General features: G+C 41.9%; 1 protein-coding gene across 2 annotated transcripts; it reads right to left on the bottom strand.

The window, feature by feature from the left end:
* Positions 1-55,510: 55,510 nt before the first annotated feature.
* Positions 55,511-112,496, bottom strand: olfm2a (olfactomedin 2a). Of its 2 annotated transcripts, none has more exons than XM_049562325.1 (6): positions 85,544-86,047; positions 74,853-75,002; positions 62,406-62,561; positions 59,980-60,199; positions 58,186-58,292; positions 55,511-56,434 (listed from the first exon to the last, which is right to left on the bottom strand). In XM_049562325.1, the coding sequence occupies exons 1-6, from the start codon at positions 85,685-85,687 to the stop codon at positions 55,760-55,762; spliced, it is 1,452 nt and encodes a 483-aa protein (XP_049418282.1). In that variant the 5' UTR covers positions 85,688-86,047; the 3' UTR covers positions 55,511-55,759. The 2 variants fall into 2 exon arrangements, with proteins under 2 accessions (XP_049418282.1, XP_049418283.1); XM_049562326.1 differs by lacking the exon at positions 85,544-86,047 and adding an exon at positions 112,004-112,496 and having other exon boundaries at positions 55,512-56,434.
* Positions 112,497-126,827: the final 14,331 nt, after the last annotated feature.

Raw genomic sequence — 126,827 nt, 5'->3', positions numbered from 1 at the left:
TCCAGCACAAAAGATTAAACCTGGATGTCGGACCTAAGAGGTTGTTGATGTCACTGCTGGAATGTGAAGTACATTTACTTAAGTACAGATTTGAGGTACTTTTATTTGAGTATTTCTATTCTGTCTATTTATCTGACAGTAGTTACTTTTTACTGTTTACTATTAAGATACAGAACATTAATCAGCTTATGAATTATGATGTATTAAGACGCCTCACAGTTCGGGGCATCGATTGCTTAATGGATAGAGCAGGCGCCCCATGTACAAGGCTGTTGCCACAGTGGCCCAGGTTTGACTTCAGCCCATGGCCCTTTGCTGCATGTCACTCCCTCTCTCTCTCTCTCTCTCTCTCTCTCTCTCTCTCACCTAGCTGTCCTATCAATTAAAGCCAAAAAATGCCCCAAGAAATATCTTAAAAAAAGACACCTCGCAGTATTTAAAGTAGTTGAAATGACCCCCACCTTTACCAGCTGTAACATTAGTGTTGCTGACGCATGAAAGCATCAGTAATACAATTCTATAATATATATGATTCTGAAATAGGCTGTTCTGCATAATGAATACTTAGACTTTTGATACTTTAAGTATATGATAATGCTAAACATTTACTTAAAGGAGCAGGGTGTAAGATTTAGTGGCATCTAGTGGTGAGGATTTCAGATTACAACCAGCTGAAACTTCTCCCATGTACCAAGTGTGAATCTCCATTAAGGATTCCTTCAGTGTTCACCGTTCAGGCAGTTTTATCAGGAAGGGAGGTCTCTTTCTATCCACAACAAACAGACCAGGGGTCTCATTTATAAAACAGTGTGTAGGATCCATACTAAAAATGTACGAAGGGACAAAAGCCAGAAATGGTGTTTCTATAATCAGGTTTCCACCTCACCATCTGCATCATCAATTTCCCATCTTTAAAACATTTGTGAGCATGGTTCAGAGTTTCTCCCGTCAAGTTTGTTTGTATAGATCACAACTTTTGCATGGAAGGTGGTGTGCGCTTCTTTCAGGCCTCGTTTTGTACGCACACAATGTTTATAAGAGACCCCAGGTGATTAAGAAGGGTTAGAAATCAGCCTTTCTCCAGCGCTGTTCTGCTCATCACAGACTGGCCACTAGCTTAGCACCTGCTAATGTGCGCTCACCTTTTCCTCTGATGACTTAAAATCAGGCAGTTTTAAAAAGGGAGCTGAATTTTCTGCAGAGGTCTCGTCCTCTTCAAAACGAGCAAACCTGGTGATTTAAACCAGTTGAAACACTGATTAAAACGGTTTCAAGTTAAAAATCTGTTTTTCCGACATCGTTTGGCTCATTGTAGAGGGGCTGCTAGCTATGTTAGCCAACAGGAAAACGCAAATGGCCCTATTCTGGAGCCAGTGTTTGGTTTGTCCATTTGGGGCCACTGTAGAAACATAGCAGTGTAACTGTCATAAATCGGTTCAGGGGGGCTCAAATGCAGAGTAACAGGCAGCTTGGAGTTTTAACAAAAAGCAAGCTTTAATGCAGCTGATAAAAACCATCCAGATCAAGCAGGTAACTGAAAGTCCAAATGAAAGCAGAACCAAAACTAAACTGAAAACCAACTGGGATAATACAATGAACTCAGGTATAAAAATCCAAACAGAACACCAGGCAGGAAACAGAGCAGGGAACAACACCAAGAACACAGGGATGAGCACAGGACAAACTGACAGGGAACAAAGGGAAACACACAGGTATATATCATACACAAAAAACTAATCAGGAGAATGAGACACAGCTGGAGTGGAAGGACACGGGCAGAAGGAGGGAAATGGGGATTGGCTACACAACAAAGGTGTGGAGGGGAACACTAGGGTGGAGCAAACAAGACTGATATAGAACAGGTGTGAAGGGAAGACTCCGGGAACAGGGAAGGACTAACGAGACAGGCGGGAAAACACACAAAGACAGGAAGTAAAACCAGACATGCCACATGAGGAGAGAATCTACAAAATAAACAAAAACCCAGGATTATGACAGTAACATGGACCCACTCCTTATGTATATAAAAACTGCTCAATCTAAGGAAATAAAAACATGATGATGCTTTACTTTCAGGTGATTATAGACTAAAGAAAACATAATTACATTATATTCCATTTCTGCCAATATTTCCCACCTAAATCCTACACACTGGACCTTTAAAAAAATATCTGATTACGCCTATCATCACTGGTTGATGTGTATTTGTTGGTTAGGTATGTGTTTTATTTCAATAGAACCAAAGACTGATGAAAGCTAATGCTGCTCACCACTTCACTGACCTAATTTCAAGGTTCTCCAAGTTGTTATGGCTGATCTACTAATGAGCAACAACCTGATGATCATTAACAATCCTTTTAGGTCAGTCGAATATTATGGTAATATTGGCATACAAGCAGCACTGTAAACAATCATCTTCTGGGAAGACTTCAGTATCTGTATTCTGTGTCAGTCTCCATAAGAGTGTAATCTTTTATTATGGTGGGTGCTGCTGTTACAAAATAAGCGATTATTTCTCTGCCTACTGCACCACAGGTGATTAAAGATTTAAGAGCTCGATCTTCCAACACTTGCTGCAGGAAAAAAGACAGAGATGGAGGGAAACCTTTAAGCTTTCCAGTTACTCTGTGTGGTCTAATAGTATATAATCTCACCATACCATTTAGCAATTCGAAAAGACAATTTAAAAGATTAGTAGGAATGAATACTTAAGGTGTGTGTAGCACCTTTTCATCTGCTTTGTGATAGGCTATGTAGAGTGAAAATCATGAATAAACAACAACTTTTGCAACGGCTTTGTGAAGTCTTTGAATGTAACTTTATTGTAGATTTATAAATAAGTCCCCGAGATTAATCACTGCCTCATGTTCATTCCTGAGGCACAGCTTGAGGGCCAACTTTGAGTCTGTTTACTACTTCTGCCTTCTCGCAGCCATTCTGCTGAAGCTTTCTCCCTCCACACTGGTGGCACTCTGCATATGTGAATCCAAGGACCCCATGATAAGCTGACGTATTTTAATACCACTATCAAGTCTGTATCTAGCTCCAATGGAGCCAGGAGTAACGCAACACTGCCTCGGACTCAGCTGTCAGCTTCATCACTCACAGAAAATCCTGTATAAATGATCAATATAATATTGAGTCATCCAATTCTCCCAGTGAGACTACACAAACCCCCAAATCAAATCAAAATTTCACATTATAGTAAAATTTAACAAATCCCAACAGAGGCGATTAGCTGTCTCTTTAAGCATTAAATTTACATCAGTGGGCTGCAGGCCTTTACATCAACAATCCCCTGCTTCGTCGATATTTGGCTTCACACACAAGACAGGCGGATGTGAAATTGGAAATATGCCTTCACTTTTCTCCTTTGTGAGACAGAACATTGTGAGAAAGCAAATGGAAATGCACCTGTTTATGTTTTCAAATCAGTGTCTTCAGATTTTATTTTTGGAGCCTGGATGTTGTCAAAAGGCCCAAAAATCTGTTTAGGATTAGGAGAGTGTACCATGAAATGAAGAAGACAGCAGAAGCGCTGGTATTGGGCATGCATTCAAAGGTACTTATTTTAATTTATCAAGTTAAAATTGTGAGCCTATGTTTAAGTCAAGGTAAGAGATGATCAGGGTTTTTGTTGGGATCTTAATTTTGTTAAGGTTATGGCAGGTATCTGTCAGACTTATCACTCTGCGTGCAACAAGGGAATCAAAACAAGTCTGTGGAAAAAAAGACAGAAAAACAAAAGTGACTGAAGATTACTTTTCCCTGTCATTTACAAGAACAAAGACATCTGTGGATTTTTAAGTGATTATCACATTATTAAGAAAAATCACAACTGCTTTAACTGCTGTTGTAGTCAATATTGTTAACAATAAAATGAATATTGTGCTGCTATCCTCATGAATTTGTCTCAAGGCTCTGGATAGTTTTATTTACAACGTTAATAACTTGTTCTGTGGTAAATAATTCTGGTTAAACTAACATCTTTAGCCTGTAGTAGATTTAAATACATCTCTCTTAAATGTTGATAGAGGTGTAGCTTACCAAAGTGGGGTTCAGTGGTTTAGAGGAGAGTATATGCACTTATACGGGCTATACCTGCCTTTCTCTGGCCGTTTATCAGCCAAAAGCCAGTTGAATGTATAGTAGAGTATGCCCACTTCCTCCTTGGTAACCTAGCCACCTACCTAGCAGGACACTCACCTCATTAACTACACCAATGGTGGGGTCCCATGATTACCAGTGGTGTAGTGGAGGGAATACACTGGTGTAGGGTGAGATGGGGGAAGATACCCCCACCCACTTAATTCACCTCCTAACCAAAATATGGCACTAAATCTACTTTCAACAAGTGTATTGAATGGCTATGCAATAGTGAACTTAGACATTTCATCTGAACAACTGTATTCTTGAGATTTATTCCACCAGAAATGTTTCAGGGTAAACTGATTTATCACAGGATAATAGTGATATATGCATTTGTATTAAGTTGTACATAAAAAGCTTTAATACATGATGATTGCGGATTTGTGGGAAGAGTTATTCAGTTTACTTTGTTACAACACAGACCCTTGGGGCAAGAAGCCCCTTCAGAAAGTGGCAAAAACCCCACATTACATATTGCCTTTTAAATATTATTTAGTTATATTTTCTATAGTCATGCGTGAATTTATATAGTAGGTAAGTATAGCCTACTATTGTCAAGGCTTGTAGCTATTTCATTAATGTGTCAGAGTTGGGATTTTAGTTGGTTTTATTTAGTTAGATAGCTAGTTTTGAGCCAGGGGCCTTCTTGCCCCAGGAGTGAGGCTAGAACAACAAAACTGGCCAAAATTGACCAATTTATTTCTCCCTCCTGCACACGCTAAAATCATATCCAAATATTTTTTTAATTTAACAGGAAATTGACTTTGTTCTTAAGGGGGCATCTTTCCCAATCTTAACCTACAGGGTATACCCACCTTTTTTCTGGCCACTTACAGCATACCCACCTCTCAGCCAAAAAGCCATAAAGCAATATATATACATATATACATAAAGACACAATCCTGCTGGGGACTGAGGGAGCCCCTCTTATGGAACTGAATGTACAAAATAAACAGACTGATAAAAAATAAAACTTGTGCATCAGGAGGATTGTTACAGTTACCTCCACCTTGGCGTTATGCCACTGTAAATGCCAACAGCTCCAGTAATTGTTTTATTCTGTTCTGCTTTTTAGTCCAAAGGCTGCTTGAAAGCAGCAGGGATAACGAGTTGGTCTCTGCCTTGTTTACCTTGTCCTGGGGATTGGCACATCTCGGTGATGCCGCTCAATGTGCATTAGCATGTTTGATGTGTGTCCAATCACATATGCTACAACAATGGAGCAACATCAATTGCCCATGTCCGCTCTTTCCTACGCCAATGTAGCTAACCAGGAACCCCCAGACGGGTCTTCCAGCTCCAACGTTTAATTTGCGCTTGCTGTAGTGTGACTGACTCGCACACTTAGCTGCTTGTTGTGCAGGACCAAGCGACAACCTCCAGGGCTGAAAAGTGAAGCAACATGGAAGTACCGAAAACTGCAGTTCTTTTTTTTTTTAAAGATATTTTTTTTGGGCATTTTTTGCCATTAATGGACAGGACAGTTAAGTGTGAAAGCGGGAGAGACTGCAGTTCTTTGAACGCACACTGGAGTCAGTACCATAGACCCCCATGTTAAAACTTAACAGCAGAAATCAACATGTTACAGCCTGGTACAAAAAAATGGTTTCTGTGTTTTGTGACAACTGTGCGGAGGGTGAATTTTGTATAACTCACCCATTTACATTTTATTAAAGCTTAAAGTTACACATACTTAAGGGCAGGATGCTTCACAGGCCGTCTGCCGATTGTGTCCTTGGCTTCTCAGTCAGACCCACCCCTCTCTCCTTCACAGCTCCAGCCTCTTGCACAAATATGGTTACTTTTGAGTCCAGAAAACCAAGATGGTGACAGCCGTAATGCCTAACTTGAGGCTTCAAAACAGGAGTCAAAGGACCAACGGGTGACGTCACAGTAGCTACATCCATTATTGTCACAGTCTTTGTCCAGGACAGAGGTGTCTTTAGCTAGGTCAGTCCTCAATGAGAAAGAAAGATCAATGCCTCCTCCTCAGTGTTCAACACTGACCCAGCGGCGAAAAGCTAAAAGTTTCTGGGTGGAACTTGCATTCCTGAATTTTGATTCTGCATTTTGTGCATCAATCTACATACCAGACCGCTGCTTGCATTTTTATGGCATCCGCCAAGGTGGCTAGAGTGACTGACTTAATACACCACAGATGAATTCTATCCTTATTTGGCAGGTGGGCGGGTGCTAATGTCAAGCTCTGATGGTGACATCGAACGGAAGAGGCAGGTGTCCGCAAGACATCTCAAAGTGTCCTGAAGGTCTTTAGTATAATGACATTCTCTTTATACCACAAAACAGTAGTAGTGTTAGACTGACTGACTGACTACCAAGATATCTTAAAAATATAATTAAAGGCCTCTCCATCTCAAAGTGGCAGGCTGAATATAAGTCCCAGTCTTCCCTTTGGTTCCGCTTGAGTTCAGATACTCTGTTACTTGCGAGAAATTAGCCCCTCTTTGTGTTGAAAAGATGTTTGTTGACTTTTCACATAGGAGCACTGAAGAATGCAAAATTTAATTAATAGTTGATAAGACCAGATGCCTTGTTTACCAAATGAGCAGAAAGCAGACGTTGTTGTTGGTAGCTTTATAACTTCTCCTGGGGCACTACATGGTGCTCGACATGAGAAAGTGAAGGACTTTTAGTCATTGCTGTTATAATTTCTTAAAACGATGTTGAGCATCTTTTCAGATTCAAGAAGCTTTCGAGTTTTTCACACCGAGTTGTATGATTTACTGTTATTCTTAATTGAGTTGCAGGACATACAAAAGTCCCATTTCGCATATTTGTGTAATGGAGGCGATTCAGTTTAATAGCTCCTCAGTCAAATTGCCAGGTACTTAATGGATAAGTGTGTGCAGAGTTCAGATTTTTCATGCAAATAGGAGTGATTAACTGAGGGAGGAAATCTGGCTGCCAAGACATTGGAAGGAAGACTGAAACATTTGTACTTATCTCTACACTGAATGGACCACGACACCCAGTGGGAGGCAAAGGGGACAGACAAGTTTAAAAGCATAATTTAGGTCATTTTCAGTTTTCTCATTTTAGTCATCATGAAAACAGATCGTGTTTTGGCATCGTTTCCCTCTGAGTACTGGTCTGTGAAATAGTCACAACCAAAATTCTGTGAAAACAGCAACAGCCTCAGTAAATCCTGGGATGAACCTATAAAACTTTACTGTTTCTCTTTCTAAGTTTGCATCCTCTAGTTTTTCTAAAGCAAACTAAATCAAAATCTGGAACAGCAGGAATTTTCTGACCCTTGGGATATTGTACAAACTTTGTACACGCACCCATTGGAATATATTTTGTTGATAACCAGCTTTGTGGTCTAAGATAAAGGAAGGAAACATTTTCATTTAGAGACAATGTTTCAGTCCTGAATTGATTCCCTCGGGTAGTTTGCCTGCAGGCACTGTGGTGCCCTCCAGAAGTTCAGCTAATTAAGTGGCTGTATTTGATTTAGGTTTTAGATGGTCAGGGTTATGGCTATGGTTAGTGTTTGGGTGTCCCAGTCCTGGTGGAGGAGGTGGATTTGTATTCTGCATGAGAGGAAGTTCTGTCTGAGAAGCTCAATTGAGGGCAAGAGAAGCTAATGAGCTCTTTTCACAGGGAGAAAACGCAGGCTGCCAAAATGTGTTCTCTCCCCTCTGTAATCCACAAAGTTTGGACTATGATGAAATGCTTTTGTGGGCCCGGGGAAATTCTGACAGAGAGACACGATTTTGCATGACACCAGTCAGCTCTGTACGTGATGGGGTCATGACTTCTTATGTGATCTCTCATGATAATGGATATTTTAACTTTCCCTCCTAACATACAGTGAGCTGAAGATGCCAACTCAGAGGACAAAATACATTGTTTGTCCTCTCAAGCGACACATGGCAGCGTTGTCTGATCTGACTGCCCTCCCAAGGCCATTACAAATCACTGTTGAAAAATAAATCTGTGTTATCATCTGACAACACTATGATTAATGGTGCTGCATGACACACTCAGAGCATTAATATAGCAGCAAACCACTATTTTTTTTGTAAAGACATAATGGAGTAATGGCATCCCGAGCAGAGAATGAAGTCACACTGCCCCTGTGTGTGTGTGTGTGTGTTTTGTAATCTGACCTACTCTGTGGTTTGTTGTGGTAAGCCAGTCCTGTCATGTCTGCATGTTAGTGCGTGGGTGCATCCCACTGGCAAGCTCATTACCTTCATTTTGCACTTTGCTCATATGGGGGTCACCTCTCATATTAGGACAGCTACGTTGCGGAAGTGTCGTGCACACCCTCCGGCTCCCCCCTGGTTAACACCGTTAGCTCTGTTGCCACTATTACTGTTGTTTGGCATTGTTTAGGGAGTTAGCACCGTTAGCTGCTAGCCACCTCCATGTTGGGAACCATGTAAAGAAAACTCATATGCTCTGAGTTTTGCATAAAGCCTATTATAAAGAGATGTATTAATAGCCTTCATTTTTGTTTAGTCATAAAAAAGGCTATACGGAGGATTTTATACATTGTTATCTGCAGGGACAGATGAGTAGGCACTGGTCATCAGCTTACATGACATATATATGAATATGACAGCAGTGATAGTTGAACGTTTCCATGGCAACGGGAAAAACAGTCTCAAGGATTTTCTGTCAGCCACTTGCAGTCTCTGCCCTTGCAGACTTTACGTGATGATGGTAAATATGTCACACTGTGTACAACTGAAGTCAGCGAGGACTCAGTCTGCAAGTCCAGAGGGTGGACATTTGGATTCAGCCTCTGTCTCCTTGGGCTGAGAAGGAGGGGCCAAGTTTGAATGTTGTGTCTACAAGCATTCATTCATTTTCCATAACCGCTTATTCTGCTGGGAGTCATGGGGGGCTGGAGCCTATCCCAGCTGACACTGGGTGAGAGGCAGGGTACACTCTGGACAGATTGCCTGTGCTGACGCATTGAGACAGACAACCATTCATGTTCACGTTCACACTTACAGCCAATTTAGAGTCACCAATTAACCTGACGTGCATGTCTTTGGTTTGTGAGAGGAAGCCAGAGAAGGCCCATGCTGCCACACAGAAAGGATCCCCCAGCCCGGGGTTCGATTGCCCCATTCTGGGTTCGAAGCAGGAACCATCTTGCTGTGAGGCCACAATGCTAACCACTGTACCTATAATCCCTAAATTGTTGAGATATGACGTTGGTTTGACAGAATGGAAACTTTTTCGTGTGTTTTGATATTAAATTAGTAATTTTTTAGCAACAATATTCACATAATCACAAAATACATCTTTGCTTACCAGTATATTTCAGGAAAATACATACATAATTTACATTACTTGCAATGTTTGAGGTTAATGTGAAGGGTGAGCTATTCTAAGAAAATGCAGAGTTTATGCCATGAATCATAAGTCTATAAATATTGCATTAAAAAGGAAATACAAGAAAAAAGGTATATGAAACAAAGGAAATATATACTCTTTCTTACTCTGATGAAGTTATTCTGTATGTTATAATTGTGACAGCTGCTTGCCATTACTGTGGAAAGAAAGCAGCAATGCTAAAGGGCAGCCGAGAGAAAAGGTAAATCAGGGCAAAGATGTGCAGTTTTTCTTTTCTCTCGTCGGTGTGCTTCCCGCCGTCGGGGATGAATGGGCTTCTTTAAATAGCTCTGATTAATTAGAGGTTTTAATTGGAAGGGTGGTGGTGGCAGCCGCTCTCTCGCTCTCCTCCAACCAGTCATTTAGGGGAGTGGTGCCCATGTCAAAAGGACACCTGGCACTGGCTGACTCAACACCATCAGCCACTGTGTTCAGCCTCTCCTGTATCGACATGACAAATGCTCTAACTCTACTGTATCCTCTTTGTGTAGGCATAAGTGACACCGTTTGCTGTAGGAAGCTGCACCCCATCTCGCAAACGCTAGCTTTTCTTCCCTTTTCACCCCATTTTTTGCTCTTTCAACCCTGTTGCATCACCACGTCTCTCCTCTGTAGTGTGAGTTATTAACGCCCCCTATATTCTCACCTCTCTTGGGTCTCTTTCATTGTTCCTTGCATTGTTTTGCATCACCACTTACAGTTCCTCCATTCACACAATTCATCAATGACTGCCTGTGTCTCCCTTAAAAATATCATTAAGTGTGTGATGTGCGATCATAAACTACTTGTACGTTTGACTTTCTGGTGAACTGTGAGAGATTTGCTGCGGTGAAAGTGCTCGTCTTGTTTCAGCCAAGGCTCGCAGACAAACTCACAGCTGCGTATCACTACCTGAGCCAACATGCACTTTCTATTACAGTCCTCTTGTCTGTTAGTCATGATTGCTGTCTTGCTGTTCCTGCTCGTTACTGATACAAATGAACATGATTAATTGTAAACAATGCATCATTAACAACAGTTTTCTTTACTTCAACACACATTATATAATCGACAGGAAGGCAATCCAGGCACGCTGAAAAACTATAGAAAAATGAGGAAGGAATTATTAAAGAGCAGGAAAAAAACAGGAGCTATATCCTAGTCAACTCTTTCCTGAACCCCCTATTTTTTCTTTTAGACATGCCCCCATGCTTAAGGACAGACTCATGCATTCACATCTTCCAGCAGACAAAAAAAGCACTTGGTTATCCAAACCTTTTGGCACTTTTAAATGTCTGCATTGCCCTCACTGTGACAACAGCATGCTAACTAAACATTTTGTAGATGTCAACACTAACAGAGCTTAAAAGCTAAAAGATTTTATTAATTGCAGCACAACTTTTGTTATGTACCATCTAACTTGTCAATGTGTGGAAGCCTTTTTCTACAAAGGCCGTACAAAAAGACACCAGAGGGATCACCTTGCTGAGCATAAATATGCCATTAGGACAAAAAATCACGATCACCCCATGGCTAGACATTTCAGTGAATTTCATAATGCTAATGATTCCTTATTACACATAGAGGGCATTGAATATATTAAACCTTTGGTCAGGGGGGTGACAGAAACACACACTTAATCAAAGGGAAGCTTTTTGGATCCATCAACTGGATGTTTTAAAGTATCCTTGTCTCAATGAGGATATCGGCTTCTCTTCGCCATGTTTCTCACAGTCTACGGGTTAAGATGGGTGTGTATATAACAGGGTCAATTGTGCAGCAGTAATATGTTTAACAAAGTCAAATGCACATTTGAAATATTAAGTATTATAATTCCACAAAATTTGGTTCAGTTGTTGTTACCTGACACACTTAGGCCTCTGTACTCAATTTGGGGTCCGTGTCACTGGTCTGACAGCCCATTGGTCCGACATCCCATTAGTCCGACGGTCTACGGTGCTGAACGGCTCCCAGCGGGCGTATTTCTGCCTTGATGGTGCACCACGACTAGCTCTGGGTCAGCTGGGAAAGGCTTGAGGCGAAGCAGGCTCACAGCTTATGTGTTTGTCACTTTCTTTTTCATTTCAACCGACACCATGATCTTTTCCTGACCCTAACCAAGTGGTTTTTGTGCCTAAACCTAACCAGACCTTAACCACAGGGCATCATGATGATTTCGGAACGGACTTCGGAACAATGGATTTAATATGGTCGGAACAATGGGATGTTGGACCAATGGGCAGTTCCCCTCAATTTGTGGAACGTTTGATACTCAGTTTCTGTACCCCTACGTTCACCTTTGGGGGTACCCCACCTATAAAGGGATGTCTCCCGCCTTGCCTCTCACCTTTTGCTGTTGTGCTCTATGGGAGAGGTAAGTGACATTGTTCTCATAGTAATTTCCGTGTTTTAGCGCTGTTAAGCTACATTTTTAAGTTCATTTTATGCTAACATAATCTTTTGTCGCTTAATTTGTGTAGGGGCTGTTTGTATGGTTGTGTATAATGGAGGATTTTGTTTTTGCCACCTGCTGTCAGGGATAAATGGAGATCGCCTCCGAAGATATCCACAGTCTGGGCAACACAAACATCAGTCCACCAGTTGCATATGTATTTAAATTCATTTTTTCTTGTTATCTTACGCCATGTCACTCTCTGTTTTTTTTATTAACTTGTTATTTTTTTCATTTTTGTCGATTTGTTTCACCTGTCATGCCATTATATTGGTCATGTGACGGCCTCTGATTGGTTCCTGTCACTATATAGGTGGGGCCATACCTGTGTTGTATGTTTTGAAAGCCCTGTAGTGTGCCTGGATTGGCTTCCTGTTGATCCTGTTGTTTCCCATTTGTCACAAGATTTTGATCTGCGTTTGTATATACAGAGCAACCAGTTGTCTGTCTCTTTTTCACATTATATAATCTCAATTTTTCACTCATTCAAGTCTTTTGGCTGATTGCTACAGTTTGTATTTGCGGTGTTGGGAAGGTTTCAAATGTAAAAGGTTGCAGGTTCTAGTTGTAGGCATGGCAGACTCAGGTTAGAGCAATGCACACAAAGGAAAGGGAACCATTCAACAACATTGCTCAAACTCTGAGTGCATACTGCCAAATGAATGGAGCCTGTCGAGTGATAGAGACAGCTGCTTGTAAGCCATCCCACCCTTGATGGTGTTGGTATCCACAGGGGTCTCTTCCTCTCCAAAACAAACGGACCTGGGGATTTAAACCAGGAAAAACACAGAGTAAAGCAGTTTCATGTTGCAAATCAGTGTTTCTCCATGTTGCTCAGTCTGTCTGCAATGAGCACCTGCTAATGTGCGCTCGCCTTTTTTTCTGATCAAGACGTTCAGGAGGTTTTTACTGGGTGGAAGCTGAATTATCCACAGAGGTCTCCTTCTCTGCAAAACAAACTGTGGAAACACTGAATTAAGCATTTTCACATAAAAAAATCTGTGTTATTACGATGCTGTTTGTCACAGATCTAGAGCCAGTGTTTGGATTGTTCATTCTGGGCTGCTGTAGAAACTGCACTGCAGCATGACTTGCTCCCTATGTAAAATGGCTCATTATAATGTAATGAAAACAAATTATTCTTATTTTCAGGTGATTATACACTATATTTCTGTCAATATATCCCCCTAAATCCTACACACTGGACCTTTAATTGCATTTACTCTGTTACATATAACTAGTTACTCCCCAACACTGTGTTTGTATATACGATAGGAGCTAGATGCTGTTGTCTGTAGAAATTCTCACCAAGAAAAACCTCAAGAAAGATGTGATCCATGTTTGTTTGTTTTTTTTACTCAAGATTCTTATATTTATCTATCTATTTCATTTTACCAACTTGTTTAAAATACACTGTAAGTGCCTATTCGGCCTGGTGAGTGACATTGTTTGGCCTTTCCCATCTTCTGCAGCCTGCTTGGGTATGCACAGTAGCCCCCGGTGATTGATGAGTGGGCAAGGGGAGAGGAAATCTATCCCCAGGTTACAGCACGGCCCTGGTGATGGATGGCCCCTTAGAGGTCTTAGCAGAACTGATGGGTCACGGGCCTCAGAGAGCCCAGAGCTGGGAGTAAGAAGACAGATCGGGGGGGCAAGGATGAGAGCGCAGAGACAGAGGTGGGAGTATGGGAAAAGGCAAAATGTATGACACAATCTGTGTGTTTTTGTCCGTGAATACAGTGAAACAGCGAGTGTTATTTTCCTCTCCTCAAAATGAGCTGTGTGAGAATGTAAATTTATCAGGTTTATGGTTTGCTCCACATACAGGAGCAACACATTCCAGAAATAGCTGTTTCTTCTGCTCAGGTAACTTAATTTCTCAGAGTTGAGTTTTCCAGACAAAAAACTTTCTCTCAAGCTACAAATATTCCACCTTTACAAAGATCTGCCGAACATAACCCCTGACGGTGGCCCTGACCTTATCATTTATGACTTTCTTTGGTGGAGAAATATCCATCCATCCATTTTCGTAAGCCTATCCGGGGCTGAGTCACGAGGGCAGCAGGCTGAGCAAAGTATTTCAGACATCCCTCTCCCCAGCAATGCTTTCCAGCTCCTCCTGGACAATCCCAAGGCGTTCCCAGGACAGATGAGACAGATATATAATCCCTCTCCCTCTCCAATGAGTTTGATGTGCCTGGAAAACCTCCCAGACACCCAGGAGACATACTTATCAGATGCCCAAACCACCTCAACAGGATGCCTTTGACACAAAGAAGCAGCGGCTGTACTCCGAGCTCCCTCCAGATGTCTGAGCTCCTTACCCTGTCTCTAAAGCTGAGCTGAGCCACCCTACAACAGAAACTCACTTCGGCCGCTTGTATCTATGATCCCATTCTGTCAGTACCAAAGCTCAAAACTGCAGGTGAGGATCGTAGTGTAGATCCTTGAAGTATGCAGCATAAAATTTTTACACTACAACTTGAATGATGCTCTCAATCACATGAACTGAATAAGAGAATCAAGTGATATGTCAGCATGCCATGGTGGTAAACTGAAGGCGAATAGATGAATTGGCTTTCACTCTCATAACTTCTCACTGTTTTGCATTCTCTCCAGGTGTCCTCACATCATTGAAAATAAAGTCAATGTGCTTTTTCAGAGGGCGACAGCTTGAATGTCAACATCACCCTAAACAAGGTTTTGTATGGGAGACAGACTGCATCTCTTGTAATCTGTTGATGTACCACCTTTCTGGGACACATATTTGATCATCCTCCTGCAGTGAATTAACTGAAAATCAATCACGATGATGCACAGGGAGCGTGGAGAAACTGACAGAAAATAATATAATCTGTGTTTTTATTATCACAGGAGATGCAGGAGACGCTCCCGAGGGCTGGCGATGATTTGGGGAAAATATCATATCTGACAGGTTTAGCCCTCCGAACATAGACACCTCCTATTAGGCTTGGCTTCTTGACGCGAACTTCTTTCATAAACAAGTAATGAATACTGCTACAGTGGCCTTATGCACTTAAAGCAAAAGTGATCATCAACTATTCTCTCAATGCAGCAAATATGGTAATGAATCTCTCAAGAAACTTTGTAATGCTCTTTTCCTCCCTAGGCTATTGGAGAGATTCATGACTATATCTCTGCACAACAGTAAAGTTGGCCAGCTTCCATGCAGCCATAAAAGGTGCAAACAATGGCTTCCTTTATGGCCATCCTCTATTTTTTATTCAAATACAAACAAGCCCATCTTGTACCCCCATGCAAGACATTACATGCACCCCCCCTAGTGCACGCACACAAAAGGAAATAAAAGGAAAAACACCTGTCATTTGCTCTATGTCTGTGCCAGCGGTCCACTCTGAGGCAATATGCCACCCAGTAGTATCCACTGGGGTGGGCTGCAGTGGTGATAAATTGGCATGGATTAAATGTCAACCCTGGAGCAGATTCACCCTCACTGGAGCTACGGTGAATCTCTTCATATGAGAATAGGTCAGACAAATTAGTGCAGTGTCCATCCTCAGCACATAATCTTTATGAATGGGAGGTGAGTTGAACAGACTGATTGAAAGACGCAAAAGTCAGATAGGCAGCAACACAGATGGACACAAAGTGGGACTGACTTGAGGCATTAAGTCTATCAGTTGAGTTTTACACCATTTTATCTCAGTATGTGCCAAGTTTTGGAAAGTATGGCTGCCTGGATGCTTAAAATAGATGCTTCACTATCTCTAAAATGGTACTAAACTTGCCGTTTACTAACACAATCCCAGTTGGGAATTTGCTTGTTGCAGCACAAAGAGACACAAAGCTCTAGAGAGTACAACAACAGTCTGCATTCAAGCACAACACTGTGGTAAATACAATTCAGGCCACGGCTGTCAGCCCCCTGTTCTCACTTAATCTAGGCCTTCTCCTCCAATTCAACCTGCAGATTCAGTGCCTTACATCTTTGCCTTTCGGCTGAATGTATTTCTCTCGTCACATCCAACACACTGTATATGTCTGCCATCATTCTTCAGGCTCGTAATATTTGAATAATGTCCGCACACAAGCAGGAACTGCAGCATGGTAGTGGCATTCAGAAAATAAAGGACAATTAAATTAAACACTGTTTGGATTACAGGAATTCATTTCCTCTCGGGCTATGTTTCAACTGAATCAGAAAGCCGAATGAGAGCTGGATAGCTCACCAGTATGAGAGCGTGTGTGCACCTTTGTATGTGTGTGTGTGTGTGTGTGTGTGTGTGTGTGTGTGTGTGTGTGTGTGTCTGCAGAATTTCGAGAGCACGGTTTCTGCTCATTCGCCCAAGGGCTGAGTGATTTCCCATGCGAACGGCAATTAAACAAAAGTCTCCAGTGAAGGAATCAGATCAAACTCCACAAAGTGAGAACTTAAATCGTGCCATGTTTTTATAACCGTAGGCTACCATTGCAGGTGTCCCTTGAGGAAGACTTGGTCTTTCCTTTCCTTTTAGAAAACTTTTTTAATGTTTCTTTGCACCTTGTCTGCTGTCTGATTGCTTAAAGTAGCTGTGATGTGATTTACAAGCGCTCTGGCCCCCTTTTGGCAAGTTCGCATTTGTATTTTAATTTAACAGAGACCTCTGCACCGTGCCGGTTCAACAAGCAGCTGCTGAAATTGCTAATTGGCTTCTCTTTTAGTATGTACTCTTGCAGCTCTGGCCAGACCCCAAGACATGCTGCTATTCCATACTCATGCACATGCATGAATACAAGGGGACACATGATACATACAGAAAGCACACAATGTGGGTTTGCCCAAAGGCCTGAAGAACCATTAAGGCTCCATTTGAAAAAACATTGAAACCAAGCGCGCTGAGCCATCAATCATTTACCTCCCTACACAGTTCCAACTACCTCATTCATTTCTGATCTTTTATATCTTCAACTTTTCTTTTTTTGCTCAGCTTCATCAAAGGTTGTGGCACTGACAAAATTGCCTGATGCAGATTTAGCTTGCAGTTGTGATGAAATGGAAAACAGGGTGCACTCACCAGAGTTTTTAAATAGTTAAAAAGGACAGACCAGCACGTGTCTTGGGATTGCTGGTTTGCCTGGCAGGAAACCAGACAGGAGATAAGGGCTTGGGATGTAGCGTGCTGGACAATATGGCTGTACTTGTGCTCTCTATCTCTCTCTCGTTCTCTCTCACTCTGTGTTTGGACTCTGATGGACGACTGCCCAGAGCTAAGTTGTTTCAGGGAATGGAGGAAGGGGGTTTGGGGTAAGAGCACAAACAGCCCAAGAGCCAGAAGAAAATGTTGGCATTCTATGTTTATGCAAACCGTTTAATTTGATCACTGTTTGAGAACAGCAAACAACAAAAACAGCCGTGTTTTAAAGAAACGTGACATTTGATTTGATTTGATTTGATTTGATTTGACATTTATAGCATGACTGTGATGACAAAACTGGTATTTTTAAAACGACATTAACATGTTTCCAGTGGTAACTGTGGTGACATCAACTGGATATTTTGTAGGCAACTATGGCGTATTTCCAGCTGTGACTGTGGCACTGGGCGTAAATATAGACAGTGCAAGCAGGGCGGTTGTACTAGGGCCCATTAGGTAAGGGGGCCCACAGAGAGAGCAGGCCCTGTTACAATATGTAGGGTAGAAAACGAGGCCTTGTGGGTAAAGAAAAAAAAAAATCATATAAATAAAAAATGCTGCCATTTGCCAGGCTATATGCCTTTGAAAAGGCAAACCCTTCCCACTATGTTATGAAATATGCTAATTCTACATAAAATATGAAAAAGCTATAAAAAAAACAATCAAATGAATAATTCCTTATTTTCTTCAATAGCTTTATAATATACGTATATGCAATTATCATTTCTGGATAATATTTATGGTGTTGTTATACAAAGTCAAATCTTTATTTGATCATGTGACAAGACAATACAATTACATTGTAAATAGTTTAGGCACACAGATAGTAACTAGTGTGCACTAGGACCCGTCATAATAGCGTGCACTAGGGCCTGTTGTACTACCTTACACCACTAGCTGTGGCAACAATAACCTGGTTTAACCACATGTCCAGCAGTGGCTGTGCTGAGAGTCGGGTCTTACTCCGAAGTCATTGAAATCCGAAGCTTGGGCAATGAGTTGACAATGAAAAAAGGCATCCTTCAACACTGGTTAGATTCACGGCCGGTTGCTGTTATAGTTTAACAGTACCTGGCAGCGTCAGGGGGAAATGTGGCAAGACAAGGATGAAAGTTAAGGCGGTGAAAGTCCGACTGGGGCAGGTCACAGGTGTGGCGGGTGGGTCCAACAAACACAGACTTTCACCCGAGAGAGCAATGTTTGCGTTCTGTAAGATTCTAAAGCCAACCTATGTCCTTTTTTCCTAAACCTAACCACATGCTTGAAATTGTATTTTGAAAGAGGACAATGCATGTAACAGGCAGAACTTGACAAGAAGTCCCAGAATGTTAACAAGCAAGGCACCCAGGGTACCTTGCACATTGTACCGTATGTGGACGTGGAAAGTCCATGACCAAACATCAATATGTGATGAGGTCTGCGTGAGAATGTGTTGGTAGTGACAACAAAACAGGCTATTTCAAAGGCAACATTGACACATTCCCAGCAATAGTTGTACGACAATAACCTTGTATTTTTTAAGCGCTATCGGGACATTTCCAGTGGTGATTATAGTATTTTAAGCCAAAACATGATCTTTTCCTAACCATAACCAGGTATTTTTGTGCCTAAACCTGACCACTCATTAATCACAATGTTGTCACAACATAAAACTGAAAATTAAAACGTAAAGAAATGTAAAGTTTCAACATTTCCACTACCTGTGAAATGTACAAATGCAAAGTATCCGAGGTTTGCAGAAACGTTCAATGCCAAAGTTTATTCTGGCAACTGGGTTGGCACAACGTTAGTTCGAAGCAAATGGGCGGCGATGATCCTTTTTTTTGCTCTCTAATGAACACAGAGAGCAATCACACAAACTGCCTGGCAAGCTGAGTGCTGAAAATGCTTCAAAACCTAATCATTGCTGTTAGAAGGCAGAATGTGAAATCAGTGAGCTGCGTCACACTCTGGTTCGCAGACCTTTGTCAGCTTTCTCCCTCTCACTACTTGAGATGCCACCGGCACCTGTCAACAGCTACTTAGTTCCTTTGGATGGGCAGCAGATTTATAATACACCTGCTTTCTAAGTATTGCCTGCTTGACTTCTATGATGTGAAGTACACGCAGCACTCATTTGGCAGTAAACCAGAAAAAGGTACTGCAGTGGCAGAGATGTTCCATTGAGGTGGCTGGTAATTGATGTATGGCTTCAGCCATGTTAGGGCTGTGTAGTGGAGAGGAGGGAAGCAATTTGTGGCTCGGCTAGGGGCCCTCTCAGCAGCTTCAGTAAGCACTCCAATTTCCCTTTCATTCTGCCCAGCGCTTTTGTCTGAGGATAAACGGCAAGCTGAGAATTTCCAGTCATCACATGGACTCTCTGTTACTCACACACACTCATGGGCGGATTGGGCTTTTTGGCCTCTTCAAAAGGATGTTTTCAAGGCAGAGTGAATTTGAGCAGATTCCTTACTTCTCATGCGTGAGCAGGACGTGCAACGTACACACAGCGGTGGGGAATGTTTGGGTTTTTAGCGGAGAATTGATTGAGGGGCTGTTTGGGCTGACAGAAGAAGGGAGGAGAATGAGTTGGTTGCATTTTTGGCTTTCAGCTGCATAGTGAAGTGCTCCCATGTGTGCCTCTGTATAAATATTCATCTTCCTCAGTGTTCTGCATCAACAGCTGAAACACTTTCATCTATCTACACTTGCAGTTTCAGAAAATAGATCACTCCTGGGTTGTGAGCAGCAATAACAGTGTTAGCAGAAGGATTAACTTTGTTAAGATCAGCTCTGAAGCAGTAATTATTTCTGGAGTAGTTAAACACATCCAGCTATTAACTGAAAGAAAATCCAGGCATGTATGCAGAATGGATGACATTTTTTAACTGTGTGACTTTTATCATTTTATAGGAATGTCTTTGCTTTATGACATTACAAGCTCTAATCATGCCTAAATACCATTCCCCAGAATATGCTTCACAGAGGTTTGCTGACATTTTTCAAATGTGAATGGAGTTTAATTTCCCATGAGTGCATTTAATGTAAGAATGCATTGAACATTGACATGGAAAAAAAATAATTTAATGGCTAAATTTTCATTTCTATAATTGAAAATGCAGCTAAATACAAAAAATAAAGGTCCAGTGTGAAAAATATAAGGGTTTAGTAGTTTCTAGCAGTGAGGATTGCAGATTGCAAGCAGGTGAAACTTCTCCCGGTTAGAATTCCTTTAGTGTCCCCATCTCCAAAACAAATGGATTTGATGATTTAAACAAGAAAAAACACTGAATAAAGCAGTTTCATGTTACAAATCAGTGTTTCCCCTACACTGTTCAGCTCCTCAGAGCCCATGACCTTTTATGAGCGCTCAACTTTTTTCTCTGATAACTTAAGATCCAGACGTCTGGGAGGTTTTTGTTGGGAGCCAAATTATTCATAGAGGTCTCTTCCTCTTCAAAGCAAGAGTGATTTAACTGGTAAAAAGCACTGAATAAAGCAGTTTCACATTAAAAAAAAGTCTCAGAGGGGCTCCTAACTATGGTGGCTAACGCAAACTTGCAAATGCCCCCATCTGGAGCCAGTGTTTGGTTTGTCCGTTCTGGGCTACTGTACAAAATGATAGTGCAACATAGCAATCTCCATGGATAAGGACCCGCTCCCTTTGTAGATATAAATAGCTCATTCTAAGATAAGGAAAACACAATGACTTTTGTTTTCAGGTGATTATACACTAAAGGAAACATACTTCCATCTCTGCCTATATATCCCCCTAAATCCTACACAGTGGACCTTTAAACCATGTGAGATTCTTGCATTCATATTTGCATTAATTTGGTGTCATCTAGTCTGTAAATTTCATCATATACAGTAGTTGCAAGTGTTTTCTCTCCTGCAGTAAAGGCTGATGTTTTTGCTGTATCTGACGGTTCATCATGAGCACTTACAGCTGATGAAAAGCCTTGTCAGTGTTTATCCCTGATGTTCAATTTTCAGTTATTGCAAGGAAATTAAACACGCCTGTCAGTTTGTATTTCCAATGAGGTTCATCATGTTGTGACAAACAGGGTAGGACATTTTCTTCTCCCATGCTCTGTATTTACCTCATATACACAAACACAAACACACAGTCATGCACACATTCATAAACACATTCCAGTTTCTGCCTTGCTGCAGTTATTATTTGTCTTCCTCACTTCATACATCATTTTTTCCCCCCAGACTATTACTTGTGCCTTATGGATGTCAAGATGGAATAATAATAATACTAATAACAGTAGTGATGATAAAGAAAAAATACTCCAAAACATCTGGAGAACTTAGGTTTGTTTAAAGCTTTACTTTCTGCAATTTCCTGTACATTTAGCAGACTGTTGTTTTGCATAATTATGTAGCTTTCTGCTCCCATGGTATACTTGGCTGACTGTGGTTTCCGTGGTGATGCGGCTCTTGTCTATGCTCACTTAGAAATATAATGTTGAGTTTAGCAAGGAGGGGGGCCTTAAACCCCGGGGGCTGGGACTGCTGTCTAAATGGTCCAACTGAAATTACGTGAATTATTGTAGCTCATCTGAAAAACCTCTTGACATTAATTAAACAACCCTCTGCAGAAAGTAACTCCTGATTATCCCATAAATTAATCCATAAACCCTTATGCAAATTCCTCTCTTCATGCCTTCAGTTTCTTAACTGCTTTTGCAGATGGTTTAGAGAGCCAGTCGCACTCCTCTACATCATTCATAATGCATGAGCCAGATCGTATCGGTTGGTGATCAAAATTCCTATTTTTCTGCTCTCTTCCTTCAAGGTCTGCATTTTCTTCTATTATTCTCATTTATTCTCCAAATGGACACACACACACACACACACACACGCATACACACACACGTGCCTTTTCTTTGGACAGATTAAATTTAGCATTTTTTTCTTACTTCAGGAAGTTATTAGCAATTTTGTGAATGTGCTTGCCCTTTTCATACTGTTATTGTGCCAATCGCCTATTAAACAGGACATGCACTGACAGGATATGCATTCAAGAAAGACTGCAAAAAGCAGGATTTCATTGCTCGAATATAGAAACCACGGAGGCCTTTTTTAAAGGGTGGAATGTAATTACAATAATTTCCTGAACCTGAAATTATATGATAATGCTCAGAAACTTCTGTCATATCCAAGTTAAATAGTTGAAATAGGGACTTGGTGATTGCTGAGTCATTCAGATGGAAATATAATGGGTGCCACTGTCTGCACATTGTAACGTAGGTTGTTCTATTAAATGATAGGTTACATATACCTAAGATGTATTGGAAGCTTTTACACAGTATACTTTTTTAACTGTTTTCTTGTCCTGTTTAATGTAATGTAACATAAACAGCTGATGATTTAGGATAAAGCTCACATTGCATGATATACGTAATGCAATACTTGTGTAACTTTGACACAATAAATGAAGACAAGTGTGTGGCTGGAATCGATCACTTATCTCAAGCAAGTTTAGACTCTCAGCAGTTCATTTTGCCATCACAGTTAAATGAATGGAAACCAATGGCTGCCTGGAAGACAGATAAGGCATACACAAGAATCAGGAAATCTATGATATGTCTTGCGGAGTGAAATCAGTAATGAAGGCTACAGTGTATTTGTAGCAGATGAGCTAAAGCATGTGAAAATGCTTATGTAATGGGATTCACTTAGTAGACACTCTGAACAGCACTTTTTGGTCAGCATCTCTTTGATCACAGGCTTTCAACTGTAAGACCTAATTTATATCTTGTTTCTTTGTTGGTTTTCCCCACAGCTCTCACTATGTCTGGAGTTCAGGAGTCATGAGTCTCATGGAGATGTCGATGTCAGATTTGCCCACCCACTGTCTGACTAGTCTTGCCCCTCCTTAATCATAGGTCTTGAGAATATGCAGAGGCTGTTAAGCAGACTTGTACCTCTTGTAACCACACAGCCCAAGAGCTGCTCAGGGAGTCATAAAGGACCAAGCGGGAGGAGACACTGAATAGCAATAGATGAGAAAGCGCAGCAAAGGGACGTCTGAGCTGGTGCATGTGTGTATCTGTGTGTGTGTGTGTAGACTACTGTGATGTGAATAATAACTCTTTTTGTTCACCCATGGCCCTGAGTGTCTGAGAAGTCACCGCAAATCCTCATTTTTGCAGACATAGCACAATGCCAAGAGGGGAAGAAATGAGTTTTATTTTAAAGATTTGTCTCATTCAACAGATTACATTCCTCTCCATCTTAGGTGACTGCACGCAGCCTGGTTATCTAGCCGCACTGACAATATGTGGAGACTGTCTCCCAATTTTACAGCCTGACTTATAATGCAGTGTTGTTGTGGTGGCAATTTACTCCAACTCAGAGTTTGCGCTTGGAGTTATTGTGTATATATCGCCTGGACCAAAATGGCTCCATATTATATCCATATTTCTATCCAGTCAACCCTAAACTTTGAAATAGCATTGCTATGCCTCAATACTATCTATTATTCTGATAACACTTAATCCCACTATTTTTTACTTCGCACTCTCTTCCAAAAGCCATTTATGTTTTGCTTGGAGCTGTTGCTAATTGAGATTTTTAAGTCCTATTTCAAACATGTCGCTAATTTATATATTTATTTACATGCATACACAGGCTTGTTCCTCCTGCAGTCACAGAACCATTATGGAAGAAAACCTGAAATGTCCTCCAGGTCCGAATAATCATTTCTTACACCCAATCGCCAAAAAAATGTTGGCATTGTACGTTGCTGCCAACTACAGATACATTACATTTGCACAACATTATGTCATGGATACAGTAAAACTTTAAGCTCCAACAACACTGTGGTTAACGTGTGGTAAGATTAAGGCACAGAAAATGCTTGGTCATGGTTAGGAAAAGATCATGTTCATTCATTTTCCATAATCGCTTATCTTGTTAGGGGTTGCAGAAGGGCTGAAGCCTGTCCCAGCTGATATGGGCAAGAGGCAGGGTACACCCTGGACAGGTCGCCAGACCATCACAGGGCTGACACATAGAGACAGACAACCATTCACACTCAAATTCACACCTACGGACAATTTAGAGTCACCAATTAACCTGACGTGCTTGGATTGTGGGAGGATTGTGGCAATGTCCTCCCTGCTGACAACAGAGCGACGGGTCACAACCAAACACCCACATTTGGTGCCTTAACAACTGCTGGAAACACAGCAATGACTCGCTAAATCAAAACTGGATTTGCAGTCGTCTGCAGCTTGGCAGGCATCTCGCCAAGGTGACAAACCATCCACCATCCCCTTTGACTCCTAATGACAAAGTCAACTCACATACAGACACCGTCTCCACATTTAAGCCTAGACTTAAGACTTTCCACTTTGATAAAGCTTGTAGTTAGGGCTGGCTCAGGCTTGCCCTGTACCAGCCCCTAGTTAGGCTGACTTAGGCCTAGTCTGCCGGAGGACCCCCCTATAATACACCGGGCACCTTCTCTCCTTCTCTCTCTCTCTCTCTCTCTCTCTCTCTCTCTCTCTCTCTCTCTCTCTCTCGTATCCTATTACTGCATCTTGCTAACTCGGCCATTCTGGATGTCACTAACTCGGCTTTTTCTCCGGAGCCTTTGTGCTCCACTGTCTCTCAGATTAACTCATATCGCAGCGGTGCCTGGACAGCGTGACGTGTGTGGTTGTGCTGCTGCCGTGGTCCTGCCAGATGCCTCCTGCTGCTGCTGCCATCATTAGTCATTAGTCATACTTCTACTGTTATTATACACATGACTATTGTCACACATGTATACTGCCTGATATTAATACATACTTTCAACATATTGTACCACAGTAGCCAGAACTATAACTATAATATTATTACTTTCAATAATGTTGCTGTAAGCTACTGTCATTACCTGCATCTCTCTCTGTCTCTCTCTTTCTCTCTCTCTCTCTCTCTCTCTCTCTCTCTCTCTGTCTCTCTTTCTGTCTCATTGTGTCATACGGATTACTGTTAATTTATTATGCTGATCTGTTCTGTACGACATCTATTGCACGTCTGTCCATCCTGGAAGAGGGATCCCTCCTCAGTTGCTCTTCCTGAGGTTTCTACTGGTTTTTTTCCCCGTTAAAGGGTTTTTTTGGGGGGGGAGTTTTTCCTTATCCGCTGCGAGGGTCCTAAGGACAGAGGGATGTCGTATGCTGTAAAGCCCTGTGAGGCAAATTGAGATTTGTGATATTGGGCTTTATAAATAAAATTGAATTGAAATTGAATATACTATGCCACTTTAGATATGATATGATATGTATGAAATGTGCAAATGTAACACATGAATGGTTTGCAGAAATGTACAAAGCCCACATTTCCCTCCTGTGACTGGGCAATTTTCTCTGTGGAGAATATCTCAACCATTCTTTAATTGTAAAACAAAAAAGAAGGGAAAAAGAATTCTGTCACATGTCAGGACTGATCTCTAAATTGATAGTTTTTTTATCAGAGGCAAGAAGGTCTTTGTGGTATATTTTCTACAGATTGGATCTGGTGGAAGCATTTTAGAAATAAGGCGAAGGCGCACTCAAATCCGAGAAAACATTCAGAAGTCAGTTTGAACAACCACTTTGTTTGAAATTGGCAAAAATGAGACTTTACAGGGCAACATTTTGATTTCCTCTGTACTACCTGCGATAGTTGCTTTGGGAATGAAAACATTAAAAATCCTCGAAATAACAAATTGCTGTGAAAAGCCCAAACAGCAGCTCAATCACAATGGGGTTGCCATGCAGTCCTGGGGTGTAATTGGGTGGCGTGCATGAGTCAGCAATTTAGCTGGCTCTCACCGTTAGCAATTCTTTTCTACTGGCTCTCACTTCCTCTCCTCTCATCCCTCTCTTCCTCCTCACTCATGCACATATATGCATGCCTTACCTGCTAACAAGACATATGCACTGACACGTGTAATTCATGCACACATGCACAAACATTCCTCGCACACACTTGCAACACCCATTAGAAACTGCATATTTTCATTGTTTTTCTCCGTTGCTGGCATCCATAATGAGTCACTTCTGTAGAGAAATAAATAAACCCTTCCCTTTTCTCCTCATCCTCTAGGACAAACCTTGCAGCAGTAGAATTTTGCCAGCTCCGGCGAGCTCAAATCCTTTTTTTGTTGCCTTTTCATCCTGTGTTTACCTGGTATTTGTTCACATTATGCTCACCACACACTGAAAGGACAGAAGCTGATTTTTCAAGCTTTGAATAACTTGGCAACTCCTGTGTAAAACCCAAAATGGCTCGGTTGGTGCCTTTTCAACGTGTAAAAGGTAAAAGTAGCACGCACATCTGAAAAAATTTAATGCTGGGTGCTGGACCAAAAGGTAAGTAACAACACAACACATGACACGTAACAATAAATAAATTGTTCAAGGAGCAGCTTCTGGTGTGCGGACTTTATCTTTTATTCCTGCCTTTTCAATGTGACCACTTGACACACACTGTCATTTTAGTGTGACATGGTCAGTGATGCAATCTTGGCTCTCTTGACACAATCTGTGTTTGGAGCTTTGGTAGTGTGTCTTTCTTGGTTACTTGCTTTTGTATTAAACCAGCTGGATTTTAATGTAAAGTCGTGGAATACATTCGCTCAGGCTTTCAGCAAGAGAATTTTGCAGCTGTGACAGAGTGCAGATGAGATGCTACACCATTAATCTTTTAAGTCTTGTATTGGTACAGTATATACATTTATTTTCCTGCAGAGGCTTTTGGGGGAACTGCTCTTTTTATGTCTTGTAAAGAGAAATGAATCGATACTTGCTCTGCTTCGAAGCAAACAGTTAAAGAATAATTGAATGAGTGCCCTTCAGACTGAGACAAATGACTCTCATCTATGAGTGATTGGACTTGTTGCTGCCTTGCCCTCTGCTACCTTACATTTCTCTCTCTCTCTCCTTTCTTCTTATTGCCTTCCCTCCACACCAAATTGAAATTCAAATGAGCTTCAGTGGCTCGACAGCAAACAATAAGCGTCTGCCAAATCATCTTGTCGACACTTTTGAAACAAACAGTATAAAAGTTAAGATGAGATAAAATAGAAGTTTAACATCACACATCCATTGTATGTAGTTGCTTTAAGATTTTTTTTTTTTTCAGGTGAATTTCTGCTTCATTATCTCCCTATTCCCTGTTGACATCACAGCTGATGCCGGCACAAATTGCTTCCTTGAGAGTGTGGCAGTCCACTGCTTTAGAACTGAGAGAGAAATGGATATGGAGCCCCAATTATAGATATAGATGTCTGGTTTTATTTTTAACAATATACTTTGAAAACTGGATAAGTGGTCTTTGCTCTGCTTCAGCGCCAAAGATATCCCGCTGAGTTCTCAGCTTGCACTTGCAGAGACAGGGCATCTTATATTTCTGTTTTATCTGTGCATGGTCTGGCTTTATGGCCAACGTGAGGAGCAATCATGTAAAAGGAGGTATAGCTTGGTCTTCATCACTCTGTGTGGAGAGGCCTTGGATTCATTTCACTTACATAAAAGCAGCATCCCAGAGTTCCCTTGCATCTGTTATTTATGTCAGCGTTTAATTAAAATTCACCTGAGTGTTTTTGTAATGACCTTGTACTTGTTGTTTTTAATTACTGGCAACTCTTCTCTTTTTCTTTTTTTTATCTGTTTTTCTTTTTTTCTTTGATTAATTCAATTGCAAACTCTTCCAGATAAGTGACACAAGGAAAACAAACTACATTAAAATTTTCCATTAAAGAAGTATTTCACTGCTGGAATGATGGTCTTTTCATGGAACTAAAAGGCAAATAGTTTTGAAACTGGTGCCATATGATCAGAGAAAAGGAGTGGTGGCATTCGCTTTTGCTTAAGAGGTTCAAACAAACACTGGACCAATGAATGCTCCCACTGGTAGGTGACGTAATGCCATTTCAAATTACAGTTTCACAGTGCATCAAAATATCTCTTTGAAGACATTTTAGGTGAGAAATATGCAACACAGAAACAAAATCTTGGTTCATATTTGATCAGAACTGCTTTTACAATTTGCCTGTGTTTTTACAATACAGGAAACCATATGCTGCCTATTCCTGTTCAGAAACTCTTTGTGCCCGTGGTGGTGTGCATACTAAAATGCTGAGGTGCAATCTGTAGTTCCAGCAACACCCATAGACTGTATAAAACAGGCACTAGCTCTAGAGTAAGTGGAGGTCAACCAGCGGTGATAAGTTGAAAGATCAGGGAGATCTGGGTGCTTGTAAGATGGAGGAAAGTTTACCACAGCTCATTTACACATACTGCCTTCTAATGGAACTGATGAGCTCGTGGTTACCACACGTTATGCTTGGTGTCCATGTGGTTAAGTCCTAAGAGCACCACTGCTAGGAGTAGCAACATGGACTCTACTGTTGGCGTCTGTAAGCCACCAAGGCTAACAGCTTAGCGAGCTATCAAGTGGGTCACGTGATGCAGAAAATGCATGGACATATTGAAAGAGGGAGGCCATTGGGTATATCATCATTTTCCTCAGACTCTATGTGACTGAAATTGCGATATATTAAATTACCACTCAGCAAAAGATTAATGCTCATGGCTTCCCCCATTTCTGTAATCAGCAGACTTGGCGTGCTTACTCAAAAAGTCTCAAAAAAGTAATAGGGTGCTGGTCCAAACAAATCACAGAAAAGTACAAAACCTGACAGCGCTCACTTATAAGTGTAACACTTTTAATTTAATAAACTGCACAGCAGCAGATAAACAGACGCGTTTCAGCTCATAGCCGTCCTCAGCGTTAAATGGTTTGTGGGTATGTCACCCTTTTAACAGAAGCCAGCTGGTTCCGATTAACAACATTACAAAGGTACAAATACAGACCATTCATAAATAATACATCGAATAGTCTAGATATAATAGAAAAATAGTCTAAGTATAATAGAAAGATAGAAAATCATCAAGCACATCATACGATATCAAAAAATCAAAATACATGAGAAACTTTGTAAAAATCGACAACAACTTTTCATCATGACTAAAAGTGTCAATAATGTCCAACAATATGCAAGAGACAACAACAATAGAACCTACATAGGTGCATATTAACACAGTTAACAGATGTGTGACTAATAGATATGGTCCATATACTGTCTGGGAAAAGTAGTGAGTCTACATGTGCAGCTGTCAATAGAGCCATGCAGATCACCCCAGTCGACCACATACATATCACCGTCTACAATTACAAAAAACATGATAACACCAATTCCTCATTTAATCCTTTCGGATGCTCAGTCTGTAAAGAATGGATCCAATAAGCCTCCCGCTGGAGGAGTTTCCTATCTCTATCCCCTCCCCTCAGAAGGGGCTCAACTACCTCTATTCCCATGAACCTCAGACTATAGACACCATGGCCAGCTGAATTAAAATGTCTGGCGATAGGTGACTTCTCGTCCTGGTTTCTAATGTTGCTTTTATGTTCTGAGATTCTGATTTTTAGTTCTCTTTTAGTCTTTCCTACATAACAGAAACCACATGGACATTTTATCAAGCAGACTTCCCCCATTTCTGAAAATGTCAGGAAACATGTCACAACCGCTGAACTTGGAGGTTTCAATAAATTTCCACTTACGATGCTATGAAAACCTCAAGGGGAGGACTTCTTCCATGAACATGGTAAACACAAGCCCATTTAAAGGCAGCAACACTCACATTGTTATGACACAATGCTAGTTAAAAATCAGCAATGTATGCCCTACACATAGATGCAATATCTCTGATAAAGATGTGCTTTTTTGGCATAGATCCATGCACAATGTTTGAACTGGCCTGATGAGGGAAACAGGACATCTGGGAGGTTAATTAAATCTGAGGAGTCCGATGAGGCACAGATGCACAGATCACAGCTCCAGTAGCACCTGCTATCTATTTCTCTGTTACTCTGCTTAATCTGGATGTGTGTGTTCCTGCATTACATAAGAAACACTATACTTTATGTACAGAAAGTGGGACAAAACCTATTTAAAGAGGCCATGTTAATCAAAAGCATGGTCTATAATTAGAGATTGTAGTTTGCAGTGGTACACTGATGTAGTGTCTGTTGGATGGCGTGGTGAGTTTCTGTTAAGTGAGAGGTGGAGTGCAGCTTTCAGCACTGTGTTGAAAATTAAATAATTCTTGAAATAATAAAATAGAAAAGGCTCCTTTCAGTTCAACCTTTTGGCTGTCCTTCTGGCACAAAACTTAGCTGTGACTCTGAAAGTCAGGGAGAAGTAATTCACAGCCACATCCACGTCACCGGGCTCGTCCATATGCTGTCCAGTTGTCTGAGTTATGGAAATAGGATTTAAATTGTAACAGCATGCAATCTGTTAGCAGCTCTCCTCCATTAATGATGAATGATGATTTCCAGAGATCAAAAGCAAGATTGTTTTTTTTCACCTCATTGCGCTTTATGGGATTATTCAAGAAGCTCTTTGTTTTCAATGATGCCTGCCCCAATAATGTCACCTCTTTTTAAATATGTGTGGGAGATAGAGTGGTGATTAAATAGATAGCTTCACTTTATGAAGTGGCAGCCTTCTGAAAGACCTCCATCTGCAACAAAGATCAGGATGCAGGATGACCTCAATCTCTCACTCATCAGGGGAGCTCGCCATTCACATTTCCCTTTCCACATCACTCAGACGCACGCTTGCATTTCCTCTCCCATATGGACGAGGCACATCCGCCCATATACATAAAGGGCACATTTAAAAGTTTATTAGTTCTCACGCCTCTCGTGATTTTCTCATCACGCACGCACACACACAAACAGAGCAGTCACAAGATGAACTAGCATGTCGGTTTAATGTGACGTCAAACAAAACGTAATGCAAATTATGTCTAAATGACAGCAGCATTTTAATTATGTATCACGTTTGCATGCTACTTTAGTCACGTCAGCAGCTGCACACCCTATTTCATCCATGGATGTGCACATGCAAGACATATGCACAGAAAAAACATGTGCTGTGTACTCGTCTGCACCGCCTCCCGCTGTGGAGCCTGTCAGCTGCTGTCAGGTACTGCGTTTTAGTGCAATGGAAGGTTGTAAAAGAGTGGGGAACCCGCTGTGGTTGTGTATGAGTATTCTTCAGCCTGCTGTCTTTCTTCTCTCTTTGTGAAAACCTCAAAATGGCAGGTCTACTGTGTCTGTACAACTTCTCTCCTTTCCCTCTGCCCCCACGTTCCCTCTGTCTCTCTATCCTCCCCTCCTGTTGGGCATCAAAGAGCCCCATTTCTTTCTCCACTTCCCATTTTGGCCTCCTTTCTCTGTCTGTCAGGCAGTGAGACACGAGTACAGCCTCGAAGCAGTGATCCACTGAAGGGTTGCTGTATTCCTGACAACATTAGGGAGCAAATAAGGCAGTCAGTCAGAGGGCCAGCCAAGCAGGGGTGAATAAGGTGTTAGGAATCACGTATATGAGGGAGAAAAAGATGACAAGGAGAGCAGGAAGGGTTGTGGTGTGGGGAAAAAACCTTAACGACATGTTTGCTTCCACATGGTTGAGTTGTTGCTGTTGAAGTCTGGTAATAAAGCTCCAGAGAGTCTCTTCAGAGTGATGCTGTTTGTTGCCTGTCTTGCATCTTCCTCCACTCTCTCTTTCTCTGTTTTTTTTTCTAGCAAAAACTAGGAACACACTGCGCCGCATAATCATAATTATTTGATGTCCACAGACTTCGGAGTGGTGTTATTAGTGAATGTGATGAAGTGTAGGCCAATGGGAAATAAAACAAACACCACACTTTGACCCTCGTGTGTGCACGTGTCATCTTCACCACATTATCTACACAGCATCTCTATAGAAACTGCTCTTTCCCTGATACCAGTGTTAGATATTGCATAAACATTTAACCAGAAAAATATATGTCTGAGACAGAGACAAGGACACAGAAAGTGAAGCCGCTAATGGAAAGAGACAGATTGTTCAGATGAAAATGTCCTTGCAGATTTCTACCACTAGAGGGGGAGTTTTTGAATCAATGTAAATAAGCAGGCATCGCCGGCTGTGTGATTGCGCTTGGTTCCATGGCCTTTGATTATGAGCCGTATCTCGCCTTTCTCTACTTAAAAACACTCTAATCATTTCATCAGCCGCTCTTCTTTTGCTTCAGCTGCTCATCACAACCTCTTCATCCCCTCTCATCTCTGGCGCTGTGTTTTCTGTGCTGATGAATTTGCTGCTGCAACAAAGGAGTTGTTGACAGTCTCTCAGCATCTGATTTCTCTTTTGCAACTTTCATTTCAGCCACCCACTTGTGTGAACTTCTTGTCTGCACTGTCTGATAAAGTCCCACAAACTATTGATTTTTCCAAACACAGAATTAGCCCTAGCTGCATGATTTATGAAATGACAAATGGCCACTGGAGCACCCGTTCAGGGTCTCTGGTTTATTTGCATTTTCACTGAAATTCTTCGGTTATGAGCAATAAAAAGTTGACAACTGTCGCTGAAATATTAAACAGTTGGATTGTTAATAAGATGTTTTTGTATTTAGTCTGCAAGAATTAGTTTTTATCCAACTGTGCCTCACTGTTTTTTTTATCTATGTTACACACAGACACAGATTTAGCCAGGTACATGAACATAGCCAAAGAAAACAAACAAAAACACACACAGTGGGCCTTCTGCATTTAGATAAAGACACATTATAAATGCTAATCTATGCACACAAACAAATTTTTCTTGTCAATTCCTTTTTTAAAATTTCTTATTATCCCTCCTCACTGTTGACAGCCGCTGCTGGAGGCATTATGTTTTCAGTTTGTCCGTCCATCCCATTCTTGTGAACACGATATCTCAAGACTGCCTTGAAGGAATTTCTTCAAATCTGGCAGAAATGTCCAGTTGGACAAACTGATGAAATTTTGGTGGTCAAAGGTCAAGGTTACTGTGACCTTGTGTGCATCTCATTCTCATGAACACCATATCTCCAAAAGGCCTTGAGGGATTTTCATCAAATTTGGCACAAGCATCCACTTGGACTTAAAAATGAACTGATTCGAATTTTGTGACCAAAGCTCAAATGTCAAGATCCATGTGACCTCCAAAAGCATGTTTTATTTGCCATAACTCAAGAATTCATATGCTAATTATGACAACATTTTAAACAAATGTGTACTAGGATAAAATGATGAAGTGATGACATTTGATGTCACTGTGACTTTGTGATATTCTGCAAAAACACGTTGCTGGCTGTTATTCAATGTCATAACTCAGGAACACAAGGGAAGACATTGGGTCAGATACTGAACTGGTGATAGTAATCTTGAAACTGTGCTGATTGTACAGATCTTCTATGCTGTTAGATTGATGATGTGTGTGAAGCATCCATGTTTTAGAATATGTTTCTTTGCAGAAACATTCATATTTGAAGGACTGTCAACTGTCATGGCAACATATGAGTCTGGACATAAACTGTAACTTGACTGGTTTAAGATACATTCTGGGGCATTTTAGCCTTGATAGGACAGTCAAGCATGAAGGGGGGAGAGAGAGAGAGAGAGAGAGAGAGAGAGAGAGGGAGAGAGAGAGGGAGTGACATGCAGCAAAGGGCCACAGGCTGGAGTCAAACCCGGGCCTCTGCAGCAACGGCCTTGTACATGCGGCGCCTGCTCTATCCACTAAGCCACCGATGCCCCCAACCTGACTGGTTTGAGGAGGCAAACAACTGTGACAACTAGGCTTTTATTGGTGCGAAAAACAAAATAGTAGTGACTTTACAGCAGAACAGTTCAAGAACCGATCACAACTGCAAGGATATTGCTAAATAGCCTGTTCACTATGTAAATGATTAAAGATGGTTAAGTTGATTTTAGCTCCTTGGTATTTGATTTTATTGGTTTGCATATAGAAAGCTAACAAAAATTCCCATACATGAAATTGACCTCTGAAATGCCTTTTGATTATTTTATCAAGACATTCCTCATGTAACACTTACACATACACATATCTAGTATAGCAATGATAGAGAAGAGTGAAGAGAAATCTTTGCTGATTTTCTGTGGGTGTTTTTTTATGGGAATGTGAATCATACGAATGCCTATGATTTCCATGTTCCACAGTTTATCATAAGTGTGTCATACAGCGTTGGACTCACTGTGGTCTGGGTCTTGGTCTTGTCTCGGTCTCGGTACACTCTGGTTTTGGTCATGACTTGGTCTCGGTTTAGGTGGTCTTGACTACAACACTGCTTTACGGATGCAACAATGATATAAACGGGGGAAAATACCCACACATACAACATACATATAACACATACAACACATACTTTTGCAAAATAACCTAAGAAATAAAACAGCTGTATGGTAATAGGGAGGAATGAAGAATAAATAAATAAATTCATAGTTGGATATTTAGTTATCCTAGGGTACTGGCAGGGACGTAGAGGTGGGCCCGCTGATGTCACATCATTTCAGTGTCATCCAGAGGAGACATTCAAAAGCTGGACCAGTTTCTTCACCCCTCTGGTGAAAAGTGATGAATCAGGCAGAGAATGGGTTCACAGTCTCTTTGTTGACAGTCAATTTACATTCTGAAAATGTGGTAAACGGTAATTTGCCGCATTTTGTTTTTCCTCAATAGGCCCATTTGGCAAGATGTGGACCTCATTGTTTGTTCAATGTAAAATCACGGTCTGTGCTACTGAGGTTTTCATCAGTTTAATCGTGTTCCTCTCACTTTGCTCTACTGCTGCTAAAGCTTTGGCTTAATTGAGTCATAATGGCAGCCCTGATAGTAATCCCATCTGAAAGATCATTAGAGGGATTGAATGAGTGCTAAAGGTTTGAACTTTGTGTGACCACTGGCCTGCATTAAGAAGTGAAAATTGTCTAAAATTAGGAGTTGCAAAACAAGCCTGCATCTTGGCTATGTTTGGACTAAGTAGGCAGAGGATGCAAACTTTGAATCTTTTATTTTGTTCCAGGTCCGTGGGTGTCCGCAGGCGTCTTGAAATCTCCAGTCAGTTTTAGATTGCTGCTTTGTATACTTCATTCTTCCCTCAGCTCCTCTGCTTCATCCTCCACTCTTCCTTTCTCTGCATCAGAGGGTGGCTCGACGTCTTTGTCGCTGGTTCCTCTGTTGCAGTCGGCACAGTGTTTGATCCACTGGGTGGCCTGTATGTATACTGCTCCTACTCTCCTCTGAAAGTCAAGCACACACTGATATGAATAATTAACGTGCTGGGGAGAGGCTGATTCTTCTCTTTTACAGAACCCGACATCCCGACAGTGTTAGCCTGTTTGTCTGAGCGCTAAAGCTTTACTGAATCTGTTTGTGAATGTGTTCTCTGATGTTCCTCCCCTCGTTTCCTCTCGAGATCAGCTGGAGCTTAATCACTGGTTACAAACACAGTACTGTCAAGAAATTAAGATTTTCTGGGCCACTGCGGTAACCTCTAAGTTCCCACCCCCACCGACAACCTGACACTCTCCCTCTCTTTTTATGTCATGCTTTTTCTCACTCATTCCTCTACCTTTCTCCCCCTCTCATCCGATGAGATTGGGGGAAAAGGGCAAGAGGAGCCTGGCTGTGATATGAAATGTTCTGATTGCGGTTTGGACTCCTGTGTCCTTAAGGAAATTGAATTGACCGGCGGTTATGTCTCAATACAGTGAGCTCGGTGACCTCCTCCACCTCACTCTTATCAGCCAAGACCCAGACTCCAGCCTGGCCGTGTCGTGGCCAGCTCGTCACTGCTCACATCTGCCAGTGTGGGCAGCTACAGTGGGGACACAGAGCCATTTGAAATTTATGCCTCAGAGGACCAAGTTGCTGTATTAGAAATCCAAGTTATCACCGTGGCAGAAAATGCACGCTCTGGAGACCCGAGAAGAGCTATTGGCTATTTTGTTCCTCCTCTTTTCCACACTAGTGTTCACTCAATTACACTTACGAGTCCACTTCTCTTCCATTGAAATGCCTCCTCTTTCCTGCTCTCCTCTCTTATCCTCTCTCAAACACGACTGCCGACCCTCTTGACTGCTGCCTCTGCCGATATTCCACCCTGCTTTCTTTGTCTCCTCATCCTGCACTCTTGTTTCGCTTTCTCGTACTTGCCTATAGCTCAATTTTTTCGATGTGTGCTCTTCTTCATCTTTCCCTCCCATCTCTCTCCTATGTAGGATTGTAAACACCAAGCACATAATTGCTCCCTGTGGCCCCGTGATTTCCTAGTAATTGCTATAACGATGCTCGCTGGTTTGCTAATGTCCCCCTACTCTAGTCTTTGCCCAAGGTCACTTCAGATACAAATAAAAAAAAGCAAGTAAAACAAACAATCGAATCGCTCCCACCTGGCACACAGGAGGAAACCATTTCACCTGCTCTCCTCTGCTGTTTGTTAATCTGACCGTTGGAAGTCAGTATTTTTCATCATTTGGATGGATGGTGTGATGGTAGAGCTTTTTGTGTGTGTGCATTTATCAGTAGAGACAAAAAGTAACATGCAGCCTGTCGTTTTTATTTTCTTTTGCAAACTGTCACTGCCCTGCCAGCGGGAGCTCTTTTCTTCTTGTGTGTGTCAGTGTCCATTCACATACCGTGTTGATAATAACCTACACTGTGTGTTTGTGTGTGCGTGTGTGTAATTCACACTGAATTGCAGTCTGCTTCTCAGTGGTTTGACAGCGCCACTCCTCAGAGACTGCAGCATTTTAGCTGCTGTGTGACATCACCTGTTGCTGTCACTGCAACAACTTGATCATGTCATCTCAGTGTGTAGTCGTGCATGGAGCGCCAGACAGATGAGATTGGGCTTGTGAGAGGGGGAGATATGGAGATCCTGGTCCCCCTGTGTCCCGGGGTTGCTCTGGTGATGGACGATGTGAATGGCTGTGACTGCGGAGCAGGGTGGCCTGCTACAGGGCTGGAGGTGCCAGCATATGCTGTCCCCTCCATCTCTCTGCTGTGATGAATGTAAAGTTGATAATGGCTCATTAATATGCGCAGATAGAGGGAAAAACCCATTGACTACCTCAGCAGCTCCTGCCACTTGTTTTGGGGAAATTAATTTAATAACTGGATCAGTAAAGCGCTGTGATCACAGCACTCGCTCCAATTTGCATATTAATGTACCATGCTGCATGCAGCCTGCAATGTTTATGGACGGGTGGGGCTGAGGCAACTGTTTTTAATTACCTTTACTTTGTATTGCTCTGGAGGTGACAGGGGTGGGGCCCCGTCGCGTCGCAGTGGAGGCGAGAAAAGGCTGCATTTCCCCGGCGGAAACTTTCTAATGCTTCTGCATATTTATTAAAAAGGTATTTCTGTGTCCCTGCTCACCCTGAAGACTAGTGGTGGGATTTCTTCGTAATGCAAGTTGAAGAAAAATAATCACACCAATACGATTCCGCCCTCACGGGTGTCTCTCTCCAGTGATTTCACTCCAAGGCTTTTGTGCTTTTACCACATAAAATGAATACCTATAAACGTTATTAGATGTCCAGCCTCAATATGTTTTAATGCATGTGCAAGGTAGGTGAAATCAATTTATTAATGCGAGGGCGTTATGAAGATTTATGCCACATTTAGAACAGAATAATATTCCATAGGCATGAATTATACAATAGCTTTATGGGAGGAATGTGATCTCACACATGTCTCAACCTGGAGCAACACTCAGCACACACTGTAGGCGGGAAAAACAGAGAAAAACACGGAGACAGAGAGAGAAAAGAAATGAGAGATGCAGCATTTAAAGCTGCTTTGAAAGATAGTAAGAAATTATGACATATATTGGAAGGGACACATAGTCTGACTAATGTGTCAGTCATTTATGTTTTGCTGCATGTGCAACTTACATAGACAGTAGTAGCCTCCATTTATTTATCCATGTAGTAGGCTATACCTGTATAGCACTAATTGCTTATGATAAATATTATAATGTAATAGGAACCGAGTTTTCAAACGTAGGCCTTTTTACTCAGCTGTTGACTCTAGTGTTGACTCCATGGCTACGGCCTTGCCTGAGCCGTAGTAAAAGAAATCTCAGTTGAAGTTGGGGGTTGTAAAAACTTCTAATTAATTTATCCTGAATTTTACTACCGCTAATACTCTGACTTCGACCCTGATGATACAATAGGAGTAAAAAAAAATGTAATCAACCTCCTGCCCACGTCTCCATTTAGCATATCACCAATAATGTTCCAAACAAGCAGATGAATACTGCATAAACAAAAGCTAACGAAGCAGTTAAATATAAGACATTATGCAGTGCTGAATAAATTTAAAAGGAATAAAAACTGATATTCTTGCCGAGGAAGATATGCACAAGACATGTACAGTGCAATATAAATATATATAATGTAGATATTATTATATATCTATTCTGGACTCCCTGAACTCCCACACATTCAATTAAATATCATACTAGAAGTCCATTATAATTTATACACTGTTACTTACTCTAAACTACAGGGAGCTATTTTTATGTATGATGGAAATCGAAAGTGGTGGCATTTTTTTTGTTTGTTTGGGATTTTTAATAGAGTATTATCAGTTCACTTGTAATGTGAAGAACACCTGTGTTACAATGATGTTCAGTTTCCTTTGAAATAAACCCACTTACTGCACTGTATTATTATCTCTGCCAGGCATATGTCTGGAGGGGATTATGTGTATTGTGGTGTGTTAGTGTGCGAGTGTGTCTATCTGTCACTCCACAGCTAATCTTGCAAACTACTGGAGTATTTAGCCTAATATTTTGTGTGCATTGACTGCTGACTCCTCGTTTCTCTTATGCAGCCAGTAGGGGCCTTGAGTCATCTCAGCTAAAAACAACAAGCCTTACTGTCACATTTTGGCTTTCGTCATGGGTTAAATAAATTGACATCCACAGAAAAGTGTAGCTGCATTTTTGACTGCAACATCAGCAGATTAACTCCATGCCTGATATGCTATGATCTACTAATGTTTGGTGCGATATGAGATGAATTAGTCCCTGTTTATGTTATCTTCGCCGCCATCTTTGCTGTAAGGGAGCCGGGAGGGAACAAAACCACCTGCTACAGCCGCGATCCACTTTTGTTTTGTCTGTTGCACGGCGTCATATCACACTAGGAGCATTTCAGAGGTGGAGCATTTTGTGACTTTTGTGCTTCTACCATATGTAATTAAGCAGGCTATGTAGGTATGGTTCATTTTTTTGTCCATTTTAGTCATGTTTATTGTTGTTTCCGACTTCTTTGTGCTGTAGCCTACCCATAAAGTTAACACCATTCAAAGTCCAGTTATGATCGACATGGATCACAGATTTCTGGCTGTGCTTTTGTAATTATAAATGCATTCATCCTCATATTGGTATTGTATCTATATTTCATATACAGTGCCTGTTAGCAGGAAAACTGGATTTTCTATGTGCAACATGCTGTCAGAAAATAGATGAGAGGCATATTTTCATTAGCTTCTGGGTTGCTTCTGAAATGTGCTGCGGTGCGTCTGCTGAAATTATAAAAACATAGGGCTGTCCTTGAAAGTTGGAGATTCTAATCATCATTCAGAGACACCTCAGTCGACTGAGATTGCTTCAAGTCGAGCAGTTGAGTTTTTTCTTTTTTTGTTTCTTTTGCTAATCAGTGTGCCATGCAGTGTACTTGTAGGGACATTTCGGTCCCCAGATTTTGCTGTGGAGTAAGCACTCTTGACTCTTTGAGACACGATGCAGCAGCACAGAGGAGCAGAAACTCTCCACCCTAAGGCCCCTAGATAACATTATTGTCCTTCTTCTACTTGGAAGCAGTGAATTTACAGCTCACAGATACTTCATACGATACAGTCTCTGGCTTTTGTTTGATATCTAGTATTGGCAAAAAATGTTGCTGCACATTTCCAATACGTTGTTTGCTTGTTAATTACATTATATGAATGCTGCTGTCACACTGACTGGCCGGCTGAGCCCTGTTCAAACTCTGAAACTTTATATAATGAAAAAAATTGTCACATATTCATATTAAATGGACAAATCTGATGCGACTGACATAATTCTGAGTCGGGTACAGCCCTACAAGAATTATATAGAATCACTGCAATCAGCCCAGGTGGCGGGGTGGTGGAGATCTGCCCTCCACTGAGTGCACTCCTTGTGTTTATATTGTATTATCAGTTTCTCACATAATTAGTTGCCTCAACCATAGTTTTTCATACTGGTGACCATGATGGCTGATCATGATTGTCATTCAACTCCTTGCGTTGTAGTAGTAGTGTCCCTTGTGTGTAATTTTTGTGTGACAGTATGTGTTTAAGGTTGAATCAGATGGTCTGATCGCAGGTGAAATCATCTGGAATCATCTGGTGGGACAGGTGTGAATGAGCCACAGCAGGTTCTGTTTGAAGTTCCTAATATAGAACGTGTTGCTGTAGTGCACTCCCAGAATGTAGATACAGTTTATCAGTGATAGTCCTTAAGTATGTCTGATAAAGAGAATGTTAAATTGTGATATATCAATAATACAGTATACGTTTTGATGCAAGAGAATAGAGTAGAGAATAGAGAAGAGAGTATTCACAGTACCAAACCTGTAACCCATCCCAGCAGTGATTCAAACAATGTAGAGGTGGCCTTGGAGATCTGATTTTGGTGCAATTAGTTCTGTGCTTTAGTAGCATAGCACCTCAGGCTTGTAAAATGATCACCCTCCTGTGGCCATTCTCATGGCCACTGACCCAGGTGTTTTTGTCTTCTGGAAATTTCTTAATTTCATTGCAGAATAGAGAGAGGACATAGGAAAAGGAAAGAATTCTCCTTTTTTGGAGAGCCCCCGTCACCTCTTTGATCTTCTGGGGGAGAGAACAGCATCTTGTCTCTCCCTGACATACAGTAGAGAAGGCCTGTGATCTGACAGTCTTCTCACCTAACCTGGATTTCACTTTGTCTGTCACTCGATCTGTCTTCCTCACCTCACTTGTCTGAACTTTCTAATCTAGAGTGCCACATTTGAAGTTGCTTATATTCCATTGCTGCTCATGATCTGCCCTATATTTCTAATGTTGGGAATGTTAAGTTTCATAAATGTACTACACCCTGACTGAAAACAGAGACTTGGTTTTCACAACATGTCCATCATGTTTAACTCAGTTTAATATAAGCCTGAAACCTATGAGAAATACTAACAAACTGGAGCCATTGAGAATTTTAGATACATTTGTTCTGGATAATATTTCAGTGTGCTTTGTCCATGATAACAAATAATGCCCAGTGCAAAAGATTTTACTCTAAATTACTGCACATATAACTGAAGATTTGGTGTGTATGGGACAAAGATCCGAGCTTTAGGTTGACGTCACACCACTCTTGAAAAGAACAAGCTGGTTTACCTATTCTCACCTGCCTCTTTTTCAACAAAATTCAAGCTGAGCTATTGGTTTGCATGCCAGTGTGTGAATTTTTCTGAAATTCTTTTCCATTATCCTGCGATACATTGTGCTTTCCCCCTGATCCATAGAGAAAAAGACTGAGCTGTATTATGATACAGTATTATGTATGAGGCTGGCTCAGGTGCAAGCCTGTATCACTGCAGATAGACAGTCGACTAGCGGGGCTAGTTAACCTAGCTCTCTCACTGGCTGCGGCCGAGGCTGATTGAGACAGAGCTATGATTATGACTATAGCCATGGGATGACAGAGCTTTGGCCTTTGCTGTTGCTGTAATTGTGTCTGCAGACAATCTTTGGCTTTTATGATTAGGCTATAGCTTTGACACATTTGTTCGTAATGGGTGTGACATGGGGTTGTGTGTGTGCAGTGAATTGACATGATTGCACTGGCTGGATTTGTTCAGGCAGCACGATTATGTCACAATTTGTTGTATTGAAACTACTGTACTCCCAAACATCAACAACACATCTGTCATGTCTGATATGAGCACCGCGGGTTCAGCTCCCATGTAGTTTTAATGAGCTACATGCAGCATTCAGGGCATATCTATGATTCAGAGCCTGAGCTGGGATTGTCTGCACACGGCTCTCACCATGGAGGCGGCTATTAGTGCTAACAACGACAACAGTGCTGAGAGAGCTAATGGTGTTAACCTAGGAGGGAAGTATTGGGTGGGTGCTCCACTTCTGTGAGGCTGCTGTTCTGTCACTGTGGGTTGGGACAGTATTATCAGTGGTAACCTCCATAAAATCCACGTGTGACTGGACTGGCCACCAAAACAAAGAACAGAGAAGCTCGGAATAAAACACTCAGAAGGCATGTGACTTCATTCTCTGCTCAGGGCACCATTACTCCAATATATCTTTACATAGCAATTAGTTGTTTGCTGCTATATTAATGCTCTAAGTGTTGCATATAGTGATGTTAATGATGCTTTTTCAGCTAATGTTATTAGCAGCAGAAAAGAGTAGTCACAGTACAGCTATGGGAGCCATAACCACACCATAGATTAAAGTCGGCACGTGACTTCATTCTGTGCTCAGGACACCATTACACCACTATATCTTTACATAGCAAATGGTTGTTCGCTGCTATATTAATGCTCTAAGTTTTGCATACAGTTACTTTAATGATGCTTTTTCAGCTAATGTTATTAGCAGCAGAAAAGAATAGTCACAGTACAGCTATGGATTAAAGCACAAATGATTATAGATTAAAGCACAAATGCAGCTTTAGTCTGAGCATTAACCACATCCACAGCCTGCTCACAGCCAGTGGCTGTACACTGTCAGAGCTTGGTGTTTGGAAAGGATTAATGAGCAATAAATGCATAATGTAAAGTGTCAAATCATCTCTCCTTTCTGAAGTATCTGCAGAGCATTTCCATAAACTGGCAGTGTATCATAACTGGACTGGACCAGCACCCTGACTGTTCCCATAGAAAAGAGGGAATGCAAAATGTACTGTGACGTAATGCAAAAATCGTTAAAAAACGAACAAAAAAAAAAAATCCACTGTGACCCAGCGGGGGCTCCGTAAGATTTACTTTGCTGCCACAAGCTAATTCACTGTTTGTCATGACTCTATTCAAATAGTTTGAACTTGGGAGATATCCCTGTCATAAACACTACAACCTCAAATGCCGAGCTGATTCTCTAGAGTCCTCTGCCTCAAGATGTATGAACTTGATTGTCCTCATCATCATAACTGGGTTGTAACATCAGTTGAAGGGGAATGAATAATGCCTGGTGTCTCACACAATCTATTTCACATATAATATTTTCCTTGAAATATGTGCTTCAAGGGGAATGACAAGATGGATATTGTCACGCATTCACATTCACAGTAAATCTCTCACAGTGCAAATTGTCCATCACAGATGATCAACCTCATTTTTGCTAAGCCAAGCAGACCGCACTCATCACTTTCCTCAGGTCAGTTAGCCTATAGCCTGCATTAGAAGTCTGGGTGGATGCCCCACATATTTTCAGCTCTTGTTTGTGCTTGTCCAGAAAAAAAGAAATTTGTTTATACATAACTGTATACTGTATGCAAATGGTGTAATTAACTGTCAAGAAAATGACCCTGGCTGAAACGCACTAAGAAGCAGAACAAAGGACAAATCACTAAGTGGTAGGTATGCAGGAATGTGATTGATGCCAATTTAAATCTGGCTTGCTCTTTTTGCAAGGGAATGCATTTACTTTGCAAAAAGGTGTGAGCCATTAAAGCAGGAAGGGTTGAAAGCAGAGTGAGCTGAAAGGATTGCAACTGCTCAGTCTTAACAAGAAAGACAGACCTTTTTTTTTTTTTAATTTTTGATTATATGTTGTAGCATTTTCACCAACACCAGCTGACAGCTTTGACTGACAAGTGTTTTATATATTCTGCCATTACTGCTTGGCCTTTAAATAAAAAAGATCCCTTACTTAATTGACTAATGTAAAAAAAATGTATACTGCAGTATCCCTCTTGGTCTGACACTGTGCACTTAGCATTTAAGCTAATGTACGACATTTATCATACTAATTTCCATTAGTCTAGTTTTTCTGCTCTAAAACCTTTTTTCAAACCTGTTAATTTTCTTTGTCCAGTCCTCATGAAATTTGGTACAGTTCAAGGCTCCAGAGGCCCAAAATGAATTTATGAATGGTTGTCAGTGTTTTGTGGGCAGGACCATTTTCTGCATCCAAATGATTTTTCTGGCCAAACTTTTCTAAAAACACATCCTCACTCCCAACTCGTCAAATACTGACGTTTAGTAAGTCAAAATATGATGTGCTGGGTACTAGTCCTGTGTCAGTTTTGGATGTTCAGGGATGGTAAATTTACGCTCATTACATGCATTGTGTCTTTTCAAAATAAATGTCTGTTTTCACAGGAAGTGTACAGTTTCTGCTTGTTAAATTCATGCAGTCACTTGTCAAAATAAACTTAAACAACACATTCTCACTCTGACCTTGTCACATTCTGACATTTGGTCATGGACCTTCCACATCCAGATACAACGTGCAAGGTACCGTGGATGCGTTGGTTGTTGACGTTCTGGGACACCGTGTCAAGTTCTGCCTGTTACATGCATTGTCTCCTTTCAAAATACACATACATTTTCACAGGAGTCAGAGTTTGGGATGGAGTCTTTTACCCCCTGGAGTGTTACTGGAGTTTTTGGAGTGCTCAAATAAACTGGCCTTTTTCCCGAACGCTCCTCTGGTCTCCTGCTCATGAGGGATTCACTACAATATCGTAACATGGTTTAGATTTATAAATAAATATTCGCCTCGTCACTAGATAGACCTACTCCTGAAAAACTCGTGCGCAAGGCTTTTTGTCCCTACGAGGCCACCGTCATTTACCCGACGGGAAGGGTGAGCGAGTGAGCCCTGCAATCTAGAATTTGGCCACTGATGTCACTGTTTTCAACCCATTTTATACACTGGCCCTTTAACATTTACATACAGTCACTTTCAAAATAAACGCACGTTGGTACAACACCGCAAATTTACTTTTTTTTCCCGTCAACAACAAATGATCGTGGTTAGGTTTAGGAAAAAAGAAGAGGGTTTGGCTCAGTCTTATGGAATGCAATCACCCCTCGCCCGGGTGAAAGTGTTTGTTGGACCCATTCATCACCCCTCCACCAGTTCCACTTGGACTATCGCTGTCTGAACTTATGTTCTTGTCCCGCCACATTTCCCTCTGACACTGCTGGTTGCCGTTAAGCTATGAAGGTAACCGACTGCGTGTCATGCCGACATTAAAGGACAACTTTTCTTTGCTGGTGTCTGTCGCAGCAAGTCACTGCCCGAGTGTCAGATTCCAATTCAGACTGATATCGGGTTGACACAGAACATAGGTAAAACTCTTCATTTGTAGGTTTCCCTTAGGTTTAGGCAACTAAAGCATGTGGTTAGGTTTACAAAAACATCAAAATTTGGCCTAAAATAACTAGGTTTATTACTAACATAATGTGATGGCACATGACAAGTGTCACATACCTCACGGGACACACATCAGAATCGTGTGCTACACATACAAGCAACTATGCTGCTCCCAAAGTAACTCCAGTGACTTTTGGTTTCACACGGAAACCGAACTGCGGCCTACCAGGTTAAAGTCAAAAGATTGTTTTACCCAGCCACCTCCCTTTCTACCTTACTCCTTATACTACTGTAGTTGCCTAGAGCCAAAATATACCGATTTGTGTGTCATACTGCAGCTAAAGGGTGCCTCAGTGCATCTGGGTATAATGTTGAGAGCCACTCAGCAGGCATCGGTATTTGATGAATTGAGAGTGAGACCGGGTTGTTTCAAAAACCAGTAACAAGTCCCCATAACAAATATATTTCCTGTTGAAATTTTGTAAAACAGATTTTCACAGAAACATTTGCAATTATCTTAACAAATGATCCTTGTTTTTATATTCAGTTCCAATTGGGATACTAAAAAAGGAAATACAGTACACAGAACTGCTTTCTCATGAACATATTACAGTATATTAACCCAGTGCAGTGGACATAACAAGTGGTCCTGCTTTTGCTTTTGGCTGTATTTTGTTGCACAGGTGCAACAGTAAAAAAGCTTATATGATAAAACGTGCTGTGAGGTTTGATAAAGTTTTGATTGATGAATAAGAATGATTCATAACAACCCAAGTTGTTATTAAAGTCTTCATGTCAATAAAGTCATATCTACTTCCAAGGCACACTTCTGCAAATCTTATAACATCTTGCAGGATTGTGGGTGCTGAACAATGTTTTATTTCTTTTTCTCAATATTCTTTCAGTAATATTGACTCATTGCACTTATTGGACTCTTATTGCTCATATCTGCTTGCAGCTATGTAGTGATGTTTGTATTTTAGTATCCTGGCCCTTTTCTCTACCAGCACACCGCAGCTAAAACGTCATCTCTTTTCTCCGGCAGCATTTTACTGTAATTACAGAAAGAGCAGAGGGATCCAGGAGGGCCTGCAATTCAATGTTTCATGCTAAATCTTTACTGCCTCAGCGAGGTGTGCGATGTCAGGACACCAGGGTTATAAAAGTGAATCACCCATGGTCCCTGCCCAGAATGATTCTGCTTTACTGTCCTTCACAAAACAGCCCCTAATGAGATTAGGGATGCGAGTGCTGAAACAATGAAAGCTCAAAACACAATTAAAGAGCCAATTAATGAGTGAGGTTCTCCGAGGAGTTAAGTGGAGTAGAATTACCTCCTTTTCTTGCTTACCCGTTATTCCATCTCCACACCCTGGCACCTTCACATCCTTTTTGGGTTCAAACATGATTATAAAATGTGGGGCGAAATAAGGAAAGCAAGTGCAAGTTATGTTTAATCATGAGGAAACAAGTGTTCAAAGCACTTTTCAGAGTGCTTCTGTGTCACCTGAGGGGCAGGGAGTTGAGAAAAAGTTTGTTTATTGTGAATCTAAAAGAGAGGAGGTGTTCCAAGGGTGGCTGAGGGCACAATTAATGAGGAGGCTCATAAGGAATGATGCAGTGAAGGAAGCAGTGAGTTAGCAGACATATAAAACAAGATTGGGACCATTTGTGAGCACTGGCGTCTTAGCTGTAACTGTGGATTGAAGGGACGGAAGCAAATGTGCTCTGAATGTACGGTACAATTTAATCAAAGCAGAGTGTCTCAGGACCAGCTATGCACACGGACAGTCGATTTTCCATTAAAAACAAACCCTTCGTCGCGAGGACGGCTGCGTGATTAAAGTGGGAACTGCATTTGCTTCTTAATTCTAGAGTTGCCGTCTCTATCCATCGTCTGCCTATGAAGCTCACCCCCGTGCACTCTATCAAACCAGTTCTATCACAGCCATACCTGCACTCAATCAGCTCGAGTGCATGTGAGAGCGCATGCTTATGGCCACTTTATCAAACCACCAGTGCCGCACTGTGGTCTGTTGTTCCTGTTGGATTTCTGCTGTGCATTAATGCAGGCCGCTCGCACTGAGAAGTTTCTTTAGGTTAATACATCCTCCAAATAAAAATTCTGTATTGGTTGCTTATTATTCAGGCCAGCTTTAATTTTAACTTGGTTCTTTTGTTTTCCCCAGGGACGTGTACAACTCTGCATTAAGGAAACGTTCCGGCAAAGTCACCACTGACCCCTACGCCAATGAAAAATTTAAGTGAAAGAATGGCCGAGGGTTTTTCAAGGTAAACTAGTTGCAGTTTCTTCCACGTTTGACCAAGCATGACAAACAGCTTAGCTCTAAACTTCTACTTTACTTCTTTTTTATAATACAAAGCTATCTTGTGTGCTACACCATGCTGTTTCTGCCAGGAATAGATATTTATTACCTATCAACTATTCTCTGCAATTGTGGGGAACGAAGTAAAAAAGATTGCTGATGTCTTGGCAACAAGAACTTGGATGTGCATGATCTGAATTTCTAATTACGCCAACAGTGTAATCTGCTTTCAAGTATTGTGTGTTTGACTGTACACCTGTCTCCAGATGCCAAATTAATTTCATGCATTATTATATTCTCCTTTGCATCAAAGAAATTAAACGTCCCCCTTCCGTCCTCTTACAAATTTAGCTTGTTTATAATCTGGGATGTGAATATTTGTCTTTCTGCACCACTGAGAGCTCTCATGTGATTTCTGTCTACAAATTATCCACCTGCCTTTTTTTTACAGTAGCATCTTTTTTGACAGATCCATAAACAAGTCTCACACTTCATCAGTTGTTGTCTGGCTGCCAACTTTGCAAATCTTCATTTACTTTGCTCAGTGTAGAGATTTGAGTCACTGCAGTCTGTTAGTGTTTTTTTTCCCAGGCTCAGTGATCACAGCATCATGTAAAACTTTAGGCTGCACATTTAGACTTTCCTACTTCAAATTCTCTGGTTTAGTATTGTCCCACTGGGTTTGAACATAAATCAGGCACTTGGTGGCACAAAACCAATAACTAATCAGTGCTATCGTATATTAGCAACTGTTTTGTAGTCGCCTCATATTGAGTTTTATACCAAGCTTTTCATTTATTCACTCAGTTGACACATACAACTGACTCATACTAAATAGTTCCTTTGTAGTTTTTATTTAATGGTTTATAAACCAATTGGCCATTTAACTCCTGAATAGTCAGTGTCTCCATGTATCTGAATGCTGTTTGATATTTTTAAGACCTCAGAATTTGCATTCGCCCTCTATCTTTACAACTTTACTGTATGCCTACGTCTTGTTCCCACATATCTCTGTGAATGTGTGTGAATCAATCAGAGGTCCGTTCATTCATATAAGAACCTCCGTGATCTCTGGTGGGTTTGCAAAACTCTTCCTCTTTTTTTTTTCTTTTTTCAGTCTCCGGAATTTGTCTTCCTTTATGAACAGATTGATGAATGTAATACAGCTCTACCTACACATTTTAGCGTAGTGAAAGTGAAAAGTTTGGCGCCATCTTTAGCTAGCTAACATTGATAGCATGCTAGCTGTGTAACATAGAGTGCACGCATAGTGGATCAAACATCAAAATATTTCACGGAACTCACTCACTTATTTGTCGCCATGCATTATTGCCTCTGTTTTTATCTCTGTACTGCTTCATGCGCATATTCCACAAGATTGGGTGGAAAAAAAACAAATTAATTTCTGTCATTTCTATGAAGGTGTTTTATCCATCCATAAAGAGAAGCGTTTCCTTGCGTTAAACAAAAGGGTTGCACTACGTTTACAGTACGGAAATACGGACACAAAACAAAACTGTGTGGAGATGAAGTCTTTTATGCTGAACGTTAGATATGTATACGGACACACACGAAGCCACCTGTTCACGCTCTGCATTCATTTTGTCTGTATTTGTGCGCTCTTCTTAACACCTTGTTTCCAACTATGTATGTGTACGAAGACGAGTCAACTGAAAGTCTCCGTGATATCCCATGTGCCTGCAAAACTCCTCCTCTCCTCTCCAGGTAGTTTCTATCAGGTTTCTATCCATCCATAAAGAAATGCACTTCCTTAAGTTGGACACTAGAGGCATCATCCGTATATTTTCGGGTCTACGGACACTGGTTACAAACGTAAGTGGAAAAGACGCGTTAAGCTTACAGATACAGACAAAACAGAGCAGTACTATGGGAGATTGTGAGGGCAGTGTAGCATAGTCCAAGGCAGATATGACCACAGGACACAACAAAGACATTTTCCAAATGACGATATGAAATGAATCAGTTATAGTTAAAGGGATTCTCCGTCCACATGTTGGGGTGTATTTTGTGGCCTACAACACTGCCTCCGTTAAAAGGTACATTTTTACGACCTCCTCTACAGTCGGCATGTTTTTTGCTGTCAGAAACGGTTGTCTCTGCTCTCTAGTGCCATCTACTGGGTGTATCTATGGCTGCATAGAGGATGCATTGTATTATGTGGGCAGCAACAATCTATTTTCATACATAAAGTGAATATAATAGAGGCCCTCTATAGAAAACACCCAGCAAGAGCCCTGATGTACAGACGAGCCTGCCATCCGTTGCAGTGGACAGTCTCGCAGATACATCTCAACTATGTGTGAATCTTAGCTTTGAGAGATTTACACAGTGAGTGAACCAGCTTAGTGATTTCAGGCCCCCTGAATCACAACCTTCGCCATTTTCAATCCACTTTTGCTCTTACCCTCAGGATGATCTTAAGCAAAGTGGACACGTAAGTTCTGTTGCTCCACAGCAAAGGGACAAGTAGGGCTTAACTGGAGATGATCTATCCTGACACAGATACGATGATACAATTCTCAAATGGGGCCACCCATAATGATTTGATGCTGTTCGTCATGCCCCTGATCTTTATCGTTATTATCACTTCACTTACTGGCCCTTGGCTCTGAGCATTAGTCGGCACAACAGCACACTCACTGGTGCTCACAGAGCTAATGTTTGCCCCACAAGTGCTGGAGGCAATGGTTCTACCGCTGGCAGCAAACACTCGCCATAATTGATTTTTTTGATGAAAAAAGTTGTAAACAAAACTTGTGCCTTTTTTTCTGCACTACTTGGTAATAGCATTGCATTTTCCCCTCATTTCACTCTCAGCTATACATGAATTTCTCAGAAAAATTAACTGAGTGGAAGAGCGGCAATAACTTATATACTATAACTGGCATATTTCTTTTTTATAGCAACTAAATACATTGAGTTTTTTACTGTGACAAATTCAAATGTATAAATAGCTCTATTTGTGTCTATTGCGGAGCCTATTTAGTTGCAGGGCTTAATTAAGTACAATATGGGCATGAATGGATACATGTCCCGTATGTATTTCTCACATGAGTGCATCTTTCTAGTCTGCTGACTTTATTTTTCAGTGTCTTTGATCAAAGAGGTTGCATTATCTGCGTGCAGTCATTATTTCCTTCCCTGCTCTCTGTTAAGGGGAAAAGTTTGTTGCCTGGAAAGTGTAGGTCCATTTTAACCAGTCATGCCTAACATTAAATACCTCTGTGCACTGGTGAAACTGTCAGCTCCAGACTTTATTAAAAGATGATCCGCGAGACACTTCTTTTAAAAGAAGCAACCTTCTGCCCTTTTTTATAATTGCCTGCACATTTGCTATTTTTTTTCCCGGCAGTCCGATCATCCTTATTTTTTTGGTTTAGATAGTGGGAGAGCAGAGAGAGGATGCTGTGGTGGATCTAATCTCAGCACAGCAAGAGCAACAGTCTTTCACTTTTCACTTTTTCACCTTAATCGTGTCGGTTTATATGTGTAGAGAAAACTAAAAAAGTTGCTGGGAAAAACAAGGAATCCGTATGTGCTGCCACCCACTTAATGTTGGAACAGCCCACCTGATTATCTGATTAGGGGTGACATGGTCCCAAAATTGTCAATAGCCTACCTATAGAATAGAACAGCTGTAGTGGTGCCGGCTGCCGTCACCTCCCCCAACTCCTTCAGGTGGATTGGTCCATCATGTAATGTCAGATCAAGCAGGGGAGGTCAAATAGGACATAAATGAAATTAAGTCAGAAAGAGCAAAGTAAGGGGTATGTAAATACAAATTAGATGGATAAGAGAGCTAAAAAAAAAACCCATAAAGGTGGAGTATTCTGTGGACTGTACACTGCAAAATCTTGAGCTCCTGTTTTTCATCCTTTCTGGTTAATCTCACAACCTTGAATTACATTTTGACTGAGGAATATTGAGGCCAACATGGCGTTTGATTATTCTGAAGGCCTCTCTGGTGATCTAAGGTTTGAGGAAAAACTCGCCCTGATCTGCTTTGAGTCATGCTTAAGGTTGTCTTATGATACCACAACCTCTGCACTCGCTTAAAACATGATTAAAGTATGAGTATGCATAAATTACTTTAAACTGGCTGAGCCTTGGCCTTTAATGAGCTTGTCAGTCATACAGCCTGTCATCCAGCAGCTCTGTTGGTGTTGACATGTTGGTGTCATGAGCAGCTCTCTGTTGCAAACAGTAGCGGAAATGATCTTTCCCCAAAGCTGATATCGAGAGTAGCAGACCACTGCTATAAATAACAGGCTATTGCTATAGTCACAGGTCTGATCATTAGTACAAGCAATAAAATCATTTTTAAATCAATATGGAAGCCCAGGGTGATGCTGCCGCTAGCGATGGGGCCGGTCCAGAGTGAAATTGCCAGGGACGAATTTTGCTTCCAGTTCGACCCTCCTGATTACTGTCAATTTACTGGTTTCTCCAGCAACCCATTACATTTATTCCACATTGCTGTCTTACTGTAACTCCACAACTTGCACTTCCCCTCTACAGTGTACTTTACACTGCACTCTTTCTAGCTGATATTATTGGATGTGCTGTATTGTTGTGTACTGTATTGTGCTTTAAATGTCAGCCACTCCTGTGTATGAACTCATCAGGGTTCTCTTCAGCACCGCACTTTATTGATAGAAAAGTCATCCAGGATGAATAGGATTGCCATGGTTACGCGGGAAAAGAAAAATGGAACCTCCTATTTTATTTTATATCTTCTGTGTCCACCACAGACTCTGCAAAGAACGACTGCACCCTCACAAGTCTAATAAATGAAAGGAACAAAAGAAATGACAGCACAGTGGGCTGTTGTCTTTTTGCCACAGTGCCCTCATACAGCAAGAGAATGCTGACGTGGCCTCAAAGTTATTTTCAGTTGCAAATAATAACAAGGATGCAATGAAAAGGTTTGTAGTTTGAGACTTTCATGTGAGCAGCGTCCCACTGAATGCCTTGTGTTTGAACATTTCTCTGCAGAAAGCACCTGAGCGGAGCTGTGCGACTAACAAGATTAAAACAGATTGGAGCTTGACATGGAACAGTAATTGTGAAGCCTCATTCCTCCACTCAAATGTAAATGCTCTTAGAAATTCCTTTTACAATTCGTCTCTCCTTCTCTGTTTGTGCTTCTCGACCCTTCGCGCCGCCACCTGCTCCTTTTACCAGACGCTTCACTTTCATTTCCAGTTCACCTTGAAATATAAAATGTAAGCTGTGGCTATTGCAGTTAAATTTAATGCTGTTTGAGTATGTGGAAGCATTTTGTTTTATTACAGAGCCCTGCGCCCTGGCTTTTTCTTCTAGATGGAAAGAATTGGATGAAATGTTTTCGGAGATATAGTTTAATGCAGCCCTGAAGATTGACTTGTCAGTATTCATATGCTGTCACCTCATTATTTTATGATTTGGCTGTGGTAGTAATAGCCACTCAGTATCAGCAAGACAGACACAATTATTCCATTTAATTGTTTTGAAATTGTGCCATTTAACTTATTTTTAAAAGTTTAAGGTCCCTCTCCAGACATTTTTTAAAGTATGTAATACTTACAGTAGCACTAATGTTTAACTGAATATTGTTTCTCCACATAATAGTTAAGAAAAAAGAAAACTAGCCAATGGGATTTTCCATTGGGATTTGGATGATTGCAGACAATAAGCTCTGTGGCAAACAAAAGGTTATAATAGTTACATATTTTGCAGCAAGATAATCTTTACAAATGAACACCACTTTTATTTGAAGCATAAATACAATCACCACGCTAATCTTTGGCTATAAACAAACTACACTACAGCCGCATGACGTAATGTCACCACCACAATAAAGTTGTAAAGCCATGTTCGCTGTGATGATGTCCTATAGTCTCATATTTTACCAGCATTTGGCTAGTGGCTGGTGCTACTTTCCAACCCTGGTATTAGTAAAGTACCTAATCTATTTTGCACGACATATATTTAAATCTCAGATTTGAGGGAAAAAAATAGGGGTGGAGGAAAAAATCGATACAGCATAGTATCGCGATTCTTTGCGTGACGATATTGTATCTATACACAGATGCCAAATATCGATCTTTTATTATACACATCATTGATTTTTGCAATTACACATGTTAATACAACTTTTCGTACTAGAATAATAAAATCATTCACTTCCTCAGTCCACTAGATGGTGCTGATGTTTGTTTTTTTTCCTGGTGAGGTCAGCAGTCTCAGTCAGCAGCATTTGGCAGGAAGTTCATCAAAACAAAGACTGAGGCACCAGAGAAACAAAGTGGAAACAAATCAGTGTTTAAATCAAACGTCTGGACTTATTTTGGATTTTTTAACATAGAAAAAAAGAAGGATTTGGATATGACACATGCCATTGGCAAGCAGTGTCACATGAGAATACTCCGGGAATGCTATGAACATGAGGGTTCACCTCACACTCCACCATCCAGAGACAGCATTTACCACTGAAGGCTAAGCTAGTGCTAAACCCGGGACACACAGCTTGACAAAACTACCATCCAACTCTGAGAGAGCTAAGAAAATAGCACAGTCCTTCACCTACTTCATGTGCGAAGATCTGCGTCCGTACAGCACTGTTGAAAACGAAGACTTTTGTTACATGCTAAAATCACTCCTTCAGAATGTGACTCTGTCCAGACGTGTTTTTTTTTACCAACACAGCCGCACCCAAGCTCTACAGAGACACGAAGCATAAAGTCAAGGAACTTTGAGTACAGTAGGAAGGGTGGCAGTAACTTGTGATGTCTGGACTTCAAGGTCAGTGGATTCGTATGTGACTATAACGGCACATTATCCCACAGAAAACTGGCGACTTCGGTCTCATGTTTTCTAAACTGAAGCAGTACACATAAGTCACACCGGAGCACATAAGTCACTCTCATGCTTTATCTGACCTTGCAGCAGGTGTTAAATCTGCCAACAGTTAAGTTTGTCAGGTGTTTGCAGCATTTATGACAGGTTTTATGACAGTGTTGGTCAGTCTGTCTACTGTGCGTCACATTTTGCTGCAATAAAAATGACTAAAGTCAAATAAACAGACTGAAAACTTCTTCTTATGAGGAAAAAATGATGTTGATAAAGTTTGCCTTTGGGGAAATAATTTGCAGTTGGGGAAAAAGGTAATACAATATATTGTATTGCAATACTCAGCATATCGCAAAATCGCAATAACATTGTATCGTGACCTAAGTATTGTGATAATATCATATCATATCGTCCTCTGGCAATTTCCAGCCCTAACAGACATCACCCCATTCAGTAGAGGAACGTGAAAACACCTCTCTCATGACACAGATACAAGTCAGTGTAGTCGAGGTCAGACATTTTAGGGGACGTAACCATATAACACATTTGTGAGTGGAAGGGGACTCTAAGTGTTTTAGATTTCATGCTGAAAAACAGCTTCAATTATTCTAAACACATTGTCTATGTTTTGAGTGTCTTAGCAAGGTTTCAGTGAACAACAAAGAATAAATACTTTCAAGTCCCCTTCATTCAAAAAGAAATAAAAGAAACATTAGTCAAAACTAAAAAAGAAGCGATACAGCTATTTATACCTTTTAAGAAGCACCCACCTCAGGAGAACACACAGCCGAGTTTGAAGCCATGTTTTTACAACAGCACAGAAAGTCTATCTTCTGTTGCTCACCTCTCCAAGATACAGCGAAGGTCTTCTCGAAACGAAAGTGACAATGAAATACAAAGTCATAAATGGTAAAGACTGATATTTATTTCTCATCACAAATAAAAAGAACCATGCTTACTCATCACAGGAAGAAAAATAAGAGAAGCGCTCAGTCTTTGTATCTTTACCGACCTTGCTGCCGGAGTGTTTTTTGAGAATGTGAATAATAGCACTCTATGAAGACTGAAATTCTTTAAAAAAATCCAAGCCTATGCCCATACACTGAAGCCCCCCCAACCCACACCACCCACAAGCTGCACCCACCTCCACCCAGCTCATTTGCCCCTCCCCGAACAATGATCACAGCATAATTTGAGTGGGTCAGTCTGAGGGCTCTCAGTCCCCAGAAGTCTTAATAACCTGGAACAGTGTGACATTGTAGAGCACCTGGTGTCCGTTGTTCCAGGTGTACAGGACCCTCTCCCTGGGATTGTAGTCCATCATGGAGATGTGGGAGTATTGATTGTGGAAGGGGATGTCTGTGTACTCATAGCTCGATGTGTTGGTGTAGTAGGCAAAGTAGATCTTGGCACCAGCCAGGTGGGAGTTGGTAACATAAAGTGTACCGCAGATCATGAAAGACTCTCCTGCACTGCGCTTGGGGAAGCCTGTGTCCCAAGTCTGCAGCACTTCCAGACTCTGGGGCTCCAGGCGGCTGATGACAATGTTCCCAGCATTAGGGATGGTTGTGTATACTGCCCACAGGCCATTCTCATCCGCCATCAGGTCGATGTCAGAGGAGCCACCCCAGGAATAGGGAAAGGTGTTGTTATAGCCGGCCCCACTCAGGCTGCGCTGCACCAGCACACTCCGTGAACGGAAGTGGTACTTGATGATGATGTTGCTCTGGTACTTGTTGTAGTACAGCGAGCCATTGTAGACCACATGACCAGTGCCTGCCCAGGGGTGAGGCAGCAAGTGTTGCACAAAGTTCTGGCCCTTCATGAAATCATTCATTGTGCGGTATTCCAGGACACGACGTCCCTTGAAGTAACCATCCATGGACCACACCTGTGGAGAGAAGATAAATTAATCCTATTGGGAAGAGGCAACAAACAACAGGAAATAATGAAAAAATCTAGAAGTTATAGGAGAATATTATACCTGACACATCTATTTGCAAGAGCACTGTGAGCAACATTTCATTATAGCTGGTGGCGATGCCCTGAACAAAGTAAGCATGTTGTGTGTCTATGGTGAGTCTCTGCTTGGTGAGTGTGGGTATGTGTCTTTCTGTGCATACTTCACACATGTGTGCAGAACTATTGATCTCTTCTCTGTGTGTGTGGGAGTGAAGACATTCCCTGTGCTTTGCAGTCCACCACTGCTTGTGCTCCCTGGCCTTTCCAGTCTACATTTACAGAAAATCAATCCATTTAGCAGCTCTATCTTTTTTCCTCAAGCACTCTCAGCGGATCTCTCCACTGACATGGCCCCTCCATGGCTGCATCTCCCATCTCATTCCCTCAATGCTTCTGCAAAGGCACAGTTTAGCTTTTAATTGATTCAATTAAACTGCAGTTGGCTTGGATATTTATTTTCTCCTTAACATATCAAGGAGAGCTTTGCTAAGATTTAGCTCTCCTACTTCTGATGCTCCAACCAACTGTTTTGTCCTCTTTCTCTCTTTTCCTGTTCTTACCTTCTTCCCAGGTATAAAATAGGCACTTTTCTTTTCAATAACAATTCCAGTCAGCGGGGAGAAAGCGTATGGGAGGAGTTGCGGGAGGTGCGGTACAGCAGCTGAATTATGGAGAAGGGGAGATTATGGAGCATTGTTTCTCCCCTGCCTGCTAAATGAGTCCCTAGAGCTGAGCCAGGCCGAAGCGTTAGCACATTGGCTCCGCTTTGTTTGGCTCCTCAACGACAAGATGTATCCCAAATATGATTATCATGATTGGTGCAGGGTGTTGATGTGATATTGTTGATGTATGTAGCTATTAATACAATCAGTGATTGATCTAAAGAGTCTGATATGATCTCAGCAAGCAAGGTGATTAAAGACAAAGATCAAGGCATTCAATCAGAGAAACTGACCTTCTCTGTTGGCAACATCTATTTAGCCTGTTATGGATCAGAGTGGGGATGAAAAAAGGCCATCGTCATCTCTCCTCTTAAACTTCATCAGTTTCCATTCTCCTCTACAGATGGCTAATAATCCACTCTTCTAATTCCCCACCACCACCACTGCTCCTCCCATTCACCAGGCTCCACAATTCTTCTTCCCTTCCTGCCTCACTTGTGTCGTTTTCCACCTGCTTCTTAACCATGTATCTGCCCAAATGAAACTGCATGTCATCTCTAATCAGCTAAAGCCTTTACTATATCATCTGGGTCCAGTGCATCTCAGCACACTCCTGGTAATTACCTAGGTGATTTAGAAAACTTTAGCCCAAACAACTCATTCATTTTTCCACTGATGATGAAGTGATTAATCAGCTGGAGCTGCAGTGACAGAGGTAGACAGGGAGAAGGAAAAGGGATGCTATCCATCAGTGACTCAGCTTTGCATCCCCATTTCTCTCTCTGTCTCTCCCCCTCCAGAGCTCACGAGAAGTCCTACTTGGGCAAAACAGTCAATCAGTCATTGAAGTATCATGACAGTGTTGCTGTGAGGGATATTTTTTATATTGAGCAGCTGTGAGAGTTTTCTGACAGTGACTTTCGCTCTACTTTATCCTCTTTATTTGTGATACCATGAAGTAGGTAGCATGGACTAATGGGTTCTAGTGAGGGCTGAGCACAAAACCTGAGGGACTTACTCTGTTGTCTGAGCTGGGGATCATGGTGTCTGTCATCCAGGAGCCGAACCTTGACCCCGATGCGCGTACCGTGATGGGATTACTGACGCCCGTCAGCTTTCCACAGCCTGGAGGTCAAAGATGAAACAGAGTCAAGACATGAAACAAATGTATGTTTGTCAACATGTACACACTGTGGCACTGTGTGTGCAAACACACACTCACAAAAGCACTTCCTTTACACCTTGCATTAAAATAAGTCTTATATTCAGATTGTCTCTAGATATAATGCAACACAATCCGAACAGGCTCTGCCCACATACTGTCAGTGATTTTATAGCCAATATTGTCATAAAGTAAATTAAATATTTAAAGAAATCTTTGCTGGTCCATAATTTGCTTTGTTATATATGTCAGAGCCAGTCACAAAGATTTAGACGGCAACACCAAAGCAGACAAGAATGAAGCCAATCTAAGTAATTGTAAAGACACTGATCTACAGGAAGAATATATTATAGATGATGGAGACACCGCCAAAGTTTTAAGCAGCTTCAGTGTCATGTGAGGGAGAGCTACTGCTACTTTGCTGATTTGAAACAGTCGTGCCTGATTACCAGTTTCCACCCATGTAGTTGTTGTTGTACATGGCTTGAAAACACAACTGCATTTACACTTGGGTTCAGTGCAGTCACAACGTGTCCCTGACCACCTCCGCAGGTGGTTTGGCCAATCAGATCACAATGCGTGGGTGCATTTAAACCTGTATTTTCCTGTGATCAAGTGCTATCCAAATACAATTAGATCACCCTAAATGCATTTTAATGCAGAGTGTAAAGGGGGTTGGACAGACAGACAGACAGACAGACAGACAGACACATTTATTTTTGTGCCTGGGAACTCCAATTATAAAGCTAATTTAAAACATGGTGTTCCACAAGGCTGGGTTCAAGGCCCTGTATGGTTTCGGCAATTTAGGGGTTTCAGTTTACGTGCATCTGTAAAAATATGATCTCTTCACTTTCTGCAGATGACACGCACATGCATGTATTTAAATGGCAGCACTCTCACAGACATAAATGCTGCATTTAAAAGACAGATGGATTTATTGATAGATATTAGAATTTGCAATTGTACAGGGGTGTGCAGAAGGTTTAATGCCATCCAATACATGTCAAAGGAAAACAACAACAATTTAAAAAACATATTTTGAAATGTTCGTGCAAGTATTTTTATCACTTTTCTAAGATTTCTTTCACCATTTTCTTATTTTCCTTTAGTTTGCATTTGCTTATCCAATTTTGTAAAGCACTTCATAAAAGTTTTCTATAAACATATTATATAATATATAAGTGAGCAGTTGTTATGTGTAATTATTATCTCTCTGCATGCATCTTTTTGCAAATGCTTGAAGTCAGTGGAAGACAATTGCAAAACACCAATGACCCAAAGGCTAAAGTTTAACTGCAGTCTTTTCTTGTTAAGTCATCGGTTTGTATATGAGGGATTTTGTAAAATCATCAGTTTGTGCTAACACATTACACATAAACACGATCAATTATTCATTTAGGCTTTCCAGACAATTTTTTTTCTTAATTTATGCAGATAATTCGAATACAAAGAAGAGTGTGGAGAGTTGTTACCAATGTACAACAGACTTTTGACCACTGATAGTTTTATCATTGATTCCTTTCTGCATTTCTGTTTTCTAACCTCTTAGTGTTTATGTGTGGCATTAGTATTTGAGGATAAATTTAAAATTAAACACTCAATGACTACCCACCCACGCACCCACACCCAGTTGCACATAACTCATACCTAATTTCTGCATGCAGGAGTGGAGCCTGGTCTCCAGCAGCAAGACTCTCTGGCGCAGCTCCTCATAATCATAGGCACCCATCTCTTCTTGGATGGCCATCAGCACCAAGGACAGATTCCTCACCTCCTCCCGAAGTCGCAGGATCATCTTGGCATCCGTCTTGTACTGTTCTAGCACTGGCAGCAGGGGGAGCAGCTGGGTCACCTTGTCTTTCAAGTCCTACAATAGTAATCAGAGAATAAGACGAATGGAAAAGCGAAAGTGGGTGAAGAAGATTAAACCCTGGGAGACTATAGGACAGGGGATCAGGTCGACCATAGCGTAGGGGATTGTGTGCAGAGGCCCTTCAATCTTCAGTTGTTGCTTCTGGTTGGTAGATTATCTCTCAGTATCAGAAGCTCATATTGTAGCTTGGTGCTGGGGCATCGGTTCAACTTCTTAGCACCGGAATTCATCATAAATTTCGTAGTGGAACTTCACCAAGGTATAATTTACTGCAATTTTATGTATTACTGACATTTCTGGTACTCTCTTGCTTTGATTAAATCTTACAACGGGAATACTCAACTTGCTTTGCCACGTTTGCATATGACAGGAGGCCAGGGGCCACTTAATAAACAAACATCAATAATATTTATCAGGATTTATATATTACATTAGTTGCTGCCTGTGTTCAAGCTTTCTACGTTTGTTGTCTTCACTTATCTTTGCCAAGAGGCAAATCCAGTTGCAGGTCACTTGTAAGCAGGGGCGTTTGTAGCACATGAGGACATTTGGGGCTTAGCCCTGACCTCTGTCAGGGTTTGGGGGATCCCCCCTGGCCCTTTTATTCAGTCAACAAGCTCTATGTTGATGCTTTTGTGTGCACCCTTGCACCTTATTTCTATTCAAAGTACAAATTATTTTTCAAGTGTAAGTCAATTTATTTGCATTGTGAATTAGAAAGTGGTTGATGGGCCAACTGGCACCCTAACGCGGGCCAGATTTAGCCCCTGGCCATAAGTTGAGTATCACTGTCTTATTTATGTCCTTCATAATTAACCTCAGTTGCCTGCTTTTTTTGCTTCTGTGTTGAACTACCCATTTGCTTGACTTGTGTGGGCTTCTTTGTATGATCTGTAAATCCAGATTTATATCCATTTACAATACTTCGTGTAGATTAGAAAGCCACTGACAACAAATTATTTCCAATCAGGCCAAATGCATATCTGTTTACTGTCTCAGCTAGTTCAGGTGATTTTTCATCTACAGTAAGAGTTTGGCGCTGCTGGATGCTGACTTGCTCTGTGACTCATGTGTTTAGAAGTAAAAAGAACAATGTGTCCTTAGGTAGGAGTGCAGGAAGCAGCAGGAGAGCCAGGCTGCCTGCTTGGAAGGTAGAAGGCTCAAGAGAGAAATAGGTGTATCAATAAAGTGCGGCCGCCATAGGAGGGGCTGTTTCCTCCTTGTTAAGGTTTATCGTAAATCTGGTGATGGAGCAGCTCTCAGCCCTGCGGCGCCACATCATAAATCTCATTTTCCCCTTTTCAAGCCGCGAAAATTCGGTCTCGTTAATCTCCCACGCTCTGCCATTGGCAACTTTGAGCTGCACGCATTCATCAGCCAACCTGCTCTGGTCAAATCCTGCTTTTTTTTTAAAGACTTCTTTTTTCTCTTTATTGGATTGTGAATTTGCATTCAGACAAGTCCTGGAATATAATGCTCACTATTATGCATATTTTAGTCATCTAAGGCTTTGCTGAGGAATTGGCTAATTCCATAAACATCTTCATTACCTCCACTGGACTCACTTTAATAAAACACACTGAGAGCAAAACACAGCCGTTGCCTGTCACTGTGCTGAGGCAGGGTCTTGGCGGTAAAGCACACGTAGCATTTATCAAGGCATCTTTTAATCAAACTATTTTATGGTCCATCTAATATGTGTAAGGGTGTGAGAAATGTGGAGAAAGCCTGGGCAAGACAGCATGCTGACAGGAAGACAAAAAGGCCCACTGATAATGGCAGCTGAGCCTTAGCTTGTAGAGAGATAAGGTAGAGATAAATGCGAATATATGTGCCTGTTATCTAAGAGCAGACAGCAGAATGTTAAGTATATGGAGGAAGAGAGGTTGAGAGGGGAAAGCATGTAAAGAGAGGAATCATCTAGGTCCAGGAGTTTAATAATTCAGCAGCATGTGAATTTGCTCAAATTTCCTCTGCGCATGACTCAATGACTCAAAGATGTTTTTGGAATTGAATTTGTGTACCTATGCGGCAGTCTATCGAGAGTCATACAAAATTTTATTGTCTGTGAAGAGCGAAAGAGATTGCAATGCATCTGGCGAAGTTTGTGTGCACATAGAGAGCAGTGCCACATCTAACAGTATCTGCATTCGCTCGAGAATAATACACATACGCGCACTGCTGTGTGACAGCCAATTACCTGAAAGCCCTTCGGATTGAGACTGCGGGGATTTTCAGAGGCCACCTTCAGCTTTCCATCCACCACTTTCATTAGGCTCTCGGTGTTCCTTACATACTGTAGATCTCTGTATGTTCGCAGGTCCAGCACCTCCATTGACTGGCTAATGTTCTGAACCTGTCACACATGCACACAGATACAAACACACACCAACAAACACCCAGGACACAAACAGAGACACAAAAGAAATTCTTAAGTTAATATTTATTTTGTTCTATTCAAGGAAAAAATTGGATTTTTTTTACACAGTCATCCCTTCCTCATCAGAAATACAGCTTTAGCTTGCAGTTAGAGCTGAATCAATCAGGCAATTTACCAATTAGCTGATCAGCTTTTTCGATTATCATTACTCATTGAAGTAATATTTCTCAAATGTGAATATTTTCTTTGCCTTTTACAGTATGACAGCAAACTGAATATCTTTGGTTTTTATGGGGCTGTTGATTGGACAACAAAAGACATCCCCTTGGACTTGAAACTGAAATTAAACATCTGTTCATGATTTGCTGACAGTCCACAATCATGAGTTGAGAAAAAGTTATGTAGATTAATTCACTGGGAAAATAACTGCTATAATAGGAGACAACTCTTCACATCTCAGTCAGTGTAAAACTACATACCTTGGATCAGAAAAAAACTTAATGCCGTCTGTTGCATAGGGCTGGGCAGTTGTATCTCATAGCATTAGCTGATGACAGAAGGGTGGTGGGAGTGGACAGTGACAGCCAACTTAACTTATTTTTAATTCATTTTTTCCTTTTAAATGCCTTTGTGTGGGGCACCCACTAGCTCAGTGGTTAGAGTGGGCACGCTATGTACAAAGGCAATGTCCTTGTTGTAGTGGCCACAGGTTTGATTCCAGCTCATGTTCCTTTGCTGCATGTCATTCCCTGTCTCTCTCCCCCTTTCATGCTCAAAACTGTCCTGTCAAATTAAGGCAAAAGCCAAAAATATATATGTTTTTACATGCCTGTGTGTCCTTTTGTATGATGCTGTGTCCTTACAAGTTATTTTCTGTTGGTCTATAAATGCAGTGGAGGAGGAGCTCTTTGTAAGTTTTCTTTTCCTCAGCAGCAGTTTGTGACTCATGGAGTGGATAATTGATCTGTCGATCCATTCAGGGCTGATCAGATCGGATCAACAGATGAGAGGAGCAGCTGCTGCAGAAGCAAACTGTTGGATCCAGCAGAATGAATGGTTAAGTTTCACTTTCAAGGCACCTGAGGTTCTGCTGCTCCATCTCTGCCCTGAATGCACTCTGAGCTCCGTCAGTGTGGTGCTATAAATAGCCAAATGGTTTATATATTCCAATAGCGCTCCTACTGAACAGCCCAGCTCCAAAAAAATCTATTTGTGGCGGCAGATATTTTAATCGTGGCGGGCTGCCACAAGTACATGAATGCGTGTGAAACCCTACCATATCAATAAGAAAGTCTGGGCAAAAATATTGTGATTTGATTTCCTCCTCGGAGAAACACAGGAAGCTTCCCAGCCTCTCAGTGTTTGTTTTTTTTCCTACTAGGTCACATCCGGACCAGGATTAGCAGTTAGCTGTCTGTACAAAAATGCATATCAGTGCAATAAAATCAAGGATCAAAGCATCATGGGTTATGGTTAGCGTTATTGTAGCTCAGCATAAATCTAAAAAAAAAAACAAAGGATGCAGCTACCTTAATAAATCTATGATTTAATACACTAGCTAGCCAGGATGTTAAGTGATCCAAATCAAACATATCCATGATGTAGCGGACAGGTGCAGGCTGGGTATGGTGATATGCTAAATACAAAAATGTGCAGGTGGATCATACAGGTGAGTTCTGGGTTTACTACAGAACTTTTACCTTCAGTGAGGTGTGTGAGACCTTATTGCTGTTTTGGACAATAATTTCCTGTCATGTTGTGACTGCAGAGCCTCTTTAAAGTTTTTGAAGACTTAGAGGAGTGCAGAGGAAAAACAGACTAGAGAGGCTGAGCGGCCCGGTTGTAGTTTGTATCAAGAATGAATAAGCTAAGGCGTTGAACCTGAAGAGGATTTAGGAGGACTTCACCTTGTCTAAAACTAACAGAAAACCATTCAGACAAGTGAGCAAGAAACTCACCAATTGTTACTCAATGTACCACTGTGTTGCCTGGAAACATAACGTTGCATGTATGCGTGCATTGCAGTGTGCAGAAACTGTGTTATAGCTCTCTTTTTTTGCCTTAAAGGGTAACACTACCTAAATTAATTATTCCAATATGTCATTATTATGGCCTAAGAAAGTTCAGTCTATATGTGTGACTATGAGCTACTCTCTATCAAAGCCAGAAACCAGAGAAGTCCCAAACTTGTGAAACTTGGCATAAAGTCTGGAGCTGCTCCATAGACAATGAACAAGAGCCTGATTGTGTGGACACACAAAATCTTTGTTTTGTTTTTTTTTTATACCCAAATGAGCCTTCTTCTGTTGTAATGTCCTCAGCTTTGAAACTGAAAATCTAACCATATGGATGAGTGTCATCTACAACATCTTTCCAAGTACAGTGGCAGTGGAGCAGCTCCAGACTTTATACCCCCTGACATCATAAGTTTGAGTTTCAGCACTCCAGAGTGTGGATGTTGGAGAGAGTTGTTCATGTTTACTAATCTTATTGGGCAGTTTTAGACTATAGGAATAACTTGTATGAAGTTTGAAAATGGGTCTAGTACCCCTTTAATGTGTGTGTGTGTTTGTGTGTGTGGCTGCAGTTGCTGTGGAGTTTTTATTGTTAATGCACCTCTGTGTTGTCTATTTTGGTTGTTTTATTGTGCTGTTGATTCTACAAGAAGTTGCAGCATGTCTTATTAATGCTTGTTGCACATGCCGGGTGTCCTTGGACTCGTGTTTTGGTCATTTTTGTTTAATTGTCTGAGTTTTGTCCTCTTTTCTTGTGAAGCCTAGTGGGGCTATACAGAGGAGGGCTGATGCATATTTATAATTGTGCACAGGCTGCAAAGCACCATCTAGATAAATGTAATTTGTTGTTGGTTTGGACGTAAGGCTTCGCGGTGTAATGCTGTTTCCTTTTAAAGAATGTAATGCAGTAAACTTTACTCAGAGTACATTAACTCAACTAAATTTCACCTTTTACTTGGGTAAAATTTCTTTTAAGTAACAGTACTTTAATTGCGTGTAATATTCAAGCACTCTCTCCAGAACTGAATGTGTGGATGTGTCAGTCAGCAAACTGTCAACCCCCCTAAGAATAGCTTTTACTTAGTGCATTCTGGGATGTCTTGCAGCTCCCCAGGAATAAGTGGATATGGAAAATACATTTCCCTCAAAGCATCCATTGCAATTCATCATCTGTATATTCCAATTCATATAAGAAAACATATAATATCCACTTGTATTTGCTACAGATAGACGCATCTAATAGTTCATGATAGCTATAGCCTCATGTTGCACTTACTGGCAATTGTAAGGTTGTCACCATAAGGCTGAATAAAATGGGAAAATAATCTAATCGCAAATTCTTAGACCAATATTGCTATTGCAAGAAATCATTCTATAGGATGACCTACACAACACTGGATCTACATAATATGATGAAATGAGATAAACTGATGCACGAATTGAAAACATATGTTTATCTGTTGAATTGTAAAACCTTTCATTATGTAGAATATTATAAGCTGTAGCTTTAACCCATGTAAACATGTAATATAAACATGACTTCAAGGTCCATGGGGCTGTCATGATAAGTGGTGTGGTGGTGAACCGCAAAACCACAGTGATAAGTTGCTTTTTCGCCATGGTAAGAAAAAAACCCAGTCACAGCCTTAAAGACAAGTCATTCATGCCTTTTTCCGTGTGAATGACTTTTTCTGTCCCATTTTGAAATCATTTTGGCGTTCAGTCATAGCATGAAAAAAAACAGTTTACCCTATATATATTATTCTTCAAAAATCTAATGCAGCAAATGGACCAGTGTTTATAAAGAATACTCAGAGTTGCTGCCCTGAAGCAAATAACTAATAGCTGGCTACAACCCTAAAGCCCATTAATTCAAAGATAGATGAGAAATGGATGAGATATGAGGCCATAAATAAACTGAATAAATTCCGTACATTCAGATTGACAGAGTGAGTTACAAGTGAACAGAGGCAAATATTGGAAAACAACAGCCTAGAGACAAACTATAGTGTATATATCATATTCTTAGTGTCAGGGGCTGATGGAAACATAATTGTGAATATAATATTCCATTTCTGCCAATAGATGCCCCTAAATCCTACACACTGGACCTTTCAATAAAATCTGAGAGAAGAACAACAGAGCACTTTAGAACAACAGGCCTGGTGTGAACATTCATTTATGAAAAATAAATATCTCCAGTCAATTACAGAAACAAATCAAACTAAAGTGCTCACTGACTGTGGCTCTGCAACTCTAAAAATACCGAGATAACTCAAAGCCTCGTTGTAAACATGTTCACTGTTCCTGCTTTGACTTTCAGACTGAGATCAGGAAGCACACGGGAGACTCTCTGCTCCAGTCACCAACACACGCCTGCTTTTAGCACGTACACCGTAACTCTCTCTCCCTTGCTAGACCACACACTCGCTACAGCAAACATGTCAACATGTGGATTGCACTCAAACCTGACCACTGCCATTTTCTACCACTGTGAGCATCAAATCTTGTGCATGGCACTTTACTACTCTCATCTGCATATGTCACGTGAAGCGTAGGGCAGTGTGTGTGTTTTCACCTGGAGCCTAAGGGGCCAGATGTTTCCAACCTGGCTGTATTTTTTGTATCGCAGATATATGATTGGAAAATTGCATTCTATTACACTGCGATGTTGGTTGGCATCCCCCAGTATGTTTGCCTGGGAACCAGTTATTTGCTCTGACAGATGCATTTCATTTCCCTCTCGTTCAGATAGCTTTCCAGCTGACCTGGCCTGGGTTGGGCCAGTCACAGCAGTTTACCTAACACAGGACGGGTTCGATACAATGACTGACAATTTGTAGAGCATTCATGCTTAATGCAAAATACGTTATGACATAATTTTTGGCTCATGCACCCTCACATCGGGACACGACAGCAAAGCTTAGTAAAGAGGAATGCACTGTGAGTGAGGCACTTCTTAAAGGGCACAGATATAGGATTCATAATTCCCGGCCAGTACAGTAGGTGTCGCACTCACACTCGCCCACTCTCGCTCCACTCTTCAATTCTACAGGTTGCCACGTAACCAAATCAAAATATTGACATTTTTTGGGCCCGTAAAAATTTCTAAAACAATTATTTCTCTACTGTAATTATTTTTTTTCAGGAAAATATAGATTTTAATTCTACACCTTTCTAGAAGTTCTGTTGATGTATTATTTTTGAAAAAAATATTCTTTTTGATGAAACAGCTATACTGTACATATGACCTTTAAAACTTCCAAGATGGCTACAGCTGATGTGTAACTTTCTGTTAAATAACTATTTTCATATTCTGATGGCAAAAACTGCAACAATCGTTCAGACATATTGATGCTACACCATCACAGCTCTTCTCTGCACACTGTAGTCTATTTACTTTTGTCCATCTCTCAGCCCTATGTCATGTTTCTCTGGTCCGATTGGTTTTAGGTCTACCCAGTTTGATCTATGGCCGCTGACAACCCCCCATTGGAAACTGAAAATAAACTGCGAGGTTTCAGACTTATTCAAATTTATGAAATGGTCTGATGATGCCAGGCTACCAGTATGTGCATAGAACTATAAATTAAAAGCTTGTGCTTTGCACCTAGGATAAAGACAAAGATGGATGAGTGTGAAAAGAAAACCCAACTACAGTATGTACTATAGCACATGAGCAATGAGTTGCTCATGTGCTATAGTACATAGCACATGAGCAATGAGTTGCAGTGTCTACAAAATATACAGCTGAGCATATAGACGTTTTAGGCCTTGATGCCACAAGTAAAAGAAAAAGAAACACTTGCTGCACCTTATCATTGTTGCCAGGCAACCAGCCCATCATGTCCTTACACTATCCATCCATGTAATCAATATATCTTGGGGGTTTTTCACAGTGATTAGTAGCTAGTTACTAAAATGGACAGGCAGAGGGTACTTGCTGTAGCTCTGGTTGAGGGTGAGAGGCTGTCAGCATATAGTTTGTTGGGCGCAGGGTAACAGAGATCTGTGTGGGTACATAAGACCCTAAAAAAGAGGGTGGATTATTGGGAGTACCACCAGTTGGTCCAGGAGCTTCGCCTCCATGATGGCCATTTCCAGGCATATTTTAGGCAAGTTCGGGGATAGTTTGACAACCTGCTGGCTAGCGTCAGGCCGTATAGTTCTGGGTATCCAGCAACCGTTACCACCAGTTTGTCCTCCATTGTTTACCAACTGTAAACTTAATTATTGTGACCACTACAGAAGGCCCGCCTCTCAATTCATCCAATTGGACAATGGGAAAAAAGATGACAAAACAAGAGATGACGTGGGGCGCTTTTCTACTCTGAGCTGAAGTTTTTTCAATTCAAAGAGTTCAGAGTGCTCCGGGCCAAACACCAGGCGCCTAGAGTACAGAACTGTGAGGCGCGTTGCATCGCAAAAAACGTGAGCAAAAAACTTCATTCTCATTAATAACAATTACAAAAAGGCACCTCCAGCTGCTAAAATACTTTATGTGTGATCAGGGCCTTAGTCTTTAAAACACACTACAGACACACAAACAGAATATATAGGCAACAAACAAGGAGCAAAGGCAAAAAATAGGAAACAGACAGCAAAAATAACCAAGATGGAAGGTTAAGAACTTAAAAAGGCAGCGCAGTTATCCAGAATATATCAGGGTGATACACATAAATACACAACACATTTATTAATTATGCAGTGAAAGTCAACAGGTACCCAGTTAGGATATAAATATCCAATCTCCCACAGCTATCAAAACAGAAGGGGGCCAGGCCCACAGTACCATTACAACACAAGTTAATGGATACAGTATAATGCAAACAGAATAAGTCTCATGGAGGTACAAACGTGCTGTCAAGTAGGTGTTTATTGAATCTCAGTTCTCAGTTTGTGCACTATGTTTAATTTTTACTAAGTACTCCGCTTACTCACTCTTTGACAGCCCACTCTGTTGCTGCATAACCGGCCTACTGTTTCATACACCCCCTCATCTCCTGCACGTTGCACTGAACTGGCCAGAAATCATCTGAACATTGACAAATGTTGCAGGGCTCTGGTGCATATAGGCGGATCACGTGTGCATATGTCCAACTACCCACACAAACAGACATCCACCCACACAGACACGCACCTCTGAAAGTCCAAGCACACAGAAGCTATTTATTCAAATCACTCTGAACAAAAACAAAAACAGTCCCAACTCTCAAAGGTCACAGTTTGACATGAAGTCTGTTTAGCACCAAATGCCTTGCTTGCCTACACTTTGACAGCCCACTCAATTACTTTGCGTCCAACCTACTTTTTCTTCCGACACCCAACTTATCTCCCACATGCTTCATGAACTGGCCAGGGAAATATTTGGTCAAAATATATTTTCTTCACCAATTAAAAACTTATTTTACAGCATTGCAGATGGAATAGTTGGAGGAATGTGTAACAGTAAACTGTTCCACCAGCCTGGAGTCTAAACAAATGCAGTGTCATCATCCTCCTGGGCTGTGGTCACAGTTGGGACCTCTCCATCCTCTGAGCTGTGATAACTGATCACACGTACGTACACACATCAGGCATTTCATGCTTTCCTCTGGCCATAAACGATGCTCCCCACCCCTCAAACTTCCCAGAATCCAATCAGTTGCAGGTGTCTAGTGTAATGACTCACTATGCACCAAATCCAAAAACATCTGTGTGTAAATGTGTGCCTGACTGTGCCCTCCTATCATATTTTATCTCATCTCATCTCAGTCAGTCGGACAGAGAGGTCAAAGGGGGATGAGGTGCTCTAAAGTCTGCGCTGTGAGCGTTCTCGCACCACTGTCCTTCAGGGTCAGCTCTGCTCTGGATGGTGCTTTGTCTGCCTTTGCAGAAAGCTGAATAGAGGCTTTTCCACAAGGCTACTTTACATTCTTTGAACAGAGGGCGGTTTTGACATTGTTAGTGCAACCTTGCCTTTCTGTGTCAGGGAGAGCCTTTGTGGATCTGGTCCGCTCAAATAATTCCCACACATGCTCTGGGTTCAAATGAGGCTGTCTTAGCGGGCGTGGTGCTATTGCGTGCACATACAGACAGACACGTAGTCTTTTGACTTGTGTGCAGCACAAATAGTGCTGACCCCAGGTGTCCTCATTAGGCACGGCTGTGGACTGTATTTGACGGGAGCACTTGGCTGCGATAACTGGCGTCTTACAAGCAGCGTGCATGTACAGAGGAGGGTAGACACAATAACATAAACACCCACACTGTAATTCAGTCCAACACAACTATAAATAATATATCTGCAAAGCTTGTAATATTCAGTTTTTGTTGAGAGTGTCGGAGAGGAGATGATTTCATTTCATGGCATTCTCTGAAGCCTTCTTTTGTATTTCGTATTGAATTGTAAGAGGTAACACAAACTGGGCCCTCAAAACTTGAAAGATGAAATCAACACCTCTCCGACAAAGACGCAACAAAATAATATCCTTACACGCCTCAAAAGTTTTATACATGTTTTTTTTCTAATTTCTATATTCAATGTTTAACTGATTTTCACAGAGAAATATGAACATATTTCAAACCAGATAACCCAATTTTCACCTGTATTCTAATTCTCCAACCACCCAGAAGTTATGTTTCTCTCTGCCAACAGGCTCACAACAGCTACAGTAAACAAGATCACCTTGCAATGTTGAAAAGTGAAAAATGAGCAGAAAATACCAATGAGCAGCTGATTACATCACTTGAAATAAGTAAAGCATAAGTAACAATGTTAACATGTTAACCTGAGTTGAAGACACGCGTGGGTACAATTTTCCCACAGAGTTAGGGCAAGGGATGCGCTTGATCAGCAAACATTCTGTTTTTGTGTGTATGAGTGTGTGAGTCTCCCTTTGTGATCACTCTGAGCCCCCTCTCTGAATTCAGAGGTTTTTGCTGGTCCATGAATGCAGCGCTGGTGGAACTGTTCATTCAAGGTTTTTGTTATTTTTCTCAGCAGCAGTCGTTCATTAATTCATATAGAAAAATAACACTCTATTTCTTAGAACGTCAGCACTCTATTTATAGTGTTATTTTTGTTGTGTCTAACCTGTGTAAAGGCAGCAACAGAAAGTTTGCTTTCATTTGCTTCTGCAGTGGCTGCTTGAGTGGTCAAATTCTTTAACCAGTTGATCAGTTTGTGTTTGGAACAATCAGCACTGATCGGATCAGATCAGATCTCCATCAGAACACAGTTGGTTTCACCTAAAGTAGGTTAGAAAAACAGTAAACAGCATTAAAATGAGAGCACTGTAGTTCTAAAAAATAGAGCATTCTATTTTTATATGAATTAATAAACACTTAGGTTTCACTTTCTGGCACTCTGCTGCTCTGTCTGTTCCTAGAGTCGGCCTACTCTCTGTGCGAGTGTGGTCTGATATTGTTGCGGTTGGCCTCAAATAAATGAATTTGTGGGAAACCCTGGGGTAGATATATATTTATACAACCACATGGATAAATATGTTGCAACCACATACTGTACTAATGTTGTCATGATACCAGAATTTTAAACTTAAATACAATACCAGTATAAAAATCAGTACTCAATACCTTTTTCAATACCACGGCAAAAAGAAGGAACATCCTAGGTACATAAAATAGGAAAACTTCGTCTTTTTTTTAAAGTAACATCCTGCATACAGCGCTGCTACAGAAAAAATCAAAATCTCAATCATGCCAACAGCTTTTTTTATAGCTTTAGTCCTTTTGTTATCATTGAATGTATAATGGAGATTGTATTATTTTAAACACAAGGTATTGAAGTTTAGATAAATTTGACAACCTCATACTGTACTGTATAGTACTCTAGACTCGTAGGGAATTCAACCTGCATTAAACTACAATCTCACTGACTATGTGCTACATAAGCAGCACTGACAATACTAGAAAGCATACACATAACATATATATACAAATCATACTGTATGTAGTGTTTTTTTATTCTGCATGCTTATTAAAAACCTGCAGAAACTGCATTCTTTACGCGCATACATACAGCATATAACAATCTTTATAAAGACAGTGCATCTATACTTTCACATATCTGGGTGAACACAAACACTCAGGATGGCTTTATCAAGTTTGTGTCTTCCTCAGCCGGAATGCGCTGTCTCTGTTGGGATATGCTTCTTTTAAAGTGTGCGTGAGTGTGGATTTTGTCTGCATGAACGTATGCTTGAAACAGCAGCAGACAGAGGCTGTCGGGGGAAAAGGCAAACTTCAATGAGAATGACTGCAATATCTGAATTCAGGTGTCTCATTGATCCACCAGGACCTCAGAGCCGATTCAGCATCTCAATTTACCTCCATCTCTCTTCACAAGACCGCATCAATGTCAGCTCCTCCTGTCTTACCCGCTCTTTTATACCTCTCTACTCCCAGGCTTTCACTCGCTTGGTGGATCCACCCTCTCATTCATTCGCTGGTTTTAAGCACCCACAAGAAAAAAAACAGCTTTGCTGTGAATGAGCTGCCATGGCCCATCAAGCAAGTGAAAGCTGTTAAACATTATTTCTCAGCATTTTATTATTTAGTTTGGAAAAGACAAGTGGGTAAGAATGGAAAGATGCCAACCTGCAAACCACCAATCAATGCAGTTGCAGATCTGGAGAGTCAACAAACAGCTGTAGATCACTTGTAAGCAGAGGTCCTCTCTTGCCTGTACTCTCATCCCTGATCTGTGTGTGTTTATGTGCTTGCCACTAGCAGGAAATTACATTTGCATGCACTGCACTATAGGTCAATACTACTCCATGCAAATAAAACATAGATTTATTGTCTTGTTGCTGAAACACTGTAGCGGGCTTAAGAGTTTTGCGTGTGTACACACTTTTTGCATTACATTACATTTATTTGCTAGTCATACATGACACAATTATTCACAAAAAAAGGGACTGACTTATATTTTTCACTTAGAGGAAGGCAGAATAGGCACAAGTCTGAGTAAACAGATTTTGTGTGTGCAGCATTTACTGTGTAACTATGCAAACAAAGCATTTGTCATCTTCACTGATTTGTAAAACAGTTAATTTTCTTAATTCTTATTTAATGGATTTATATTAACAAAAGAAACATTAGAAGGCTAAGGCTCAGTGAATTCAATTCCATGGGTGAGTTTAGGACATTTCTCTTATCAAGGCAATACATGCTACATTCACTTTAAAGGGATAGTTTGCCTTTTTTGAAGTGGGGTTGAATGGGGGGGCTGTAGAGGTTAGTCATCACGGCCCCAGTTTGGAGAAACAGGCTGGAGTCCAACATGGACGATAAGCAATGTACTGCTGTGATTGGGTGCAGTATCAAAATGTATTTTAGCCACCTAAAAAAAGTCCCACCTAACAAAGTAAATATCAGTTTAAGTGTACGCTATATTGAGAGTATTTTCACTGCCTTACTTTAAGGTCAGAGAGTGATTTCTAACTAGAAAATGAAGCCGTTTTATCGCTCTCTTCAAAGCCAGAGTCCATTGAGAAAAACTTTGATTTAATATTGCTTAAATACAGGAGCCACTTGAATACAGCTGCCTGGATCAGTCTGTTTGTTTGTGTTATTGTGTATCTTGGCGTTTAGTCCGGATTCACAAAAGTCACACAATAACACAAACTAATTTACTGATGCAGCAGTAGACCAGCAGCTCCTGTATCCAGCGAGCTAAAAGTGTTGTTTTTGTCAGTGGGGTCTGGTGGCTTTGACGGGAGTATAGAAGGGGAACTGAAGCCGTTGGAACGGGCTGTCTGACAGAAGGGTAACAGGCTGAAAAAACTCTCAACATAGCACACATTTAAACTGATATTGATATTTTTTAGATGGCTAAGTTACATTTTGTTCCCAACCCCCATCCACAGCAGTACATTACTTAGCTTCTGTGTCAGACTCCAGCCTGCTTCTCTAAACTGGGGACGTGCCAACTGACACCTAGTGTATATAATTCATTGACTATGGGTAATTACCCATAGCCATAAAACCCCACTTCAAAAAAAACAAACTATCACTTTCAGCAGCTCTGTTGCTCAAAAAAGAATAATTCGACCAACAATGTCTTTCCATTAGCGTCATATTATCCTGCATGACTGATCAACTGTGGGGTAAAAGAAGTGAGACTATTCACTTCAGCAGCCTGTATGTGACAGACGGCGCAAGACACGAGCGCATTGCGGCATGGCAGTTTTGCATGTCTGCGTGGGTAACAGTCGTGTCTCAAAGTGAGTGTGTTATTGACAGCTGTCACCTTCTCCATGAGCTGGCGAAGTTGCCTGCTGCGTGGGTCGCGGTTACACATGTTCTGGGCTGGTGCGACCACAGTACAGATACACTTCCCATCTGCGTCCTGTGCTGAGCTGTAGATCTGCCAGCCCTCCTCTGGGCTTGGGTACAGAGCCTGCAGAAACACAGAGACATATATATATTTATATATATATATATATATATTAGAGCAAGAGAAGAAACTGGTTGCTTCTGTCTGCTGTTGTTTATCCATGTTGCTACTAAGCAGGCTTTTCAAAATGCATGAGGGCAGAAAATATATTTTTTCCTGCCAGCATGTATCAACTGTAATCTTAGAAGTGTTCCTCCCTTATAAAACATTTCATAACTAATAAATTTATCTAATACTTGAAAGTGTTGTAGAAAGTGTTTGCAGGGAAAAAGACGATCTAATACATTCCATATCGTGATTAGATGTGCCCATTCTGTCACCATACGTTAGCTGCAAAGTCATAATTCCTCCATGGCATTCTCTTTCTCTCCTGCAATCCTGTCAAAAGTTACTCTTCCCCAAAGGCAATTAATGGCAATTGATCCCTCCAACTACTCAAACTCACTCGCAGTCTAATTTTAGTATTAACTGGAGAGCAACAGAGAGAGAGAAAGCAAAGGCAGTGATTGACAGAGGTGGCGCTCACAGCAGTACAGACAGGAGACAAGAGAGATGGAGGATAGAGGAATCAGAGGGAGAAAATAAGCAGAAATGGGTGCAGATTAAGATAAGACAAGAACATTGGTAGAAAATACACAAAGGGATGAAAAACACAACGGCATGACAGAGATAGAGTAAGAGCTCAATGGAGGATGAAGAAAGACAAAGACAAATGGGAGGAAAACGGGGGTTTTCAAAGAAAAGAGGAAGAGGGAGGGATCAGACCAGGCTGTGTGAAAGCAGAGCATCTAATAAGTTTGGACACAGAGAGGAAATGGAGCTGTTCAGGATCGATAATGCAGCCCGTAACCAGTGGAGGAGGGGCGAGGCTGAAAGGATGGATGTCTCTCTCTGACTAATCCAATCAAAAGTAGTGCTGTGTGCTTGCGAGCACACACACACACATGTAGACACAGTTTACGCAAAGGCCCGGCAAGGACGAGCTGTTCATTCACACTGCACCTACACACACGCGGCATATAAAGCAAAATGTAATGAGAGCAGGAGCAGCCATTTTGGTGATAAAATTAAAGACCCATCCACATAAGTGGAAGGAAAAGGGCTGGAAATAAAATCTTGTGGCTCAGCTCGGTGCTGCTCTCCTGCTTTCCTCTGAGTGGTGTTGTGCTTTCGTCTCTTTGGGTCGGGGGATCAGATTAAAATGTCTTGGGGGACAGGGGGACTGTGTGATTGGAGTGTAAAGTAGCAACCACCCTGCAAGCCAATATGCTCACTGTCACATCTTGTCACTCCTGCCAATCCCTTGGCACCCCACCCCCTCACTCCCCTTCCTCTCTCTGCTCTTAGTGCCTTTTCCTCTTCCTCCCGCACACTCTCAGAAGGAGTGAATTTTAAATCTGACTTACACTAAATGAATTGAGGTGAACAGACTACATGAGTGACTTAAATATGCTGTAATATCAACCATCACAATGACATTATACATTCCTTTTATATTTTATCTTTTTCATTATTTTCAAGTATTTTAAGTAGACTCATACATTTTTAAAATTAATACATTTAAATTTAATTAAACTAAGTAAGAAGTCATATTCTATTCACATTCTCTATTCATACAGTATTACATACATACATTAGTGATATTTCAGTATGACTGAAAGTCTGCCGTGCACATGAATGACTCACGATGGAACTTACTGGCACTCTTCCTAACTTATTATAAAATTATCCTTAATATTGATGCATATTTGTGAGTCAGTGTGCAGCCAGCTTCTGCAGTGACTTGCACAGTTTTTTTTCTGTCAGTCAGCACCTTTCTTATCATTAGTCTGGCTTCTTTGAGGCAATCCAGCTTCAGACGGCTGTTAGGTAGAGAGACGACCAAGGTCTACAGAGGCCAGAGTTGGAGTTAAAACAAGACAAAAGAGGCAGTCTCCACAGCGGAGCCTCCTCCAATTTCTTTCAACTGCATCTGACTGTCTATTTCATTCTGCCGTTGCCTGAGGGGGAGATACTTTTCCTCTGTCTGCTTCTCTGCCCGCATCTCACTCACTGTCAGGACTTCTGATTTATTGCAGCATATGTGCGTGAGCGCGTGTGTCATGACAGTGTGTATCTGGAAAGATCTGCAGATGTACACGCGAGAACAGCACACACAGTATTTGCGTATTCTTGATCATACCGTACAGTATTTACATGAATGGATTTTTACAGATTTTAATAATGCATGCATTTAAAACTGCAGCTATCTACCCCTGAGAGGGTTTGTTTGGAAACCCCTGCAGCCGTAACGCATGATTACTGCAGCACTGTAGGAGATACAATGGCTGCCATAGTACTATGAATGTGTGTCTGATAGCGGATCGTGAGGCCACAGCACGGCACACCGGCTTCTCATTACAGTCGCTACCCTGCAGTGTTAACAGGTGGAGGTTAGCTTGCCTCAAACAGCAGAATCCACTTATGTTACTCACTCTGAGGGCATGTGCAGCCTCCTGCATTCAATAAAATTACCTCATATCCATACATGTGGGGGCTGTCAGCCTACGCACCAGATAGTCACTTTCAGTTAAGAAAGATTCTTGCGAATGGATGCAGAAGTGGGCATCAATATTTCATACTGCTATCAGCCTAAAAGGGAGCCATAGTTGGCGCCACACTGATTTTTTTATGATATGTTACATAGTGGGCAGTAATAAGCAAGAAGTTCAGAATTCAACAAAGTAATATTGGGAGCATGTCAGCTCCATTACCATAAGACTTTCTTCATTTTCCAACATGTTTAAACTCACGCTGCGCTCCTCATGTGCCTTTTCGCAAGCCGGGGAGTTTTCACAGCATCACATCTTCTCCTCTCTTCATTAATGTTTCATAAATGCTGGGCTGAAATTAAGAGCTTATTTGAATCAGTTCCAATTTCATTACCACCCACCTATCCATTCTGCACTAACCTCCCCATTCTCATCACAGTGGCAGTTTAGAGAGCAGGAGGGAAGAGGTAATTCTTAAATGCAAATGTGCTTTGTCCCTATATGCTTTGCGCCTGAGCTGTTGCAGGGAGATCTATATATCAGCACTCATATGTGACTGATCTCTCGGGGTGCGAGTAGTAAACTTGAATATGTTTTGGAACACTGGGTAATTTATGTAAATATGATTAAGTCTCCTCTCTGCAGCGAAGAGTGGGTCATTGACATTGGTTCATTTAACATAGTGCTCACACCATGCCGCCCATCAGATATCTCATTAGTGTGGGAAAAACAACTTCCTCAATATCTAATGTTATACAGAATCATATTCGGGATATGCAGAGTGAAATGAATGAATAATGTTTGCATACTGCAGGCAGGTCAGGCCTCAGAGTGTTTGAGTAGTGATGATAACATAACCTGTGCTATCATCATCATGCTATCAGTGGCGCCTAGCTGGGGGCACTTCAGGTCTGGGGGATAATCCTCTCCTCCCAGACACAGACGGCGGTTTCAGGGGAGAGGAGGTGTTCAGTTCACTGTCCCAGAAATTCACCCATTAGATGTGAGGGATGAAATAGAATATGTAAGTGCCAGATTTGAAGCTGTCACAGCCATGGCTGCCATGCAAAAGCCCATTAACCCTCGTGTGACCCCTGGACATTTTTGTCCATTTCCAAAATTCAAAACTCCCTCACAGAGAGATTAAAGGTCACAGGGGGGTGATTTTTTGCATGGGGGTGTCATTCTGGGTGAAATTTCAAATTCTCAACTTTCAGCATGAAAATCCATTATTTGACCCTGTAATGCATTTTTATCCTATCCATGACCCTTCAAGTGGACAAAAATGTCCACTTTCTAGGAAGTGTCCAACAAAAGGTCACAGGGGGGTGATTTTTTGCATGGGGGTGTCATTCTGGGTTAAATTTCAAAATCCCAACTTTCAGCGTGAAAATCCATTATTTGAGCCTGTAACGCATTTTTATGCGGCAACAAAAATGGCCAAATGACAGGTGGACATTTTTGTCCACTTGAAGGGTCATGGATGGGATAAAAATGCATTACAGGTTCAAATAATGGATTTTCATGCTGATAGTTGGGATTTTCAAATTTAACTTAAAATTACACTTGACAAAATCACCCCCTTGTGACATTTTGTTGGACTGTTTCCATAATCTGGACATTTTTGTCCACTTGAAGGGTCATGGATGGGATAAAAATGTATTACAGGGTCAAATAATGGATTTTCATGCTGAAAGTTGGGATTTTCAGATTTAACCCAAAATGATCCCCCCTTGACAAAAATCACCCCCCTTGTGACCTTTTGTTGGACACTTTCTAGAAAATGGACATTTTTGTCCACTTGAAGGGTCATGGATGGGATAAAAATGCATTACAGGGTCAAATAATGGATTTTCATGCTGAAAGTTGGGATTTTGAAATTTCACCCAGAATGACACCCCCATGCAAAAAATCACCCCCCTGTGACCTTTTCTAGGACACTACAAAAGTTTCTAGAAAGTGGACATTTTTGTCCACTTGAAGGGTCATGGATGTAACTTTTTTGAAGGGGAACACAAGGGTTAAGGAAGAAGACAGCGGCAATGAAAACAACAGGAAACCGCAAAGGGGCAAGAGAGATGAAAAATCAATTGGGCTTGCTCACTAAAGTGAAAATTACTCTTCAAGATTTCTGGCCTGCCCCCTTTTTGCGCCACCCCAGGGTTCCCTCTGTTCCAGCGATATCGCATCTGACAGCTCGGGTCTGTGAAGTCCCACCATCCACTGATGGCATATCTTCCAACCACAACCACAACCAATCTTCCCAATAGAAAACCGATTTAAGTGTGAATCGCTGATACACTGATAGGCAGAAAGGGAAGAGTTGTGGTTTGAGAAAAGCTGACGGGGAAAAGAGAGATGGCTCTAATTTCCTCTACCTTAGTCCAAATGCTGCCCAGCTACAATGCTGAATGAGACCTTCAGTTAAATCCCTGCTGAGGGAGTGGAAGAAGAGATGAGATGAGAGAGTGTGGCCATTACTAAGCTAAAAAGTCGTAACCAAATGCGACTCCAACATTTCCTCCTGTACACTGCACACCATAGAGATCAGATTCATATCAGTTATGTGCATAGCTCAGGTGGAACCATTATGAAAACTAACCACCTTGTGGCATTACCTGAGAGCTCCCTCATAGCACAGAGGTGCTCAGAAGCCTCATGTTGTTAATGATTTACAAAGTTCAGAGGGATTATCCAATTAGACATTCGAGCTGGTGGTATCACTGTTGAGAGTTGCAGGATGGACTTCCTCTGGCGTTTCATTAGACCGACCCCGGAGCTGGCTGCTGTAAAGCCAGAGCTAAATGAGATCATAAATCTACAGCTCCCTACTTTATGAGCATGACGGGAAGTCTATTATAACTTTCATAAGCAGCAAGCAGAAGGGGCAAACAGGCAGAGGCAAGCGCGAGTCCTGAGTAAGGGAGCTGACCGCCACACTGTGAGCTGAGCTTGCCACCGCATCTGAGAGACTGCAATGCCACAAAGGACGGACAGTGTGAGACTGAGATAAAGTTGTATTGGGAGAAAGAAAGAAGCATTCTGAGAACATGAGGCGTCAAGGTGAGATAGTCTGAGAGTAAGGATAACAAATAAAGAGGTGCTGCCGATGTAATCTCTTCTGTTTCCCTCCCACAATGCCAACTTTGTTTATCCAAGTTCCACAGCTTCACTTTCTGTCCCTCTCTCTCCCTCTCTCTGCAGATTTATGTTTTATGCCAGGCATTAACTTCTCTAAATGCCTGTCCCCAGCAAACTAGAAACATCTGTCTCTGTTACACAGACCTCACTTCTATCTGCGCTCCGGCCAAACAATCAGATCTCATTTTTCAAATTTTGCTTGTTTTTGCTGTAATTGACCGCACACAAATAAACATGCAAATGCACATCCTCACTCTTCAAACGATCAATCAGTCAATCCTCAATGCACAGGCCAGCTGCTGGCCTTTAAAATCAAACTCAATGAGTGCTCCTAGTGAAGTCCCTGGTCTCCCCTGCGCCCAAGGAAAACCTATTACCACAATCAGCACAGCATGGTTGCCAGTCAATAATATGACTCATAAACTCATCATGCCCCTCTCCCTGCTGCCTCCTTTTTCCTCCCTGCTGCCTCGCACTCTCTCCCACTCCATCACGCCCGTGACTGCCGCCCCTCCTGCGTGGTGCCCTGCTCGCTTTCCATCTGCAGCTCACTCAATCCAATCCGGATCACACTTGAACGACAGTGGGGGTGGGCAGATGCGACAAGCTTTTCTTTTTTTTTTTTTTTTTTAAGTGTCGGGGGGCTCAGTTGGAGAACTCCAGGAGAAGTGAGACAAAATTACACTCACCAATGCTCAGCACTACAACATTATACTTTTTGGAGCACGCTGCCAGGGCCATGCCAGGTGCCCTGGTGTAAAGCATTTGGCACCCACTCTGCTGTTAGACGGGTACAAGATAGCTTTATCACGGCTGGTGTTAAATAGAGGAGGGAGACGAGAGAGTGGCAGGGCGGCTGGTGTGAGAAAACATTATATAAACTGTTAGAACACAGTCAGTGGTTCAATGGAGGAAAATATGGATTGTAGAAGTGTGTGAATTGTGAAATCATCAAATTACTTTTGAAGGGCAAAGCAATGATTCAGGCATAAGTTCAGCTGGATTGAAATTACACTCTCATAATGGCAAATGAACCATGTCAAAAGCCTGATTATGAGCTCAACTATAAAGTCTGGGATCAATACTGCTTTGTACACAGGCTATCACACAATTAGCTCATGTATCAAAACAATTTAAAATTATATTACAACATTGGCTCCCATCGAGATTCTGGCTCTGCACACCGTTTCACATTGACTAAGTAATAGAGGACACCTGTCAGGGCCTGAACTCAAATAAAGTTTGTTTGAAAGCATCACGTTAGACATAAAAGCAAAGTGCTCAAATAAAATTCTGCAGCAGTGTTTAATCTCTAATCCATAGCCAGGAATCGATCTTTACAATCTGCTTTATTGGATTGCACAATAGATGTGATAAAGTTTACAGTCCTGCTCGCTGACAGACAGAGGCTGGGCGACCCCAATCAGACTCTGAGTTCTGGCTCTTTGTTCTCTGCCATTTGTTTATCCATGCTCCCCTTTTGATGGTGTGAATATTTTCTTCACTCTTCTGCATCACAGCTTTCTTATTTTAGATATCAAAGGGAGAGTCTCCACGCACACATGCTGTCTCTCAGTGCAGAATTATGGGTATACAAACACAGTATGTGGAGGTTTATGATTTATGTATGCCCATCCTGCATGCACAGTTGAGCACATGCACACAGTATTTATTTATTTTAAAAAAAACAATATGTGACTGTAATTCTTTACTTACAGGGCCAGTGTGAAGGATTTAAGGGGACGACTGGCAGAAATTGAATGTAATATAATAAGTATGTTTTCTTTCGTGTATAATCATCTGAAAATAAGAGTCGTTGTGTTTCTGTTACATTAGAATGAGCTGTTTATATCTACAAACAGAGGAGGTCCTCCTTCATGGAGTCTGCAATGTTGCACTGCCATGTTTCTACAGTAGCCAGCAATGGACAAACCAAACACTGGCTCTAGATAGGGCCATTTGCATTTTTGCAACGCCACTGTAGTTAGCAGCCCGTTCACGACAAGAGTGTCAGAAAAATATATATATTTTTACAAACTATGTCTATTTGTTTTAGAGAAAGGAGACCTCTACGGATAATTCAGATCCTGGTAAAAACCTCCTGAAAGTCTTCATCGGAAGGAGGGTCATCTCTTGATCTGCTTCTATACTCTTTGTGTCTATGGTCGCCAGCATACAAAAATGCATACGTAAAATCTATAGCTCGAGCGACAGTCCTACAGCTGGTGAAAATCGGATGACATGGGTGTTGGTGACTTAGTGGATAGACAAAGGCCTCGTCCTTACGGTAGTGGCCCAGGCTCACATCCAGCCTGCAAAATGTATCATCCGTGGATTTGAGCTAAGAGATGAGCAGGTAGATCTGGCCACTGGTAAGATGGAGGGAAGTTTGCCATAGTTCATTTACACATACTACTTACATTGTTGTCATATAAAGCCAACTGAAAACCAGCAGTGTATCCCTTTAATTATATCTCACAGCCAAGTTGATGTCAGTTTTGTTGATAAGTATTATTGTATGATTGTAAATAAGATTTTATGTGTGCACAGCCTGGCAGGTTTACATCTCTTGGTTTGACCATGTTGTGCAGACACACCAGTTCCATGTAGTTCCAGGGTCTCTCCTGCTCATTAAGGAACATGGTTTTGCACTATCCAGATGTGTACAAGCATCCAGGCAGTGTTGTGCTCAGTGCCATTGCGGAAAAGCCCGTATAAACTCAGTCAGCTGTGTTCTTGGATCAGCTGGTTAGAAGACAGGCGCAGAGAGCAAGTGAAGCAGACTTTGAAAATAGCTCTGAGCTGGGAGAATATGGGACGCAGCATGCATGGGTGCCAGGGTGGGTAGCAGCCATGCAATGGCCACTGGCGCACTCGCACCACAGCGTCACAAGACCATAGCCAGATCGCCTTTGATTGGGAGTCTAAACATTATGTGAGTCATGACTGCTCCTGAGATCATCACAGGCAAATGTCTCATTAATAGTGATGGGACTTTGAGGCGAGGTTTTACATTAAAGTTTTATTCGCTGCCATTGTTTATGAGGGGAGATTATTCCTGTCTCAGAGCGAAGACATTTCCCATCACAACAGACTGTTATACTTTAATAATCCCTGGCACAATCAAACAGGCTCATCAGTTTTGATGAAACTTTGATGAAATGAACTTCACGGCAGTCTTTTTTCTCCATTGGTTGTGAATGACAGTTGCCTAAAACGAAAATAACCACTCATAACTATTGTATCCAGTCTTTTGAAATTCAAATGATAAGGCTTCCAGTCATGAGTATGATGAGTTTACTGAAGAAAAAAAACTTGCAACATTTTTATTCCTCTTGACCCTGAGCAGGATAAGCGAGTATACAAAATAAATGGATGGCTTATCCAGGCCGAACCCCCCTGGGACAGGTGGGTGTTCAAAAGGATTATAGCACTTAATGCTGTAAATAATTCAAACAAGCCTTACCTTCTGACATTGTTCCAGAGATTAGTTTATGATTTTACTTTGATGTTGTACTCAAAATTACCTGCTGAGATATGTACACATTGCAGGCAAGATTAAAAAAAAATAGGAGCGAAATGCTTTTAACTAGATGCTCGACATTTTCACAAAGGCAACACTTTGCTAAGACACCTTTTTCTCCAAAGAAAACATTTCAACCCGACACCTCGCTCCAACATTAAGGAGACATAAAGCGGGGGGGGGGGGGGATTGATGTTTTAACGAGCCGTTATGAATTATAAAACTCTTCTTCAAACAGATGGACCTCCACCCCTGAGAAAAGAATGCCTAAACATACTCAGGGTACATATTTAAAACTACAAACACGCACACGCAGGCACGCATCCATGCACACACACATACACACACGCACATATCCAGATGGTCGCAGATCTCTTGGGACGTTCAATTTCATTCAATCATTTCAACAGAGCAAGGCATTTGCTTAATGGGTGAGTGCCATAAAAACACACTCAGGATAGAAGCAAAAGCAATCATTAACCGCTGATGAACCAGAAAATATCTCATTTATTTGTCTGCTTGATTTCCCATTGTCTGTCTCACCTCAAATTAGCACTTTGAGAAAGACAGACAGACATAAAACTTGTGTGTGTGCATTACACAGAATAAAATCTGTGTAAACAAAATTTAAATATAGAACCCTGACAAAAAAACTGAGCCAAAAACTGTCACAAAACCCCTCCAATGCCCTCTTTCTACCTACATGACCTCCCTACATGCCAGAGTGTTTTGCTCAAGGAGAGGAGGATTGAGAGGATTTGGAGACAAACAGAGCGAAAGAGAAATAAGACATACTCGAAACTGTAACATTGTCTCAACCTCCCCGTCTTCCCCATCACCTCTGAATCTGAGCACCATCCTTGCCACCCTGGAGGTGACTGACAGATGGGATCAGCCTGAACATCACTCAGAGCAGCTCTCTACCGCCCGTCACCCCGGCAAAAACATATGATTTAACACCGCCAACCACACTGCGTCCTCAGCCTCTCACCATCACTCACAGTCACAAGCCCACAATTCAACATCATTATACTTAATGTGACTCACATACAAACATATGCATCATTCACGTTCGGTTGAAACATTGCTCCCGCTTGCATGGCTACATCTCTCTCTTACTAATAAAATATAACCCCTGAGATGGACTCTCAAAGTCCTGCTGTCATCTGTGCACCCCTCTCTGGAACCCCTCTGCTGCTCTGTGGTCAAACACACAAACACACACTAACTCACATCTCCCTCTGTCTTCTGCTATGTCACTCTTTTTCATCTCTTTTCCTGTCTTACATTCACAGAAAAATACAGTGCACACACACTTGCAAAAAAGCAAAAAAGGAAGTCATACGCACGCTGACAATCCTCTCCGAGGTGCCCCCTCTGGAGATGGTGGTCCCGTTGAGTCCCACCAGAGAGGGCAGAGTCTGAGACATCCAGTTGGTCACCATGGCCATGGTGCTGAGCACCGCCCCGATCTTTAGCATGGGAACGCTCATGTTTGCTCCCTGTGGGGCCCCGGCACAGACGGCCCTACAGCCAGCCCTACCCTGCCCTGCCCTGGACCTCGGTTCCGGTCAAACCCCTCTCTGCTCCAGACGGCCCAGGCAGGGAACCAGCCAGTCAGCTTCTGCCTCAGCCCGAGCAGCAGCAGAGCCCCCAGAGCTTAGTTACCAGACTCACACACCACTGGCTCAGTCAAAGGGACAGCCAGAGACCGGTTAGAGGAGAGCAGCTCACATCCAACAGCATCACGCTGGAATCTTCCCTCTCACAGTGACTGCCTCAGCCTCACCCCCTCCCTCTCTCACACTCTCTTTCCATCTCTCTCACTTCCTCACTCTCCCCTTATCTCTCCCTTTTCTCTCTCTCTCTCTTTCCCTCTCTTCCTCAAGATGCAGAGCTGCGCATTGGCTGCTTCTGTCTCAACCCCTCCCAATCAGCCTATGCTCTGTTCCTGCCAGCCCTGTTTTGCATGCATGTATCCATTCTTTTCTCTTTCTCTGACATTTGGCTGTTCTCTTATGACTCACATCTTGGTGTGTGTGCACGTACACATTTCTGAGGCGTGTAGATCAGAGGGAGACTGATTTCAGAGGGCTGCACTGTGCTTTATGTTACGTGGCATGTGTCTACCAAAGGCATCCCAGGCACAGTAGACTGTCCTCATCACACTGTCTGTACTGCATGGGGGACTGAAGGTATAGAGAGGGGTGTGTGGATAGATTTAAGACTGGGTAGGGACTTGTGAGGGCAGACATGGGCAGCAAGGTATTAATGTGGGAGAGATCCAGGTGCTCCTGCCCACGGCTGCATGTGACAGCTCATCCATCACTCTGCTTCATGACATATCCTAAATCAGCCTGTAGCTTGCACTTTTCCAGTATCTTACCAACTCCACTCCGCCTGAGGCGTAACCATATCACCATCTTCAGTTACATGTCTTCTTGACACTTACCGCCTATTGCACAAGCTCAAATTTGAAAGAGGATTGAATTGGCATCAATGATGGAGCAGATTAAAGCTATCAAAACACCTTGAATGTAAAACTGACAAATGTGGCTTGGATTTGTTCTTACCTGACTGCTACAACACGCTCTCCTTGAATAAGAGGGATTACATGTTATTTTTTGAGTGGTGCCGTTTAACCATTGTTGTATAGCTATAATCCAAATGGCTTCAGCTCTCAGCACAATCACAGCGGGTAAGCCAGTGTCAGATATCACACCAAATACTTTGCTGCCTATTTTGGTGTCATTTCCCTTCAGGGTGATTTGAGCTTATTTCAGGACAGATTTAAGACATGTTCTGAAGTATAGATCGGCCCTTTTCGATGTGGAGTATGTATTTTATCTCCAAGTCATAACTGTCTGAATTTGCCACTCACCTCTGCCGCAATGGCCCAGATGGACTGAGGGGTATGAGAGCTGGAAATTGTCTGAAATTTAAAGCTCCCCAACACAACTTCTAGCAAGATACTGGGCCCCTGGCAGTGCCATGTTACGCCCTAAACAACCATGAATAATGATGACAGAATGGCCCACTCAGACAAAACGGCCAGGTCATCTCCCTTTCTTGCTTTCTGCTTCCTGGTCTGCTGACTTATTCAGTTTGTCAGCCATGGATGGGCTCCCTTCCCCACACAGTCACATTGGGTGAGTGATACGGGCTCCTCTGTGTGGGGCGTACTGTGAAGTAATATGAGAGCAGACAGCTTTCTGAGCCCCATCCAAAAAATGTCAGCCCTCCTCAGCTCACCTGCTGGCTCCCACATCACTCTCGCCTGGCTCGGGTCCCTTCATTTTTGCAGCAAGACTGACCCCGTGTGGATAAAAGTAGAATTGCACCCAGTGCACTGCCTCACACACTGCCAGAAAGCGAGCCAGTGCCTGTCACAGTTGTTGTGCAGTATTGAAACTGGTGACAGGTAGTTGTCACTTTATAGGAATGTGTCAAGGAGATGTGAGGGGGGCATGTGGCAGCACTGTTTAAAATCACAGTGCTCATGTCGAACAGAGGTTTTAGAAAAGCGGTTATATGCAAAGTAGTATGCACGCTCACAAACGCACTGCTGCTGCTTTCTCAGTGACATGATGCCATCGTCCAGGTGCTGGAAATAGACTGGTGCCACGTGATTGTAACATGCATGTTATCTGATTACATTTGACAGGTGTTTCCTGATTTATCTAAATGTGAAGCTGGTTATATCTGTATTCTCAGGGTTCTGTGTTCCCAGGTTAAATATTCTGTTTATACACACGAACTCTCTTATTGCATTCAGGTCAAATTTGACCTGATTCAAGTTAAAAATGTTCATTAATATACTACCTTAAAGCTTTTTTGTAATCTTTACCTATTTGGAAATGACAAAAGTCAACCTTCTAACCTTCAAGTGTTTAATACTCATTGCTCTCCTTTAATTGTCTTTTGTTTTTCTCCCTCTCTTTTAATTGGTTAATTAAGTGATTGACTAATTGTTATCATTTTAACTTAAGGGCTGAAATATGTATATATGTATGTATACAAAAAGAGTAACTATTGGGGTGCCCCGTTAGCTCACCAGGTAGCATATGTATCATTAAGGCTGAGTCTGGTGCACTTTCACAACTCTCAGAGTCCTGATTCTAGTCCCCTAACCTGGGAACTGCCCATTGGTCCGACAGCCCATTGATCCGACATCCCATTGTTCTGAAGTCCATTCCAAAATCATCATGATGCCCTGTGGTTAAGGTCTGGTTAGGTTTAGGCACAAAAACCACTTGGTTAGGGTTAGGAAAAGATCATGGTGTGGGTTAAAATGAAAAAGAAAGTGACAAACACATAAGCCGTGAGCCTGCTTCGCCTCAAGCCTTTCCCAGCTGACCCAGAGCCGGTCGCGGTGCACCATCAAGGCAGAAATACGCCCGCCGGGAGCCGTTCAGCACCGCAGACCATCGGACTAATGGGATGTTGGACCAATGACATGGACCCCCTAACCTAACCCTACCCCATGTCATATTGAGCAAATAACATCTTTTTTCAGGTTCCCATTATGTGCTATATAGAGCAGGGGAATATTGGACGTTGGGAACACGGGAATCTGTGAGAGCAGGTATGTAGAACTGAGGGAACAGAACCCTAGGGACATAGGAATGACCCTCTGAAGGGACTACAGCTGAATAAGTACATCTAATCAATCAATAGAATATGCATTTAAATATCAATAATGAAATGGTATTAATAGAGTTTTTGCTTGCAAGCTGTGAATAAGGACACCCATGCATTATAATGTACCATACAATATAATGTACCTCCTTTGATGCACCGTCCATAGAGAATGCAGTAATCTTGACATTCACAGGGTGGCAGCAAAGATTTAAACATGGATATAGACGTCCTTTACCCTTGTATCTGCCTTCAACCAAGCCTCAGCACTCAGCCTCCTCAAAGAAAATCCGGTACCGACATAAGAGGGCTGACTGAAAAAAGAAAAATCGTTGGAGATAGTGTTTATTGACACACTATCTTAGATAATAAGAGACCACCTACCCCATGCATGGCTGTGGCCGCTGTGCAAGAAGTAAGCTGGATAATTCACTGCGAGCAGAAATCCATGGCTACAGCACATTGATATCTTAAATTTCCTCCAGTGGCTCCAATTTGTACAGTTCGACTGCCGCATATGTGCTCGATAATGCCTTAAGCAATAGACACTAAAAACACACAGACATTAGTCTAAACTAGTGAGGACCTTAATTGAGATAATGCAGTCCGCAGCCTCTATACTCCACAACTACATCTGTTTCTCTAATCCTTACTCTGACCCTAACGTCAGACTGTTTCTGAACATTTCTAGAGCCCTATTTGAGAACAGAAGACAAGCCAGAATGTCCTAATTTTTTAATTTGTCCTCACAAAGTTGGAAGCAATTATAATGGGCGGCAGTCAAGACCATTTTTATAACTCTTTTTATGTTTTGTTCAGAGCTATTAAATGAGGACTGAGACAAGCTCTCTGACCCAATGGGAGCTATGGGGTACTACACGTGTAATCTAACTGGAGCTGCGATGGTGAAGTGTTACAGCTGACAGCGCTATAAATAAAGGGATGGTGTCTGCTTCAGCTGCGCTCGGTCGGACAGAAGTTTTTGGGTGTACACTCAAATGGATGGCAGCTGATATACAACAGAAAACTTGTTTATGGTCTTTCATGAAAGACCTTTTCAGTAATTGCAGAACTGTAATTCTCACCCAAATCTTTATTTTTCGTATAAAATATATTCCAATCCCAAGTCGACTGTGGACACCTCAGGGAAATGAATCAGTCATCCCTATGTTCTATGATAGTGCACCAGCTATCGAGCCTTTTGACGACTGCAGACCAGACATCACCACACATGTTGTACCCCAAGGACATGATGCGATATGACACCATGTCTTCTCCTCTTTTTAACGTCCTTGGTTCTGCTCTCTAATGATTGCTGATTGTGTCATCTTGAAATGAAAAGCTCTGAGTTCTCCTGACACAAAATAACTATTTTCTGATAAATACACCGAACTGCTTTATTGTGATAATTTAATAATAATGTGATCATTTAGAAAACACGTGCAACATTCTGACAATCATATAATAGACAGCAAACATATAGTAAATCATGTTGAATCTCACGTTTTTCCCACAGTCTCTAACATTTTCATTTAATAGCCTTAGTAGTAGTCACGTAGATCAAATTAAACATAGTATTTAAATACTCTTGTAATGTTACTATAGGAACTGTGGTCATGTGCACATAGATTAACACAGTGACTTTGGACAAGCTCTTATTTTCTCTTGCTTGCATGAATAACAGTATTTACACCTCTATTCTCTCTCTAGTTTGATTGTTTTTTTCTCTTGGAGACCTGATAAGTTTTTATTCATTTGTGTCTATAAAAAAATGCCATGTGTGCATGCTGCACCTGCTGAATGTATAATAACTGAGGCCGCCACCAGACACTCCCACATCATATCCTCTGTCAGAGGTTTTCACCTTTGCACCTTATTCTTCTATTTCAAGGCGTCTTCTCATCCGAGACCATTGTTAATAACTTATGTATTTGCTTTACCCGTGTAGAGTGGAGTGCACCTGAACTCTCTCAAACTTAAAATTCCTCTCACAGACTGCAGGTCAGATGCCATCCTTTGTAAAGTGATGGACCAAATAAAGGATGGGAATAATGGGTGTCATGAGGACAATCTGCCATACCTCAAAGAATTCCAGGCTCTGCCAATCAACTGACTAATCACAGAGTCTGTTGGCAGAACAAGCTTTCATTAAATATTAGCTAGAGAGGAAGTCAGCCATTTAACCTGTATTAATTTAATCCTTTTTGATTAATTTTCACAGCCATTCCTCATAATTTCCACTCTAATAATTGGCCAGCCTCATTTTCACTGCTACTCTGCTGTGTCATTATCTCCAATTCGCTGTCGCTCTCTTTTGTTCTCCTTCCCCGTGAATTTTATTTAGCCTTTAACTCCTCTCACTCGCTCCCTCTCTCTGTTGTCTCTCTTGGCCCCCGTGGCAATGAGAAAAAATGGCATCATACCATGTGTTTCTCCTTTACCCTGCATGTGTCTTAGCTTCTACTATTTCTGTCCTGAGCTCATACGCTTTCAGTGGTGATCTTGGCTGTTTTGTCACATGCTTGGACTCAGATTTGCGCTGCGCACTGTAGATGCAACAGTGTGGAGCGTCTACATGCACACATGCTATGCAGCTTTTTGGTGTCTCCACACAGATGTGCCATCGTGGCCTTGTACTTTATCATAAACATCTAAAAAAAAAAATCCATTCTGCTCCTAGCCTGTGGGCGTGCTCTATAAAGGACATTTTTAATCAGTTCAAATGGTGAAAATGGCCACCAACTGCAAAAATGACAGCATTTGTGCACACCCATGGATGGCAGTAGAGCGCTACAAAGCCCTGAGGTCATAGGGACAAGCTCTGGGTGAGATAACAATACTGGGGAGCAGAAAGCACCAAACGCTAGCCGCATTCTCACTGAGCACAAACGCGCAGCCAGCTACAGCTGAAATACAGGACCAAATTACACCTCAGCTAATTACACAGACCTCCTTCATAATGATGCAGAGCTGTTTTGACTGAGGCAGCGAGGCCGCACACACACTGAGCCCCCGCCTGAGCTCTGAAAGATGCTGGAGTCATCTGGCTCTAAGAATACTGGCTATTTTTCTGAGTCATAATTCATTAATTAGATGATGGACGTGGAGGCCCACTTCCTTCTAAATATATCAAGATCAAAATCAGCTTAAACAAAGCGTGACCTCATTACCATGGCAACTATTTAAATGGCATAAATAGGCTGTACCCCAGGGTTCAGGCAGGGAGACACAGTGGTGTGCTTTCAACATGGAGTGTTTAATCTATTAACGGCTCCTGTGGGCCTTTGATTAAGGAAACTCATCTGGGCTTTTAAATTTTATGGCAGCGACTGAGACCACAGGAGGATTACAGAGTACACATGCATCGACCCCTGCATGCATAAAGTGCAGAGAACACATCCTATCGAGTTGAGTGTGTTCAATAATTCAAGCAGCGAGCGTTCGCCACAAATGGAGTGAGCCCTCTGTTCCACCCTGACCACAATAGCGATTGACAGTATATGAAACATGACAGGGTATATATGGCATGCATGAAGTACTTTACATTGGAGTCAATAACCTTGCATGCTTAGCACAGTTTGACGAGATTAAGCACTATAATCTCCAGAAGACAGTAAAAAAGGCGTTGTATATTTGACTCTTAGACCTACATGTGTTTGTATGAGCATTCATGTAAAGCTTATGTGTTCCAGTGTGTCAATTTCTGTGTGTATGTGTCTACATATGTGTGCTTAGATTTGTTTTTGTGTGTCGGTGCCTCTCCGTATTTGTGCCCACTTCCATGTGCTATGCTTTCTCTCCACTGAGCTGTGAAATTTCTACAATACCCTCTCTAATGGTGGTTGCCACAGTGTTGTGTGCGAGACCCGGTTGAGCTGTGACATGCACGTGACGTACAGTCACTACTGTATGAAACAAAAGTAAGGAACAGAACAACCCAACAGTGCTCAACCACAATAATGTCAGTTAACAGGTGAGAATCTGTCCTTGCAGTTGGGATGTGTAAGAAAAGAAAATCAATACAGTAAGTGTGCCTGCCTAGCTGTAGTGACTGTAATATCCTGAGGTGAGTTCATCCATTGCCTTTACAGTAGAGCCCTTAGAGCCCATCTAATCACCCCACACTGAGGACGAGGAGACATATTCGTAATATATCATGAAGCAAGACTGCAGACCAAGACCAAGAGGGATGTGCCAAAAAGCGTGATCAGTGACTGAGGCTAAAGTCAGAGTTTTCTGTCCAACAAAGGTGGCTCTCTTTTCTCTATCAAAACTTATGCTGCAGGCTTTGCCAAGTTTAGACCAGTTTTTGTTCTGATTTTTGGCCTAAAATCTGCTTAAATGCAGCTCCTGTGAGTAACATCACTCTATAGTCAATGTCAGTATGAGCGATACAGATTTTTAGCTGAGGGAATACGTTATGAAGGCACTTTATCCTACTTGTTGAGCCATAATGTTACATAAATGCCACAGTAGCGCTTATTGTGGCTCATGCATCACATAACATTTTTTTTTTTTTTTTTGCCAAAGGAACATGCAGTATGTCCATGATGCACAACACTGTTTTATGTTTTTTCTTAAGGTTCTTGCTCTTACTGGACTCCTGAATGTGTTTATAGTGTTCCCTGGTCCATATGCCCACGTTGGCTATAAAAAAAAGCCTCTATAAAATAGCTCACTAAATTATTAGGATGATGTTTACTTGTATATATAAAATGCAGTATAATTCCTTTAAACCACCATAACATCACCACTTCGAAATGTGTTACTGTGCTTGGTCCTGATTTGCTACAGCCTGTTTTACACTGCTGGTATATTACAGCTAATAGAGCACGGATTAGAAAATGATTTGTTTAGTGGTTTGTATCACAGAAAATATTCAATAACAATCATTTTACTTTGATTTGGCCAAAAGCTATTACATTTCCATGTATCTTTCATTATGGGACTGTGTCAGTGTACATAAACGCAGTTCTTGATGTTTAAAGTGTAAGAGCTGTAGAACATGCAGCTGTCACGGTAGAAATAAACAGAGTGGTTAATTAAATATACTAACTTGTGAAATCACACAATTCTCGCATTAATTGAAGCAACAGTGTTGCTTATTCATGAAATAATTTTTACATCCTCACATGAAGACCTCACTTTTTGGGTTTCTTTAACCTTACACGTCATTCTACTTAACTTAGACCTGTTGTCCTCATTCATGGACACATTTTTGTCTCATCTAGTGGTCCTGGTGGAGTGCCGAGAAGACAATCAAACTTGACTATCTAGAGGAAGTAAAAGTTGTTTCCATCGGTGAACATGCGAAAGGATCAATTGCACAGTACACTGATCCATGTAAAAACAAGATGGCAGCCATCTCTGCCAAGTCAGTCTGAAGCCGATCTCGACACAAAAGTGGACAAAAACCTGAAAAAACCTAAAACCACAAAACCTGATCACAATGTATGGTTTAAAGTTATTTATTTATGGTTTATAATGTTTGTAGTGTTGTTTTTTTATACTTATCGGATCCTATTGATCCCAAATAGCTCGGAGAAATTAAAAATGCATACCAAACAGAAGATTGGGCCTCAGGAGGCTATTCTTCAAAGGTGGAAGTAGGCGGTATACAGATCAATCATTTTTAAGAGTGTATAAAGAGAACAGTGTATAATGAGAACAGCATGGAGCCTGAGTTCTGAAGCCTGGGTTAAAGAGCAAGTTGTTAACCACCTTGGTGATACCCATTATCTCTCACTTATGCTTTAGGGTTTCTCGAGCCAGCTAAGGCAAAGAAAGCCTGGCTTTGTTGAACTGGCCACATGATACAGCCCTCTGGTCTCTTAAAGGTATGCAGCATTGGGAACACACTCACCAGCGAATGTAAAAGCCAAACCTAGATTTACTCCCGTTCAGCATTACACCTCACTGTATGTGTCTCTTGGAAGCCTGCTGCTTACAATCTGGCACCTGGCTGCTAAAATTTGATAATGCCCCAATCTCACCTGAGCACTGTGGGGGTACATGCCCACAGATGATCCGAACACAGACAATAAGAAGAAAATAAGAAAATACAGGCAGAGGGCAGAGCCTCTGCAGAGAAATACACCACCACACACTGAGAGTGGGTCATAAGTGATGATTGAGAGGGATTACTTCTGTAGGAGTCTGTTTTTTTGGGGGGGAAAATCTTGCATTCACATAGTTTTTCAAAGTGCTTTTTAAGTACCAGTAAAGTGAAAACTTTAAACAACAGTAGGGACAATACATTCTTTGATTAAATATGGATATTCTTTATCTTTTTTGTCAAAATTCTGAAGTAATATATATTAAGTCAAATGATTAAACCCAAATAATTTATTTATAACTACTTCAATATACAAGAAGAAAAATTATAGATGTCTTTAAAATAATTTTATGCGCATGTGCATGTGTGTGTGTGTGTGTGTTTTCCTGAAATGCAGCAGCCACTCGACCTGCCTTTTTAATCACCCACCAGAGTGACAGATACAGTTTAAGAGGCTACACTGCAAAAGTATTTACATTTCACCAAGCAAACATGACATTGGAGAAATCATAGTTCAGTGTACTTCCTCTTACAAGCTTCATGAATATATTTCTGGAACATGCATTCAAATTTTATTCATGGAAGGATTGATTGCTCCTGATTGCTCCCTTGATTACAATCCCAACAGTCCATGGGGGCTTATGCATTCTTATTTGTAGGGTATTTGGTATGACTGAACAGTATATGGTTGAATAGCTTCAGATAGCTCAGACAGCTCAATCAGGGGCAAGCAGGGCACAGCATTTTGCTTGAGGCTTGCGAAAGAAAAGGCCTGATCAACGCAATAGACAAGAACTACATGTGGCAATCAGCTGCCATGCATTCTGCAGCACAGCATGGCTCTATCCACTGTTCTGCACCTACTCATGCCAACAGCAGCAGCTGAATACGACTCAGTGCAGCACTTCCTGTGGTAAATGTGCCTAGTTGAATTGCCCACCCACATGGAGGCACTCTCACGCACACACACATGCATTCAGATTCACACACACAATTACTATGATCATTTCCTGGCTTTATGACCTGATTACCAATGACCCACAATTCCGCCCTCTTCTGGGTCCAACAGCAGAAAGTCACAACCACATCCTGACCTTTTCTCCCACCCAGCTAATCAAACATTCTCCCTGTTGCGTAGGGAAAGCTATTCCTGTAAATGGAGTAATTACTGACAGCAAATTGGGAGTCTTCAGCCCGGCAGAAAGGTAGCTGAGGCTCAAAGAAAGCCTGCTAATTGAGACTGCCCCCCATGGCCGCTTGTCTATTCAAAACGCCTTTCAATGAACTTGTGGCACCGGCCTCATCACTTTTATCCAGAATAATTGAGTTTTTTCATCCAGATGGTAACTTGACTTCAAACAGCGGCTCAGTTTTAGACGACACAGCTGATGAAGAATTTCTTCGTGCTAATATTTACAAATCTGTATTACGCCTTGATATAGAATATTACTGTTGCTGCTGAGAGCCTGTTTATATCTGTTTCTGCACTGCTGGAGCTGACCACCATTCCATTGTCTTATTACTGTAAAGTGCTCGTCTTCATTAATGGTGTTTATCTATATCTGCAGAGATCTGATCTCAGATGCCATGCACCTAGTGCCTTGTTAGGTGAATAAAAAGAGACAACCAGTGGATAAAGTGTCTGCGTTTTCTCATTTAGGCTCTGTCTGAGTCATTGTTTACAAGTGTCACCCAGTCACAGAGTGGAGGTATCACCATGATTAGCTAACCACTGTGGTAGGTTACACAAGAGGAAAATAAGCCAAAGAATAACACAGGAGATAGACAAAATGGTAATAGAAGAGACTGTGATGTTTAGGAGAGGCAGAGAGATAGAGTGAGAGGCAGTGAGAGAAAGCGATAAAGAGAGAAAAGGATGGGTGATGCATTTGAAACTCCCTGAGGTGATGAATTTACATCTTGTCTGTTTTCTGCCACGTCTGCAACAGCGAAACTAACAGGACCAGAGAGGAGTGGTGAGATCCTGCCAATTACAGTCTGGTTGACGGAGAGTTTGCAGCAGCCAATTGTGGAGGAAAATCTAAATGCTCCGCGCTCGACATGGTCTGGAGCAAACAATGACCAGAACCCATCAGCTATAGCTGTATATCAGTAATGAAGGGACAGAACCAGCCTGCAGTCTCGTGTCCAGCCTCTTTGTCAGAGCTCACACTGGGGCCTCCATTTGTATCCTCTGTCTTCAGGTCATTAATGCTCAGAGAAGCTGTAACATTTAATTAGGGACACATTATTAGTACAACGCAGGCACAGTGTGCAGCGGAGAGAAATCCCAAAACAGCCCCTAACTGAATATTACATTTACAGCCACATGGAGTTATGGGCAAAAATGGTTAGGAGAAACTTGTAGATAAACAAATTAGCTTGTCACTGTGTGCTTTTATGGAGTTTTGCCTTGCTGGTGGACAGAGTAGAAATAATTATTTGTATAAATAAACAGTCTTGTGTTAGCTTGTGTGCCTTGTGCCTTCCCCCAACACCCTGACGATGACGACATCTGCAAAGTCTCGGCCGCATTGTCAAAATGAGGAGCCGCTGATCCATTCAGTGATTAAACAAACAAACAGACAGGAAAACATCAACAAACTTGAGAAAATGAGTATACAGAGCAGGAACGAGTGGCCCATATGCTGAATATTATAAAGGGGTAATATTCTGTGGAGTTAGCCGAGTGTGAGATGAGAAGTATTGTGAGTGGGAAGGTGTTGGTGGGAGGGAGGGAGGAGGAGGAGGCCCTAATGATAAAGAGTGGCCATAGAGTCTGGTGCTTCACCACAGGGGGTTGCATTGGATCATCAGGCTGGATCTCTCAGCAACAGACACAGTGTTCATGAGATACACGGCAATAAACTGTATGGTGAATGCAGTAACATGTCCCGCAGTACAATCTCAATTCAGCTGTCTTCCCTAAATTGTGAATTACATAGTGGGATGCGTGACTTTATGTGCAGGTTATACACAGACAAACAGCTGCTGTGTGGATTTCTATAAACAGTCTGTCTGCGTCTGCAGGATTCCAGTTGATGCAGGTTGTTGTGCAGCGCGCTCCTCACTCTGAGCATGACGCAAATCTATGGTGCTTAATGATGATATTTGTGAATGCAGCCTGGGAGATAAGATATCAGAAAGGCCATCCCTTGCATTAGTATTCCATGCAGTGCAAGAGGGGAATGGGAGATGGTTTTTCCCTTAAGGAGGCCCTTCTTTTGCTAATCGTTATCATAAATATTTTCATTTGGTGTCTTTAAGACATGGCAGTGACTACACCGCTCGTTCCTCCTGGGACGCATCGTTTTTGACTATTGCCTGATTGCCTGTGGTAAAAATGGGCAAGAGTGGATTCAAAATGAGATCCAACCTCTAAGCATGGGAGATTAGAATGACTGAAATGCCCTTTAATTATGATCTTGAGAGAGCAACACATTCTGAGGACATTTCTGTCACCCACAGATTAAATCACTAATTTGAATTTTAATGGCACCTATGCAAGAACCCTGTTTTGTACTGTGTGTTTGTGTTAATTTGAAAAGTCTCACACACAAGAAGAACAGTGCATTCTTGTCCCTTGCATTTCATATTAATCTGGCAATTTTCAAATGTCCTTGTTGATGTTCTCCAGTTAGTGGCACTTCCTTAATTAACAGAGTGTACCCACACACTCATTTCATGGCGTAAATGAGTCTCACCGTTCACATTTAATAGTCTTGTTCGGAGCTGTTTGGATAAGATCAACACAGATTTAAGCATGGCAGCTGCAGATATCGATCCAGAACATACCAAGTAGAAAAATGTGCCAGACAAGTGAGAGGTACTCCTCTGTGAAGATCCCTGCACCAGCTCCTTGCATGCTGTTACTTTCACTGAGAGGAGTAAGAGATGAGAGCTGGGCCTGAGAGGGCCAGTAGCCTGAGGCACTACGGCTTAAAGAGAGAGACCTCTCCTGAATACCTATTCATCACATCACCATTAGTGTGGCTGAAGCACTCAGCTCTGCTGCTCAAAAATATAACAAGGATTACTGCATAAGATCCCATAGCATAGTCTGACATGATAGGACTATCACTGTTGCCTGATGTACAGCTGAGCCGAAAATTCTACCTGCTTGCTTTCCCCACCCCGCGATGCAGCGAGATGGAGATGTACACATCTGCTACACATCCGCAAGCACACAAAGTCAATAGTAGATAAACAAGTGCAGACTCTAATCATCATGAGAGCAGGTTTTTATCAGAGCATGACGTTTCTTTTTTCTCCCCACCCCTCCCAGAAATGCCGCTCTACATCATTTTCCTCTCTCATCTTGTCTGTCAACACTTCATCCTTTCTTCCTGCTGCTTCCTGTGTCTCTCTTGCCCGAGCGACAGGATGCACATGCCATTGTTTTGTCACGGTCACGGCCGTATTGATTAAGCGATGTGGAGCTAATTAAAGACAATCTGCAAGGAGCGTCAGTGCCAGTGAGGGGAATAAAATCATGGTGACGGAGCGATAGGCCTCTAATTATTATTCTCCTTTTGGTTAGGATGGGGAGAGATAATAACCCTGCAGGCATATTCGGCAGGCACAGTCGGAAGGCACTCTCTGTCTATTTCTCCCTCTATCCCTGCCCACAATCTCCAATTTTCATTTCCAGCAACTCCACTCTGTCTTTTTCTCTTTCTCTCTCTCTCTCTCTCTCTGACTCACTTTACAACCGTGCTGCCCTGCTCAACTACTCCACTGGGCACTAATTCAAACTCAGTCCACATCCTCTCACTTTGTACTCTGACACTGCCCACCAACCCTGATCACCAAAGCATCTTCAGCATCTGTGTGTGTTATTTAATGCATGTTAAATAAATGCTGGTAGTAATCTATAATGCACATTAAACCTTTATAATATAGTACAATATGTTTCTTAATTAGACATTGTAACATCGTTTACATGCACATATGCGCTCCCACTGCCAAGAGTATTACTTGGGACTAGAGCTTTCTTTAGAGTATAGAAGAAATACATTTTGTTCTTTGTACTGTGTGTCTGAGGCTGCGGATTATTGAAAAGAGAAGGTGAAAAATGTTTTAGACGGAAAACTCGGGGCAAGCTCAAGGCCATTGTTTCAAAAGCATGTTTTGTTTGTACACTCTGTAAATAATCAAAAGGGCATATTGAGCAGTGGATTCGTGGTACTGCTGGATACATGGGACTCACTCACAAGGAAAGTTCCTCTCCACTAATATGCTTATCTACATTCGAGCCGTCTGATCTATAAAAAATGAATGCAAAAAGTCAGCGTGTTACATCATTTTCCTCCAATTTGGTGTAATCCATCAAAGCAAGATCAAATGTCTTTCAGTAAATGTCATCAATGCAACAGATATCGCTCCTTTCTACTCTTTCTTTAATGTGATACTCCGTTCTCTCGTTGTGACTCCTGCCTCCAGATGTGGCGTTCACGTGCCGTATTACTCACTGCTGTGTCTGTGTGTGTTTTGTAGACTTGGAGAAATCCCACGGGTTTAGAATCAGGCAGCATAACGTAATGTAAGCTGGTGTTCCTTCCACTGGAGCATCTTGTTATCTCCCCTCTTCTACATGTAGCGTCTCTATCAAAGGACCTCTCTACCTTGCTCACCGTGGGCCTGCAGAGAGCAGCTCTGCCAGCCTGCTTGATATGCAGCAGTGTCTGGTGGCTGCTGGGCTCCCACGCCTCCCTGACTGGAGCCTTTAAGCCTTGGCGCAGTCAGAGAGAGCCTCCCTCATCAATGGCCCTACTGAGTGGCTGTGACAGTGCCACGCGGAAAACACATCGATTAAATGGTTCCTCTTGCCACCCGCTTCTGCCGCGGCGCATAGCTCTCATCCTTCATTCCCCAAAATGAAAGCCCTGCAATTGAGTTAGCTTTCAACATGGGAGGCAATGGCTGTCACACTCACACATGGCGGCGAGGAGAGGATTCTCTGGAATAAAGGTAGTAAGGATCATGAGCAATAGGAGGAGAGGGAGACAAAGTAGAGAAAAACATAAAAGAGAGAGAGGTAGTAAGAGAGAAAGAGGCGTAGTACAGTCGGAGGAGTTCAACTAAGATTTACTCTCTCACTTTTGTATCGCCTCTCATTCAATGTCAACTGCCGCTACAGCTCACCGTAACATGAATGTGAGCAATCTCTAATTAACTAGGGCTTTCAAAGAGATGCTGACGAAAAGAATTCCACATAAAAACCAAAACCTCTCTTTAAAGGCAACAAGATTTCCCGGGAGTGTGGCAACGCTGTCCAGCCATGTGATGGAGCAGGTGGAGGCAGAATCTATATGTGGTGTTTGAGAATGCATAACACTCTCTGATATGGGATGTGTGTCTTCTGATAAAAAAGCAGGGAGATGTGAAGAGCACCGTTCAAGTAGCAGCTTGCCCAATCTGCTCAGTCTTATGAAAGCTTTTGTATCAGAGCGGGAAGAGGAGCTCTAGGCGCAACAGCCATATTTATATTCCAATCTTCTACACAGAAACCCACATTGCCAGGCTCATAAAAGATTCATCGAGCAGGGGAAAGCAAGGTCGTACAGAAAACTGGTCAGGAGGTGCCTGCTGCAATGCAAAAAAAGAGCAGATGGACGCAAAAAAAACAAAAATCACTGGGTGAGTCCCACGGTGGCAGTTACTAGGGTAACATGCGTTGTTGCCCTTATTATTAATGGTAGTGTGTCCAGCATTGACCAGATGATCAAGCGTGTCTGTGCACTAACTGGCATCTGCCATTCATACTATAATCTACAACAGGCTTTACAGCCTCAGCCATGTTTGTTCGTATCGATTCAGTGCGTTGTTTGGTTCTTTGTCTGTGGTGGATCCCGTTGCTGACATGTTTGTGAACTAGAGAGCAAAGGGGAGAGAGAGCGGGAGACAGAGACAATGTGTGTATGTGTGTGAGAGTGAGACTGCGCGTGCATGTGTGCGCCTGTTCGGGGTGTTGTCAGAGAAATGTCACTCTTGCTTAGAGTCACAGACATAAACCTCTGGGAGTCCTGCACCCTCCAGCACACTCACGCAGAAGGAAAGAGAGAAAGTGGGGGAGCGAATGCGATATACAGGGATGATATTCATCCCACCAGTCAAGCTGATCCTTCCATACACCGCTGACAGCAAGCATACAAATAACATCCTATACTTTATATGAGCACACTGAATATTTCTGAGAAATTACGTGTGCATCAGTCAGTCATTGTGAAATTGTCTGGAAGAGAGAATTAGGGTCGTAAGGGGGACACTACGGGCTCAGGGGACACATGTAAATCTACTTTTCTTTCCTTCTGCATGTATAAAAAAAGTCATCGGTCCCAGAGTGTACAGCTGGCTGCTGGGCAGCTGCCAGGTTAACCATGTCTGTGTAAATGACACAGCTCTAACAACTGTATTCAGAGCTCAGTCCCACAAGACCTTAAAGACCTTTCTAATGACGATTATGAGCTGCCCTGGAGTCAGCCAGCTCAGTCCATGGGATCGCTAATGGTCATTTTAGTACAGCAGACCGCTGGGTTTTCAACAAGACAGAAAACAGCAACAGAGGTCATTTAGAGCCCACACAACCCCGGAGCATAAGTAGTGGCCCGTCTGTGGCTCTGAATGAGTAAGTGGTCATTTACAATATGGACTAAATATCAAGGTTACTAGACTTTCCGTTCTGACTTTGACAAGCAGTTTATGACGCAAGAGCATTCCCTGTTGTCTGAAATATCTGCAATGTTCTCAGGGTTTCAGAAACAAATGTACCACTCAGATGGATGTCAAATAGACCAACTAATCATACCTAATGTACGGTTTCACATGCTATCATTGCAAGAAATCTTGTTTCATCTATAGGAGTGCCAATTAGTGGGGAGTGAGGGCATTGTGACATTTAGTCAAGCCTAAAATCTGACTACTGCTTAGAATACCAGTAATTTGTTATCCTTCATATTATAGCCAGCATTTATATATATATGTCCTCTATGAAGTTTAGATTACAATTATGTTTGCTTCAGGTCAGAATGGTCATGTGTCTTTGCATATGTCCTGGGGCTATGTATTGGCAAGAGTTTGGCAATATGATACATATCGCAATACAGTTCAAATTCAATATATTGCCATACCGTAAGCAAGGCGATATACTGCTATTTTTAAAAACAAATTTTAGGAAAACAGTTCCATCAGGGAATACCTTTGCCGTGAGGGGAGGGGGAGGGGTGACCTAGCTACAGCGGTGTTTGGGCAAGTGGCATCCACATGAATGCCATGACCAAAGGTCTCCCACCAGAACATTGCATACATCATGCTACACATGCTTGCACTCGACTTTTGCTCTCATATAAGAAATGAACAGCGATCTTCAGGTTAAAAGTCCAGACTCTGTTTGCGTCATCTACCTCCCATTCCGCCAGCCCTGTGCGGACTTTCTCACTCTTGGGCAGTTGCTCAGAGCATCAGAAAAGGGCAGGGCATCCAATGCCACCTCTGTGCGTCAGTATCTGACGCTGAAGCTGACCGAGCTTTGATATTTGACAAGTTGGGAGTGAGACCAAGTTGTTGTGGTGTTGTTAATAACAATTCTGATTTATCTACTGCCAGATGGGTGAAGTGGTACCTTTTAAAGAACATTTGCCACCAACACCGTCACTGATCAACATCCACTCACATTTGCTGGACTGACTATCAAAAAGTGACAAAGCTGCCTCTTGAGAAGTCTAAGTTATTAATAACTTGCAGAGACATTACGCACAATAGTCCACCCTCTCCTCCCCTCTTTCTGTCACTCACTCTCTCAAACACATACACACACACACTCACACACTTGCATCACGGTGCTTAGTTCTTGTGTCTCTGTCCTCAGTCCTGACAATTGTGCCACTGTGCCATCGTTCATCATGAGGTTTCACCACTTTTATGACTCTGCTTGTTTCATAGGCTTGTGTTCTTTGTCTTTAAGCTAGTGATATGTTGTTATGTTGGAGTGGAAGAATGAAATCACTGAAGACAGATGACATCACTGAAGGATCGAGCAGCTGTGGGTTTAAACACAACACAAAATGAACCACTGCCATGAATCTTTGCATGTGAAGTATTAATTAAAAATCTATGCATCATTGTTTTCTTATACCCTGAACATATGCCCATACGGAGAAGGACAGCCATGAAGGTACAGCCACATTGACACACCCTTTCTACCTCAGGGGCCCAACCATAACAGGGACACAGTGTTAGTCTGAGACTCAGGCCACTGACCTCACACGCTTCTCTACCCGGCCTTCCATCTGTTAACCAATTACCACACAGGCCGCTTGCCTGCCTTCGTGCCTCATCCAAAGCACTGCAGTAGTAAAATCAGTCACCCATTTCACCCAGGGCCGCACCGCAAAAAGAGCTCTCTGCCATCATCACACGCTAATATCACCCCTGTGTGAGTCATGAACAGACCACATTTAGAAAACTGACCCAGAAACAGGTACAGCATCATCACAAACCAAACCACTCACACAGGCGCACGAACCTCCCTGTCCATTAAAAAACACACATGCCAGCCGCCCCTGCCACACGGACACGCACTGTACTGGTGGGAAAATTGTACAGTATTGACTTTCTCTAACTTTGAACCACAAAGACCACTTGTTTCACGCTTATTAAACAAGGTCTTACCTCAAGAATATATGATTAACCCTTCGAGGACCAAATATTTGCTCTCAGATGGTGGGTGAATCCCCACAGTGTCATTGTGTGTACTCATTACATGTCCCTACAAGTACACACACATGCCTCTGATGATGAAGCAGCAGGCGTCATGAAAGCACATCAAACATTAAGATGAGGGAGTGAACAGCGGACAGAGCACAAAGGCTCAACATCTCTCTGTGCTCCAGCCCCCCTTTCTTAAGCCGCATCTCTTTTATGAAACAGATCTCTTTACGGTGGTATGATTCTGACTCGCACAATGTGGTATCATTATCGTGCACTGATTCGAGCTCTGCCCTAATCAGTCATGACACAAGCACATACTATTCAATCTCTTCAAGCAGCACTGAATCAAGCATAATGCAACCTCATTATCTGTGGCTGATTGTGAAGCAGCACCTTTGTATATTAATGGGGATGTGCATGAAGGTGGATGCAGGCATAGTGGCAAATCTAACCCGGCCCCGCTCACTTACTCACCCACATGGTGCTCAACATGATTGTTAGTGACTGACAGGCAGCACAGAAATTAGGTTACGTGGGTTATCTTACTTAACAGAGCAAAAAAACACATGAAAATGACACTGAGCTTACATATCATTATTGGCATGAGTTAGGAAAACCTGGTTCATATTATAACTATACTTGACATGTTAAAATCCAGGTAACGCAAAAATGAATATGTTTTATGAGTTTGTCACAACACAGAAAAATGTGTCACTAACCACCCTGCCAAATTGGAATGATTAAAAAACCGGAGTGTCTATTTGCACCCGGGTGGGAATAGTCACACTATTTACACCCATCATGCATTATTATGGATCCCACTGCGTGCTACTCCTCATCACATTGATAGGTCAGAGTTGGAAGTGGTTAGAATTAGGGCAAAGAGGCTATGGTCAGGGCTAGCACTAGTCCATCTAGGATGTTCTCTGAGATTAAAGTGGTACATTTACAAGAAAAAACTCACAAATGTACTGCCAGAAAGTCAGGTGACGTAGTACAAAGAGTGACACAGTCTACATAGGGAGTAAGATGTGGCGGCTGAATAGCTCAAGCACAGGACTTTTACACACAAGACTGTGTGTGAAAGTCATTTTTTATAATGTATGCAGCTGCTGAATGCACACCATGTATATATTTTGTACAATAGCTGAATTGCCCCATTCACCTTAACGTCATATTTTGACCTTGCTGGGACACCCAGGATTTGGTCTAAACACCCAAGTGTATATAGCTTGAGTGGCTATTCGGTGTGCTCTGTTCTAAGACACCTGTTGTTGTTGACTCACCTTAGCAGCTAACCCAGTGGCACAAAGCTCACACACCCTGAACTTAAAAACGTGTCACTGCGCAGTGACAGACTCTCGTTCAGCAGCTAATAGCAGCTAACATTAGCACAAAGGACACACCCACAGCAGTAAACAGTAACTGCTGGGCCAGTTAGCCAATCTGGGCTAAAAGACTGACAGGTATCTTTGTTTACAGAGTGGTTTATTTGTGTATTTATTAGACTAAAAGAGCTAAAACAGCTTGCTGAATCTAGCAAACACCACCCATGTAGGGGATGAACAAGATGACACTGATGCTTTGTGCTCTAACGTATGATGAGGATGGCTCCACTGTGTCACTGAGCTATAATTTCAGGCCTGCCCAAAAAACCCTGGACACCAAAATGGTGGAAAACTTTCTAAGGGTCTACCTCACAATGCAGTACTGTATGTATCACAGTCTTTACCCAGCCTTTAACAAAAACTAATGCTGCGTGAATTTCATGCAGTGCAATAATGTCCTCGTATTAGATTTAAAGTTGTATGCGTGTGCTGCAGCTTGACCTTCCAAGGGCTTGTGTGGTCACGCAATGTTAGTAATTCAGACAAGCACTGGACCTGTCGTGGCATAGCAAGGTGATTTTAACAGTTGAGTGTGTGTCTCTGCCTCTCACTGGCAGATTTACACCCCGGCTCCCGCAGCTTTTCATTTGTTTAATTCTCTAGGTGGAGGTTAGGCTGCTGCTTGGCAGAGCACACTCTGTCCAGCCCGCTACCCAGTGTCCTTCCTCCTGGGAACTGTGGACTCACATCTCTGTTCCTCTTTGACTGTCATCCAGCTGCACTGTCTCATTCCTCCATATTTATAAAAGCTTTTAACAGGTAGGTTCGCTCATAATGATGGCAGAGGGGACATTTTTTGGAAGTATTTTTTACAGGGTTTGACAAGCTTCAGTGTTTTGGTAAGACTGCTGCGTAATAGGCTTTTGGCATAGAGACAAGGACAGAAATTTACCACAAGTGGCTCGATTATTGTCATGTCTGGGGGAGGGCTTTTATTGTGATCATGCTGCTTTGCTCTCATGGACTGGCACCAGAAAAAGAGATTTTTGGCTAAAGGGTCACTGCCAGGTCGGTGGACTGTTTAGGGCTGTCTCCACTGGACATTATCCAACCCAGCTGTTTGTCCTGCCTGACTCTGAGTGAGCTGAGGTCTGTCCTTGTTGTCCTTATCATGCAAAGACACTGTAGATAGAGTTAGTATTAGGTCAGCTAACTGCTTTACCTGTTTGTATGTGGTATCAGACCTTAATGTATACCAGGTTTGTCAATAACACTGACCATGGATGGATTACTGAACAAGCTTACCAGGCGCAAGCCTGGGGGCCCGAAGTGTCAGGGGCTCCCCTGGCCTTCGCCTGCAAAATGTCACTCAAATTTACATGTACCAACCAGAAAACCTCAAAATGACTACAAAGGGCACACCACAAAGAGACAAAAAGCGACTAGAGAGTAATGCAAAGGAACTGAAAAGAGACACAAAATACGTATAGAGGGGCAAAACAACGACAGATGGAAAACAACAAAAAAAGACACAACATTACCTCATAGACAAACATAATAACAACCACAAGAGGACACAAAATGATCAAAAAAGACACAGAACTACCTCAAAGAGACAAAAAACAGCCACATGGAGCCACAGAGTGCTCTCTGAAATGACTACAAATAAACTCAATACAACCAAAACACACATAATTACCTCAAAAAGACACAACACAACCACAAAGAGACACGAAACCACCACAAAGTCTGTGTCTTCTATGTAGGAGAGGTGGTGGGGCCTTCTGCACGTCTGTGCCCAGGGGCCCATTATCTCATAATCCGCCCATGATGCTGACATAGCTGAGAAAGTCTTCTTATCATAGCTATGGTTTTATTTGCATCAATAAAAGCATCTCAATTCACTGGCACTTATATTACAGCACTAAAGTACTGTATAATTAGCTCGATGTAAATAAACTAAATGTTTCTGCCAAATGATGTTTTAAACAGCAGTGTGATTTACAAGTGCTGGTTCCTTTACAGTACTTGCCTTTTAGCTATAAATCGACCCTGGCTGGGCGAGTTTCTTATGCAATCATCACACCAATCTAGAATGAGGAAACAGACCTTAACAAGGTCCTAAATGGTAGTCTGTTCAAAGTGATTGTTTGTCGTGATCCCTGGTGAGAGAAAGGATCAAGTAAATTACTGAAAAATCTAGCCAATTGCTTACACAGGGTTCTGACTCCCTCTTTGAGAATGACAAGCAATTAGGTTTTCTCCCCCACTGCACTTGGTGTTTGAACAGAAAAACACCAAAGCAAGTGTTCATTTCCATCACTCTCCACCACGCTAGTGTTGGGAGTCTTCGAGGCCAGACATCTTAAACCAATAACTGTATTCCTCTGGCGCTCCTTTGCTCCAGTGGGACAACAACAACATTTTTTTTTCTTTTTTTTGCCTCCAAACCTGAGTATGAATCTTTCAAGTACATGAATAAATCTCTATGCTCGACAACTTAGGCAGAAATCGAGCAGCTACAGCAAACCAGACAAAGAAATCTTTTGTCCTGTTGAACAATATCACCTCACCTCTCAGTCGGCTTTTTATATGGGTTTGATGGTTAGACAGGAATATTAGAGGAACACACATCTCGCAAACATTCATCCACATACAAACCCATTTGAGAATGTGACTGAAATTATTCAGTCTTTGTTTTTAACAAAGAGCTTAAATTTATTCATGAAGTTTCAGGGCAACTGTCACCAATCAAATTCAAAGTTATTTTATTTGTGATTAAGAGGCTATTTCCCAAGCACGGAATTTTCCTGTGATCCTTATTTGTTTGTTTTTGACAGCAGAATATCTGATAATCTTATTGCTCACATGATTTCAATTCACCACATTTACTCCTAGTCCAAATGCACTAAACGGAGTATGTCCTATTTCTAAGATGAATTAGGTTTTGCATCAGAATTTCTGCTGTTGCATTAAATTTACGTTCTGAGCAATCAATACTAAGCTATTAATATTAATCAGACTAATGAAAAGATGCTGATTTCCACAGAAAATTACACCAACATACTATAATTCCCATCTCCTGACTGATGAGAGTCATTACATGCAGCTTTTTTTCATGCAATATTCTGTATTTGGAGACTATTTTTATTTTTTTACACATTAAATAAGGTCTACACCTTGCAGAATGATCATTTACACCCTGCAGAATGATCATTTAAACCGTGCAGAATGACTGTTAGCACAAACGTCTCTGAATGTCTGGTACTTTTAGAGAAGATGAGTAGCCTTAGGTTGATTCAAAATGATTGTTTATATTTGAGACATCTTGAGTGCATTTTGAAAAAGATACTTTAAATTAATTTACAGTGTTTTCAGGCTTTCTCTTTCAGGCAGATGCAGTTTACTGTATAGTACACACACACACACACACACACACACACACAGCATGGTGTCCCGTCATGCATGGCTTGATGCACACACTGTAGAAGGATGCCAAGGTCAAGCAGGTGCCCATCTGTATCAGTAGCACTAAGGACCCCTGGGCTTTATGGGTACTTAACAAACACATGCAGCGAACGAACAAGTGCATCTGTCTCATTAAAGCCCTGTTAATATTTCATACAGGCATGCGCTGAGACTGTGACTGAAAATATGTGGATATCTCAACTCGGCTGGTAGGGAGTGTTACCCTCATTGCAGCAGATACGCAAGAAGTCATCAATTCTTTATGTTTGCCATGCAGTCTCTGGGAGGGCTGGTAGCGTCATATTTTCTTTCAGACCCTTAAATATTTAATGTAAACACTTACAACAAATTGTCCCCCAAGGCCAATTACAGTGTGAACCCAGTGAAGAAAGGGTCGAGATGTAATAGTATGTCATCAGCGACATTGTCAGTGTCACATTTGCAAGTGGTTAACATCGGCATTTATTCCACTTCGTTTACTGAAGAACACCCACAGAGCTGTGTGGATAGACAAGTTTATTTGATTTACCATTTTTTACTTGAGGTGTTAGAATTAGTTGGCACATTTGCATTTAAGTTCATTTCCAATTAAGGTTTAATTAGTAATTTCACATCAGGAAACTTTATCTAATTAAATGTAAAGGCGTTTAAAGAGGCACAATTGGCTTTCTTCTAATAGCATCTGTGATGTACACTACAGCCTCTTCATCAGTGTAGACTGAAAGCATACTGTAGCTTCTATTAAAGGTCAACTGCGGGGTCCACCTGCCCTGCAGACATGACATATAGAACACTAATGTATGCTGCAACATATTGGCTTTACTGTTTCTACACGTAACAGCATGTTCCTCAGGCTGATACATTTGCAGTGTCTTATTTGAATATTTCAGATAGACAGATGTACCCAGAGATGGTTGAATGGCTGACAAGTCTGCCAAACCCAAAACATGTAGCCTATTATTTAGGGGCTTTCATGGGCCTTCAAGGTTTTGTGTCAACATTGGGGTGGACACATATGTAATGGAGGTTTTGGGGATCCACCCAAGGAAATTCCAAGCATCAAATACTCCATTTTCAATTTTAATGTGCTAATTTGTGGCTTTTCTGCATCGATTTATGGTGAAAACGAAAATATAAGTCCTCTGCTCCTTTCATCTTTATATAAGGAGGCAAATGCACGTTTTAAATATTGAGGGGGACATGTGCCCTTCCTGAAATCCACGCCTATGGAGCCAACAACTGGTGAGTGACCACACTATTTCCCACTCAATGTTATTTGCCATATCGTTTACATCACTTTATCATACAATGTATTGCTCATGAAAGCTGTTACATTTGTTTGGCACCCTTTAAAGATTTTATTTTCAGGGTAGTTTTTTCTTGTGAGGCCCTGCGATCTGTCTGGTGGCCTTCGCCAAATGGTGACACTCACCGCCAACGTACGAGGAGGCGCTGTCTGTGGTGCTAGATTGACTCAGACTGCTGCTTTTAACCGAAGGCGCGACACGGCGCTGTCCGTGGTCCTGAATATATAGCTGCATGGAGCCAAAGGTGCGAACAGGCGTCGTCTGGCATACAGACCATCGGCTATTTTACGCACTCCTGAATAACATCCAACATGTATCTACTTTATCAGCAGACCTTACACTTTCTAAGCTGCCGTGGTTCATGCTCGACGCTGCGTGCATGCTGACCAGCTGAACCTCCCTGCAAGTTCAAATGCTTGACTGCCTTGACTGAAAGCTTTTCTGGGTCAAATAATTTACCGTCCTTCACTTCGATTCACAACTGTCACATCAAAGCTCGTCATTTTTACCGAAGGGACGCGGCTTTTTTCCCTCCCCGAGTGTCATGCACTATACAGCTCGCCACGCACTCAGACACACGTCACACATCTCCAGGATCTACAACCATTTGTTGTACACTACTAATTACACATGGGCTCCTGTTCACAACCACAAATCACACACAGATCCTGTAAACAAACGTCCACTGCTTGGCTCTTTGAGTTTAAATCAGCGCGATCGGTTATCTGTGGAGCCCTGGACCTTTCTGTCAGTGATGTCAGGTAGATAGGAAGGTCTGCAAACAACGACCCCCGGGGCATCAAAGGTATCAGAGCCACCAGAAATCAATTACACTGTCAAGGGAGCACGTTACTTCATATTCTTACTTTTCCCTTTAAGACAATGTCGCCACCATCATTTGTTCCACTCATTGTAATTTACACTACAAATCCAGCAAGACTGATGCAAGGCTGAAAATGTATGAGAGTTCAGTGAGTCAAGTTCACATGGATTTACCATAAACTGCAGCTTTTGTCATATCTTTCCTGAAGTTTCTATCTACAATTCCCTTCCCTCTCATCAGCACGCTTCTCTGCATACACTGAAAGGAGTCAGAACAATAGCAGTTTCCCTATTTAATGCTGCAACATGTATAGCCTTTGCACATAATACTTCCCCTCCTTTTTAACTGCCCAGCAGCTCTTATTAAGCCGCTGGCTCTTACTAAAATCATCCATATTTGAGAATTCATACACAGCACTGCTTTGGCAACTTTTAAACAATGCTTATTCATTGCGTGCGAGCGTTTGTGCCGCGAGTCCTTACCTCACAGGGCATGACAGCTAACATCACAAGCAGGAACATGGCACTGAAGAGATGCATCCTAGTCGGAATGATAGCGTCCCAGCCGACACCAGTTCCCGCAGCTCTCCCCCCGTTCTTGTCCCTTTACTGGGGCGGTTTCTTCAGACACAGAGGGATTCCTTTAATGCTGTGTCGGCTGTGCGCCACCAACCTCATCACCAGGACGCACGCACGGCAGCCCTCTCTGGCTCGGTAAAGCGAACAGCCGCGTGTCTTCCGTGGAGCATAGACTCTTTTTTTGCGGGTAGGGTAAAAAAGCAACACCTCTCAATCCCCCAGCGTTGGAAAACTCCCCCCAGATGGTGTAATCGGGCGAAGCGGACAGTCGGCGGACAGTCCCCTCCGTCCTGCGAAATAACTGCGACTGAGCGAGAAAGAGCGGAGGAGAGTCGCAGAGGTTGGAAGGTGACTGCTGTGCTTGCAAGGTGCCGACGCTAGGAGCAGCACGTCTATGTGCCAGCCAGGAGCCCAGTCAAAGAAGTACCACTCTTTGACGCAGCCAAGCTTGGCCGTGCGTGTGTGTGTGTGTGTGTGCGTGCGTGCGTGTATGTGAGTGTGTTGGAGAGGGGGAGAGAGAGCTGCTTGACTGACAATATCCTTGCACCAGTGACAGATAGATAGATAGATAGATAGATAGATAGATAGATAGATAGATAGAGGCATTGCTTCCAGTGACAATCCTTTTTGCTCCATAAAATCTTTCCACTACAGTGACAGATACCTCAAGAAAGAGCTGACATTTAGCATTGATAATGTCTCCCTGCTTAGAAGCCCGACGGTGAGTGATAACTGTGTGCATTTTTAAAAGACCGAGATAGCGACTGTCAGATCTACATTAATACCATCAATTCAGCGCTGACGCATATCCAATTAGAAGATGCCAAAATAGAGGGATTCTCTGGGGTTTATGGAAATGATAAAGATTATTCTTTCCCCGATTACAATGGAGATAATGAATGTCGTTAGCTAAGAGATGTAGTTAAATGACAGTTAGGCATTCTAATAAGTATTTTCCAGGCCAGGTGAGAATGGACATGCACACAGCCTGCCTCTATGGGTTGTTTCTTTGTGTGTATGTCCATGTGAACTGTGTCACAGTGATTAGATGGTGTGGGCCTGTGATTCCCCCTGCTTTTTTTTTTTTTTTTTTTTTTCCTTTGACAGGCTGTGTTTGTAGCTTCCAGCGATCCTGAATTGGGTATGAAAAATATAGCAGCCTCTCCTGCCAGTTCTGTCCTCACCCATTTAATAATAGCTTACGAAATATGCTTTTTTTTCCAAGGGTAAATGCTCAACATGTCACCTGTGGTGAAGCCCTGACTGACCAGCATCAAGAAACCACAAAGACAAAACATTAAAAAATAATAATTTAAAAAAAAAAGATACTGTTGCTGGGAAGAGTATATTCAGCCCTCCCACTCCAATTTCCTTCTCAGAAATTCAAAGAGATAAAGCACCGTACACATAACCAACAGAATGTGCCATATTTTGAATAAAAAGTGACTGGAACAAATCATTTGTGTAGTAAGGGACAGCTGGTAGGGTTGTTTAAAGGCAACAAAGGAGATGAGTGCAGTTTGGAAAGCTAAAAATCCGAGTCAGTTTTTGCTTGGACTGTATCTATCTTAAGCCTTACACTCACAAACAAACCTATAGAATCTATGCAATAAATGTGAGGTAACACTTTGCACACAGTTTGGTTGGGTAGATTTCATCTTGAGTAAAGAGTGCCTACAATAAACAGCTATGACAAACTAAAACGTGTTAGGTAAAGAACACCTAACATTTTTAATACATGACACAACTGATTACTCATACAAAGTGAATGATAATAACTCCTGGCCCCAGCTGGCCGGTGGTTTCTAACCCAGAACCCTCCAGCTGAGAGGCAACAGTGCAATGCATGACACCATGATCAACTGAATAGTTCATGTCTTCTGAGTAACAGTGACCAAAGAGAAGTTGTTTGAATGCAGCTCAACACTAGAGTCACCAGTTAACAGAAGGGCTCCCTCATGGGATCAAACTAGGTACCCTCTTGCTGTGAGGTGACAGCCACGCCACTGTGCCGCCATCCATATTTTATGATATTTTTTTATGTTGCAGTTGTTACTGTTAACAAATAGGCAGAGTAGGTACAACTTACCCATTAGCAATATTTCACTTGCTAACTAATATCTTCTTCTAACCACTTCATCCTCTTGAGGGTCGGGGGGGGGGGGGCAGACTATCGCAGGGCTCACACATAGAGACAGACAACCACTCACGCTCACATTCACACCTATGGACAATTTTAGAGTTATCAATTAACCTAGTCCCCAATCTGCATGTCTTTGGACTGTGGGAGGAAGCCGGAGTGCCCGGAGAGAACCCGGGTACATGCAAACTCCGCACAGAAGGGCTCCCACACCCAGGATCGAACCGGCAACCCTCTTGCTGTGAGGCGAGAGTGCTAACCACCACACCACCGTGCTGCCCCTTGCTAACTAATATGCCGAATTAAAGTTTAAATGATGTGCATGGATTTTATTTACCACTCTCCAAAATCCTTTTTTTTTTTTTACAGTATAATGACATCAGATACAGAGGATTGCCCCCTTTGGTGAAAATAATTGCATGCCCATAGTACTGTCTTTAAGAGGCTGTGACACACTCTTTTTTTAAGCTAGTGGTTTCTCATCAAACTAGACAGCCTAAGGCATCCACTGGTACCAACCATGTCGACATAGCTTCACAAGAAGGGGTGTACATCCTAATGCTTCAAAGTTAGGCTATATGTTGTCAAGGCAACACCTGGCAAGGCCATTTTCAAAGGGGTCCCTTGAACTCTTACCTCAAGATATCTGAATGAAAATGGGTTCTATGGGTATGAGTCTCCCCTAAACTTTAGCAAGCTCTTTTCCAGTAAATGGTTTGTTCCTTACAATCAATGTACTCCTTCAAATTTAAGCTGTATATTTGTCTTTTTAAAGAAAAGGTCAACCAGCCTTTGAAGGGCAATGAACTGTCTAACATGTATTGATATATAACACATTAAAACACAATTGTTGTGGAACTGTTAACTGTATCTGTATAAATCTATGCACATCAGATAATCAGTAATATTAAAAAATCAAAGCATATCAGTATGCAATCTCTTAACTCTCCTAACAGAATGAGCGGATTCCTGAAATTTAATTATGGCTTTTGGTTTCGGTGTGTCACCCCAAGATTTTCAGTGGCCCCATCTGGCCACCACTGTGAAAAATATCTGGGGGCACCACTGGGCTGATGTAGTTAAGACAGTGACTCATCACTTAAACATGGACACACTGGAGGGCTCCTGTTGCTTCTACACAAGGTTTATCTGATTGGAATGTGTCTATTTATAATGATAATAAAAACAATAATAGTACATTTTATTATAGAGCAATTTTCAGGGTATTTAAAGATGATTTACTTCAGTGGAATGACAATTAAAAAATAGTTATTTTGCTTTTCATTTTGCAAAGCTCAAATTGCCACATTTTTTATTTTTCATTTCAATACTGTTTTGATTTTCCATCCCATATCCCATCTCTGTTTCTTAATGCTCAGCTACATCATAGCTATGTTTTACTGGTATAACTCAGTAAAAACATTATTCTTACAAACAAAACCCCATGGCTCCAGTTCATCTTGGCTTTTAACACTAAGAGCACTGGTATTAGTTCATAAGGCATTCACAAAGGATTTTAAATCAGGCAGTGTGATGGCTTGTGCCTTCCGGCCCCTGCCCCTGTATGGTTCTGCAGAGGGTTGACTTTCACCACCCCTGCTGCTGCCCTCAGTGGCATGGTGCACACCCCTCTATTTTCCCAGCAGGAAAAACCACAAGGAGGTGAAATGAGTAGCTGAGGGGGAACAAGGGAGGGGCGGTGCATGAGGAAGACAGAAGAAAAGAAAAGGAATTATTCCTGCTTTCATGTGCTGTTATTATATTTTGCTGTGCGATCCCGGATAGTGCCTTCGCTCAGACACATACAGTAGAGCATGAGGCTGAGATTAATAGCGATGTCCAGGGCTGCCAGGTTGAGTAAAAGTGATGTTGAGTCATTGCATGGGGTCAGAGTGCCAGTGTGTTTAATGTTCATGCCGAGGATATACACTGAACTAACAGACTCCCTTTTCCCGGCTGCTCTGCTCCATCTCCATCCCCTACAGTTACAGTTTAGAGACCTGGGGCGCAGAGGGAGCCGGGGGAATGCAAACAAAGCATAACCCATTTGTCAAAGATGCAACACTTTTCTCTTTTATCCTCGATCAGTCCAAGAAGGCCAAGAGAAAGGAGAAAACAGACCTTCGGGGCTACTGTGTGTCCTCTCAGGCAGACATTATCTCTCTCTTCTGCCACCTCACATGCGGCTGCACTGTGTTAGGCAGACATGGCACTAAAACCACTAATTTTTGCATTTTTTCAGTCTAGACCTTTTGCTACCCCTCTGAAGTCATCAACTCTCTCTTTTTCACTCTTCACACTGTCACGCTTGCCCTCAGTGTTTATGTTAGTTATTGACTTATGGTTGTTTGATTGTGTTTCACGCTTTATGACTTAATCTCGGATTTGTCTTCGTGTGTTCCACTTTGTGAGCATGTTGCTAAAATATCTGAGGCGATGCTACATATCTACTGAAGTGGCCTAAGGACTAAATTTAACAACCACCAGCATCTCTGTGGTTCTGTGTGTGAGGGTGTGTGAGTATGCGTGAGTGTTTGTCTCTGACTGCCTACAGGCACTCTGCTTGTCAAAAAGGATGGTTCTTCAGCATTAAAAACACAGCTGTTCAGATGGGACTATTTGTATTGAGCCACCGTTGCCAAGCCTGTCATTATATAGATTTTCAATTTCCAGGAGTTGATTCGCTTCAAATAATTGGAAAGCAAGAAGAGTTTTAAACACTCTCTGAGAATGAACTGCGGTAGGGCAGAGGCGGAGAAAGAGGAGCTTAGTGTTTTGTTCATGGTTATAGTGAATATTAGACAGGTGGAGAGGCCCAGTGAGTGACTAGATTGTAGATCATCACACAGACATACACAGACAGTCTAATTGGATTTTGTGAAGTTGGAGAACATGAGTTGCTCTATCCATCCTGCAAACATTGGAGTCTGTCCTATAACAGAGCATTGTGGTTGTTATTGATCTTCATAATGTTGCTGCTACTGCTGGTGCTGCAGAGTTATTATGCAATAGGACTGAAAGACCATATGCTTCCTGGAAGTATCCAGAATGTTGAATCTACATTAGGTACTCCAATCGGCACACAGGATAATGTTAAGCTCTCAGTGTTTGGCTTAAATGTCACTGATTAATACACATGCAGGCAATCTATCACTCACAGACACACTTCACTACAACATCAACATGTCAATAAACACGCAGATGGAGAAGTGTTAACCCTGACACTCCTGCAAACACAACACAGATATCGAAGCCAACACAAAGCCTTGTGCAAACACTGCAACAGCATGCGTCTCACATTTAACAGTCCCGCTTCCTAATGAATGTCTAATCAACTCGCGCCTATGTAAACAGCATGAGACACCTCATTCAGCCATCGCAAAAGTGCAATGTCTTTGTACGGCCAAATGGACTGCCACAGCTCACACACACCCGCCTGCTGAGTTTGTCTTTCCACATCGCTAATGGAGAGTCATTAAAAATCTAGACTTTTTTTTTTTTTCAAAAATACAGGATTCCAGGATTTCAGGCAATTTGCAGAACGTGGTCAAGGCGGACCTTCATTTATGACAGGATTTATCGAGAGCTTTTAGTCTTACAATTAAAATGTCCGTTTTCCAGTGCTTCTCCTGTCAGATCAGAGTAAAGACAAAGACAGCTCACTAAATCCCCTCTCTTCTTTTATACAAATGAGGAAAAGCCTTTTTGCGTTTTCATCTGGAATAATACACACAAAGTTAGTGATGATGAGAAGTTTGGGTCAAGAGGTTAAGAGTGCTCAGTTGCCATAGCAATGCTCGCCCGAGTGCCCGGAGGGAAAGGTGCGAAATCCTCAATGGCTGCCTGAAAATGGAATTAAACATGGCTTTTCACACCCTCTGTCGGGCTGTCTCACTTTACTACCTGCTCGTAACCAAGGCAACCAGGGCAAGGACAACTCAGGTTCAGTTGGGGTTTTCTGCAAGGAGGACCTGCCATGCTTCATGTCTGCGCCGTGCCATATTTCGGCAAACATCATCAATCATCGTCTAGATGAATTGCACCGCAGTCTGCTCGTGTCTCTGTATCAAAACAAAACAACAGTGAAGAAGCGATGCCCTCCACAGACTCACAGAAACATGAAGACATGAAGGGAGACTGGCAGATACGCTGTCTGCCAAGAGGTCATTTTTTTAAAGGAACACTGTGTAAGATATAGGGGGATTTAGTGGCAGCTAGTTGTGAAGACTACAGACTGCAACCAGTTTAAACATCTCCTGGTTAGACTTCCTTTAGTGTTCATTGTTCAGGAGGTTTTTACAGAGAGACAAATTATTTGCAGAGGACTCTTCTTCCACAAAACAAATGGGCCAGGAGTCTAATTTGTACCCATTGTGTACGTATAAAACAAGGCCTGAAAGAGCCGTCCACCGCTTCCTATGCAAAAATTGTCATCTATTAAAACAGACTTGATGGGAGAAACTTCGACTCATGCTTATGAACATTTTGGAGGTGGGAAATTAGCGACACAGAAGGTGAGGTGGAAGCCTGATTGTACAAATTGTTGAATATTTTTTGGCACACACCATTTTTGGCTTTTGTCCATACATATTTTTTTCGTATGGATCCAATGTAATGTTTCATAAAGAGACCCCAGGTGATTAAAAGTGGTGAAAACACCAAATAAAGCAGCTTCAAGTTGCAAAATCAGTGTTTCTCCGACACTGTTTGGCATATTGTTTGGCACCAGCTAATGTGTGCTCACCTTTTGTCTCTGATAACTTAAGATTCAGACGTTCAGGAGGTTTTCACCAGGAGCTGAATTATCCACAGAGGTCTCTTCATCTCCAAAACAAACAGACCCTGTGATTTAAACTGGTAAAAACACTGATTAAAGCAATTTCACGTTAAAAACAATTAGTGTTTTTCCAATACTATTGTTGTGGAGGGGCTTCTAACTATGGTGGAAGACAGGAAGAGCTAAAGCTAATGTTTGGCTTGTCAGTTCTGGACTACTGTTAAAACATGGTGCTGCAACATGTTGATCTCTGTGGACCAACCCCCTTGTGTACAAATAAATGGCTCATACTAAAGTAACAAGAGCACAACGATTCAGTTTTTCGGCTGATAATACACTAAAGAAAGCATATTTTTTATATTATATTCCATTTCTGCAATTATACCCTCCTAAATCCTACACACTGGACCTTTAAGTGAAGCCACCTAGCCCACACATACACACAATCACTTGAATTCAAACCATTCCCTCTTTCTTCCCCTCCGTATCCCTCTTCTGTCTGTTTCTCCCCAAACGAGCAGTACTAAGATGCTCCCTCAGTTGTACTCTGTAGCCTGTGTTTGTGTTTAATTGGATGAAAAGATGATGCATATTGCGGGAGGAAAGAAACATGAGGGAACCAAAGTCCATGTCGCCTGCGGCAATAGAAACCAGCAGCTATTTGTTGTTGACATTTTTCTCGACTGTTTTTTCTGCTCCATTGAAACAGCGGCAGCTTCATGTTTTTTCATGCACTTAGGGCTTTTATTTCCCCCATTGCAGCCTGTCTGTGATGTAAAGTTCCCGAGCATCACAAGATTTCACTCTCCACTGCCACAAGAGTGAGTGTACGTGTGGGTGAGAGTGCGTGTTTGTGTGTGTGTGTGTGTGTGTGTGTGTGTGTGTGTGTGTGTGTGTGTGTGTGTGTGTGTGTGTGTGCAGCATGTAGCGGTAGTAGTGATCTCTGAAGTGCCATAGGAGGAGAGCTTTGATGTAGGTCTGTCTAAAAAGAGGACAACCAGGTTGTCTCTGTGAGGGCCATGGAGATAGAAGGTGTTTACTTCCATTGCAAATAACCTGCAGCGCCCATCTTTGCTTCCGTCACACTAGAGCAGGACCGTTAATGATAATAATAGTCTGATTGTAATTCAGGAAACGTGTGCAAGTTAAGTTTTGAGCTTGAAAGAGAGACGGAGAAGAAAGCAAAATGCCTTATACAATACCACCATCTGAGCTGTAATGTCCCTCTGACCAATACTAAGAGTGCATGGAGAAAGGAAATAAAACGCTGCTCTGAGTGGTGAGAGCAATACTTAAAGTAGCTGCAGCTAACACGCCTCTTCCTTCTTATAGCGCCCTTTGTTAACACTCAGTTCTTGGTGTACTTTATCTGACAGCAGCCATTTGGACCGACAATTCCCAGCATAGCTGTCTCAGGTTCATATCTCCCAGCACGTGTGCTCATCGCGTCCCCATGCTTTTATGGTACCAGTCCTATTCAAAAGACGAGACCATGACAGAGACCGAGGGGGAGAGAGGGAGAGATAAAGAGCGAGACACTACTAGGATAAAAGAATGGTTTTACATAATTAAGCAGATAGAAGTGATTACAGCAGCTTATCCACAGAGCACGAACTGCGCACATTCAGCCTCATTATGAAGTTAAAGACTCCAAACTGTGGCTGATGGCTTAATTACAGTTCCACAGTGGAACAAATGCTTCAGAGTCATTACTGCAATTCACAAACCTTTTCCTGAACACACAAGCAGTCATCAGAGAAGGTGCTTTCCTTCTTCCCTCATGTTTGTTTTTTCTTTGTCTTCATTGCCACTTTTCCCATCTCCATGCCCTTCTCCTCTGCCCCTCATGATCAAACACAGCTTTCTCATTTGCCTCTGGATACTGCTGCGACAGTTATTACAGAAGCTTGTCTTTAACCTCACTCTAAATCCTCACTCGGGCCTCTTTTGGTCCTCTGTGCTGTTAGTTATGTAGGGGTTTGGAGGCTGAAGTTGTCCCTCCAGCTTCCTAACTGCTCTGCCAAGCTCCACAGAGGCAGGCCGGCAGGAAGCGGTGTGCAGACTCAGCACTTCTCAGGAGTTAGTGTCTGAGGCCAGGCACAGGGGCTTTTATTCTCCAGCCTGCCTCTGCATTATTGAATCAGGGGACTGCCTCAAACCTGAAACCGGACACAGCCGAGAGGCAACATGCAGATTTGATGAATCAATATATTGCAGTGGAACCGTGTGGAAGGCAGGCGAGCAACAAAGGAACACCAGTAAGATTGGATCAGATAGAGACACAGCAATGAAAGTATGCTTTATGCTTTGACCGCTTATCTTTCAGTTGCATTCTTATATATGTTGACACATACATCTAGAAGTCCTGAGACACGTACATTGCACAGTGCACACACACAAAACACACACAGAGATACAAAACACACACACCCATGCTCCCTCCCCTGAAGGCCTTCATTAGATAAAAGGAAAACAGCTCTTTCCAGAGCTGCAGTGCAATTATTCAGTGTAGTCAAGCATGTCTCTGTGTGACAAAGCAAATTGCTTTTTCGGTTTGCTGTTCCTGATACAGATAGGGCTTTCAAAATCTGAGGGGAAGCCTCGCGCCACTGCTCCCGACGCTGCAAGAGATACCGGCAGTTATTTACCCCACTGTGTGTGCTCGTGTTTACAGATGACTTTACGCATGCCTGTGTGCTGTGTATTTGTGTGCAGATAGCAGCGTTTTGCTGTACATAGTGATGTGTGACAATCAATCAGTTTTGCTCCTCATTGCTTTTCAGTGAAATCTGGCTTGATTGATGGAGGTCTAGTTTGACGTGGTGTGTTATGGTCCGTGGAGGAGAACTTGATGCCTTGTGCACTACTTAGATAATTATCCTGAGCGGAGTGAAAACAGGCAGGCACCTGCCTAAATGATGCTGTTTTTCCACTGTACAGTTGAGGGGGCACCGTGCACCAGGCTTCTGTTAAGTACTTGTAATGTTTGCAGCTGTACCTCATTTTATTTCAGTTTTGATGATGAGATGTTTTACAGGGGGTTTCATTCACAAACTATAAACCGTTCTTGTCAAGGACTCTGTATTGATACACAGTAGGTGACAGCCCCCAGTTTCATAGAATTTGCTTCAGGGACCTCCATCAGAAAATATTTTTGCTTATTATCAAGACCAGAATTCTATAGTTGTCAACCACAGTTGAAGAGAAAACTGTAGCGGAACTGAAACCTATTTATTTATTTATTTATATTTTTCAATATTCGGGGGCACACATGTTAAGCGGAGGATCTCCGGGTCCTCCCCCAGGAAAATTTGGAACATCAAACACTTCAATTTCCTGCACTCTAGTGATTTTTTTGCAACAATTCATGCCTTCTTTGTATCACTTTATGGTGAAAATATCATGGATTTTCCTGCTTTACCTGTGCATAGTTTTGTTATCTTCTTTCTGTTTTATGGCAGATTGCAACCATTGTTTTTGAGGTTGCATACTGCCATCAAGCTCGCTGCCAGATTCATTGTTGCATCATTATGGTGCGTTCGTTTTGTACTTGGAGGTCGGAAATTCCCAGTTCCCAGTCAGAAGTTTGAACTCGAATGCACCCTGAGATTGGATTTCCAACTCCGAAACTCGGAGCAACCGCATCAACCCCAACTTACGAATTCAAGATGGCTGCCGGTCACATACATAGTGAGTTAACACTTTTATCTTCTTTGTTTTACATTAGGTCAGTTTCATCTACGGCGTTCAGCAGTTGGAGTGCATGATGGGTTTGAAGCTGTCTATACTCTGAAAGTGAAAGGGCAACAAAGGCTTTCTTGCAAGTGTCTGCGTTTTTTTCCGACTTGTCCACCGTTTTCAACTAGAATGCAAAAACTGTTGTCAACTCGAAGGGGACGTCATTCCCACTTCCAACTTCCGACCTCTGAGTACAAAACGAATGCACCATCAGCCCCTTTTACACTGCCTCTTTTTTTTGCCAAGATGTGTAATGCATGCAATCCAAGTAGCTGCTAGCAGTTAGCAGCTAACTCAAAGAAGAAGAACAGCGGTCGAAAATGTCTACATATTGGGAAACCCATGAGGTCCAGTAGCTCCTTACCCTCTGAGCAGAGAAAAAGATTAGCTGCTATTTAAGAGGCACGGTAAATGATTGCTATTGCCATGGTTTGCCATAGCTAATGTTTATAAAGTGCTACCAATGTGTATGTTATTTGGCACGCTAGAGTCTAATACAGCTGTGTTACATGTAAGGCCCATCATTCCTCTTTTACTTTGGTGATGTCAGCATGCTGTACACTGGAGCGCCATGATGCCGTTGTTCAGTTTTGTGTAAAAATGCGAAGGCAGTGTAATGAGGGGGGTTTGGAGTGGTCTTAAAGCACAATCTCTTATGAGTCACGTTCTAGCAGTTTGTACTTTCATGTTTTTATTGGGAAGTGCAGATGTACATGTTCTAAACACTGAGGGGGGCATTTGGTGGAAATTCTACACCCATGCTTATGACTCCTGCTTGGGCACTTACATTGGGTTCACTACTGAAATAAATATGAAAATAAACTATTTCCCATTTTTCTGGGGACCCCCTGGAACTCCATCAAAGACCCATGGGGGTCCCCACACCCCTGGCTGAGAACCACTGGTTTAGGTAATGGGTGAGGTCATTTGTATGAAAATACATAATCGTTTTCTGTGGTCTGACAGATGATTTCTCCCCTCATGTTAGGGTAAGCGAGAGAAGTGTTCATGGCCACTGACTCCTTATTTATCTCACTCCTTTCCCACCAGTAGGGTCCCAATCAATATCCTGGGACTTGGAGCGAGAGAGGGAGACAGAGGACAAGTCATCTGGAGAGAGGCAGAGGGAGAGAGAGTGCAAGGACAGAGCAGAGCGTGGAGATTTATTTGTGCTGCCTGTCGGTTTGTGGCCACACACAGGGAGACAAATGTTTATGGGAAGCTCCAGGAATCTCCTCTGTGATTATGGAGCACGTCAATTGATTTTGTAATGATTTTCCATTTCTGTACTATATTGACCTAGCTGTATATTTAGTCCAGAGCAATTTTGGTTTATGATGACACACAGCTGATTGGAATTGGAAAACAGAGCAATGAAATGTTGGCCGTTATTGGGAAGCTTTATTTTTTATTTTGTTTTCGTTACTGAGTGTGACGTTAGACAGTACGCCAAGTAACTTGAGGTCCATATAATGCCTGTGTGATACTTTGATGCAGATAGTTGAGAGCACGTTTTAGGTTTTAACTCCTCCTGGCTCAGAAGAAGATATTGTCATGTGGTGTCCTGCCACCAAGGGACCCGGGGAAAGCTTCAGGCAACACTACGTGTCCAAACATCCAGTAATCTAGCTGCTGGCTAGTCTGTTGCCATAGAAACATGTTGTTGTCATGCCGACAAGATAGCCAGTATGAAATGTGGAAAAAACATGGGGATCAGACCACGGAGATGCTCACAACTTTGCCGTGGAGCAGTGGGGTGGCGGTTCCTTTTGAAAATCAGTCACCTCTCAGGCTGAGGGTGTACAGCACTCAGACATGGAGGGTTTGGAGGATGCATTAGTATTAACATATATTGAGTTGGCTCAGGATGAAAGGCGCAGAGAGGGAAGGAGGGAGAATGGGAGAGAGTGGGAAAGCCTGTAGAAGCAGAGGTTACTGACACTTTGTAAAGAAAAGTAAGAGAAAGAGATCTGGAGTGAAACTGGAGGTAGAAGAGAAGGATTTAATGTGCTGGTTCCACCAAGCTTTTTCTGCTCACTACAAGCAGTCTGAAGAACCCTGCATGGGCACTTCAAAAATACTCATGATTTATGCCCGTCAGTGCTGTCCATATGTGCCTCGAATATCTGATCAACTCCACTGATGTAGTTCTGTGCCTGCTGAGGGAGGGATGGAGGGATGGATGGAGGCAGGGACAGAGGGAGTGAGATAAAAAAAAAAGGCGTGGGGAGTACAAATAGAAAAGCAATGGATGAGATGAAAGAAAGAACAAAGAAAGAACAAGAGACAGAGAAAACAAGGACATGGGGTATATGAACATAGACTGACAATTGAGTAAGAGATGCTAAAAAAAAGAGGCTAACAAATGGGGAGAGAGAGTGAAGGAAGGACAGATAAAGGAAGTGAGGCTGAGCAGTGTTGGGCCCTGTGGAAGCCACTGACCACTCTAATTATCCTCTATTTTCTTCAAACAAGGCTCAGGCATTGTGAGTCAGTCCCCTGGGACACAACCCGATCCTCATTTTCTCTGAGATTCAATTCCACTCCATCCTCCCCTGTCTTTTACATATAAAACACTTTCTTCAATTATTCCTCTGACGTTCATATCTGTATTATTTGACGCCTTTGCCTATTCAGAGTGACTGCTCATTTCGCCCCACTCTAGTGTGACTAGAATCAATCCCAGGCTCATTCCAAGATAGGCAGGGAGAGTGAATCTGTGTTTGTGTGTGTGTGTTTGTGTGTGTGTGTGTGTGTGTGCGTGCCCTGTGTGTATAGCTGTTTGTTGAGTATGATTGAAGACAAGACACAGAGCAAGATTGGAGAAAAAGACAGACCAGCAGAGGGAGGGCGATATAATTTAAAAGGAGTGTGCAAATGAGATTGTGTGTGTGTGTGTGTGTGTGTGTGTGTGCATGCAAGAGCCAGGCCAAGGAAGTAAGTGTGCCGGAGTGTGTGTGTTTGGTGTAATGAAGGTGTTTCCAGCTTATGCTTGCCCTGCTTTATCCCTTGTGTAGGACAGCATGGTTTATTTGAGATCAAATGAGGCTACAATTACACGGTGGATGCCTTTCTCTCTCAATCGATTACAAACAAAAGGAGCATTCCATCAGAGGCTTTTAACTAGAGGTGCCACTGCATGCATCGCCATCCATAGCGGGCGGGCTCATTGTTCCTTTGCTTTGAATGTCACAATGTCACAAGAAATGGGAGTTGACTTTAAGAGCGGTAAGTGAGTGATTTTAAAATGGATGCTCTCCTCCCAAATAGACGTTTAGCATTAAAGTGAGATTAGAGTGAGCAGTCTTCATGTAAGACCATTTCTCCTCCTCAAAGGGAAGGCAGTTACTTGCTGCTGAAAAAAGTCCAAGTCTTAAGATGATATCGTATGCTAATTTGCATATGAATATTTTAGCTACATCCCCCGCTGCTAAGAGGTGGAGACGGTACTATGCTGTGAATAATAGGCACGATCATGAGATGTCTGCAGATTAGACAAGCGAGTTGAGTAACTCAGTATTTGATGTACTAATTTGTCACCAAGTCGTTTGAGAGCAAACTCACCGACATCATAATGATTATTAACAACTACATTTCTCACTTATGCCCATTTGAAAACTTCATCATGGTTTGGAAAAGTGACTCTCTACAAGTCATTTATATTTGTTACTGAGCAGTAAAAAACGGAATTAAAAAATAATTGCAAAACATTATAAATCTTCACATGTATATGAATTTGTCATAGTTCTGTAGTCAGGCAAATTGGAGGTAATATAAAATACAACATATAATTTTGAAGTGTATAGGTTTTAGGAGGATATATTGGCAGAAATGAAACATAATACGCTGTGTAAAACTAAAATAAAGACAGAATGCAATAATTAGTAAATCTTTTTTGACCCATATTCAGTTGAATGCAGTCCAATGGCGAGGTATCTAATGTTAAAACACATGAACTTTTTATTTTTATTTTATACTGTAAATATTCACTCATTCTAAATTTAATTCTTGCAACATGTTCAAAAAAATTTAGGACAGGGCCATGTTTACCACTGTGTTACATCACCTAAGTG

This window comes from Epinephelus fuscoguttatus, linkage group LG19, assembly GCF_011397635.1.
Source record: "Epinephelus fuscoguttatus linkage group LG19, E.fuscoguttatus.final_Chr_v1".
Lineage (NCBI taxonomy): Eukaryota > Metazoa > Chordata > Actinopteri > Perciformes > Serranidae > Epinephelus > Epinephelus fuscoguttatus.
Note: the sequence above shows the minus strand (reverse complement) of the source record. Positions and strands in the feature narration are given on the sequence as shown.

Coding starts and splice junctions, on each gene's coding strand:
- olfm2a (XM_049562325.1), bottom strand. CDS start 85,687: ATGAGCGTTCCCATGCTAAAGATCGGGGCGGTGCTCAGCACCATGGCC. Junction 62,562..74,852: donor TTCGCCAGCTCATGGAGAAG/GTGACAGCTGTC, acceptor CATGTGTGACAG/GTTCAGAACATTAGCCAGTC. Junction 56,435..58,185: donor TCCCCAGCTCAGACAACAGA/GTAAGTCCCTCA, acceptor TTCTCTCCACAG/GTGTGGTCCATGGATGGTTA.